The 140,438-nt window shown below is 50.8% G+C and overlaps 5 protein-coding genes and 1 long non-coding RNA gene across 9 annotated transcripts in view; 2 read left to right on the top strand and 4 right to left on the bottom strand.

Moving 5' to 3' along the window:
- Positions 1 to 16,275, bottom strand: part of USP22 (ubiquitin specific peptidase 22) — an 18,685-nt gene extending 2,410 nt beyond the window's left edge. Inside the window, exons 1-12 of the mRNA XM_043472273.1 lie at positions 15,950 to 16,275; positions 8,180 to 8,312; positions 6,293 to 6,406; positions 5,756 to 5,857; positions 5,212 to 5,381; positions 3,957 to 4,104; positions 3,542 to 3,647; positions 3,290 to 3,448; positions 2,512 to 2,638; positions 1,655 to 1,746; positions 913 to 975; positions 291 to 440 (exon numbers count right to left, since the gene is read on the bottom strand). Of these exons, the coding sequence (XP_043328208.1) occupies positions 291 to 440; positions 913 to 975; positions 1,655 to 1,746; positions 2,512 to 2,638; positions 3,290 to 3,448; positions 3,542 to 3,647; positions 3,957 to 4,104; positions 5,212 to 5,381; positions 5,756 to 5,857; positions 6,293 to 6,406; positions 8,180 to 8,312; positions 15,950 to 16,087 (1,502 nt within the window). The 5' untranslated portion in view covers positions 16,088 to 16,275. The remainder of the gene's footprint in view (positions 1 to 290; positions 441 to 912; positions 976 to 1,654; positions 1,747 to 2,511; positions 2,639 to 3,289; positions 3,449 to 3,541; positions 3,648 to 3,956; positions 4,105 to 5,211; positions 5,382 to 5,755; positions 5,858 to 6,292; positions 6,407 to 8,179; positions 8,313 to 15,949) is intronic.
- Positions 16,276 to 32,463: 16,188 nt separating this feature from the next.
- On the bottom strand, positions 32,464 to 37,306 carry LOC122443741. The gene is made up of 3 exons (XR_006270101.1): positions 37,217 to 37,306; positions 32,971 to 33,073; positions 32,464 to 32,523 (listed from the first exon to the last, which is right to left on the bottom strand). It is a non-coding gene; the product is annotated as an uncharacterized LOC122443741 (long non-coding RNA).
- Positions 37,307 to 37,320: 14 nt separating this feature from the next.
- On the top strand, positions 37,321 to 81,557 carry DHRS7B (dehydrogenase/reductase 7B). 3 transcript variants are annotated; one of them, XM_043472206.1, is made up of 7 exons: positions 37,321 to 37,434; positions 69,747 to 69,925; positions 74,095 to 74,204; positions 76,934 to 77,150; positions 77,495 to 77,587; positions 79,587 to 79,739; positions 81,094 to 81,557. In XM_043472206.1, exons 1-7 carry the CDS (start codon positions 37,415 to 37,417, stop codon positions 81,297 to 81,299), a joined length of 978 nt encoding a protein of 325 aa, XP_043328141.1. In that variant the 5' UTR covers positions 37,321 to 37,414; the 3' UTR covers positions 81,300 to 81,557. The 3 variants fall into 3 exon arrangements, with proteins under 3 accessions (XP_043328141.1, XP_043328158.1, XP_043328149.1); XM_043472223.1 differs by lacking the exon at positions 37,321 to 37,434 and adding an exon at positions 37,446 to 37,728; XM_043472214.1 differs by lacking the exon at positions 37,321 to 37,434 and adding an exon at positions 56,244 to 56,363.
- Positions 81,558 to 82,600: 1,043 nt separating this feature from the next.
- Positions 82,601 to 93,746, bottom strand: TMEM11 (transmembrane protein 11). 2 transcript variants are annotated; one of them, XM_043472243.1, is made up of 3 exons: positions 91,607 to 93,746; positions 83,517 to 83,629; positions 82,734 to 83,414 (listed from the first exon to the last, which is right to left on the bottom strand). In XM_043472243.1, the coding sequence occupies exons 1-3, from the start codon at positions 91,881 to 91,883 to the stop codon at positions 83,340 to 83,342; spliced, it is 465 nt and encodes a 154-aa protein (XP_043328178.1). In that variant the 5' UTR covers positions 91,884 to 93,746; the 3' UTR covers positions 82,734 to 83,339. The 2 variants fall into 2 exon arrangements, with proteins under 2 accessions (XP_043328170.1, XP_043328178.1); XM_043472235.1 differs by lacking the exon at positions 83,517 to 83,629 and having other exon boundaries at positions 82,601 to 83,414; positions 91,607 to 91,843.
- A 3,642-nt stretch (positions 93,747 to 97,388) lies between these two features.
- NATD1 (N-acetyltransferase domain containing 1) lies at positions 97,389 to 104,928 on the bottom strand. Its single transcript, XM_043472253.1, has 3 exons — positions 104,676 to 104,928; positions 100,819 to 100,937; positions 97,389 to 99,922 (listed from the first exon to the last, which is right to left on the bottom strand). The coding sequence occupies exons 1-3, from the start codon at positions 104,779 to 104,781 to the stop codon at positions 99,806 to 99,808; spliced, it is 342 nt and encodes a 113-aa protein (XP_043328188.1). The 5' UTR covers positions 104,782 to 104,928; the 3' UTR covers positions 97,389 to 99,805.
- Positions 104,929 to 124,660: 19,732 nt separating this feature from the next.
- Positions 124,661 to 140,438, top strand: part of MAP2K3 (mitogen-activated protein kinase kinase 3) — an 18,245-nt gene continuing 2,467 nt past the window's right edge. The window contains exons 1-10 of the mRNA XM_043472195.1: positions 124,661 to 124,874; positions 133,810 to 133,876; positions 134,152 to 134,200; positions 134,940 to 135,053; positions 135,150 to 135,269; positions 135,668 to 135,784; positions 136,672 to 136,723; positions 137,822 to 137,949; positions 138,376 to 138,453; positions 140,152 to 140,291. Coding sequence (XP_043328130.1) covers positions 124,826 to 124,874; positions 133,810 to 133,876; positions 134,152 to 134,200; positions 134,940 to 135,053; positions 135,150 to 135,269; positions 135,668 to 135,784; positions 136,672 to 136,723; positions 137,822 to 137,949; positions 138,376 to 138,453; positions 140,152 to 140,291 — 914 coding nt within the window. The 5' untranslated portion in view covers positions 124,661 to 124,825. The remainder of the gene's footprint in view (positions 124,875 to 133,809; positions 133,877 to 134,151; positions 134,201 to 134,939; positions 135,054 to 135,149; positions 135,270 to 135,667; positions 135,785 to 136,671; positions 136,724 to 137,821; positions 137,950 to 138,375; positions 138,454 to 140,151; positions 140,292 to 140,438) is intronic.

Genomic DNA, 140,438 nt, shown 5'->3' with positions numbered 1-140,438 from the left:
GGAGGAGAAGGCAAGCTCACCTCCCAGCCGGGGCACCTGTCCCCCAGAGCCGAGGCCCTCAGCCCACGCCTGCCCTCCCTTGGGTTGGGGGTCCCTCCCTGAAGGATGCCTGCCCCAGGTTCCACCCACCCAGCCCTCTCAAGGCCACTGCGGAATCTCAAGGCTGCCACGCTGCCTGGAACTCCAAGCCCAAATGCTGTCAGGGTCACAGCAGGTCATCTGGGGCAGGAGCCTCACAGATGGGCACAGGGGGAGCTGCGGTCAGGGGACCTTGGACCTGCGGGACGCACCCCTCGCTGTCCAGCACGTCCGCGATGCTGGCCTTGGTGATGATGGCGTCATCACATTTGAACCACTGGTCCTTGTGCTGTCGGATGAAGCTGGTGTAGTGGCCACTCTCCAGGGTCCCCTGGTGGTTGACCACCGCAAACAACGAGTACCTGACGGGATGGCAGGAGGGACACGGAGGTCACTCAACCCTGTCACCACCCGGGACCACCGTCCCCACAGGCATCAGCCCAAGGATGAACGCTGACGGGGAAGGGTAAGGGGACAGGCCACCCGGGAGACACTGGAGCTGCTGCAGCCTCCCCTCGGCCGCCAGCAGGAAGGATGGGAAAGGAAGATAGGGCCTAGTCAAGGTGCCAGGAAGGTCAGGCTCCTGCAAAAGGAGGCGAGCTTAGATGCAGGTGGGGGAGGCCCTGCCCTGACAGAAGAGTGGTTGCAGCACCATAGGGAGCCAGCCAGGGACCAGAAGGCACACAGCCTGGCCATCCCCTCCCCATGGCCAGCCACACAGACACACACACAGTCACACACACAGTCTCCGGGCAATGCAGGTGGGGCCTCCCTAAGGCCCAGGGCCCACTCTCGCTCAAGACGCTGGCCCGCCCGCCAGGTGGAGCCACTCACTTGTTGTCGTTGTTGAGACTGTCTGTCGGCTGCTGGTACTGCCCGTTCATCCTGCTCTCTTTGCTGCAAGGACAGCGGCAGACTCAGCCTCGATCAAAACGTTAACTGATCACCCTCACCAGGGACTTGCAAGCCACGCCTATGTGGCTTCCAAGCCTTCTCCCAAAAACTCTGCCTCAGGCAGAGATGGCCTCCGACTTACAATGAGGAAACCGAGGCCCAGGCTGGCCAAATGGACCCTCCACACCGAGCTGGAGTCAGCCAGGACCCACGGTTCCCCCAACCCATCCTGTCTCCCCACTCCACCCCTGGCCAGGGGGTCAGCCTCACTGGACCCACCTGGGCTCGGCCTACATGGGCTCAGGTCTCTGCTGCTTCGACACCCCCTGCAGTCGTCCACCAAAGCAGCCCTCATCTGACACACTAGTAAATGTCCAGGCGTTTTGTGAAGGTAAATTTTAAGTGGTCCAAGAAACAAAGACTCGAAAACAAATGACATCTGCAGCTGCAAAACCACCCTGCTGATTTGTATCCAACCCCAGTGCCTGCGGCTGAAATGCTGCTGACAGGCAGACAGCCCGTGTCTGAGCCAGTCCCACAACAGCTAGTCGGGGGCCAGCCTCCCTCACACGGGGAGGGATCAGAACAGTGAGGGGTCAGGGGCTTCCATGATATCAGGGCTCACCGGGGCCTCATCAGGGACCTGGCACCATACCTGCCCAGCCATGGACAAAGAACAAACCTGGAGGCCATGAAGGGGGTCATGTCCAGCTCCAGGGGGAAGGACACATAGGTGGTGATCTTACGCCGGAGTTTGGCTGAGTGTTCGAACCGCTGCAGAAACGGAGGGATGGGGGAGACAGGTTAGGGCTCCTCCCACCGTGTCTCCGGGGCTTCTAACGTGCCTTTCTGTGTTTTCTGAAGTGCCCCGCTTCTGCCCAGAGCCAGAGCTCAGAATCCACAGGACGACAAACCCCACGGGGCTTAGCCCACCAGCCCTGACACAATGGGCCTGACGGCAGGTATGGACATGACACAGAATCTGGCAGGAGAAACAGAGCACACGCCCCACGGCCTGCGCCCCCTGCCAGACCGGACGCTTCCCCACGAGACAGGACCCTGGACCACTAGCAAGCCAGGGCTCGGGTTTTGGGTTGTCTTACACCTTTAAAGGGTCACAAAACAGAAGAAGCAACAGAGACCATTAAAAAACGCCCAAGAAGAGCAAACACAGCAGCTCTGCCACGTATTCTTTCTTAGCTCATCACACAGGACTCACACTTGCTACTGGCCCTTCACAGAAGGCATGCTGACCCCGGGATTAGACCTTACTGCAAAGGATCTTTGCTTTTAAGAAAAAGAAAATCAGAAAACTTGGGCTGAGAATGGAAGAATTTGGAGGGGAGGAGGAGTAAACCCCTAACCACCCCCTACCCAGAGTAACCTGCCCTGTTTCAGTTATAAAGTAATTCCTTTTTGATTCATAGCAAACCTCCTGACACCAGACACGAACAGTCACTTACAGGAGCCTGTGTGCTCCAGAGGCGAGGTGGGCACCGCACACCCACCCTGGGCCCGGGACGTGCTCGGGGAACTCACTTTGAGGTGGAAGCAGGCCACAATGGGCAGCTTTTTCATGGTGAGCTGCTTGGTGGACTCCTGGTAGCTATGGCAACCGCTACATTTGATCTTGGCACTGCTTCCTAAGTGCTCTGGTCTGGTAAATCTGCAACATGTCAAAAATGTGCACTTTTAGTTATTAAAAAAAAAAAAAAAAGATGAGAATACTAAGAGAAGAAAGAGAGAAAAGTTTTTTTTATCATTTTCAGTGGGTTCATTCTGTTCCTAAACACATGCACAATTAAGGACGCTTATAACATTACAATGAAAAAAGGAAAAGGCTACTTCTTCCTCTTCTGTCATAAAGAATTCTCATCCTAAGTAATGATTTTCTAACTACCGTAAGACACAGCAAATTACTCCCTGAAAAGTGAAAACCAGCATTCACACAAAACTGTACATGAGTGGTTACTAACTGCAGCTTTATTTGTAAAGGCCAAGAAAAACCTGAAAGCAATGCAGATGTCCTTCAGCAAACGAGTGGTTAACCGGTGCACATTGCAGACTACTACTGAGCAATTAAAAGAAAGCAACTGGTGATACATGCAACCTGGATGAGTCTTCAGAGAATTAGGGTAAGTGGAAAAGTCAACCCTGAGAGATTATGTGATGTACAATTCCACTGATACAGTCTTAAAATGTGCCCCCTCAGCTCCTATGTGGGAACGTGAGGCCTGGGGAGGTCTGGCTTTCTCAGGACTCTCCCCAAGCAGCCACAAGGAGGGCCCCCCCTCCCCATGAGGCATGGCCACCTCACCTCCGCAGGCAGTCGGTGAGGGTCGTGGTTCCTGACACGTGGCTCTCCCCATTTACCACACTGCTCTCGCTTCCAGGGCTCAGAGGCCAGAAGGGGGTAGAAGAGCCAGGGAGGTCCAGGCTGATGTCCCAGAAGGGGTCGATGGTGGTGGAGACCCCGCTAGGAGCAAGCAGGGGGACATGTGAGCAAGGACAGATCTGTGGGCAGCAGAGCAACAAGGCCCCAGCATCCTTGGGCAAGGGGAGCACTTACTGGCACACCTGGCAGGTCACATCAGACTGCAGCCCCCCCGTGAAGATCTGGTCTATGATGCAGTTGCAGTGGTTGGGGTTGTTGGCCTTCTTCCCGTTATCATCACCTGGGGAGACCATGGCTCTGTGACCCTGGGCCCCAAGGCAGCTTGCCATCAAGCCGCTGAGCCTAGGGACAAGGCCAGCCCCCTAGGGCAGGCAGCAGCAGGAGGGCCTGGGTGGACCTGCCGTATGTTCTGTTTTCTCCCCTTGTTTCTCCCTAAGACTACGTGCCTGCCATCAGTCTGACACTAAATCTATCTCATGTCTATTAACTGGTCTAGGAGCAGCCCTGTTCTCACCCCTCCTGGGCCCTCACTTTCGCAGCCCACACCCCTGCAGAGCCCACCCTGGAAGGTCCACCCCCGCAGCCCCACCTTTGCAGTGCCGGTGCAGGACGTCCAGGGCCGCGATGAGGAACTCGTGTGCGTCCTGCTGCTCGTAGCCTGCCAGGTGCCGGGCGTGCGTCCACACCAGGTGCAGCAGCTTGTACGGGATGTGGGGGGACCGGTGCCCCGAGTAGAACTGTGTAGAGAGAAGGAGCGGCAGCCTCGTCAGGAGCAACACAGAGCTCCCACGTGCATACCTGACAACGAGTGGGCCAAGATGGTCATTTCCTCTCCTTTTCATGCAAACTGTGTTTTTACTTGGAATCTGCATGTAAATTTTCTCCATTCCCACCATCTGTCTTCTAGAAATATGTCCAAGTGACGAACTGTAGCAAACTTTCATCGAAACACAGAGGAGGGCATGGCAACCCACTCCAGAACTCTCGCCTGGAGTACTGGCACAGGAGCCTGCTGGGCTACAGTCCATGGGTCCGCAAAAAGTTGGACACAATGAAGCGACTAACACTTTTACTTTGGTCAAAGGGGAATAAAAAGGTTTTTTTTAAACACACACTCACACATATACACTAAAAAGTGCCTTCTGTTCTGTGTAAATTGTACCCCCATAAACCGGAGCCTAAAGAGCAACGTGACAAGATGAACTAAGCACCAACACTGCCTGAATAAGACCCCCACCAGACTGTTCTGGCCCAACGATACCACTCAGCTTGTTCACTCCTGTAACGCCAGCCACTGCTGGCAGGCTGCAGGAACATGGGGACTGGATGCGCCGGGCCAGGCCAGGGATCGGGAGACTTCTGAAAAGGGCCAGACGGTGAATAACTCCAGCACCACAGTCAGGCAGGCTCCAGGCAGCCGGGGTGCAACAGGGAAATAAGAGGATGCAATCAAAGGCCTGGGGCCAACACCTGAAGACACCCGGGTCCTTACAGCACCTGAGGAGCAGGACTCTGTCCTGCAGTCGGGCCCTGAACCTGGAGGGTCAGCTTGCGAGCCCATCAGGAACAGAGACCTCTGGTGACAGTTAGCAAGGCTGGTAACGAGACCCACTGCCCTGTGGACAAAGCTGTAGGTGACAGTTGGGTGCTGGGGGGGCAAGGGGGCCAACGTTTGCTGCTCACATCCCATCTACGGCAGCAGCGAGCCTCTGAGAATGACGCGGGAGTCTCTCGGCTGGAGACCCTCTCAGGGAGAACATGTGGTTCCATGACGGGGCGTGTATGAGATGCCCACCGCAGGTGAGGTGACAGAACCCCTCTCCCTCCCACTCCCCTCCCCGCACCTCCTGGAAGAGGGAGGACATCTCGCAGACCAGGCAGGAGCTGGGGCTCTGCATCTCACAGCGGTGCCGGTCGGACAGGAAGAAGTCGCGCAGCAGGGGCGTGTGTGTGAGCGCCTGCACGATGCAGTTCATGAAGCACGTGTTCCCCAGGTTGATGAGGCCGCGCAGACCTGGCGGCGGAGGGCTGGGTCAGCTGGCATCAGGACCCCGCCAGCCCATGGCCCCACTCGTGTGAGAAGAATGGAGCCTCTTTCCAAGGCTTGCACTCCTCTTATAGGAAAAGGCCCTAGGAGTGCTGACCCCCAGCATTCGGCCCCCAACTTCAGCATCAACCATTCTGCCAAAATTGCCTGAAGGCCTCCGGTAACAAGGGCACAGGTCAGAGAGAAGTTTCCCCGACAAGCTGGCAGCCATGCCGCATCCCCTGCAGTCTTGGCAGGGCCAGGGAGACTGCTCACACTCACACCCGCTTCCTGAAGAGCCCCACCCTGCCCTGAGGCCCCACTGAGGCCCCTGAGGCCCCACTGGGCATGCGCCCACCCACCGATGGTGCAGTTGGACGTGATCTTCCGCCGCTTGGGGTTGTGTTTCAGCAGCTCGAGCTCCCGTTTGGTCGGCTCCCACGTGGAAAACTTCTCCCCGACACCTAAGCGGTGGAGGGTGCTGTTAGCTACACTGTATGTATGAACCCTGTTCCAGACACTTAAAGGAGCTTCCTTCAGAGAAAGTGCCGTGAGTAAGCCACGTTCCCAGAGGAGAGGAGAACAAGACCAGTTCAGAGCTGTTCAGAGCGGTGTCAGCGGTCCTGAGACCAGCACCTCCTCGGCCTTAATCCCTGGGTAGAGGGAGCAAGGCTGGACCCCTTGCGGCAGTCGCAAGCCCGTGGGGACTCAGGCAAAAGCACAGGTCCAGGCACCACACCTGCCTCCCCGGGCTCCTCCAGAGCTTGCAGGAGGGAGCAGGCAGGGATGGGGGCTCTTCCCCCCTCCCCCCACCTCCCTCCCCTCGTGCCCTGACAGACGATGGGCAGGGGATGCAGGCTAAGTCATAACCGGGCTCACAGAGCTCCGGAAAACCAAACCTTGCATCTTCCAAGCTTTCCGCTGCTCCTCTTTGGCAATGATTTCTATGTCTTTGTCATAAATGTAGTCCTGACACAAAAAGCAGTAGATACCTCCATACATGAGCTCGATGGCTGAAAAAGAGAAAGGAGAGAAGAAATAAAACTTAATTAAAGATTGAAAGGTAAAAAAAAAAAAAAAAAAAAAAAGATTGAAAGGTAATGCTTCAAGACACAAACACCTAAGTTTTCTAGGTATCATTTCTCTAACCAGAAAATCCCACTGTTACCAAAGGCTGTGCCCCCGCTTCAGACAGTGTGTCCAAAGCAGGTGAGGCACATGAGTTCTCCCTGGAAGCTCCCTCAAGGGTTGAGCAATCTGAGGGAGAAAGAGGTGCCATGTCCGTACTTTACAACGGACCCAACCCCTCGGTACCAGGACCCTCTGCCTTTCCTTTGAAACAAGGGAAACTTGCATTCGTATCAGCCCACGGAGACTCCCAGGACCAGAGCTCTATGACCCAGGCGCCCAGCAGCCCTCACAGTGCCAGGATGCAGGCAGCACAGCCGCCAAGCCAACAATCCGGACCCGTGCCCAGGGCTTCCCAACACACACATGCACGCATGCACACACTCTCTTCCATAAACATGTAAACCTGAAGCACCTTAAGTGGACACACACACACACTGTTCCATAAACCACATTCTAACACAGCAACGGGCAGGATCTTGCTCCTGTTCTGTGCTTTTGTCTCTTAAAGCAAACTTTCTAAAACTGACTCATTCTGGCAAAAATAGAGACAGAGTTTATCAAGCAGGCTGATAATGTGAACAAATACCACATTTCTAAAGTGACTTTTGTAGGCGACACTGGGTTTCAGTAAGATTCTTCAGACAGTCTTTTAAGTGTAAACGTGTTCCCACTTTTGCAGGGCTCCTAACCACAGACACTCTCAGCCCACATGTGAGACCCTACCTGGTCTCATCTGAGAGTCAGATGGAATGAAGCACAAAGTTCTCTACCGCACACCACAGGGTCCCACCCCTCACTGTGACCATCAGCCCTTCTCTCTGGTTCCTCTGGGGGAGATCCCACTGCTGACTGCTGGCCCTACTGGGCGGCCGCCCACCCACAGCCTATGAAGCACCATCAGTGTCATTGGCTCTCCTTCCGAAAAGGCCAGTTAACGCCTCATCCTGGGCTGACCCCTTCCCCGCCCGGTTCAAGCTCTCAGCTAGAGATGACGCATGACCTCTGGAAATGACTGCGTTCGGACACCATCTCTACATAGGAAGACTGGGTCAAAGGAAGCTGTGTTGTAGGAAAGGGCTTGTGGCCTGGACCTTGTGAAAGCGATTTCCTTACAGGAATCCTCACCACCTCACCATCGTTTGACAGAAAACACAATACTCAAGGAGAGAAAAACTTAGTGACAGCAGTCAGAAAATAAAGCCTAGAGCAAAACTCAGCTTCACGTAACCCCACCTCGATGCCAGCACCTCCAGCCTCTCCATGAACAAACAACAAGGCAAACCCCTCACAGCGCTAAACTCACCCAGTACCCCATAATGACACCAATAACCTAAAGCTGCATGGAAGGCCTTTACAGATTTCTGCCTAAACTAACACCTAACCATGCTTTTCAGAGGGAGAGACAAGTCTCCGATGTTCGTTGCAGGAAACGCACTCTTCAGAGAGTCATCCTTCAGGGTCACAGAACTCCACGTGACCTCAGGCAGGCTGGACAGGAACACCTGTGGGCTGTTTCTCTCCCCTCCCCACAGGAGTTCCAAGGAAAGCACAAACCACTTCAGGTAAGAGCAGGCTCCTGGGAGAGTGGAAGGTCAAAGCGGGAAGTTGGGAAGATGACCCCAAAGCCCAGCAGGTGTGCATCAGGAGGGTCTTACCCAGGTTGTGCCTCTTGGATTTGGCATGCTCGTGAATGTGCTTCTTCGTGAAACAGCCGAAGAAGACACAGTGCAGGCAGGAGTGCAGCCGGTTCAGGTGGAGGCCACACACATGACAGACGCACGACTTCGCCTAAAAGTCAGAAGAGAGAATTGGGAACCTGGGCTTCTCAGAGACACCAGAGCAAGGAGATTCCGACAGGCACAGCTCGGGAGGAAGTGGAAGCCTGGGTTTCCTCTCAAGGTCTCCCCATCTAAAAGATCTTTTCCTTAATCTTGTCAATCGACCCAAAAGGCACGTAGGTCACTTAGTTCAGACTGGCTCCTCGAAAGAGGACTCAGCCCAGTCTCAACCACCAACTCAAAGCCACTCAGACCAAGCGTGTGAAGCTTCAGGAGCAGAAAAGGTCCTTCTGCATCCGAGGGCCCCCCACCCCCAGGGCACCCGTAACCAGCACACCATTTCAAGTTTGATATTCCAGGTTCCAAGACCACAGCAAATCTATAATCAATCAAGATGGATATGAATCAAAGCAATACACAGAAACAAGAAAAAGAATAGTCTGTGGGTGAGAACTAGACCACAGAAACCTGAAGTTTTATAACCTCAGCAATCATGAGCACTGTGGTAAACAATTCTCTTCCACCCAAACCTCCCAAGTATCTCCCCCCTCCCAGCAGGAAGCCTGCTCCAGGGTGCAATTCCACAGGAGTAAGAGGTTCATGGGAAAGACTTCTAAAATGTTGCAATACAAGAAACAGTAATTGTATCACCTATTTATTCTACCAATGATCAATCTAAGAAATTAATTAATTCTAATTGTTCTCAGTAACACAAGGGAAGTTTTAACTTACAGAGTGGTTACTTGATGTGTAACAATGAATGCTTCCCAGTAGCCTGGATGTTTTCCTTTTACAAAAATATTGTTAGGAACAGACTCCTGGAATCTGTTTACTGCCCCCTTTGGCTACAGATGTAAAAAAAAGATTAAGAGGTGTTTCTTGTTTTTATCAATCTGGATACATTAAATGCATGACCACAGTTTTATTTAAAAAACTCTTCTATGACCTTAATAAACAAAAAATCCAATTCTATTTATATAATTCAAGAAAAAACTCAAGACCAGCATGACTCTTAAAATATAAACATACCAGGTTAAGTACATAAGTTTAACACATTATTTCCCCTTAAAACACACAAAAGTTTTAAAAAACAGATAAAAATTTAAGCCCTGAATTTTAAATCCAAATCTGTGTCACCTGTTCTTTTGCAGCACCTCTCAAGAAGAAAAATCTGCTGAAAGAAAAAAGGCGTCAAGAATGTTAGGTACACAAAAAGGGAACCACAAGAATTAAGCACAGGCAGATGGGCTACAACTAGAAAGAAACTGGTGACATCCTGACAAGATCAGGGAAAGAAAGCCTGAGGTAACAAACACATACACACACAATGTGACTAAGTCTTTTTCACACAAATAAAGTCCATGCTCAGGGCTCATTTTAAGGCCCTGATTCAGATTTTACAACTAGGGCTCCACTGGCAAGCAGTCCCAAACACAAATCCATTTTCCGTAAACACCAAGGATTTGCCCCATACCCCAGAGTAAACAACTCTTGGGTTAATTGGTGCTCTGCAAATAAAAACACACACAAACCGCACCTCTTACAAGCCACTGACTCCAGCTGACCCTGATGGGCCTGAGAAGGAATAGGAGCTGCTTTTGGAATCCCCGAGGCAATTCTGTCCGGATTTGAGCATAAAAATGAGTAACAAAAGTAATGGATTGTACACCCAACAACAACAGAAAATACCCAAGTCCACTCTGAAATTATACCAACACAGGCACTGCACAGTCTTTTCATGGTGTTACATAAATGTAACAATGTTTCTAATACGACTGTTCTGAAGGGGACTGCGACTGCTGTGGGTGATCAACATTTCACAATGGTTCATTCATTAGTGCACAGGCTAGGCTACTTGGCTACTGTAAGACAATCAATTGCTACTTCTTTGTTACCAATACAGAATTGCTACATCAGTAAACAAGAACCTCTTCTGCTCCTTATCTTTTCATTTTTGATGTCTAGTTCCACCCCCTCATCAGCCTATAATTTAATCAGCCACACCTGTGTAATGATTTGATCACTGCCTGTTCATCGTGACTACATAATAAAGCCTCCATAAAACCCCCATAAAACCCCTAAATAATGGTGTTCAGAGTGCTTCTGGGGAGGTGAATGGATCGCTGTGCTGCGGGATGCACCCCAAACCCACTGGGACACAAGCTCCTCTGCTCTGGGTCCCCCAGATCTCACTCCAAGTATCTCTTCATCCGGCTGCTCATCTGTGGTCTTCATAATAACCTTTACAATAAACATGTAAAACTGAGTAAATGTTCCCCTGAGCTTTGCGAGCTACAGGAGGGAAGCAGAGTCTTATGACTGGAGATTGAAGTGGGGGTGTCCGCTGGAACCTGCAGGATCAGACACTAACTCCAGGTGGGCAGTCAGACTGGGTCAGGTTTGTGTGACACCCAGTTGGTGTTGGTGCAGACTGGACAATTACTTGGTGGTGCTGGAAAACATGCCCAAATAATTTAGTGGGATCACAAACTTGAGTCAGACTGACTTAATTTCAAGGTCCAAACTTGGCATTTAATCTGCAACCTTGAACAGGTCAGGAAACTTAACTGCCAAGGCCACCTAAAAAATGTAACCTGAGTTCAAAATCAAAATGTAATACTGTGAGAGATGTTTTATAAGATGAAAAACGCTATGAAAATACAAAGTGGTAGTATTATAAATGAGAAATCTGTGAGCCCCAGAGATGTGGGACCACACAAGGTCAAAGGCCACATACCTGGGCAGAAGCAAGACTCAGGCAAACACCCAGCCCCCCACCTCAGTACTGACCACCTCAATCAGTCCTTAATTCACATTTCGATCACGTTCCCCACTGTCAATTACAAGTGCCTCCAAGGAGCCATCCGATTCTCCTAGAACCTCATGTAACCTGCTGGTCCCACTTCATTCCCTAGAACCTTGATCAGGTGATGCAAGTGACTGACAGGCCCAGGTTAAGATGAGGCAGGTCAGCTCATTCCCTAGAAACCAAGTTCCCTTATTTCTACCTCACCTCTCAACATCTGCTGGACACCTGACCCCTTAAGTATGGGTGCTCAAGACAGCAGAAACTTCAGGAAAGACACAGCACCACTCCAGATCTTGCCCGAGGACCAAACTCAGATCCGATGGAGCCTTTGAGTTGGCTGCCAACTTACAGGAAATAGAATAAAACATGACAAAACATGAAACCTAAGCCTGCAGCCGGCAAATCCAGACTCAGGAATGATCCTGGCAAAGCCTGGAGCTCTTCAGCAGGTCCCTGTAGGAATGAGAGGGGCAAGGAGAACGAGACACAACATCCACACTGGGACAGCACCCAGGGAAGATGGGCTGGCGGGGGGGGGCGGGGGGGGGTGGGGGGGGCGCTTTGACCCTGCGCCTGCCGCACAGAGCGCGGACCTTCACAAACAGGGCTCCAGATTCCCCCCAAACATGGAACCACAGCTGTGAACCGTGAGAAACACATCAGACAAATCCAAATTGAGACACATCCTACAAAATACCAGATTAATACTCCAATACTCCTCAAAACCACTGCCGTCATTAAAAACAAACAAAAGGCAAACTTGAAAAACCATCACAATCCAGAGGAGCTGAGAGGGGGAAACAGGGGAGAGAAAAGACAAAAGGATGTCCCTGGTGGTCCAGTGATTAGGACGCTACTGCAGGGGGTGCAGGTTCAATCCTTAGTCAGGGAACTAAGATCCCACAAGCCGGGTGGCAGAGGCAACAGAGGAGCCTGAGGAGACACGGACCAAATATCTCCTGAGACAGGACGAGAGAAAAACTAATCAGACCTGAATAAAATATGATCTTTAGTTAATAATGAGATATCAAGCTTATGCATTACTTGTAACAAAACGTACCACAGAAATGTAAAAACTTCACCATCAGCGAGATGCTAGAGATTGATACAGGAGCTCTCTGTATCATCTTTTTAAAAAATATTCGCCTACAGTTTATCTTGGTTTTTCTAAATAATCACATCTGTAAACAATAGGATTTTTGTTTCAGCCCCAACTCCCCATTCATTATAACTTTTTGTTCTCATATATCATCTAGAACTTCCATTGTTTCTGCTGTTATTTAGTCACTAAGTCGTGTCCAACTCTGCAACCCCACGGACTGGGGCCCACCAGGCTCCTCTGTCCATGGGATTTCCCAGGCCAGAATACTGGAGTTACCATTTCCTTCTCCATCTGTATTATTTCTGATAACTTTTCTGTAAATCTAAAATCTGAATCTAAAACTAGTTATTAATCTGCATAGAACTAAATACACACACAAATAAGCAAAAGTGGAAACCAGAGAAATCAGAAATAAAGCTGTGGATTGTATCCACGTGGGCAAATGGTTTTAACAGCGAATTAGTCTTGCTGGATGTTACCATAAGGATAAACCCCCAAGGTTCTCTATTTTTCACAACAGCAGGTTAATCTACATTACCTCAAAAGGAACAATGTTTTCATTTTAGATCTTTTACTTGGAACCGCCTGTCTCCTGCTCCCTGTGAGTGCTGCAATGCTCAGGTGTAATAACCTGAAAGAACTAATTCATCAATAAATAAAGCAGAAGTTAATTCCTCAAAGCAAGAAGTTCTGAAAAAGAAAACCTTTTACTTAAAAGAATGGACATATCCAAAAAAAAAAAAGAATGGACATATCCAAAAAAATGAACTAAAAACCAAAACTGAAGGAACAGGAGACAGCTGTCTGCAGCATTCTCACCATCATCTAAGTGCCTGGTTGAAAAAGACTAGTCACTGCAGTCAGTAACACTGGACATTTAACAGCTAAGTCTACCATCTACCTACCAGATGCTGTATGCTGTCACTCCAGGTATTTTGTCTAAGCCCGTGACAGCAGAACTGTTATTCTCCAAAGACGAGTTCTACTAAAAAGTTCAAACATAAGAGATTCATTCAGATCTCAGACTCTAGAATTGAAGCAACACTGATTAAAAGAGGTGACCAGTAAGAACCCTAGAGTTAAACCTTTTTCTAAAATACATGGTAAAGTAACACTGACTCAAGATAAATAAGACCATTTTCCATCTGAAATGCCTCCCTTTCCACACCACAACCAAAGGCTTGAACCATGGTTCTAAAATATTGACTACCCAGAAACAAAAAGACACGGTCTCCAGCCCCTTTCCTCAAAAAACCCTTCAGAGATTTCCAACCCAAAGGATTAGAAATGCTGTCACCAAATGTTGTACTGAGAAGACTTCAAAAGTGGTTTGTCATCCTCCAGATTACTGTCCAAACTACACCAGAATCAGTAATGGCCCGAGTTCTGATGCTTCCTCACCTGTGGTGAAGTAGTTCAGTAAAAACACTTCTTATGACTACAGAAAGGGCTATTTTTGAGGACAAGTTGCTGGAAAACTTCAGAATCACAGAAACAGTTCAAAAAGAGAGAAATGATTGCTTAAAAAACATTACCTGTCCCCCCAAAATGTCTATATATCTATTTAAATATAATACAGATTGGGTTAACTCATAACAACCAGGGGAACTGAAAATTCCTGCTGTCCTCATTGTTGGTTTCCATCTTCCCATACAATCCCTCAAGTGGCAAGTACCACGCCAGAAAAGTACAGCAGTACTGAGTCCTCAAATCTCAAATCTGATCGTTCCCATCAAGAGCAGCAGCAGAGTTTGGATACAGAAGTCATAACCCACCTCTACTTAAAGGAGGGTTTGAACTCCTGTAGTTACACTATAGCTGAGACTTCACTGTAGCTTCTTTGAGCAACCTCAATGAAGTTTAACTTAGGTTGAAGTATTTTACAGGCAACTTTCCAGTGTTGAAACCAAACTACTAAGCCTGCACCTCTTCTGTGAAACCTCTGCAAATTACCAAATGTACATTATTGTTTCTCAAACCAAACTCCTCCTTGGCTGGGCCACCAGGATTCTAGAAGTGCACGGAGTCCCCAACATTCAGGGAATATGGATGGAGGACACAAGGATTCACTGGAGGGGTATGACCATAACGCCCGGCAACACCCGACTCGGGCAAGACCCGAGTTCTGAAAGAGGCTCCTACCTCACTTGTCTCTCTGCAGCTCAAGTTCTCATTAGCGAGTAATACAGACGTGTGTCAACAATTTTCAAACTAAGCAATTAACATTAGAAGATTAATCCAAGTCACATGTAACAACAACAACAAAAAGTGACTCTTTCCTCAGGAAATTCGGCAAAGTTAACGAGGGGTTAAACTTGACTCCTTGAAGCAATATTAAAAAATTACACATCTTAACCAACAACATGGAGCAGTAAGTAACAAGATTATCGCCTTTAGAACAGAATCAACCAAGTGATTTATTTTAAGGGCACACAACTCCATAAGCAAGAACCTCACTCCCATCCTAGTAGAAGCCTGTTTTAGCTCCGATTTCAGTTCATCCTAAGAGCCAGTTCTTCCCAACACCCACACTGATAAAAAGAAAGAAAACTGGTGCTTAACATTCCCTACGTGGTCAGCAGATGTTAGTTTTACCATAAAAAAATGCTATTCAAGGTGGACATTGCCTCACAGCGCCTGCCCTCGGGCTGCGAAATGCAAAATCGCCCTACACCAAACAACATACTTTCTTCAGGTAGGAGGGAATAAACGCCATTTTCTCATTTCCAAATAGCTAACAAGCCCAAAGACAGGACACTGAGTACAGCTCCCTCGGGGAGGCGCCCGCGTCAGACAGGAGGCCCCCCGGCCCCCCGTGCCGTCAGACAGGCCCTCTTTACACCGCTCCTGCGCAGCGACAGGTGACCTGTAAATCCCCTTATGCCAAGAGCGACGCGACTCCAAGCGCACGGTCGGCGGCGCTCGGCATCCGCGCTCGCGCACACCTGGTGGGAGGGGCCGCATCCCGGAACGTCCCTGCGGACCTGGGCCGGGAGCTCCCCGAGCTGAAATGGGGGGAGAGGGCGTCTTGTGGACCCTGAGACCCGAGGGAGCCCCGCGCTGAAGTGGAACGGCGGGGGTCCCTGCTGATCTGGGCCGGGGAGACGCCCCACGCTGAAATGAGGGGGGGGGCGGTGGGCGTCCTTGCGAACCCTGGCCTGTGCTTAAGTGGAGGGGCGGGGGTCCCCGCTGATCTGGGCCGGGGAGGCGCCCCGCGCTGAAATGTAGGGGTTGGGTGTCTTGTGGATCCTGCGTCTCGAGGGCGCCCGGCGCTGAAATGGGGGGTGGGGGGACGGGCGTCCCTGTGGACTCTGCGCCCAGCGCTGAAATGGGGGGAGGGCGTCCTTGTGGACTCTGCGCCCAGAGTTGAATTGAGCGGCGCGCGTCTCTGCACACCCCAGGCGCGTGGCGGCTGTACTCGCGTCCCGGGGACCCCGCCCGACCGCCAGGCCCAGCGACCCCCAAGCACCCGCCAGGACCGCGGAGAATTAGCACACCGTGGGCGGCACAGGCCGCACCCTCCGCGGCTGCGTCCCCGCCCCGCCCCCGCCGGAGGGTCCCCAGGACACGCCCCGCGCGGCGACGTCGGAGACCCTCCCCCTCCCACCCCGCAGCCCCGGGAAAGACCGCCCCCCACGCCCGCCCTCGCCCACCCCGCCCCCGCCGGCCGCAGGCGGTGGGGGAGGGGACGGCGGAGGCACGACCCCCTCCTCGGAGCCGCGCCGCCGGGGCGCACCTTGCGCTTGCGGGCCTCCGCCGAGCCGCTCCACACGAAGCACTGGTAGATGGCGCGCAGGTTCTGCTTCCAGTTGTCCACCTTGAAGCTGCCCAGGTGCGCGCAGCCCGGCGGCGTCACCACGAGCTCCGCGTCCATGGCCTCGCCGTCCGGCTCGGGCCGGGGCGCCGGCGGGGACGAGGACGACGCCAGCGCGGCGCGAGGCTGCAGGCGGCCCGGCTGACGGACAGGCCCGGGACAAAGCGGAGCAGCGCGACTGAGTGGCGGGCACCGCCCGCGAGGCGCTTGCAGGTCGCCGAGGCCCGGGCGGTGCTACGTCATCGCGGCCGGCGCGCTTGCGCTAGGCGCGCCCCTCCCCCAAGGGCTGGCCCGGCGGGGTGGGGCTGCGGAGGCCCCGCCCCGTCTCCCCGCCATTGGTCGGCGGAGGAGACTTCTGACGGGAATTGGTTACTTCCCGCCCTCCGAGGGGCGCGGGCGGAGGCGGGACGGGGCTGGTTTGCGTCGGCTGGGCCGCCGCAGGGACTGGCTGGCAGGGGCGGGCGGTTGCTGGGCCGGGCCCGGTAGCGTTCCGCTGAGTCGGCTGCGGTGAGTTCGGACTGGTGCTCCACATAGTCAGGCCTTCCGGGTGGGAAGCAGAGTATCACATACTTGCGGACTCTGTCCAGTTCGGCCCACTTGTCGCCATTCCGTCGGGCAGCACGTTCGCAGCCCGGGGAGCGCGAGTCCCGCGACCTCCGAGCGGTCCTGTCCACCTGCGGGCCGGCCCCGCTGGTACGGGATGTCCGTGAGGGCAGGTGCGGGTTTCTCGGGGTCGCTCAAATGCGCCCCGCATCCGGAGAGAAAAGACAGAAATAAAAGATGCTGTCTGGCAGCTGGAGCTCGCGGCCCGGCGGCGTGGGCCACCTGCCCGCCGCCTGCTCGGCTAGGCCTTCCTTCCAGCCTGTTGGACTTTACGATTCCCGCCCCGCCCCCACCAGCCCTTCATTTCCTTACCCAAAGAACTTATTCACTTTTTGAAAAAATTAACTATTTTCTTCAGTAGTACGAAAACTCCATGATGGTAATGATTTTTCTGTTTTATTAAAGTCTGTATCCAGCAGTGCCTTCTGGTTATATGCAGGTCTTCAAACATAAATGTTTAATTAGCTAATTAATTAACCCAAAGAAATTTTTATAGTAGAATCTAATGCAATCATTCTCAGACTAAAACACGAGTGAAGTAAGGCACATTACGGATGTGTTAAAGGAGTGTCAGTTTTAAAAAAGTGAACTCTGAAATCTTAATTACAAATTCTGTGTGATTCATCTCTATTAATGTTACATATGATGAGTATTCCAGTATTATTGTTCTTACAAATATGACTCGGTTTCAAGAATGTGCCCCTAATATCAAGCACATTTTTTATGAATTTGGTCATCCAAACATGGGAGAATTTCTATGCTCTCTACTTGAATTGTAAGCAATGATTTCAAATGCCCTGTAATCAGAACAGCCTTATACATAAATAAAAGTAAAGCACAATATATCCTTGCAAAGCAGTTCCCAACTGAGTCACGGTTGACACTGTTTAACACAGCTTTTTCTTTTCCTAATGCGAAAAAAGCTGAGAACATGCTGCTGCTGCTAAGTCGCTTCAGTCGTGTCCGACTCTGTGCGACCCCATAAACAGCAGCCCACCGGGCTCCCCGGTCCCTGGGATTCTCCAGGCAAGAACACTGGAGTGGGTTGCCATTTCCTTCTCCAATGCATGAAAGTGAAAAGTGAAAGTGAAGTCGCTCAGTCGTGTCCGACTCCCGGCGACCTCATGGACTGCAGCCTACCAGGCTCCTCCGTCCATGGGATTTTCCAGGCAAGAGTACTGGAGTGGGGTGCCATTGCCTTCTCCCGAGAACACGCTAACTGGCAAATGAATGATTCAGTAAACTGTGGACTAGACTTTGCAGGGAACGCTATGCCGCTGTAAAAATGGATGACGTAGGTCTCTAAGCGCTAGTATCAATGCTGTGCTGTGCTGTCTGTCAGACGCCTCTGGCTCTTTGCGACCCCAAGGACTGCAGCGTGCCAGGCCTCTCTGGCCATGGGATGTTCCCAGGCAAGAATACTGAAGGGGATTGCCATTTCCTTCTGCAAGGATCCTTACCACTTAGATGGAACCTGCATCTGCTGCATTGTCAGGCAGGTTCTTTACCATTGAGCCATCTGGGAAGCCGATAACAACAACACTAATATGGAAATTATATAAGATACATGAATAAAGCAAGTTATGGAAAAATACAAGTAGTATGGTAATGTTTATTGAAAAATAAGACTGTATGTAGGTGTATATTAAAGGGCTGGAAGAAACAAACCCGTCAATCATAGTTAATATCTGGTGAAGGAGAACACCTGTAATATTTGAGTTATTTTATAATAAGAATTAATTATATATTATTTAATACTTAAAAATCATTAATGGGACTTCCCTGATGGTCCAGTGGCTGACTCTGCTTCCAATGCAGAGGACTGAGGTCCATCTGTTGTTAGGGAACTAGATCCCACGTGTCTGCAACGGAAAGATCCTGCCAATTTTTTTTTAAAAATAATTTAAGGCATTTATTTTTAAAAAGCATACTAATAAATATGCATACTTTTATTTTTTATCATATTTGTGTATATTAATCAATTTTGGTTTTCTTGGTTGCTCTTTTCCTCAACTATTTTAGATAGAAAAAGTGGTGGTGATTAATATCTTGAAATGTTAAAATTTCTCCAAATTATGTTATGACTTTCTAACCATAATTGTGTTAATAAAGTAATTCCAAAAGTATTATTTGGTTTTCAGTTTGAAATTAGTACTGCCCACTATATTCAAACACTAAAACTGTGGTGTCAGGGGAAAAGTTTTTCTAGATGCTACGGTCAGCTTCTGTCCTGAGCAGTTTGAATGATCACAGTTTCTTAATCAGCAGAGTTCATACTCTTCATCTAAACTCTCAAACCCGTTGTTAAATAATAATCCTAGGAGAGTTGGACATTTTCTGTCATGCACGTGGGAAAAGGAAAGGGGCCAATGATCCTTGTCGTCAGATGTAACAGATAAATCCTATTAAGAATACACAGATTTAAAAAAAAAAATACACAGATTTCAATTACAAGACTTCCCCAGAGCCACAAACTATCAACTAATATAACCCTGTAGAAATAACATCCTTACTGCAGGTTTTTTTTTTTTTTTTTTGGCTTTTGCAGAATGTGGCAACAGGTTCTAAAGATTCTGTGTTCAAATAACACTTGCAAGAAAAATTTATTTTAATCACAAACAAGTTATAGTCACACCAGTCCCAATTTTGCATCAGAGGATGGGATTTTATGACCACTCTCAACTCACCATCCCATCAAACTAATTATTTTAAATTGTGATTATAACAAACTGTTTAAAAACTACATTATTTAAGATTGGTTATTTTAAATAGATTATTTTTTAAAATATTTTATTATTTATTTATTTGGCTGTGCCAGGTCTTGGTTGCAGCATGCAGGATCTTCTGTCTCCATTGTGGCTTGCAAGATCTTTAACTGCAGCATGAGAACACTTATAGGCAGCATGTGGGATCTAGTTCCCTGAGCAAGGCCACCTGCATCGGAAGCATGGAGTTCTAGCCATAGGATCACCAGGGAAGTCCCTAAATAGATTAATTTAAACACTTTATGGTGCAGAACATTCTCTTTAACACATCTTCAATTCTTTCTGAAGCTCCCTTTGTTAAGACTTCCAGTTTTTAAGGTCTGGCTCTGAAATAGCTTCCTACTCAACATCACATGCAAAGAACACATCTGTAAAGTGCCTTTTTGCTGGCAGAAATGGAGCAAAGACTGAATATGGATCTTACTTAATACTGACATGAAACTTGAGGAGTGTATTGAATTTTTCTTCTTTGAAATTAAGCTATCCTGTATTTAACTTTCTTTAGGAAAATATTCAAGATAGTAATAACCTCTTCTATTTCTTGATACAACCACTTTACCATCCACACTTTTGTGTAATTGTCACAACAGCCCTGTGAAATAGGCATTAATTTCCTGTGAGGGGCCCTATTTAGGCTCAGAGCTTTTGTGGCAGAAACGAGCACTGGCAGTCTGGCTTTGTCAGCCTTTGAGGATGAGGATGGCGGTGATACAAACAGTAATGGCAACAACTAATGTTTATTGCATACTTACTCTGTAGATGGGCTTCCCAGGTGGGTCTAGTGGTAAAGAACCCGCCTGCCAATGCAGGAGACACAGGTTCAATCCCTGGGTAGGGAAGATCCCCTGGAGTAGGGCATGGCAACCCACTCTGGTATTCTTGCCTGGAGAATCCCATGGACAGAGGAGCCTGGCAGGCTACAGTCCATAGGGTCACAAAGAGTTGGACACAACTGAAGCGACTTAGCACACACTCTGTACCAAGCAGTGTTCCATTAATATAAACACCCTCCTGACAGATCAATGAAGTGGTTACAGAGACTAGCTCTATCTTAATACTGATGCACCACTCTTAAACCTGCCTCACCAAAAGATGTTTATACTACAAAAAGTAAAAAGGTTTACATTTCTAAAAACCTTGGATTCTGAGACAGGCCAAGATGAAGAAGCCTCCCCAAATCCTTGAAGCACAAACACCAAAAACCTGGCATCTCAGACAAACCATGTCCTGATTTTTATGAATAAGATAGGAATATCTGGTTTTCATAAAAAAGACTACACTACCCCATCAGATTTGATTGTGTATAATAATCTGAACTCTACACGGTATCCCTTTTCATCTGCTAGCCAGTTTTTCTGGAAACCAGACTTTGTATGCATTACATGAAAGTAATGTATGCATTATTTTCACTCAGTGCTCAAAATTTGTACACAAGGAGACTTCCCTGGTGATCCAGTGGTTGACTCTATACTTCCTCTGCAGGGGGAAGCACAGGTTTGATTCCTGGTCAGGGAACTAAGATCTTGTATTTCCCATATTGGCCCAAAAAAACCCTCGTACACAGGGTTTTTTCCTTCAACCATTATCGTAGTCCTGAAACTGAACACAGAACAGCTGGTTAACTTGCCTGGGGTTGCCCAGCTGGAACAGGGAACTAGGCAATCTTTTCTCTAAGCCCACTCTGACCCTGTCTGCCATATTCCAGCCATTGCTTGACTGGTAAGCCCCTGCTTTTATTTTTTGGTTGCTCCATGAGGCTTGGAGGATCTTAGTTCCCCAACCAGGGATGGAACACATGCAGTGGAAGCGCAGAGTCCTAACCAATGGGAAGCCAGGGAAGTCCCTAGTTCCTACTTTTTTTTTTTCTAGCTCTGTCCTAGCCACTGGGAACACAGGATGAAAAATGCAGTCACTATCCATAGAAGTTTAGTTTTAAGTGGGGTTATGTGACAATTCGACAGTGGTTATCAGGCCTGGTGGAAACATGAGGAGGGGTGCACAGAGGCCGTACAGGTCCAGGTGATGGGCAGCTCACCCAGCCATAGAGGTCAGGGTGGGTCCCTGGGACCAGGTCTTGAAAAACAAATAGGATTATCTGGATAGGGAAAGAGAGCGTGGGAGGAGCACCCGTGAAAGCCATTCCAGTTATCTATTTCTGTACGACAAATTCTCATGGTCAGTGGGGCTGGCGAGCATGTTCTCTCTCAGGATCTCTTGTAGTTTCACAGAGGTGGCTGGCACTGGGTTCAACCTTGAAACATCGGATGGTAGACACCAGCTGGAGCCACAAATAGGGTTACCAGAACCTTTCATGCAGCCTGGATGTCCTCAGCTGGATTTCAAGAGTAAGCATCCTGAAGGAACCAGGAGAAAGCTATCCCACCTTCACCTGGAAGCAAATGGCCTCATTTTGCCAGTCAAAAGTTCTCCTAGGTTTGAGGGAAGAGTCTGCTTCTCTTTTTTTTTAATTGAAGGATAATTGCTTTACAGAATTTTGTTGTTTTCTGTCAAACATCAACATGAATCCGCCACAGGTGAAGAGTCTGCTTCTCGTGGTGGTTATATCAATGTCACTTCATCAGAGGATGTAGGATGGGTGATATCTTTGTGGCCATTTTGGAAAATACAATCTGCTCAGAAGGTCTGTAAGAGCTCCGAGTACTGGAGAGACTATGCTGTGTCTCTTCCCACCACTGAAATGTAACCCAAATACAAATAACTCTAGGCCACAATACAGGTGCAATGCGGTTCAGTAAAGTGTTGGCTTTCCCATAATAACTCCTCCGTCCTGAGGGTTGGGGGGATGGATATCAACCATCAAACACCTTAGGTATTTTTTCCCTCGCTTTCTTTTTTTGGGGGGGATCCCTGCTTTGTTGGTGTTCAAACTACATGTTAGGTGCTCCAGGGTGGGGGAACAGTATTCCAGGTGGAAGCAGTGGCACAGGAAAAGACAAGAAGTAAAAGAGCATGGGTAAGTTCACTTGAGTGAGTGGAGACCAGAAGATGAAGGGGGAGAGGTGATGGTGGGAGGCTGAGAAGGGGCAGATGATGAGGGCCTGGAGCACCAACGACAGCAGCATGCACTCTTCTGTTCTTGACATCCTGAGCACTTTTCATACAGTAACTCATTTAAATCAACGTTCCTGTGAGATAGGTTATATGAGTATTTCATCTTACAAATGAGGAAACTGGTTAAACAATTTCTTCAGGCCTATACCACTCGTAGGAGGCAGAAATACGATTTAAGCCTAGGAAGTCTGGCCCCAGAACCTGCGCCTTTTCATACAATATATTTATTTATTTGGCTGCACCACGTCTTACTTGTAGTGGGATCTTCAGTCTTCATTGTGGCATACAGGATCTTTTAGCTGCAGCATGTAGAATCTTTGACAGTGTGGATCACAATAAACTGTGGAAAATTCTGAAAGAGATGGGAATACCGGGCCACCTGACCTGCCTCTTGAGAAACCTGTGTGCAGGTCAGGAAGCAACAGTTAGAACTGGACATGGTTCCAAACAGGAAAAGGAGTACGTCAAGGCTGTATATTGTCACCCTGCTTATTTAACTTTTATGCAGAGTACATCATGAGAAACACTGGGCTGGATGAAGCACAAGCTGGAATCAAGATTGCTGGGAGAAATATCAATAACTTCAGATATGCAGATGACACCACCCTTATGGCAGAAAGTGATGAAGAACTAAAGAGTCCCTTTATGAAAGTGAAAGAGGAGAGTGAAAAAGTTGGCTTAAAGCTCAACATTCAGAAAACTAAGATCATGGCATCCAGTCCTATCACTTCGTGGCAAATAGATGGGGAAACAGTGGCTCACTTTATTTTTGGGGCTCCAAAATCACTGTAGATGGTAGCTGCAGCCATGAAATTAAAAGATGTTTACTCCTTGGAAGGAAAGTTAAAACCAACCTAGACAGCATACTAAAAAGCAGAGACATTGCTTTGCCAACAGAGGTCCATCTAGTCAAAGCTATGGTTTTTCCAGTAGTCATGTATGGATGTGAGAGTTGGACTACAAAGAAAGCTGAGCGCCAAAGAATTGATGCTTTTGAACGGTGGTGTTGGAGAAGACTCTTGAGAGTCCCTTGGAATGCAAGAAGATTCAACCAGTTCATCCTAAAGGAGATCAGTCCTGAGTGTTCATTGGAAGGACTGATGTTGAAGCTGAAACTCCAATACTTTGGTCACCTGATGCGAAGAGCTGACTCATTTGGAAAGACCCTGATGCCAGGAAAGATTGAAGGCAGGAGAAGGGGATGACAGAGGATAAGATGGTTGGATGGCATCACCAACTCAATGGACATGAGTTTGGGTAAATCTGGGAGTTGGTGATGGACAGGGAGGCCTGGCGTGCTGTGGTTCATGGGGTCGCAAAGAGTCAAACTTGACTGAGCGACTGAACTGAACTGAATTGAACTGAACTGTAGGATCTTTAGTTGTGGCATGTGGGATCTAGTTCCCTGACCAGGGATTGAGCCCCAGCCTCCTGCACTGGGAGCACAGAGTCTTAGCCACTGGATCACCAGGGAAGTCCCAGAACCTGCTCCTTTAACCACAATATTATATCACTAACCAATAGAGTTTGCACTTCAGACTGAAAAGTTTGCACTTCAGATTAATTTATTGAAAAATGAGACTTGATTATAACAAAAGCAGAGAATTTACATTGAAACCTCCTGGCCTAGTTTTGGAGGATATGGGAAGACTGACTCAAAGAAGAAATGTTCCATCTTTCCCTTTTTTTGAGTGTAATGTACATAGTTGTAATACACAAACAATGAAGTGTACTAAAGTACAGCTTGAAGGACTTTTCCATATGTGTTCACTTGTACAACCAGCCCCGCATCAAGCGGGAGAGGAATTCCCACTCACAAGGCTCTCTGAAGACCCTCCCCACTTCTCTGGCCCCTGTCGCCTCCATCACATGCTCCTGGACTTCATGAAGTGATGCTCTGTGTGTCTGTGAAAGACCCCTGTCACCAGGTCGGCTGTTCACCCATGACCTGTGTTGTGCCCTTCACTGAACCCTGAGTAGGTAAGGAGTGAGCTGGGTAGCTAGAAGATTTCTGACATGCTTTATTTGTGGGTGGCTGGTGCAGCAACCAGGGACTTCCGCACGACCTTATACAGCTCTGCAAACAAAAGCGGCAGCTGTCTGAATTTTTTCACTCTCCTCTTTCACTTTCATAAAGAGACTCTTTAGTTCTTCATCACTTTCTGCCATAATGGTGTGCAGGTGCCATATTCTGTACGCGTTCATTTGATACAATAGCATGCTAAGTCATTCTCTACAGGAAATGAGGTGGGAACCTGCCACCTACCGCCGAAATCTCGGTGTGGTAACACTTCTCTACATTCCACCCCTTCAGAGTCTCTTGCCTCACAATCTATGTGCAGTCCATCTTCCACGATACCCACTTTGGTGAGTTACACCAGCCCCTGGGTCTGCACCCCACAGCAATAGGAGAGGCTGCAGCAGCACACTGCCAGGAGGCTGGCTATTCCACCAATGCACACTAAAGTCCAACACCAGGTGCTAGATGATTCGGTCCACCACTCCTGCAGGGCGTCTCCAGTGAGATGCTGTACTTTCTCAATTTCCCGCATCATAGGTTGCAGGCCCATTTTCACGTTCTTACAGCTATCTGGCATACACACACAACACTCGGCACCTACCAGTGCACATACTCTGCCTTGAGCGGCTGATAGAAACTCTAGGGCCATTTAGTTCTGTAAAACCATTTTCCTCATTTGATACACTTCTTCATCTGACAGTGTCAGTGCTTGATGCATGTAATTCAAAGCACAGGCAATGTGCAATATAATTTCAATAACTATGGCCACTCCTTGGTGTACAAATAAGGCCAGTGGGTAATACCACCATGGTGTCTGTTTCACCCTAAATCGTACACAGACCGTGTCCCAGTTGGTGGTGTGGTGTGGAAAGGTTGTATATACCAAGGCAGGCAGGTATAGTCGACCTCATATACATCACCCTGTCTAGCTCCTAGGCAAGTATGGTCATCCATATGGCTCACATATCCACAAGGTCCCATGGGGAACAGGAACAACACTGTTACCCGAATGACACCCTTGGACGATGCTAATGTTAACACAGAGGGTTAGGGGGAGTCCAACCTGCTGGGCCAACCTGTCTGTCCTTTCCTTCCAAAGGGGACTATGGTCTGTAATTCAACACTTACAGCAGGTAGCCAGGCGAACCCGTCCCACATCACATGATCCCCCCGGGGTAGGATATATTCTGCCGCTTCTTCACATCCTGTACGAAAGAGCACCTTGTGTCATTCCATTCAGCTGTCATTGAGTCCAGTAGAAAGAAGGTTAACTTCCAAGTCCAATTTGCGAGTGTTATGGGTTGGATCTGGCAGGAAAATCCCATGGTGGCCCCAAGAAGCTGACACATTTTGTACTTCTGCATGTGTTGGGTCCAATCTATGACTGCATTGCCATGACACACCTATGAACAAGGGGCAGAGACATTAAGAGTACCAACACAGGTGCCTCTCAATTATTTAGTCAGACACAGGCAAGTTTCTTTTCCTGGGAGAGAACAGTTCCTGGCATCATGGACAAAAACACAAGTTATACACTTGCAGGAATTTTCCCAGTTTCCAAAGGTAAGGACACAGACTTAACCTCAACTGTCTGGTTGCCATATCCATCAGTTCCTGCACTAGGGCCTGGAAACTGTTCAGATGTATCATAGATGAGGCTACATTCAGCACCAGTATCAACCAAGGCCATCACTCTCTCTGTATGTTGGTCTAAGATCAGTGAATTGCAAGTTTCACATGGTGCCTCCAGTCCCCGCTTACTCCTTTTGGGCAAGAACCTTGGCCTAAGCCCTATTCAAATTGGAAACAGGCATCCAAAGAGGCGTCCTTGGGTGCCATGTAATCTTCTAACTGTACTGCCCATGTCTCTTGCATGGGCATGTGCCACACTTGGTGAACTGCTGTTCTGGTCTCAGTTGCCTCGATAATTCTAGGAGCACAGCATTTGGCTGCTTATCAATTTTATTTCTGTCAAGTCCCACTGCAAACAAATTGGCCCACATTTGCATCCGTGTGACTCAGACTGCAAGGAGATCCAACCAGTCCATCCTAAAGGAGATTGGTCCTGGGTGTTCATTGGAAGGACTGATGCTGAAGCTGAAACTTCAATACTTTGGCCACCTCATGCGAAGAGTTGACTCATTGGATAAAGCCCTGATGCTGGGAGGGATTGGGGGCAGGAGGAGAAGGGGACGACAGAGGATGAGATGGTTGGATGGCATCACCAACTCGATGGACATGGGTTTGAGTAAACTCTGGGAGTTGGTGATGGACAGGGAGGCCTGGCATGCTGCGATTCATGGGGTCGCAAAGAGTCGGACACGACTGAGTGACTGAACTGAACTGAACTGATGGGGCCCCCTTAGGGGTCTTCACATCACTGGTACCTTTTGCCTGGCACTCTCCCCTCCACCTTTCCTAGACTTGCTACAATTTAGGCCACCTCAAAGATGGAGCATCCCACAAAGGGCACAAGAACTGAAGTCAGGGATCCAAAAGAAATGGACAGGGCATTGTTCAAAATGGCATTTTGCATGCCGCTTGTAAATTGTTCCTCATCCAAGCTCTTTGTGTTCAGGTTAAACACACAGGTTCAGGTTAGACTGGTTCATGCCTAATTCCCTTAGGACCTGAGTCAACTTGCCAAATGTATGCCATTTATTTAAACAGTATCTGGGAATTCCCACATTAGTCCAAACCGGATGGTGGCGTTGATCCATTCCATCAGGGAGCGTGTTTGGTTGGGAGGCCCCTGCATATTCTGCCTCATGTTATGCAATCTCTGCTGCAATAAGGGGTGAGTGGTCATAGATACCAAACACTCTATTTCACCCCCTATGCAGATAATACTGTCCACCTCAGTGTCCCAGAGTTGTAGGAGCCATGACACTAGATGCCCCTCCTGCCTCTGTCGAATGCTTCACCCAAATAGAAAAACTCTGCTTGAGTAATGGCTGATATGTCATATTAGGGGCCCCCTGGGATGATCCCCTTGAGCCAAAGGTTGTTTATGTTTCATCTACTGCTGTACCTTGCTGTCTGAGGCACTGGGTTCATCAAGGCCACACATCTTTTGCTCCAGCAAAAGTTCGTATGCACTGTTCTAGCTCTTCTGCCTGTCTCTGCAACTCAAAACCTGTGCAGCATCACGTAGGGCATTGTCCCTATTCACCTTCAAGGCAGTCAAGAATATCCAGCCCAAGGTGCCAGTGGCAGTACCTGCCGCTATATCAGTTAGACAAGAACTCACGGCCTGCAACACTTTTTCAAGGGTAGTAGGCGACTCATCCTCTGCCTCCCAGCCTTCTAATGGGGCCCACACCAGGAGGACCATGGCCACCTGGTACCACATGCTGTGTGGTGGCCACTGGCTTCCTCCATCCATTGAAGCTTTTGGCTCCCCTACCTGCTGGGAATCCTGACAACTACACCAACTGTCATGCTGATCACTGAACCCCAGGTAGGTAAAGCGTGAGCTGGGAGGCTGGAAGAAGACTTCAGATATGCGTTATTTGTGGATGACTGGTGCAGCAGCCAGGGACTTCCGTGCAGTCTCATATAGCTCTGAGAACAAAAGTGGTGGCTCTCCAAAGGGTTATATAATGGTGTGCGTGAGTCGTAATCTGTACGAGCTCATTTGTTACTTAAGTGTGTTGAGTCATTGCCTACAAGAAATGAATTTTGCAATAAGGAGTTCATGATCTGAGCCACAGTCAGCTCCCAGTCTTGCTTTTGCTGACTATATAGACCTTCTCCATCTTTGGCTGCAAAGAATATAATCAATCTGATTTCGGTATTGACTATATGGTAATGTCCATGTGTAGAGTCGTCTCTTGTGTTGTTGGAAGAGGGTGTTTGCTATGACCTGTGCATTCTCTTGGCAAAACTCTGTTAGCCTTTGCCCTGCTTCATTTTGTACTCCAAGGCCAAACTTGCCTGTTATTCCAGATATCTCTTGACTTCCTACTTTTGCATTCCAGTCCCTTATGATGAAAAGGACATCTTTTTTTGGTGTTATTTCTAGAAGGTCTTGTAGGTCATCATAGAACCATTCAACATCAGCTTCTTCAGCATTAGTGGTTGGGGCATAGGCTTGGATTACTGTGATATTGAATGGTTTGCCTTGGAAATGAACAAAGATCATTCTGTCATTTTTGACAGATTTTGACAGATTGCACACAAGTACTGCATTTCAAACTTTTTGTTGACTATGAGGGATTTCTTCTAAGGGATTTTTGCCAACAGTAGTAGATATAATGGTCATCTGAATTTAATTGGCCCCTTCCAGTCCACTTTAGTTCACTAATTCCTAAAATGTTGATGTTCACTCCTGCCATCTCCTGTTTGACCACTTCCAATTTACCTTGATTCATGGACCTAACATTCCAGGTTCCTATGCAATATTGTTCTTTACAGCATCGGACTTTACTTTCACCACTAGACACATCCACAACTGGGCATTATTTCCACCTTGGTTCAGCCTCTTCATTCCTTCTGGAGCTATTTCTCCCCTCTTTTCCAGTAGCATACTGGGCACCTACCAACCTGGGGAGGTCATCTTTCAGTGTCAGATATTTTTGCCTTTTCACACACTTCACGGGGTTCTCAAGGCAAGGATACTAAAGTGGTTTGTCATTCCCTTCTCCAATGGACTACATTTTGTTAGAACTCTCCACCATGACCATCTGTTTTGGTTGGCCCTACAAGGCATGGCTCATAGTTTCATTGAGTTAGACAAGGTTATGATCCATGTGATCAGTTTGTTTAGTTTTCTGTGATTGTGGTTTTCATTTTGTCTGCCTTCTGATGGAAGAGGATAAGAGGCTTATGGAAACTTCCTGATGGGAGGGACTGGCTGTGGGGAAAACTGAGTCTTGCTCTGGTAGGCAGGGCCATGCTCAGTAAATCTTAAATCTTTTAATCCAAAACAAGACCAGGAGCTGACTGTGGCTCAGATCATGAGCTCCTTATTGCCAAATTCAGATTTAAATTGAAGAAAGTAGGGAAAACCACTAGGCCATTCAGGTATGACCTAAATCAAATCCCTAATGATTATACAATGAAAGTGACAAATAGATTCAAGGGGCTAGATCTGATAGACGGAGTGCCTGAAGAACTATGGATGGAGGTTCGCAACATTGTACAGGAGGCGGTGATCAAAACCATCCCCAAGAAAAAGAAATGCAAAAAGGCAAAATGGTTATCTGAGGAGGCCTTACAAATAGCTGAGAAAAGAAGAGAATGAAAGGCAAAGGAGAAAAGAAAAGATATACCCATCTGAATGCAGATTTCCAAATAGCAAGGAGAGATAAGATAGCCTTCCTCAGTGATCAATGCAAAGAAATAAAGGAAAACAATAGAAAGGGAAAGACTAGAGATCTCTTCAAGAAAATTAGAGATACCATGGGAATATTTCATGCAAAGATGGGTACAATAAAGGACAGAAACAGTACAGACCTAACAGAAGCAGAAGATATTAAGAACAGGTGGCAAGAATACACAGAACTATACAAAAAAGATCTTAAAGACCCAGATCACCATGATGATATGATCACCCACCTAGAGCCAGACATCCTGGAGTGTGAAGTCAAGTGGGCCTTAGGAAGCATCACTATGAACAAAGTTAGTGGAGGTGATGGAATTCCAGCTGAGCTTTTTTCAGATCCTAAAAGATGATGCTGTGAAAGTGCTGCACTCAATACGCCAGCAAATTTGGAAAACTCAGGAGTGGCCACAGGACTGGAAAGGGTCAGTTTTCATTCCAGTCCCAAAGAAAAGCAATGCCAAAGAATTTTCAAACTATCACACAGTTGCACTCTCACATGCCAGCAAAGCAATGCTCAAAATTCTCCAAGATAGGCTTCAACAGTATGTGAACTGAGAACTTTCAGATGTTCAAGCTGGATTTAGAAAAGGCAGAGGAACCAGAAATCAAATTGCCAATATCTGTCGGATCATAGAAAAAACAAGAGAATTTCAGAAAAAGTCTACTTCTGCTTTATTGACTATGCCAAAGCCTTGGCTGTGTGGATCACAACAAACTGGGAAATTCTTCAAGAGATGGGAATACCAGACTACCTTACCTGCCTGAGAAATCTGTATGAAAGTCAAGAAGTAACAGAATTGGACGTGGAACAATGGATTGGTTCCAAATTGGGAAAGGAGTAGGTCAAGGCTGCATATTGTCACCCTGCTTATTTAACTTATATGCAGAGTACATAATGTGAAAATGCTGGGCTGGATGAAGCACAAGCTGGAATCAAGACTGCTGGGAGAAATATCAATAACCTCAGATATACAGATGACACCATACTTATGACAGAAAGTGAAGAGGAACTAAGGAGCCTCTCGATGAAGATGAAAGAGGAGAGTGAAAAAACTGGCTTCAAACTCAACACTCAAGAAACTAAGATCATGGCATCCAGTCTCATTACTTCATGGCAAATAGATGGGGAAACAATGGAAACAGTGACAGACTTTATTTTGGGGGCTCTAAAATCACTGCAGATGGTGACTGCAGCCATGAAATTAAGAGATGCTCCTTGGAAGAAAAGCTATGACAAACCTAGACAGCCTATTAAAAAGCAGAGACATTACTTTGCCAAGGAATGTTCATATTGTCAAAGCTATGGTTTTTCTAGTAGTCATGTATGGATGTGAATTAGACCATAAAGAAGGCTGAGTGCTGAAGGATAGATGCTTTTGAACTGTGGTTTAGAGAAGACTCTTAAAAATTCCTTGGACTGCAAGGAGATCAAACTGTAACAGGAGGCAAAGAGGGCACAACTTTTGAAAGAATGACATACCCGAAGGACACAACATAAACCAATTAGAATCAAATGGGACTAACATGGCAGACAAGACTAGATCTTGATCTTCAATCAGCAAGTGAAATGACACACCCAGAGGTGCCCTGACTGTTCCAAAGCACTGTCAAAAGACCAAGGAGTGGGCAGTGGCCTAAATCCTGGCAATCTTCACTTCTTCCCCAAAATAGTTGGAATAATCCTTCCACTTATTAGCATATGAAGTAACCCAGCCCATAAAAATTAACCATGCCACATTTGGTGGCTGCACCAGCCCTCTGCGATGGCCCACACTCTGTCTGTTGAGTGTGCTTCTCTGTGAATCTGAATAAATCCACTTCTTACCTTTCACTTTGTCTCTCACTATATTCTTTCTGTGATGAGACATCAAGAACCTGAGCATTATTAGGCCCTGAAACCAGGTACTGTGGGTTTTGGCTGGGTTCAAGTCCTAGCCATGGGTTCAAGACCCAAGCAGGGTTTTGGCTGGGTTCCAGTCCCAGCACATGGGCTCAAGTCCCACTCTGAGATAAACGGTTTCAAAACCAGTCAATTCTAAATGAAGTCAGTCCTGAATATTCATTAGGAAGACTGGTGCTGAAACTGAAGCTCCAATACTTTGGCCACCTGATCTGAAGAGGCCAGTCATTAGAAAAGACCCTGATGCTGGGAAAGACTGAAGGTAGGAGGAGAAGGGCATGACAGAGGATGAGACGGTTGGTGTCATGATCTGGGTGCAGGTTGGAAAAGAATTTCCAGACATGGACAGAATGAGAGGGAAATGAAGTTTATTAGACTGGGAGAGGCTGTTAGAACAGTGGGCCAGCTCAAAGGAGAACAATGTTGAACAGGGTTCCTTAGCCCACCTTTATACCCAGGGTACAAGGAGTGGGATAGGGGTCTTGTGGGTCATTTGCTGATTGGATGAGGCATGTATACTGGGAGGGGGAAGAATAGGGCAAATACCTTCTCCCTATGGGGTAGGAGAAGAGACAGATTATACAGTTTCATTAATAGTTACAACATGGGGGAGTGTCTGGTTTTTCTGTTCCTACATTCCAAGACCCTACTTGGTTTTATCTGCTCTTTCCTCCTTGGGTCTTCGCAGTTGGATGGCATCAGAGACTCAATGGACATGAGTTTGAGCAAGCTCTGGGAGATGGTGAAAGACAGATAAGCCTGGCGTGCTGCAGTCCACTGGGTCGCAAAGAGTCGGACACAACTGTGTGACTTAACAACAACAGGAAATGAGGTGGAGCCTGACTGCCGCCATCTTGGTCCGGTAACAGTTCCCTGCAACCCGCCAACGGAGCCATCCGGCCTTTCCGCCGATTTCCTGACAGCCCATTTAAAGATTATACCTCAACTGCCTGTTTGTGAATGATTTGGGCCATTCCTGGGTTTGGACGATTACGAGTGGGCTGGGCAGGCACGTACCGGCACTTCTGTTGGTGGGTTACAGGGTAGGATACCCCTTTAGAACCAAATCCTGAGACTTTCCCATAGAAAACGGGCGCGAGACACCGACCCCCCAAAAGCCGGGCCCCTCCCTGGTTTCAGGGACTCATTGCCCCACCTCATGGGTCGGGACCTCCTGTTTGTCACAGCCCCCAGCCGACGTGCCAGCAGGACGCCGGAAGTGGTCGCAGGCTGCTGACGTCCTACTGGTCCGCCTACCTGCGAAGCATTCTGGAAGAGCTGTCTCCTGTGGGGCAGAGTGACCTAGAGGGACGGGTGGTCTCTCGGCGATGCCGGCTGAGAAGGGCGATGTTTCTTTCCCCTACAGTGAGGGAAGGGGGTTTTGTGGGGATGAAGGAGCAGGAAGAAAGAAGCATCATCATGGCACCCAGTGCTGGGAAGATCAGCCAACTGCCCTCCTTAGCGCTTTCGGAGCCCTGGCCTCGGAGCCTGATTGGCCCGGTCGTCAGGAGATTTCTTGATTGACAGCTGAGAGCCCTGACAGAAGGACGATTCCTGAGGGCCATTGGTGGATCCGGGCCTTTGCCCAGTCCTGCGGTGCTTCCCCAACCTCCCGCTCTAGTTTAGGTCTCTGGTGCTAGAACCCTTGCGAGCACCCGCCCGGAGGGCCTCCCTCTTTAGTTGGGGGGCAGGCTTTGCATCTGCCGGCTTTCAATGTCATTTGAAAACGAAAAGTGAGTAACTCGAGGGAATAAAAAATGCGACATCTGAGCAACAATAGCAGAGAACTGTATTCCATAGGGAACTATATTCAGTATCCTGGGACTAATCATAATGGAACAGAATGTTAAAAAAATGTGTATGTGTATCACTGAGTCACTTTGCAGTAGAGCAGTAATTAACACAACATTTTAAATAGTCCATATCCTGGTGGCTCAGACCATAAGGAATCTGCCTGCAATGTGGGAGATGGGGGTTTGATCCCTGGGTTGGGAAGATCTCCTGGAGGAGGAAATGGCAACCCACTCCAGTATTCTTGCCTGGACAAAACCATAGACAGAGGAGACTGGTGGGCTACAGTCCATGGGGTTGCAAAGAATCAGACACGACTTAGCAACTAACACTTTCACTTCATACAACTTAAAAAATTAAGAACAAAACAAAAAAGAAAAATAACAGTTACACCCCATTCCCCAACAATTACCAGGAGGACGGTATCCATTTCACACAGAACCAGAAACCCAGAGGGAGGAAAGGAAATCAGAATCTAAGAGAATTCCAGGCCGAAAGCATTTTCTGGTCCCTCAGTTATGAGGCTTGCCACCATCAGTCTGCATTCAGTAATACACCAGTTAACATTTGGACCCCAAATTGCCTCACAACCTCAGAATAACTAACCATCCTCCATATTCCCTTTGTAGATTAGTAGTCCTGAGGCAGGAGGCAGATGAACCCCCAGGGTAAAGCAATTGAAGATTCATTCCCTCTGGACTGAAACTCTAAGACAGGAATAGCAGGACAATTAAGAGAGGAGGCTGGGCCATGCCCAGACCACGTATCTCTCATTACCAAAATCCAGAGACCTCCCCAACCACAAGTGGGCAGAAAGCCTCCAGATTGCAGGCCAAAGGGGGAGCAATGTCAGGGAATACCCAGGTATGTTTGTGGTAGGATCCATTTTGGCTAAGAGAGATGTGTGCTCACATGGAAGGATCCTGAGACACACCAAATATAGACTGTGAACCAGGCAAATCAAAATTACTGGCCAAAGGAAAACTGGAAGAAATGTCCCATATAAGTGATTCAAACTGCCAAGAGGGTGCAACTCAGGGACTCTCCTTCTGAGTCTGCCCCTTGCCTATGCATGCATACTGTACTTTTTTTCCTCTTAGTAAACACTTTACTTGCTTCACTACTTTCTGTCTTTGTGGAAATTCTTTTCTGCAAAACCAAAGGGCCAGGGCACTTGTCCCTGATCACTGGTCAAGTGACTAGGATCTGGGGCTTTCACTGACGTGACACAGCCCAATCTCTGGTTGGGAACTCAAGCCTTACTCCAAGCCCTTGCAGGCTGAGGTCACTCAAGATCAGTCTTATGACTTCATATATCAGAATCTGAATTACAAGGGGGGAAATTAAGTATTCATAACCACAAGTTTATGATGATGCTTTCAAGTTTCATGTCTTAGGACTCCCCTGGTGGTTCAGTGGCTAAGACTCCATGCCCCCAATGCAGGGGGCCTGGGTTCCATCCCTGGTCAGGGAACTGGATCCCGCATGCCACAACTAAAGAATCCACATGTTGCAGTGAAGATCTTGTGTGCCACAAGACCCAGTGCAGCCAAATAAATATATTAAAAAATAAAGTTTTATGTCATAAACTTTCCTCAATAAAAGGTTATTAATAGGAGGGGGAGAAAGGATAAATAGGCAGAGCATAGAGAAATTTTAAGGCAGTAGAAATATATGATATTATAATCATGAATATACATCATTATATGTTTGTCCAAACACTCAGAATATAGAACAAGAGTGAACCCTCAAGTAAAGTGAGCACTTGGGGTGATTATGATGTGTCAGTGTTGCTTCACCCTTGGTAGAAAGTGTACCATCTGATGAGTGATGTTGATAATGCGGGAGGAAATGCATGTGTGGGCTCCCAGGTGGCTTAGTGGTAAAGAATCCACCTGCCAATGCAGGAGACGGAGGAGATGTGGGTTTGATCCCTAGGTTGGGAAGATCCCCTGGAAGAGGAAATGGCAACCCACACTCCATTATTCTTGCCCCGGAAATCCCATGGTCAGAAAAGCCTGGTGGGCTACAGTCCATGGGGTCACAAAGAGTTGACCATGACTGAGCCACTGAGCATGCAATGCATGTGTAGAGGCAGGAAGTGTATGGGAAATCTAGACTCCCAAACTGCAATTTTTCAAAAGTCATTAAAAAGAAAAGGTTTTTAACACTTAATTTGTGCCAAAAATGGTAAGGTAGAGAGAAAGACAGTTCCTGCCCTCAAGAACCTGCCAGTTGGACTTCCCTGCTGGTCCAGTGGTTAAGAATCCACCCGCCAATGTGGGAAGGGAAATGGGTTTGATCCCTGATCCAGGAAAATTCCACATGCCATGGAGCAACTAAGCCTGTGAGTCACAACTATTGAGCTCAAGGTCTAGAGCCTGTGAGCTGCAACTACAGAGCCCATGTGCCTCGACTACTGAAGACCATGCGCCTAGGGCCCGTGCTCCTGATATTCTGCAGTTAGCTGTTACTGTCCACAGTTGTGTCTTTCACATTTAGATCTACAATCTGTGGCGCCCTGTACCAGGTGCGAGGTCTTGTACCAAGGCCACAGATGCAGAACTCCACACCAAGGTCATCTCCGGAACTGAGTAAGTCCCACTGTAACCATTGCCAAGAACCCCCTAGTCTTTACTGGCAACCTCCCTGACCCCATATTAGGTAAAAATACCCACCCAGGTACTCACCTTATAGTGCCTTAACCAATCACCTAATGCAGGAATCCTTCCTAATGCACCTAATCCTTCCAGAGGAATTTTTCTCTTGAGACTATAAAAATTGGCTACAAACCCATGAAAGGGGCTTCCCAAGCTCAGTGGTAAAAAATCCGCCTGCCAATGCAGGAGACGCAGGAGATGCAGGTTCAATCCCTGGGTTGGGAAGATACCTTGGAGGAGGAAAGGGCACCCCACTTCAGTATTCTTGCCTGGAAAATTCCATGGACAGAGAAGCCTGGTGGGCTACAGTCCTTGGGGTCCCCTAGAGTTGGACATGACTAAGCACTACTAACCCATGAAAAGGGTCTTCTCTCCCAGATCTGTCAGGATGCTGGCCCACTGTTCTAACAGGTCTCCTGGTCTAATAAACTCTATTCTCCTGTCATTCTGCCTCATGTCTGGAAATTATTTTCCAACCCTTGCACAGACCATGACACAACCCATTTTGGATTTATTTTCTTGCATGAAGTAGGGGTTCATCCCCCAACCCTGACAACCGCATTCAACAGATCAAGCTCTTTTTCTTGCTAAGAACTTTCCTATTGCATTACTGTGACTCTTTTGTGAGAAAACACGTGACTACATAGCCTAGGGTCTGTTTCTGGCCTCTCTCTTCTTTCCCACTGATCTTTTTATTTATCTTTCAGTCAATATCACACGGCTTTAATCACTAAGGCTTTATACTACCTAGCATACATTCTCAAGACTTCCCAGGTGGCGCTAGTGGTAAAGAATACACCTGCCAATGCGAGAGATGCAAGAGAGACGACGACTCCATCCCTGGTCGGGAAGATCCCCTGGAGAAGGAACTGGCAACCCGCTCCAGTATTCTTGCCTGGAGAATCCCAAGGACAGAGGAGCCTGGCCGCGCTACAGTCCATAGGGTCGCGAAGAGTCGGACACGAGTAAGCCGACTGAGCACACACATTCCCCAACTCTGTGTTCCCTGCCCTCCCTTCTCCCCACGCCAGCAGAGTGCACGAAACTCACACCTTGACTTTCTTAATTTCCCTCCGGAATGTGGAAGTAGGGCACGTACATCACAGGACAATGTTCAGACCGCCCCATCCCGCAGCTCCTCCCTGTGGCTTGAGGGGCGCACGTGCAGTCTCACGGCCGTGATTGGACGGAGCCATACTACTGGGCGAGGGAAAAATACGTCACTGGCGGGCTGTTGGCGCTGACGCGTCATGGTCTCCGCAGCAACCAGGTAGGGCTGCAAGCGGGGGAACTTCGGTGGCTACTGGGGTCCAGCTGTGAACTGAGGCTCGCGGCGGATCCCGGTTAGAGCGCGTCCCGCCCTCTTGAGGGGAACGAAGCGGTGTGGAGGCTGAGAGAACCCGGAGGGGCGCCCGCGCCGGAGTTCGGGCTCGGCTGGTTTTTGGTGCAGAGCCGCGCCTTCGCTACTCTGAGTCTCGGTTTGAAAGTGAAAGTCGCACAGTCCGACTCTTTGCGACCCCATGGACTATACAGTCCACGGAATTCTCCAGGCCTGAATACTAGGGTGGGTAGCCTTTCCCTTCTCCAAGGGATCTTCCCAACCCAGGGATCAAACCCAGGCCTCCCGCATTGCAGGTGGCTTCTTTACCACTGAGCCGCAAAGGAGCCTCGATTGGCGCGGCCACAAGTGGGTGTAGGCTGGCGGCTGATCCAGTTTCCCAGGTTTCCCCGATTCCGCCCCAGGAATGGCCGAGGCTTGAGGCACCTGGCCCGTGCAGAGTTAGGGCAGCAGGTACCCTTGTGCAGAGGCAGAGCGGGGTGGTGCCTGCTGCGCGCCCGCGGGACGGCCACGGCGTCTCTGGCTTTTCCGGCCCTTTCTCTGCCGTCCCCAAGTTGTGCGGCTTGGACTTGTGTTCTGATGTGCAGAATGTCCACCCATGAGTTTGTCGAGAAGCGTGATGAGATTGCACGTGGACGGTACACGATCCAGGAAGTGCTTTTGATATCTCCAACCCTTGTGTGTGGAAAACAAAGAAAAGTCAGTTTTTCGATCTAAGGGAGGACGGAAACAAAGTTAAATGGGGTGTACTGAGGAAAGTGGAATGCCACAGGAAGGGTGAAGCTGGTGACCCTGGGCTCTAGAACTGGAGGACACCAGAGCAAAGGGACATTTTGTCGTTAAGGCCTGGAGTTTCCTACTAGGAAGGAATGGCAGTTGTCCTAAAAGCGAAAGCCGATTGTTCCAACTATATGTGACACAGAACAGGCTCAACAAATGGTACCGGTAGAACCCTATTTTCAGTTTGCTTTGCTATAGTAGTTTGAGTTGACAAGTTACTTTTGAAATAACTTTTGACCTTCATATACACATGTGTTTAGTGAGCATAATATTTGGTTCTCTTAATGGAATTACCAGGAAGTGCTTTTCACATCTTCCAACCTGTGTGTGGGGAAAACAGAGAAAGTCAGTTGTTAGAAAAGTGGCAGATAGAAAAAAGGATGCTCAGCGTGGTGATACAGGGATTGCTAAGTCGTGTCCGACTCTTCGTGACCCCATGAAGTGCAGCCGGCCAGGTTCCTCTGTCCATGGAATTTCCCAGGCAAGAATACTGGAGTGGGTTTCCATTTCCTTCTCCAGGGGTTCTTATGGACACAGGGATAGAACACATTTTGCCTCCTGCATGGCAGGTGGATTCTTTTCCATTGACCAGTAGGGAAGCTGTGATTCAGGGATAGAATTAGCAAAAATGATCTAATTCTTAAGAAGGATAGGCAGGGAACTAACTTTTTGAGAGCCTACCAGAATGGCTGTGTGCATATCTCTTACTCCTAAAGCAGGAGAGTGTAGTGAGTGGCATGACTGTACTTCCAGACCGTTTTGGGTGCTGAGAGCACCCAGAGCCAATAAATGAGGGAAGCAGGCTTTTAAAGTTAGGCTTCTGGACTTCCCTGGTGGTCCAGTGGTTAAGAATCCACCTGCCAATGTAGGAGACTTGGGTTTAATCCCTGGTCCAGGAAGATTCCACGTGCTGCAGAGCATCTAAGTCTGTGAGCCACAATTAAGCCCCTTCACCACAGCTGCTGAGCCCGAGTTTCTAGAGCCCATGTGCCCTAACTGGAGAGGCCACCGAAATGAGAAACCCACATAACACAACTAGAGAGTAGCCCCTGCTTGCGGCAACTAGAGGAAGTCTGCACACAGCAACAAAGACCCAGCACAGTCAAAAATAAATAAATAAAAATAATTAAAAAATAAGACTAGGCTTCTATATAAAACATACTCATTCCAGTATAGGCATTGCTTTTGAAGAGGTCTTTGCTCAAGAATTTATATTTAAAGGTAATCTGAATTGTTGCCGTGATATATCTTACCAACCAGATGGAGGTCCCCAACTTTTTCCTAAGGTAATGAGGCTTCCATTTTCTCCTGTGGCTTATGTTGGGTGGGAGTGAGATGGAAGGAAGGGGTAGGGTTGTGATTAGGCTTTGGTAAGGGGTGACCAGTGACACTGAGTGCTTCTTCTCGCTGGGATTCTCTTGGTGGCATTTTGCTATGCCCTGAAGCAACATGGTGAGATTTCCAGATTAACTGAAGTATATGTCATCCTAATAGGGCTTGCTTTAAAGGAAGGCATCCTAAAAATGGGTATACATGGAAATAGAGGACCATTTAGTTGAATCATTTTTCTTTGCAACATATGGAGATTCTTTGGGATTGTATATTTTATTCCAGTTCAGTTCAGTCACTCAGTTGTGTCCAACTCTTTGTGACCCCATGGACTGCAGCATGCCAGACTTCCGTGTTCATCACTAACTCCTGGAGCTTACTCAAACTCATGTCCATCGAGTCGGTGATGCCATCCAACCATCTCATCCTCTGTTGTCCCCTTCTCCTGCCATCAATCTCTCCCAGCATCAGGGTCTTTTCCAATAAGTCAGTTCTTCGCATCAGGTGGCCAGAGTTTCAGCTTCAGCATCAGTCCTTCCAATGAATATTCAGGACTGATATCCTTTAGGGTGGACTGGTTGGATCTCCTTGCAGTCCAAGGGACTCTCAAGAGTCTTCAACACCACAGTTCAAAAGCATCAATTCTTTGGCACTCAACTTTCTTTACGATTCAACTCTCACATCCATACATGACTACTGGAAAAACCGTAGCTTTGACTAGATGAACCTTTGTTGGCAGAATAACGTCTCTGCTCTTTAATATGCTGTCAGGTTGGTCATAGCTTTTCTTCAGGGAGCAAGCATCTTTAATTTCATGGCTGCAGTCACCATCTGCAGTGATTTTGGAGCCCAAGAAAATAAAGTCTGTCACTGTTTCCATTGTTTCCCCATCTATTTGCCATGAAGTGATGGGACCAGATGCCATGATCTTAGATTTCTGAATGTTGAGTTTTAAGTGAACATTTTCACTGCCCTCTTTCACTTTCATCAAGAGGCTCTTTAGTCCTTCTTCGCTTTCTGCCATAAGGGTGGTGTCATCTGCGTATCTGAGGTTATTGATATTTCTCCCAGCAATCTTGATTCCAGCTTGTGCTTCATCCAGCCCAGCATTTTGCGTAATGTACTCTGCATATAAGTTAAATAAGCACAGTGACAGTATATAGCCTTGACATACTCCTTTCCCAATTCAGAATCAGTCCATTGTTCCATGTCCAGTTCTAACTGTTACTTCTTGACCTGCATACAGATTTCTCAGAAGGCAGGTCAGGTGGTCTGGTATTCCCATCTCTTTCAGAACTTTCCACAGTTTCCTGTGATCCACAAAGTCAAAGGCTTTGGTGTAGTCAATAAAGCAGAAGTAGATGTTTTACTGGAACTTTCTTGCTTTGTTTGATGATCCAATGGATGCTGGCAATTTGATTTCTGGTTCCTCTCCCTTTTCTAAATCCAGCTTGAACATCTAGAAGTTCATGGTTCATGTACTGTTGAAGACTGGCTTGGAAAATTTTGAAAATTACTTTGCTGGCGTGTGAGTACAGTTGTGCGGTAGTTTGAATATCCTTTGGCATTGCCTTTCTTTAGGATTGGAATGAAAACACCTTTTCCAGTCCTGTGGCCACTGCTGAGTTTTCCAAATTTGCTGGCATGTTGAGTGCAGCACTTTAACAGCATCATCTTTATTCCAGTACATTAATTAATAGGGTGGGTGGGGTTTTTTTTAATTGTAAAAAACACAGACTCTGGGGAAAAAAAAAACATTTAAACCATCAGCAAGGATCTTTGTTGTGGTTTTTTCCTAGGTTGTAGATTGATTAGGGATCTGGTAGAGACACTAAAACAATATTGTTATGTACTAATGTGTAGCATATACCATGCCATGTGGTCAAAAAGAAAGTACATTTTTAGTTCCGTTTTTACAGATGAAGAAATTGAGACTTGGGGAAGTTAAATGGTGTGTCCAAAGAAGGAAGATCTAAGCGAGGACGGAAACAAAGTTAAATGGGGAGTACTGGGAGATGTAGAATGCCACAGGAAGGGGGAAGCAGGTGACCCTGGGTTGCTGGAGGACACTAGAGCGAAGGGCCATTTTGTCATTAAGGTATGGAGTTTCCTGCTAGAAAGGAAGAGCAGTTGTACTAAAGGCGAAAACCTGTTGTTCTAACTACATGTCCTGGACTGAAGTCAGCACTGCTGGACCAAGGTCCTTTAGGTTTTGAAGCCCAGGTTTGGAATTTCCTTCCCTGAAATAATGGATTCCTCATGTGCTCTGCTTTGAGAGAACCTGACGCTATGCACAGAGTCCAGGAAGTAAATATGTGATCACCTTACATCCTCCAAGACGCTTGGTTCTATACTGTTGCTATTTAGTTGCTAAGTTGTATTGGACTGTTTTCAAGCCCATGGACTATAGTTCCTCAGATCTATTTCATGATTCTTTTAGATGATACATTCCTGTAGTATCACCTAAAAATATTTTTTTATTCTGTAACTTCTCTGGTGGTCCAGTGGCTGGCTCTGCACTTCCAATGCAGGGGCCCCAGGTTTGACCCCTAGTCAGGGAACTAGATCGCACATGCTGCAACCAAAGTTCTCACACTGCAACTAAGGATTCTGCATGCAGCAATGGAAGATCAAAGATCCTGTGAGCTGCAACTAATACCTGGTGCAGCCAAATAAATAAAAATAAAGAAATATTCAAAAAGTATTTTTTATTCAGACTTGCAGCTATATGTTTGCATTAGGGAGCTATATTTGTGCCTGAGTCTAGAGCATGGAATGTGTCTTTCCTACCACATACATTCCTCTTTTTCTCCATTTTCTAAGAAAATAATAATAGTTAATAGTCACTGAGAGTCTTAGCACTATGCTAAGCAGTTATTGGATTATTCAATCCCTACAGTAATCCTGTAAAATAGGAACATTTATCTTCATTTATAATGGAAGAAGTGAACTCAGGAATGGGAAGAAATTTATCCCTGAGATAGTAAGGGCAGGGTCAGTTTCATGTCACTCCAAAAGCTAGTGCTTATCTATATATTTCATTCTTCCCTTCACTCACAGATATTTAAGGAACACCTGGTTTGTACCAGCAGGTGCTGTATATTGGGGATACACTGATGGCCAAAGCAGACACAGCACCTGTCCTCAAGTAGCAACTTGGGTTGAAGCAGCAACTCATCAGCAATGAGTCTAGCACGGGATACAGACCGGAAATAGAAAATGACCAACTAAATATTGACAATGGTGGTGGTACCCACCGTGGGGACAGTAGAGGGGGCTGTGAGGATATATAATGGAGCCACTGGCAGCAGGTGAGATGAGGAAGGAGAGGGTCAGCTTTCCTGAGCAGGTAGTATTCAGCTGAGACCTTAAGGACAGACTTGCAGTTCAGTTGAGCAAAGAGTGAAGAGAAGGAGGACCCACGTGAGACCCCAAGGGTCGGAGGGGCCATGTCTGGTCCTTATGGGCCAGTGGTAGAGAGTGCTTCCAAGGCAGACGCGGACGCAGGTTGAAACTCACTTGAGCAATGCTACGCCCCAGGGTGTATTTTCTTCCCTGGTAGCTCAGCTGGTAAAGAATCTGCCTGCAATGCAGGAGACCTGGGTTCGATTTCTGGGTCAGGAACATCTGTTGGAGAAGGGAAAGGCTACTCACTCCAGTGTTCTGGCCTGGAGAATTCCATGGACTGTATAGTCCATGGGGTCGCAAAGAGTTGGACATGACTGAGCGACTTTCACTTTCACTTTCATATAAACAACTCCACAGACCATGTCATATTCCAGCTCCTGGTCTCCTCCTTCAGACATAGTTAGGCCTCTGGTTGCCTTGGCTGGGGACGAGTCTCCAGAGGGGCAGAGACCTCAGTGTCAGTAACTTTTGTGGCAAAACTGAATAAACAGGTATGCCAGTGTTGTATTTCATCCTGTTTGTCTCTGGTTTGCAAAATTATTTAACATTTTTTAGTCTCACGATGGTCCGGGGCCTATGTTAGCTACCTAGGGTACAAACATATATTTATTTGCCTTCTATTTAAGATGCTACAGTTATTCTATCAATATTATTCTTCAGATGTGTTTATTTACCATCTGCTGTGTGCTGGCATTGTGCTAGGGACATAGCATAAGCAAACAGACATTGTCTCTGTCCTCCTGGAGTTCCCATTTGGGGCTGGAGGACAGAGAGGGAGGGGGAGTGAGTCAGGGAGATGGGGCTGGACAGGTAGGTAGGGGTCAGACCTTGCAGGCCTCACAGGTCATGACAGTTGTCCAGGGCTTCTGCTCAGAATGGTGGGAGGCCATTGAAGAATCTCAGTCAGGAGAATATAACCAGCAGGTGTATTTATGAAAGATCACTCTAGCTCCTCCTTTGGTGGAGGTAGAAGTCATGGGTGTGAGAGCTATTTAAAAGGTAGGATCAGTGGTAATAGGTTCACTCTGGGCTGAGAAAGAAGAGGGAAGTTAAGGGCTGATTTGTTTTCTGACCCATGTGCCTGAGATCAGAACCCAGAGGAAGGACATAAATTCAGTTTTGAGTAAGATGTCTTTGCAGTAATCTAGGTGGAGTGTCACAGCGTGTGGAATTTTAGCTCCCCAACCAGGGATGGACCCTGTATCCCCTGCAATGGAAACGTGAAGTCCTAACCCCTGGGCTGCCAATGAAGTTAAGTCCCCACCTTTTCCTTATTGAGAGAGCTGTCAAGGTGGGACCAATGAAGTGGTCTAGTGAGAATACAGTTTCTCTACATTTATGTTGAGGAAAGATAAAAATAAAATTTCCAGCCAACTTGGAAAATACTCTCCACAAATGTGGAGAAGGAAGAATTTTATTGTTGAACAGGCACTAACCAAAAGTGGGATACAATATAGGTAGTCTGCTAATGAGACTACAAAACAGAGAAAACAAACCCTTAACATTTATAGACCATTGCATACATAGTCTCAAGATTAATGACAGTTTGTCTCCTTGTTAAAAGATGAGACAGCACCATTTGCTGTTTGTGCTTTCATCCTAAATTCACCTGGTGATTGGGGTGGCCATCTGTGCTATTTCTCTGAAGGAAAAGTAAAACATCCTTAATTTCTTATTTATTTATTTGGCTGCACTGGGTCTTCATTGCTGTGCATGGACTTTCTCTAGTTGTGGCGAGCTAGAGCTGCTCTCCAGTTGCGGTGCACTGGCTTCAGTAGTTGCGGCTCGTGGGCTCTAGTGCACAGGATTAGCAGTTGTGGCGCATGGGCCCAGTTGCTGCGTGGCATGTGGAATCTTCCCAGACCAGGGATCAAACCTGTGTCCACTACATGGGCAGGTGGCTTCTCAGCCACTGGACCATCAGGGAAGTTCATTTCTGGGAGAGGCTGAAACTAATTAGGAGAAGTTTGGTGACATGGGCCTCAGTATCAGTGACTCCATTTTGAGCATATTTTCTTGTTTTAACACCAGTTCTTCTTTAACACCAGTCTCAAAGCATGAGACCTTTGGTAGGTAATGTTATGATTTTATGCGGAAATAAACCCTGCATTTGTCTCTGGAAGCTTGTAAATATGGGGATGGAAAATGATATTGAATGGCATGTAAATTCTGCTCGGAAGCTAAGGAAATTCAGTGGCCTCTCTTTGAGATTCTACCTGAGCTGTCCCTCCCGTCTTCTGAAGTTCAGGGTAACCTGAGACTTGGCTCCTAAACTGCTTACTGGAGGTTCAGATCTGTTGATGGCAGCTGAAGTGATTGAGTATTGCTTACCAGTAGTTTGAATTCATTTGCTGTAATCAGCTCTTTTTTTTGGCTGTGCCATATCCCAGTTCTCTCATCAGGGATTGAACCTGCACCCCTGCAGTGGAAGTGCAGAGTCCCAACCACTGGACCGCCAGGAAAGTCCTCAATAAGTAATTTTTAAAATTATGGTACTTAATTTTTTTCAGACAGTGTTTCTCAAATGGTTACTCTTCAAAAAGTTTGTTTAGAATTTTTTTTTTTTAGATACAACTTTGCAGGAAAATATCTGTTATATTAATTGGTGTGTTGCATGTTGTAGAATATTGTATTGTGTAGAAGGGTCTCAATTAATGAAAAAAGAGAAGCTTGATTCATTGTTCATTGGTGAATGAAAAGAGATAAGGAAATTTTAACTACAGTTGACCCTTGAACAACATGGGTTTGAATTGCAAAATCCATAGGTTTAGTATAGGCAAGTTATTAAACAAACAGTAAAAAAAAAAAAAAAAAGACAAAAAACACCAGCAACTATACCAGTCTCCAAAAGGGAAAATCAGAATGTACAGTTGCTGCAATGTAGTATCAGAATGACAGTGATGTAGTAGTATCAGTTGTATCAATGTAGTATCAGTTGTTCAAAAAAAAGTTATAAGACATGAAAAAACAAGAAAGTGTGACTTGAGCTCAGGGTGTAAAAGCATTCTATGGAAGCTGACCCTGAGTTGGCCCAGATGTTGGACTTAGAGGACAGAGACTCCAAAACAGCTCTTACAAATATGTTCAGATAACTAAAGGAAACCATGTTTAAAGAGTTAAAGGGAAGTATGATGACACTGATCCTACAGACACATAATCTGAATTATATATAATATATATATAATATAGAAGAGAACCAGGTACCAACTCTGGAGCTGAAAGGCACAATAACTGAAATGAAGAATGCTTTAGAGGGACTCAGTAGCAGATTTGAGATGGCAGTCAGACTTGAGAAAGATCGGTAGAAATCATCCAATCTAAAGAGCAGAACAAAGGTGGAAGGCAAATTAAGAGAGCTGCAGATGTCCACAGGACATCAAAGGTACCAAGCTTTGGGAGTCCCAGAAGAAGAGGAGAGAGAGAATGGGGTAGGAAAAAAGTATTGAAGAAATAATGTCCTAATATCTCCAAATCTGATGAAAAATGTTGTCATTAGTTTCCTATTGTTGCTGCAATAAGTTACCACAAACACAGCGGCTTAAAACCCCACAAAGCTATTATATTATGGTCTTGGTGGTCAGAAGTCCTAAAATCAAGGTGTCAGCAGGCCATGTTCCTTCTGTAGGCTCTGGAAGACTGTCCACTTGCCTCCCCCCTTCTCCAGGCCACCAGCGTCCCTTGGCCCAGGGCCTCCTCACATCACTTCAGCCTCTTGTTGCTCAGCAGTTGTCATATCTACTTTATGACTCAGCCCTCTTCCCTTCCTTGTGTGAGGATTCCTGTAATTATACTGGGCCAGATATATTCAGGATAATCTCCCCATCTCAAGGTACTTAATTTCACTACATCTGAAAGTCCCTTTTACTGTGTCAGTCAGGTCACATACTCATTGGTTCTAGAGGTCTGCATGTGGAATCACCCCATCTTTGGGGTGTATTATTCAGATTACTATACACACTAATATACACATCCAAGAAGCCCATGTTGAATATAAAGATGCATATAGATGGAGAGTGAAGGGATAGACAGAGCCATGCCAGCACTAATGAAACAGGACTAGCTATGTTAATTTTAGAGCAGACTTCTGAGTAAGGACAGTGATCAGGAATGAAGAAGGAGATGGCATAATGATAAAGGGGTCAGTACTCTAAGATGACGTGACATTCATGAATGTGTGTGCACCTAACATCAAAGTGTCAAACTACATGAGGCAAAAACCAATAGGACTCCAAAGAGAAATAGATGAATTAGCGTCACCGGAGACCTCAGTACCACTTATTGGAAATGGACAGATCCAGTGGGCAGAAAAGCAGTAAGGACGTCTTCCAACTCAATAGTACCATCAGTCACCTGGGTATCACTGACATCTCTAGTCTGCTTCATCCCACAACAGTACATCACATATTCTTCTGAAGCTGGGCCATGTTCTGGGCCATAAAAACACACCTTAACAGATTTAAAAGAATAGAAAACAGACTCTCTGCTCTGAGATCACAATGGGACTAAAGTAGAAATCAGTAACAGAAAACTGGAAAATCCCCAAATACTTGCAGATTAAATAATGCATGTCTAAATAACACATGTCAACAAAGAAATCTTTAGAGAAACTTAAAAATATTTTGAACTCAGGGAGTTCCCTGGCAGTCCAGTGGTTAGGCCTTCGTGCTTTTACTGCCGTGTCCCGGTTTCAGTCCCTGGTTGGGGAACTGAGATCCCACAAGCTGCACAGAGTGGTAAAATTTGGGAGGGGGGAACTAAATAGAAATGAAAACACAGCTTATACACAATGTGGAGGAAGTAGTGAAAGCAGTACTTAGACAGAACATGTATTAAACAAGAAGATCTGAATCAGCACTTTAAACTTCCACTTTAGGAAACTAGCAAAAGAAGAGCAACTTAAATCCAAAGTAAGCAGACGAAAAATAATAGAAACTAGAATGGGCCTGGGACAGTCAGGGGACTTGCTCTGCAGTAACCTGGCCTCAGGTACCATCGAAGGTCCGAATCAAGGCCCACCCACCTTGCTGCCCATGAAGCTGCCATTGCCACTTGACATTGGCCAGTTTGTTCCTCTTGGTGTTCTATTTGGTGGTATTTTTTTAGCTAGTTTTACTTTGCGAGGTTGATACTTAGAGTGTAGCTAATTATTCACTTTTCTAACCTTATTTTAGCAAAGCTGAGCATGAAGGAGAAATTATGGAAATGCTCGAAGAGAAACACACAGCAAATTCCCATATACCCACTGCCCAGTGCCAATCCCGGTGTCAGAGGCATCGGCATTTTGTTACACTGAGAGCAAAGAAACTTAAATCTTGCATTTCCTGGTTCATAAATTTGATTTTAAAATGTGTTTGCTTTCACCTTATTCTGTGGCTAAGCTTATTAATGCTAACATGACCAGAAAAATTTTGTTATTTAACAGTATATATTGACTTTCTGGTTTAAATGCAGTTTAAAAAGATAGCCTTTTTGTTGTTACATACTCTAACAGTAAATGTGGTGAAAGCATAAAAGACATTTTTGATTTTAAGGTTGTGTGTTTTTTTTTTTTTCTTTTAATATAAGCTCTGGAATTTGCCAAGTAATTTTTTCCAAGCCTGAAAAGGCTCTGGGTGAGAAATATGGGGGGAAATCTGTGTGGGGAAAAGTAAACCTGGCAACAGTGTTTGTTGAGATAAACAGCTTGACTGACGGCTGCTGTGGCCCTGACCTTTGGCAACAGGGCTGTCCTTGGGGAGTGATTGGTGGGATGCTGGAAATAGTGACAGTGCCCCGGCAAGGCTATTTTTAAGTGAAAGCTTAGCCGCTGGCTCTGGAAAACCCTCTCTGGTTACTCTGCTTCTTTAGTCCTTCCAGGATGGAGGGTCCTTTCCATATTTTTCTGGCATTAAAGTGAGGATGCTCTAAGTGGAAGCATTATAAAAACTGCCTCCAAGTAAAGGGCCTTTCATAGTTACATTTCACAATTATGTTTTCAGTTCTAAAAATAACTTGGAGTTGGAAATCGGAGTGAACCATCATCCTAAGTAAATTGTCTAAGAGAGAACAGTGGGCCAAGGCAAATCTATCCAAGTCCATGAGGAAATTAATTTGTTAGAATTTTTAAATCATCTGATTCCAGCCACGAACCAACTTGAAATTAGACAGCATTTAATGTTTTATCCTTTATGAGTGACATACTTAAATATTTTTTATTGTAATAAAATATACATAATTTAAATTTACATTGTTAACCATTTTTCAAGGTCTAGTTCAGAGGTGCTAAATAAGTTTATAATGTACCACTATCCCCACCATCTGTCTCCAGAATTCTTTTCATCTTGTAAAATGGAAACTTTGTACCCATTAAAACACAGCTCCCCATTTCCTTCCCTGCCCCCAGCACCTGGCAACCCCCAATTTTCTGCCGCTAAGGATTTGACTACTCTAAGTAGCTCATGTAAGTGAACTCATAGTATTTGCTTTTGTGTCTGGCTTATTTCACTTAGCATAAACGTCTATAAGATTCATCCATGTTATAGCATGTGTCAGAATTCAGCTTTTCAAGCTGAATTGTGTGTATATATCCTATTGTATTCATGTATCACATTTTGCTTGGGTAGTCTCTGTTTTATCTGTTGTGAATAATACTGCTGTGAACATGGGGGCACAGGTATTTTTTCAAGACCCTGCTTTCAGTTCTTTTGCATGTGTATCCAGCAGTAGAATTGCTGGATCATATAATTCTATTTTTAATTTTTTTGAGGAACCTCCGTAGTATTTTTTCCAGTGGCCATACCATTTTACATTCTCACCCACGGTGCATAAGGTTCTAATTTCTCCATATCCTCCCACTTTGCATTTTCTGGTTTTTTGATAGTGGTCATTCTAATGGGTGTGAGGTCGTGTCTCACTGTATTCATAGTTATTATTTGCATTTTACTAATGACTAGTGATATTGAGCATCTTTTCATATACTTACTGGCTGTTTTTATATCTTCTTTAGAGAAATGTCTATTCAAGTCCTTTGCCCATTTTTGAATCAGGTTGTTTTATTTCGAAGTTTAGGAGTTCTCCATATTAGATATTTGCTCTCCTATCAGATATATGATTTGAAAATATTTTCTGCCACCCCGTGGGTTACCTTTTTACTCTGTGAATAGTGTCTTTTAATGCACAACACATAAATTTTCATGAACCAGTGTATCTAGTTTTTCTTTTGTTACCTCTGCCTTTGGAGTCTTATCCAGGAAATCATTACCAAGTGCAATGTAAAATCAGCTTTTGCCTGTTTTCTTCTAAGAAATATGCTTTAGGTCTTACATTGAGGTCTCTGATCCATCTTGAGTTTATTTTTGTAAAAGGGTCCAATTTTGAACTTTTGCATGCGGATATACAGGGTTTTTTTGTTTTTTTTTTTTTAATTTTTTGTTTTTGGCTGTGCCACACAGCATGAAGAGGGCATGAGATTGAGCTCGTGCTGCCTGCAGTAGAAGCATGGAGTCTTAACCACTGGGCCACCAGGGAAGTCCTTGGATATCCGGTTTTCTCAGCATCATTTGCTTAAGACTGTCCTTTCCCCATTGATTTGTCTTGACATTCCTATCAAAAATTATTTGACCATGTATGCAAAAGTTTATTTCTGGCCTGTCTATTCCATTGGTCTATGTCTGTCTTTGTGCCAACACACTGCTTTGATCACTCTAGCTCTGTAGTTAGTTTTGATATTAGAAAGTGGTTCTTCCAGCTGTTTTGCTCTTTTCCAAGATTCTTTTGACTGTTCGGTTCCTTTGAGTCTCCATGTGAATTCTAGGATGAGTTCTCTTTCTGCAAAAGACATAGTAAGGATTTTGATAGGGACTGAATTGAATCTGCAGATTGTTTTGATTAGGATTGACATTTTAATAGTAATAAGTGTCCCACTTCATGCACATGGGATATGTTTCCATTTATTTATGTCTTGTTTAATTTCTTTCAGCAATATATTGTAGTTTTCATTGTATAAGTCTTCACCTCCCTGATGTATTCTTAAGCATTTCATTCTTTTAGTGTTATAGTAAGTGAAATTATTTTTGTAAATTTTTTCAGACTATTCATTTTTCATGTATACAGCTTTTTGTGTGTGTCTGTGTTGACTTTGTGTTCTGCTGGTGAATTGATTTATTCTAACACATTTTATTTTACTTAAAATTTTTATGTATTTATCTGGCTGCACAGGTCTTAGTTATGGCATGTGGGATCTTTAGTTGTGGCAATGTTGTAGCCACGCGTTCTGGGAAACAAACTCACTCAGAAAGACAATGCAGATAGTGGAAGGCAGTTTATTACACCGGCGAGTCCGAGGCAGAGTCTCCTCTTAGCCAAGGACCCTGACCAATTTTTGTGAAAACCTTATATACCTTAAGTGTACATGCTCAAACCTACCTTCCCAAATTCTCTGAAACTAGTCTGAACAAAGGAAAAGAAAGATACAATCAAAGTTAACCCGTGATTTGTATGTCTTAAACCTGTGATTCATATGCCTTAAGCCAAGCAGGACTCCATCTTGGGCCGGACTGTGGACTTTGAACTATATGCCCAGTATCTATGGAAATGACATACCAACTGGAAAACCAGACCCCCGGGATGGAAGAGCCCCAGGGCTCGTACCTAGATTCTCCATAGCCTAAAAGAATACCCTAATTATCTGTGTAACCGAACAGAATCATACATTCTATTATGCTAGTTGGGATATGACCACAGGCCTTTCAAGATGGAGCCTGTTCTGTCTGTTTCTTCCTTCAGCAAGTGAGACTTTTTAGTTGCAATATGTAGGAAGATGACACAGTAGAAGGATGTGCGCTGCTCTTCTCCTGCGAAAACTCAAAATTACAACTTGCTGCTGAACACCCATCGACAGGAGAATGTTGGATTCCACCCAAAAAAGATATTTCTCATCCAAGGGCAAAGGAGAAGCCCCAATAAGATGGTAGGAGGAGTGAAATCACGTTTAGAATCAAACCCCATACTCCCCAGAGACACTCAGAGGTCTCAAACAAAAAACCTTGGGTGCAAAAAAAAAAAAAAAAAAAACCTTGGGTGCACCAGGACCCGGAGACCCCACAGAGACTAAGCCAGACCTGCATCTGAGTCTCTCTTGTGGAGGCATGGGTCAGCAGTGGGCTGTTGCGGGGACAGGGGCTCTGGCTGCAGCAGACCTGGGAGGCACCGCATGTGACATAAATCCTTTAGGAGGAGGTGGCCATTAGCCACCCCATAGAGCCACTGAGCAGATGACCCACAAACTGGAGAACAATTATATGAAAGAAGTTCTTGCACTGCTGCGAGAGTTCCAGGACCCACAACAGATTCACCAACCTATGGATCAAGCAAAGGGACTGAGTACCTCCAAGGAATTTGACTTTGGAGGCCAATGGGATTTGATTACAGAACTTCCACAGGACTGGGGAAACAGACTCTTGGAGGGCACAAACAAAACCTTGTGCACACCAGGACCCAGGAGAAAGGAGCAGTGACCCACAAGAGACCCACAAGAGAAAGAACAGCATGTATATTATCTATGGTGAAACAGATCACCAGCCCAGGTGGGATGCATGAGACAAGTGCTTGGGCCTGGTGCACTGGGAAGACCCAGAGGAATCGGGTGGAGAGGGAGGTGGGAGGGGGGATCGGGATGGGGAATACGTGTAACTCTATGGCTGATTCATATCAATGTATGACAAAAGCCACTGAAATGTGAAGTAATTAGCCTCCAACTAATTAAAAAAAAAAAAAATTAAAAAAAAAAAAAGAGAGAGACTGAACCAGACTTGCCTGTGAGCATCCAGGAGTCTCTGGCAGAGGCGTGGGTCAACAGTGGCCTGCCATGGGGTCAGGGGCACTGAAGACAACAGTGCTGGCATAAGTCCTTTTGACCTCAGGCCAAACAACAGGAAAGGAACACAACTCCGCCCATCAACAGAAAATTGGATTAAAGGTTTATTGACCATGGTCCCGCCTATCACAATAAGACCCAGATTCCCCCACAGCCAGTCCCTCCCATCAGGAAGCTTCCTCAAGCCTCTTATCCTTATCCATCAGAGGGCAGACAGAATGAAAACCACAATCACAGAAAACTAACCAGACTCATCACATGGATCACAGCCTTGTCTAACTCAAAGAGACTATGAGCCATGCCCTGTAGGGTCCACCCAAGACAGACGGGTCATGATAGAGAGTTCTGACAAAATATGGTCCTCTGGAGAGGGGAATGACAAACCACTTTAGCATTCTTGCCTTCAGAACCCCATGAACAGTATGAAAAGACAAAAAGATGACACTGAAAAATGACCTCCCCAGGTCGGTAGGTGCCCAATATGTTACTGGAAAAGAGTGAAAAATAGCCCAAGAAGAAATGAAGAGGCCATGCCAAGGTAGAAACAATGCCCAGTTGTGGATGTATCTGGTGGTGAAAGTAAAGTCTGATGCTGTAAAGAACAATGTTGCATAGGAACCTGGAATGTTAGGTCCATGAATCAAGGTAAATTGGAGGTGATCAAACGGAGGTGATAAGAGTAAACATCAACATTTTAGGAATCAGTGAACTAAAATGGACCAGAATGGGTGAATTTAATTCAGATGACCATTATATCTACTACTGTGGACAAGAATCCCTTGGAAGAAATGGAGTAGCCCTCATAGTCAATAAGAGAGTCCGAAATGCAGTATGTTGGTGTGGTCTCAAAAATGACAGAATGATCTTTGTTCATTTCCAAGACAAACCATTCAGTATCACAGCAATCCAAGTCTATGCCCCAACCACTAATGCTGAAGAAGCTGAAGTTGAATGGTTCTATGATGACCTACAAGACCTTCTAGAACTCACACCAAAAAAAGATGCCTTTTTCATCATAGGGGACTGGAATACAAAAGCAGGAAGTCAAGAGATACCTGGAGTAACAGGCAAGTTTGGTCATGGAGTACAAAATGAAGCAGGGCAGAGAATAACAGAGTTTTGCCAAGAGGGCTTATTGGTCATAGCAAACAACCTCTTCCAACAACACAAGAGATGACCCTACACATGGATAATACTTGGGCCACCTGATGTGAAGAACTGACTCATTGGAAAAGACCCTGATGCTGGGAAAGATTGAAGGCAGGAGGAGAAGGGGACGACAGAGGATGAGATGGTTGGATGGCATCACTGACTTGATGGACATGAGTTTGAGTAAGCTCCGGGAGTTGGTGAGGGACAGGGAAGCCTGGTGTGCTGCGGTCCATATGGTCACAGAGTCAGACACGACTGAGCGAGTGTACTGATGTAGGATCTAGCTCTCTGAACAGGAGTCGAATCCGGGCCCCCTGCATCAGAACATGGAGTCTTAGCCACTGGACCACCAGGGAAGTCCTCTATTCTAACACATTTTATAACACATGTTTTTTTGTGTGGATTGTAGTCTTTAGGGTTTTCCACAAACAAGATCATCTCATCTGCAAACAAATAATTTTACTTCATTCTTTCTAATTTAAATGCCTTTTATTTCTTTCTCCTGCCTAATTGTTCTGGCTAGAATTTTCAGTACTATGTTGAATAGAGGTGGTGAAAGTCAGCATCCTTGCTTTGTTCCTGATCTTAGAAGAGAAGCTTTCATTCTTTTATCATTGAGTCTGATGCTTGATGGAGGTTTTTTAGTATATGACTCTTAATTGTGTTGAGTAGTTTCCTTCTATTCCTATTTATTGAGTGCTTGCATCATGAAAGGGTGTTAAGTTTTATCAGATGCTTTTTCTGCATCAATTGAGAGGATCATGTGTTTTTATTTCCTTAAGTTGATGCAGTGTATTACATTGCTTACCTTCATACGTTGAACCAATCTTACATCCCAGGAATAAACCCCACGTGGTTGGGATGTATAATCCTTTTACTATGCTGCTAAATTCGGTTTGTTAGGGTTTTTTTGTTGAGGAAACTTTTGTGTCACTGTTCAAAAGGGATATTGGTCTGTAGTTTTCTTACAGTGTTTTTTCTTGCTCATCTCACGGAATGAGTTAGAAAGTGTTCTCTCCTAAAACGCGGGAGTTGCAGCTGGCAGCTGCCCTGGGGTAGGCTGTGTGCCGTGTGGCCAGCACGCCTGTTTGAGTGGTTTTGACTTTGAATCAAAGCTTCAGGTGAGGCTTGTCCTCTAGACAGGCCACCTTATCACAAGTCCAGTCATTTAATTTTTGTTTCTTTTTTTATCGTCGGTCTGTCTGTCTGGGCTGTGAGCTCCATGAGGTCAGAACCTGTGTCTCACCGGTCCATTGCCCTACAGCCCTGGCCCGCCCAGCCCCTGGTGCAAATGGCAGCCCATGTGCCATAGATGAATGGGTAGGCCAGAGCCATCCCGGAGCTGAGCCGAGAGGCTCTGCACGTGACATGTGGATGGAAAGTAGAGAGCTTGGCCTTTTTGCTGAACGCCCTTCAAGGTGGCTGCCTTGAAGGCGTGCAGTTCCTATCTGAAATCCTCTCTGAAAGTGCTTTTTTTCAGTCACTTTATGAGTCAGCAGGATGTTAGTGTTTACAGAGTGTTTCCCATGTGGTTTCTCATTGGAATAGTCAGCCCCATTTTGTAAGTTAGCACAACTTAGTTGCAGAGAGTAAATCTGCTCGTGTGTCAAGGACACAACAGGTGAACTTGAACTCCCCTCCCCAGTGCCAGCTTGGTACTTTTTCTGCTTTATCCCTGCGGTGAGCACCTTGTGTGGTTTCTGTTGGGGTGATGGTGCAGGTCTGGTGTGTGTTCTAGGAAGAGGGCAAGGTCACGTGGGTATCTTCTAGTAATACTAAATTCATTTTATAAAAGCACATTAGAAACCAAAATTGTTTTTAGTGACACGGTGTCTAGGCAGCTATCGTCGTGTTGTTTTTAAAAACTGAAGGAAGACTTTGGCCGTGATAAACAGTTAGCCTCCAGCATCCTGTCCTTGTGTCGGCAGTGCACCCTGCAGGGTCCGGAGCTGTGTTTGGCACCCTTCTTCCCACCTTCCCTGACGGGCTGTGGGCAGTCCGCGCTCAGCATCTTACTGGAGAGCAGTGCCCACTTCAGCGTGGTTGCTTTTCCAGGACGGGACACCCCGGAGCTGGTCTGAAATACTCCCAGGCCTTCCTCTTGGTTCTGTCTTCACTAATGCTGGCCTGCACTCCTTTAAACTGGGGGCCCTAAGGCTGGCATCTCAAAATACACCCCACAGGCCACTCGTCCGTGGCTCATTCCAGCATTCCAGGGAGGGCCTGCTGACCTGAAGGTATCCTCTGGCCTCCGGTCTGAGTCACTCGGCCTCAGGTCAAAAGACCAGAGAAGATTCGGTGTCAGGACCTGCCACTGGTGAAGCGCCTGCCGCCTGAGGTAGGTGCTATCTTGTCTTTCCTGTCAAAGATGGCCTTAGCTGCTGCTTCTCGTACGCTTAGGACCACAAAAGAGTGGCTTCACTCTGTTCTTACTTTCTGAAATTAGATATGTATTTTCAGATATGGGTCACAAGCATGACCTGTAGCTTAGGTCACCTTTAGCAGAACAGCTGTGTGGAATTAAATGTGGGCTGTGGGAACGGGAGCCTGACTCCTGTTGCTGCCAGGCCCCTCCTTGCCGTGTGGCCTCAGTGTCCTGCCGCCCGGTTGGAACCCCTCTCTACCCTTTCGCCCCATTTTCCTGTTCTTAACATGACAAATTATTTCATGACTGACCCTTACAGACCTGAACTCATCATTATCTTTGACTTTGGAGGGTTCTCAGATCCCTGCCTTTGATTTTCAGATGTGACTGTTAATGGTTTAATTTCTGCGTGTGGTTTTTGAGTGGATTCTGACAACCTGTTTTTATTGAAGTTTCAGTTTATTTTATTTTTGCAATTGAGAAAAGAAAGGGATCTTAGGAGCAGATTCCATCTGTGAAATGCAGTGTAGGATTTTGACTAAAAAGGATGGAAAATGGAACAGATGGCATAGGAGGTGACAAGTCTCCTTCAAGTTGATTCCTCAGAGTTCCAGATTGAGGTTCTGAAAGCGTGTCTAAAGGGTCTCACTAGAGAGCAGGAGAGCAGTGCACACCCACAGCCTTCCTGCCGCCTGTGAAGGGGCTTTTCCACCTTCATATGCTTGACTTGGGCCTGAAAACACCAGCCGATCCTGGGCTCCTGACTTGTCCTGGAGAGAGTGAGTGTGGCTCTCCTTTGCTTCCAGTCCAGGGGACACCTGGCTGGTGTGTGCCCCGCCTCCTCTCTCTCCGCGTGCTTCCCATCCTGTCTGACTGCACCTTGTGCTATAAGCTCATCTCCAAATGCTGGGACTCGTGGGCAAGATTTTTTTCCCCATGCCCCCCCCTCTTTTTTTTAACCCCCAGTCTTGTATTCCATTTATATCTACAACTAGCAGTTAAGCATTTTGATTTAAAATGCAAAACATATAAGCATGTTATGTGCCATGTTAACCCCCGCCTCCCGCCCCGCCGCCAATACATACCCTTTGGTTTATATAGAGGATTTCTTTCCTGATCAGGAAATATGGCCAGCCGAGCCTCAGTTCTTTTCTGACCTTTTGCTCAGAGAAGGCCCAGACACCGTACCAAGGCCGCGAGGCTGAGTTACTTCTCTGTCTCGCTCTCTTGGCCGTCGACACCAGTGGGAGTGAGACAGAAAGGAGTTGGCACAGCTGCCTCTGAGAGTCTGGGAGACCCAGGGGCCCATTGATGTGGCTGTGTGCACTGCAGAGCAGAATGAAAGTTGGGAGATCTTTAAGAATTTGAGAAACTCCCAGAAAGAGGTGAGATTGTCAATGTTTGCAGCTTCACCTATTCAGGGAAGTGATGCTGAAATTGAACCTGACTCTAAAATAAGTGGCTTGCTCTGGGGTGTCCCTTTTCCCACCATCGTCCTGAGCTACTGGGCAGAGTTGGTGCTGGTTTCTAGTTTACTTTACATTCTGATTTCGAGAACTTGCCAGACTGAAGGCAGGTGCGCTCTCCTTACAGAAAGTGGGCTGAGAATGGACCCCCTTAACCTGGTGCTGTATTTGCCTCGGGCAGAGTGGTCCCCGGGGCCAGAAGACCCAGGCTGGCGTGCAATGTTGTGTCAGGTGCTCAAGGAGCACCAGATGTGTCCAAGACGGTGTGTGGTTTCTCTTCTCTTTATGTCAGAGATGCTGACGTGGGCTTTGAACAGGTGCATGGAGCTGCGTTTGTGTCAGTGGTGTGCTTTGCTGGGTGAGTTTATCTTCACCCTGCTCCTCCCTGGCTGTGAGAAAGGGGTAGACGGGACATTGCAGTCCTTGTCTGCTTTCTCCTTGCTGTGTCAGCCTCCGTGACTGCTCCGGCAGCCACATTTTCTCTTTTTGTTTCTAAACTTTGATTTGGTGTTGTGTTAACTTGTGCTGTACAACAGAGTGACTCAGTTATATATATACTTCTTCCTATTCTTTTCCATCATGGTTTATCACAGGATATTGAACATAGTTTCTTGTGCCATACAAGTAGGACCTTGTTGCTAATTCATTCTATATATAGTAGTTTGCATCTGCTATCCCCAAACTCCCAACCCTCCCCTCCTCAACCCTTTCTCCCCCTCGGCAACCACAAGTCTGTTCTTTATGTATCAGTCATTTCTGTGTTATAGATGTGTTTGTTTGTGTCGTGTTTTAGATTCTACATAAGTGATATCATATGGTATTTGTCTTTCTCTTTCTGACTTGCTTCACTTAGTATGATAATCTCTAAGTCCATCCATGTTGTTGCAAATAGCATTATTTCATTCTTTATGTGGCTGAATAATATTCCATTGTGTGTGTGTTTGTGTGTTGTATGTATGTTGGGGTCCTTTAATGGACCGGAACCTGGTGGTCCGGAGTTGACAATGAGAAAGTGAAAGAAGGAAAGAGGCTAATATTCCCTGGGTTACACAGCAGGCCTCCACACTCCAGGGAATCAGCCAGAAAGAGAGATAGAGAGAGAGAGACAGAGAGAGAGAGAGAAGGACATGGGGACCCAAGTCTCTGGTGGAACAAGCGTGCTTTATTGAATTCTGTGTGAGTATATATACCGTAATACAAAGTAGCTTCTTCAGATAAAGATGAAGAGACCAGACTTTACAAGTTACCAAGGAAGCAAGGAGGAATAGAGGCCATAAGGCCAAAAGACAATCCATATCAAAAGAGGGTTGTAAATAATCCCTTTCACCAAATGGAAAAGCTAATGAAGGACATCCTATGCAAGCATCCCATCTCTCTGATCTCAGTCCTGGGAGCAGCTTGCCAGCTCCTCTTGCCCCTAACAGGGACTGATAAGGAACAGAGGGCTCAAGAGAGATAGGAAACAGCACACAGGAATCCTACTGTTAAACATTCCCTGATAATTCCCCCTATTTTATTATATTTGTAAAAAAGGTCCTGACCATTTGAGTTTGTTTAGTTTTAACAATTTTTGCAGAAAGGCAATGGTAAACAACAAATATAATTGTCAAGACAATCGCCAGAGTTACAGTTCCAGACCCAATGCTATGGATGATGCTTTGAAACCATCCTCGTGGGTCTAGCCCAGATAATTGATCAACTAGTTGTTCAGCTAAAATTTCCAGATTAGTGCATGAGGGCAGACTTTTAGAGAAGGTATCAAAGATTTCTTTTTGCAATAATTGTACATTCGGAGAGGCATTATAATGTATATTTTGTAAATGAAATTTGATTTGCTCCCAGTTATAGGCAGTATGATTGAATTGAACAGGAGTAACAGACTGGTTCCAAATAGGAAAAGGAGTACGTCAAGGCTGTATATTGTCACCCTGCTTATTTAACTTTTATGCAGAGTACATCATGAGAAATGCTGAGCTGGAAGAAGCACAAGCTGGAATCAAGATTGCTGGGACAAATATCAATAACCTCAGATATGCAGATGACACCTCAGATGTAGCAGAAAGTGAAGAGGAACTAAAAAGCCTCTTGATGAAAGTGAAAGAGGAGAGTGAAAAATTTTGCTTAAAGCTCAACATTCAGAAAACTAAGATCATGGCATCTGGTCCCATCACCTCATGGGAAATAGACGGGGAGACAGTGGAAACAGTGTCAGACTTTATTTTTTGGGGATCCAAAATCACTGCAGATGGTGACTGCAGCCATGAAGTTAAAAGACGCTTACTCCTTGGAAGGCAAGTTATGACCAACCTAGATAGCATATTAAAAAGCAGAGACATTACTTTGCCAACAAAGGTCCGTCTAGTCAAGGCTATGGTTTTTCCAGTGGTCATGTATGGATGTGAGAGTTGGACTGTGAAGAAAGCTGAGTGCTGAAGAATTGATGCTTTTGAATTGTGGTGTTGGAGAAGACTCTTGGGAGTCCCTTGGAATGCAAGGAGATCCAACCAGTCCATCCTAAAGGAGATCAGTCCTGGGTGTTCATTGGAAGGACTGATGCTGAAGCTGAAACTCCAAAACTTTGGCCACCTGATGCAAAGAGCTGACTCATTGGAAAAGACCCTGATGCTGGGAAAGATTGAAGGCAGGAGGAGAAGGGGATGACAGAGGATGAGATGGTTGGATGGAATCACTGACTCAATGGACATGGGTTTGGGTAGACTCCGGGAGTTGGTAATGGACAGGGAGGCCTGGCGTGCTGCAGTTCACAGGGTCGCAAAGAGTAGGACATGACTGAGCGACTGAACTGAACTGACTGAACACAAAATTGAGTAGAATTCCAATCACATTTTAGTATCACTTGTTTTTGTACATCTATTAATTGATCTCCAGCCCATTTGATGGCTGTTTTTAGTTCCTGTATTTCATCTTGAATATCCTCATCTATCTGAGCCTGAGTGACCCACATAGTATAAGCATCTTTAGTACAATTTTTTGTAAAATTATGTGTTTGAATTGAGGTTTGTAAAGCAACGCCAGAGACGGCAGCAGTAGTGCAAATAGCTATTAATCCCCAAATGCCAAGAATCAGCCATCCAATGAATCATTTAGATTGTTGAGTAATTTAGTAAGTAACTGGGAAGCAAGCCCAGCCATGGGACCTTCTTCCCAGGGCCATTGGAGATTTACTGGTAACCACAAATTACATCAAGATTGAAGAATCAAAAGGGATTTATTTCTTAAGGAAATAGAAGAGTTAAGACAGGTATACAATTTGCAATTTATACAAGTTACAGAACATAAAGTTTTATTAAATTGTAAGTTTCCTATAGCTAAAACAAAAGGAAGGAGAATACGAGCTTGTCTGAAATACGATTGATTATAGCGAAAGAAATAATTACTATGACTATGACTGATCCCTGTGAAATGTCCGGTCCAAGTTCCAAGTTCTTCAGTGCTCGCAGCAAGTTGCCATATGTCCCATTGTTGAGGCCCAGTTTGTTTATTGAGGACGATCCGAGGACGAGGGGGTGCCATTCCACCGTCAAGTCAGCCAAGCAGTCCTTTGTCATGGTAATGTTCCATTGTAGTGTTAGTAACTTTCCAAGCGACTTGAGTAGAATAATCACATAGTGCTGTTAATGTCATCTGAGCAGTTCGACAACCACATACCATGGGGTCCCTAATAGACAATGGTGTGACTAGCCACAAATATTAGTTTTTCTGATTTGGCTTGATATTTGTCCCAACGAACAGGAGTATATTTAAAGTTCTTATAAGTAAACCCTTCACATAATATTCTTTGTTCTTTTCCTAGAGTCTCAGTAGTGTTGACATGGTTTTCAGAAAAAGAAAGAGTGGTAAATAATCCAAGCAATGTCCAAAAGTCTTCTTTTGGAGGCAGGACGAAAGCCCAAGCCCAAGTTTGTCGGCTGACAAACTTTTTATGCATAATTTTATGCATAATTCCCCTGGGCCCAGGCACAATGGAAGGACTTCACAGCCTAAAGAAATGTTAATTAGTTTTCCCTCCTCCCCAGGGTGTGAGGGCCCCTTCATGTTCCAGGGAGGGGGCATATGGGTGGAGTCATTGGTTGATACAGTGGGTCCTTTCTCTGTCCATTCTAAGACCTGCAGTAAGGGGGGTTGGGTAAGTAAGCCCAATAAGTGTGATTAGTTATTACAGCTTGAGCGGGGGAAAGCACAAGCATTGCCCCCAAAAGATTTTCAGGACTCCGAGGCATTCCCTGTTGAGAAACCAGATTTTCAGCTTGATTAGTAAGGGTTTTTATTTGTCCCCAAGAGGGGAGATCATAAGGTTTGATGCTGCTGAGGGCAGTGCTTCCTGGAGATCTTCAGAGCTGACATGGCCCATATTGGAATTTCTTCCTCCTGGAGTTTTTGTTGTTTTGTCTCCATTTTGAATGCTGGGGGCCCCCTTGGGTCGAATCTTCCAAAGAGGAAGCCATGTGAGTTTGTTGGATCCATCTGGGGAAATACAAGCATACCCTTTTCCCTCTAAGATTAATTTTCCAGATTTCCATTGTTTATTGAACCCGTCTTGATACCAAATGGGCAGAGGAAGAGAAGTGTCCTTCAATTCCTTGAAATGTTTTTCTGCTCTTGTTAAGATATCTTCTTGTGGTACGTTTAAAAAATTTAAAGCTGTATTAACAATAGTTATAGGTTTGGAGAATATCTTATGTTGGAATCTAGTAAAGTCTGCTTTAGATAAGACAGTAGTGTTCCTGTGTATTCCCCCTTTTAAAATTTTTTAATTTGCAATTTTAGTGTGTGATGTGCTCTTTCGACTATGCCTTGTGCCTGTGGATTATAAGGAGAACCTGTGATGTGTTTAATAGAAAATGATTGTAAAAATTGTTTAAAGTATCTAGAAATATAGGCAGGGCCATTGTCTGTTTCAGTAGAGCTAGGTGTTCCCATTACAGCAAAACAAGCTAATAAGTGAGTTATAATGTGTTGTGTAGCCTCACCGCAAAGAGGTGTGGCCCAGATAAAAGAAGAATTTGTGTCGATACAGACATATAGGAAAGAAGATGGAGAAAGTTCAGGGCAATGAGTTACATCCATTTGCCATAGTTCATTAGGTTGCAAACCGTGAGGATTAATACCTTATGCAACGGGTTGAAGATGCAGGGGTCTGCAAGTAGAGCAATTATTAATAATTTCTTTAGCCTGGCGGTATGGGATTTTCCATAGCTGGTATAGGGAGCCAGCATTGTTGTGTAACAGAACATGCTGTTCCTCTGGAGTAGCAAAGGAAACCAGTTTATCAGCCTGCTTATTATCATGAGTCATGGGGCCAGGGAGGCAAGAATGTGCTCGAATATGTGTAATATAAATGGGAGAATTGCAATTTCTAATAACAGCTTGTAGTTCAAAAAAGAGTTGTTGAATAATAGTTTGATTGGAGTTTATGGTGGAGGAGCATTTGGAGCAGCCAGGGCAGGGCTTGTAGGAAAATTCTGAAATATTTTATGTTGTTCTAATTAGGCCTTTTGTAAAGTTTCATCATCTAATTCATATTCATGTAATAAGTGTCCTGTCTGTTGTCGAATATTGGGAGGGCTAGAATTGCCTTGAAATGGCAGAATTACAGCTTTAATGAGAGTCAACAGGGGCCAGAAATCAATTGGAATATTTTTTCCCCATCTGGTGGCTCGTTCAACATTCTCTTTGACCCGGTGCCAAATTTCTAAATCAAAACTGCCTTCATCAGGGAACCAGGGATTATGTTCAACCATTGTTTGAAGGCAAACCTCTATTTGCTGGCATGAAACCAAAAGTCCCTGAACTTTAAATAAATGATGAATGATGAAGTAAAGTAGAAAAGTGATGGGGCCTTCCAGCTGTTTGACCCATGTCCTTGTACTTACCAACCTCAATAGGCCCTGAGTCACTCCGTCCAAAGTACCGTGCATACCAGGTCCCTGTTCAGGCGCCATTTGTTGGGGTCCGAACCTGGTGGTCCAGAGTCGACAATGAGAAAGTGAAAGAAGGAAAGAGGCTAATACTCCCTGGGTTACACAGCAGGCCTCCACGCTCCAGGGAATCAGCCAGAAAGAGAGATAGAGATAGAGAGAGAAAGGACACAGGGACCCAAGTCTCTGGTGGAACAAGGGTGCTTTATTGAATTCTGTGTGAGTATATATACCTTAATACAAAGTAGCTTCTTCAGATAAAGATGAAGAGACCAGACTTTACAAGTTACCAAGGAAGCAAGGAGGAATAGAGGCCATAAGGCCAAAAGACAATCCATATCAAAAGAGGGTTGTAAATAATCCCTTTCACCAAATGGAAAAGCTAATGAAGGACATCCTATGCAAGCATCCCATCTCTCTGATCTCAGTCCTGGGAGCAGCTTGCCAGCTCCTCTTGCCCCTGACAGGGACTGATAAGGAACAGAGGGCTCAAGAGAGATAGGAAACAGCACACAGGAATCCTACTGTTAAACATTCCCTGACATATGTATACACACTACATCTTCTGTATCCATTCATCTGTTGATGGACATTTAGGTTATTTCCATGTCTTGGCTATTGTAAATAGTGCTGCTCTGAACGTAATGATGATCTTTCTGAATTATAGTTTTGTGTGGGTGTATGCCCAGGAGTGGGATTGCTGGATCACATGGCAGCTCTAGTTTTAGTTTTTTGAGGAACCTCCATACTGTTTTCCATACAGGCTGCACTAACTTACATTCCCACCAACAGTATAAGAGGGCTCCCTATTCGCCAGACCCTCTCCAATGTTTACTTTTAATCGTGGCCCTTCTGACTGGAGAGAGTTGGCCCCTCACTGTGGTTTTCATTGGCATTTCTCTAATGATTAATGGTGATGAGCGTCTTTCCATGGGCCTGTTACCCATGGACGTCTTCTTTGGAGAAATGTCTATTTAGGTCTTCTGCCCATTTTTCGATTGGGTTGTTTGTTTAGTTGTGTGAGCTGTTTATATATTTTGGAAATTAAGCCTTGTTGGTCACATCATTTGCAAATATTTTCTCCCAGTCTTTTTTTTTTTTTAAGTCTTTTCATTTTGTTTGTGGTTTCCTTTGCTTTGCAAAAGCTTGTAAGTTTGATTAGGTCCCATTTGTTTATTTTTGCTTTTATTTTTATCTCTTTGGGAGACTAACCTAAGAAAACATTGGTACCATTTATGTCAGAGAATGTTTTGCCTGTGTTTTCTTCAAGGTGTTTTATGGTGTCCTGTCTTATATTTGAGCCTCCCTGATAGTTCACTTGGTAAAGAATCCACCTGCAATGCAGGAGACCCCAGTTCTATTCCTGGGTCAGGAAGATCCATTGGAGAAGGGATAGGCTACCCACTTCAGTATTCTTGGGCTACCCTTGTGGCTCAGCTGGTAAAGAATCAACCTGCAATGTGGGAAACGTGGGTTCAGTCCCTGGGTTGAGAAGATCCCCTGGAGAAAGGAAAGGCTACCCATTCCAGTATTCTGGCCTGGAGAATTCCATGGACAGTCCATGGGTTCACAAAGAGCCAGACACATCTTATATTTAAGTCTGTAAGTCATTTTGAGTTTATTTTTGTGTATGGTATGAGGGGTGTGTTCTAACTTCATTGATTTACATGTGGCTGTTCAGCTTTTCCAGCACCACTCGCTGAACATACTTTTTTCCGCTGTATTGTATGTTATTGCCTCCTGTGTTGAAGATTAATTGTCCATAGGTCTTTTTTTTTTTTTAACTTTTACTTGCATTTATTTTTTGTGGCATTTATTCCCAAGCCATATGTTTTTGTTTCTTCAGTTTCTTCTCGGATATCTTTTTCTTCTGTGCAACCTCCTCTTCTGGTTTAGGAGCAACCTGTTCTTTTTCAGTAAGGATCATCTTAATGTGGCAGGGAGAGCTCATGTAGGGGTTGATCTGACTGTGAGCTCTGTAAGTCCTATGCCACCTCTTGGGGGCTTTGTTCACCTGGATGTGCCCAATGAGCAGAGAATCTACACCTAAGCTCTTAAGTTCAGCATTACTCTCTGCATTTTTCAGCATGTGCAGTAGAAATTCAGCAGTCTTTTTGGGCCACCGACCCTGTGTCCAGCCCCACTGTTTGGCCTGTGCACACCTTCCCAATTCCACCGATATAACAACGGAATGGCACACATTGCTTCTTTGAAGTGACATCCTTCAGATACTTGGTGCCTTTTTGGATATTCATACCCTTTATGGCCTGGGCAGTTTTACAAATGTTCTTACAGTGAACACGAAGATTTGAACCTCTTGATTTGCATGATTTAGTGGGGTTTGCTGGGTCGAGTGAATAGTGCACCATTTTTAGGGGTCCTCTCAGGCTGCTTACTGGGAAAATGTCTGTAGGTCTTTGAATTTATTTCTGGGCTCTCTGTTCTTTTCCTGTGATCCATGTGTCTGTTTCTGTGCCAATACCATGCTGTTTCGATGACTGTAGCTTTGTAGTATTTTCTGAAGGCTGGAAGGTTTATGCCTCCTGCTGTGTTCTTTTTCTTCAGGACTGCTTTGGCAATTCTGGGTCTTTAATGGTTCCATATAAAATTTGGGATTATTTGTTTTAGTTCTGTGAAAAATGTCATAGGTAAACTGATAGGGGTCACATTAAGTCTGTATGTTACTTTGGGTAGCATGGCCATTTTAACAGTATTCTTCCAATTGGAGAACATAGGATATCTTCCCATTTCTTTGAATTACCTTCTGTTTCCTTTATTAATGTTTTATAGTTCTCAGCATATAAGTCTTCTACCTCCTTGGTCAGGTTTATTCCTGAGTATTTTATTTTATTTGTTTCATGCTATTTTTAAAGGGATTGCTTGTTCATTTCTGGTATTTCATTGTTAGTGTAAAGTGATGCAACCAATTTCTGTATGTTATGTTTTAGTATTATATATTTATTTCTAAATTTTTGGCTGTGCTGGGTCTTCATTGTTGTACAGGCTTTTGTCTAGTTGCAGTGAGCTGGGACTGCTGTCTAGTTGTGGTATGTGAGCTTCTCATTGCAGTGGCTTCTCTCTTGTGGAGCAGAGGCTCTAGGGAGCTTGGGTTTCAGTAGCTAGGGCACATGGGCTCAGTAGTTGCAGCACCTGGGCTCTAGAACACAGGCTCAGTAGTTGTGGCACATGGACTTAGTTGCTCCATGGCATGTGGAATCTTCCTGGACCAGGGATCGAACCTGTGTCCCCTGTATTGGCAGGCAGATTCCTATCCACTGTACCACTAGGGAAGTCTGGGATATGGGATTCTGTCTCTTTCTTCCTATTTGTTACTTTAATTAAACCAGGAAGTTTATGAGGCATAACAATTAAAATTATAACAATATTTGATGAGTTTCCTTTATTTCATAAACCAGAGACCCCTTCAGACAACCTTGGAGATCTGATTGCTGTGAAACTGATTCCTGGGCTTTCAGTTAGTGATGGGTCATGATGCTGCTGGTGGTGCAAGCTGTGTTTACTGAGCTCTTACCCTGGGCCAGGGACCCACATACTTCTGTGTGTTAATTCATCCTTCACAACAGACCTGTTTTACAGACCTCGCTTTACAAACTCGGGTGCCAAGACCCCAGCAGAGTGGCCCCCACCCAGGCTGGGAAGAGGCTGAAGCAGGTTGTGCGCCCAGCCAGCAGGGTGAGGGCTCGTCTTTGAGCCCCTGTGCTGCCACCGCCATGTCTGTGTTCTCCAGACAGTCTCGGAAACCTCTGAATTTGGGAGGCAACACAGCTGTGTGTTGGTGCTTGCTGCTTCACTTTTAGCCTTCAGTGAAGCCTGACATGGGCAGGCTCCACAGGGCTGTGGTCTCCAGAAAGCTGAGCCTGTTGTCCTTCCATAGCAGTGTCCCTACCTTCTGGGCTTCCTGGGCAGTGGCTGGGCCTGGGTCATTTGAGCCAAGCAGCGTGCTTCTTCTTGGGACCTACTTGGTATGAGGATCTGGGGTGGCCATGGGGATAAAGCTCTTCCCGCATAGCCATCCTGCTGGGTTGAAGTGTACCCAGAGTCTTCAGGGCTGGGCCCTGTGAAGGCCCCAGGCAGCACCCACAGATCCACGGGTGCCAGAGGCGCTCCTACCTGCACTGAACCTCCCTGAGAACTTCCTAGGTGCCAAACAAAGGACCTTTAGGTCCTTGCCTTGCTTCTGGGCCTGAACGTTCAGTTGAGGCTAGGCATTGGTGCCAGTAGTACCCAGGTAAAGAGCTAGGTGCTTTGGAAGCCACTTGGATTGCCAGGACATTCATGTGTGGGCTTGGCACAGTGGCAGGTGAGAGGGGAATATGTCCACTTAGCAGACAGTAGCCAGGGTGTTTCAGAAGTAGATTAAGTGGAGGTTGATACGAAAGAGTCGTTTTTGCAGATGTTTGTCCACGGATGTTAATTTTTTGTGCTGATTAAGATTTTAGCTGTATGGGAAAGGCAGGTGAAAAGTTAATCTGAACACTGAACTAGCTTTGTTGAAAGTTCCGACTGGAACAGAGCCCTGTAGCTTAGATCAGGATGGCCCTCGCAAACCTGGACGTCAGGGTCAGGGCAGCACAGGCACACATAGGTGGGCCTATGAGGGTTCCATGTGTTCCTGCCTTCGAGGCACCACAGAGTGGGTGCTGTCATGGGAGGAGGGGAAACACATCCTTATACATGTGGGGCTGAGCGCTGAAGAATTGATGCTTTTGAACTGTGGTGTTAGAGAAGACTCTTGAGAGTCCCTTGGACTGCACAGAGATCAAACCAGTCAATCCTAAAGGAAATCAGTCCTGAATATTCATTGCAAGGACTGATGCTGAAGCTGAAACTCCAAAACTTTGGTCACCTGATATGAAGAACTGACTCATTGGAAAAGACCCTGATGCTGGGAAAGATTGAAGGCAGGAGGAGAAGGGGACGACAGAGGACGAGATGGTTGGATGGCATCACTGACTCGATGGACATGAGTTTGAGCAAGCTCCGGGAGTTGATGATGGACAGGGAAGCCTGGCATGTTGCAGTCCTTGGAGTTGCAAAGAGTCAGACACGACTGAGCGACTGAACTGAACTGAGGGCTTGGGATTGGGCAAGGGCTTTGTGAAGTCATTCGGTCCGACGAATGATTGAAGTCCCTTCTGATTTGCAACCCTTCTTCCCCGAGCCCCTAATCTCATGCTTCTGGAGGGCCTGGGGCCACCTTCTCTGGGCGGCATGCATGGTACTGCTCCCCTCAGCTCCTCCTCAACGTGCCTTTAGCCCCATGTCTCCACTCTGGGCATGGGGGTGTGGGGAGTGGGGGGTAAGTTGTGGAAGGAGTGGACATTTCCTAAGTGTAGACCGTGCACAGCTGTTTGCCCACTGCCATGGCCTCCCGATTTTTTGGGGGACATGGCTCACCAGTGACACTGGGCAGGCCTCCGCTCCAGGCCTGAGTCTGCGCCTGCATCGCAGAGGGTGCTCACCATGCTGTGAGTCCCTTGGGGCACCCTGAGGCCCATGGCCACTGAGGACACCGTCCAGGGGATGTCTCTTCTGAGAGGAGTGTAAGGATCGTATGACTTCCTTTTTCCTTTTTTACAGAAAAACTTTTTCTCATTTCACAAATACGGGGAATTGGAAATAATATTGGGTGGTATCAATTTCCCCAAAACAGGTTTCTGAGGGAGACTCCGGTGAGTGCTGATGCGCTCCAGGAGCGGGTCCTCAGCCACCCAGCTCAGCCTGCGATGCCTGCTTGTGTCCCTACAGAGAGGAAGATGGTTCTACCATGCTGAACGGTCCACACGGGGTGCAGGGCCTGGGGAGATCCTGCCGGGCTCAGAACTGAGGCCCAGACATGGGACCTGGGGTCTGTGTCAGACTCAGGGGCGGAGCATGGCCAAGTCCCTGGCGTCCAGCTTGTCACTAATTTATGTACTTTGTTCTTCCAGGAAGAGTCTGCTGAGGGCACGGGTCATGGACTTCATCACCTCCACGGCCATTCTGCCCCTGCTCCTGGGCTGCGTGGGCCTCTTCAGCCTCTTCAAGCTGCTTCAGTGGCTGCGCATGAGGGCCTACGTCCGGAACGCCGTGGTGGTCATCACTGGCGCCACGTCGGGCCTGGGCCGAGGTGGGTCGTGGGGCAGTGCTGTGGGGGAGGGGCTGGGGGCGTGGGTGCAGACACATGATGTTGGCCGGCAACTGGGCAGCGAGGGCCAGGAGGAAAAGGCCGTGGGAGCACCAGGGCTGGAGGTGGCAGCCAGGGAGAAGGCCACGTGTGTGTCCGGGGCGGCCTCAGTGCTGGTCAGTGTGGAGACGGGCATCTGTATGTGGTGGCACCCAGCTTCCTAGTTGTTGTTCAGTCGCTCCATCGTGTCCGACTCTTTGCGACCCTAAAGAGGTCCCCAGAGATGGACTGCAGCACGCCAGGCTTCCCTGTCCTTCACCGTCTCCCGGAGTTTGCTCAAACTCATGTCCGTTGAATTGAAGAATGTTTTTGCTTCTTTGAGGGTCTTTACTAGGTTCATCCGCATCTCTGGTTTAAGGCTCTGGGGTCACCTTCTCCTCACTGCTCTTCACGGGACCTCCAGCTGTATCCGGGCAGATCAGGACAGCATCAATGAGGCATCAGCTGTTCCTCAGCCAGTCTCCAGCTGGGCTCGGTTCTAGTCTGGTTCTAGACCCACATGGAGCTTCTGGGTCCCAGGCTGCCCTCAGCAGAGCGTACCAGTGCAGGTGTGTCAGAATCTGCACGTGTGCCACGCCACCCTACATACTCCCCACACTGGTGCTCAGTTCCGTGGAATGAAGCCAAGAGGCACCCTGCAGTGGGGTACACCTAGCACCTTTGTGTCTCCCACCACATGCTGGGACAGATAACGAGAGGCAGGGTCCTCCCCTCGGGGAGCCCAGGTCCTGCAGAGAGGAGGGACTTCTGCCCGTGTGTACCCCATGTGTTCCCCACAGCTGGCAGGCGCAGCACCCAGGTGTGTACTGGCTCAGGCTCATCTCCCGAGTCCTCCACACACTCAGGGAAGGCGTGACTCCTGGGATCTGTAGGCAGAAACCCAAAGCCAAACGCAAGCCTGGGTCTCCTCTTCCTGGGGAGGCAGCGAGGTGGGCAGGAAGGGCCCAGAGTAGCAGGGCCGTGCGGGGGCTACGGGAACATGGAGGAGCAGATGAGGACTGGACTGCAGGTGGCCAGGGGGCCTGCAGGCTTCGGGGAGCAGGGGTCTGTGCGTGCGCCAGCATGGTGTTCAGGTGAGGTCTTGGGGGTGACCTGAGGTCTGTCATCAGATCTCCCGGCCTCAAGCCACAGCCGAGCCTCTGACCTTACTCAGCTCTAAATATAGATTCTTAGCAGCCACTGCTTTGCAGCAGACAGAAGCGGTTTTTTTAGCGTCCTTGAAGAGCGTCTGAGGGTTGGCTTTGCGGGAGAGGCAGCTGCGGGGCCAGCTTGCACGTGTGTAGGGGAGAGGCTGTCCTCTCTTCATCCCGTTTCCTCGTGCAGCACTGGGGCCTGTGTGTCTTTGTGTGTCTGTGCTCTTCCTGCTGTTTCCTGGGTCCCATCAGAGGTCCAGGAGGCCGTGTGTCTCTTCCCCTCTGGCCTTAGTACAGACACCCCTTGGCCACTGCCCATGGGTTGTGGTGAGGAGACCTCGCCCACCCTCGTGGCTCTGCCCACGTCGGCCACCCTGGAGGCCTGGCAGACATGCCGGGTGCTCAGACGGCCCTCCGTGTTCCTCCTGCTGTGTCTCCCGGCTTGTCTTGTGGATCAGCAGGACACCGGGTGAAGGGACACATCTTGGCTCCACAGCTGTGAGCAGCTGGTGGGTTATAAGCCAACAGGGCTAGAGGCCTGGGGACTGGTTGGCAGCCGAGATAATGTGCTCCTTCTCCCTCCACCCTTCTCTGTATCAGCTTTGTCAGGAAATGAAAATGGCATCTCCCCAGTCTGTTGTTTGCATCCCTATCACTCCTGTACAAGCTCTAATTTCCTCCCTTTGTTTCGCTGTGAAGTGGATGACAGTCTCCAGAGCCATGTGGACCCCCGTGTCCCCCACCTTAGGTCTTGGTGGCAGCTCACAGAATGTCCACCATGGCGGTCAGGTCAGGATGAAATGGGATAAGGAAGCCAGCAGGGCTTTGGGAAGGGTAGGAAACTGGCCTCGGGAACGCTGAGGGTCTCTGTGAGAGCACCCCCCACCCCTGCCCCACTGCACCCAAGGAGACTCAGCTGGGCTGTGACTCAAGCAGCCCACCCGGGGCCAGAGCAGGGGCTTGACTCAGTCTGGGTTTGAGCCCTTGGTCAGGATGGGCTTCAGGGGAGTGAGTGAGACTGCAGGAGGAGCTGGGTCTGGAAAGAGGGCATTGTCACCCGGAACCTCCTCCCTCCTTTCCTGAGGGACGCTGGCATTACGCCCTCACTTTGGCCAGGGAAGGATGTCGCCTGGACCCCAGAGCCTCCTCCAACCCTGGATCCGTGCCCCTGCTATGAGCCCAAGCACCAAGACTCCACTTGACCGCTAGGCCTGAGACTTAGTCTGATACCTAGGGTGGCTGCATGGTCAGCTGGGGCCATGGGGGCTGCACAGACCTGCTCGTGGGCACCTGAGCGAGGCCAGGCCTCCAGTGAGGACAGGCTGTGGCCCTTTAAACCCCACATTTCCATTTTTGCCAACATCGTTTTTTAATTTAGTTTTTGGCCTTGCAGCATGGCATGGGGGATCTTAATTCCCCAACCAGGGATTGAACGATCGACCCTGCAGTGGAAGTGGGGAGTCCTAATAAACTGGACCACCAGGGATGTCCCTTGAGCAGTCTAAAAAGGCGGCTTAGAAACACACTTAGCCCTGGCTGGCACTTTCTGTCTGCCTGAGGCTGCCGTGATGCACTCAGTCCTCGCAAGAGGGAAGTGGGGATGAGGAGGCCTCTCAGGGAGACTGAGTCCATCACAGGAAGTCTCACTCATGTCGGTCCTCTTGACCTCGGGGCTTTGAGCTTCGTGGCAGTCACCGCTCGGCCGTGTTTGGGGCATCACTCCTTGCTCCCACCACCCTTCCCATTGTGGTCTTGGGGTTCCCAGGTGACCCTGGCCAGCCTAGTCCTGGTGATTCTGCCCCGACCATGCCCAATCTGGCCCTTCCCTCGAATTCTGACACCAGAGCTTGGAGGAAACAGGTCAGAGGCCCCCTTGTGTGGCTGGGGAGTGATGTCTGTGGGAACCCAGAGTTGTCTGCAGCCCCACCCACTCTGTGGAGAGGCTGGGGGATGAAGTGGGGAAGGGACTTGCCAGCATTCAGAGAGCTGGGCTCTTGCTGCCTGGGACCCTGGGCAGCCCACTCCTGTCCCCCCATCTGGACCGTTCAGCTCCTTCTCTGAATTCCTGAGCTGCCTGGAACCTTCCTGACAAGCCCGCTTTTTGCTTTGCCACTAAAGAATGCTGATGAAGACAGGTGCCCAGGTAGTTTTGGACTCTGCCCTGCCTTGGTCTTAGTTGTCACCTGGATGCTCTAGTGACTCAGAGGTGCCTGGTCTCATCCCCCCGCCCCCCATCATTTTAAAATGATGTCGCTCTTATTGTCCCCCTGCTGTTCTTTAACCTTCTTGCAAGGCTGTCAGCCTCCCCACTTTCTGTCCTCACTGTGTGGAGAGGAAATGGCAACCCACTGTGGTATTCTTGCCTGGAGAATCCCATGGACAGAGGAGCCTGGCAGTTCATCGGGTTGCAAAGAGTTGGACACAACTGAGCAACGTAGTGTGCAGAGAGCATGTGTGTCTACGAGCCCTTGGGCCTGGGCAATCTCGGGAGGAACAGCCCTACAGGCTTAGGTCTGGGGGGTCTCCCCACCCCCTCACTAGAGTCCTGTGTGTCCACAGAAGCGCCCCTGGCAGACCTGTGCCTGTTGTATTGAGGTGACAGTGAACCACAGGCCTCGGGGACGGGGGCGATTCTGGTGCTGCTGTTGGGCACGTCCCTTGCCTCACGGAGCTTGTTCACCGTGACAGCGGGGATCCTGCTCACAGCGGGGGTCAGAGCTGAAGACTGTGTTGGGAAATCCTGAGCCTGGTACCCGATAGTCTGTCTCTAGCCTCCCTCCTGCCCGTGGATGTGTCACAGCCCTGAACGTGGCTCTGCGAGGGCCCTGACTCCCAGCCCCACACCCCTCCACAGCGGGGCTAGTACCGATGCTTGGGGAAGAAACGGCCCGCAGTTTGAGGCTGGGGAGCTGGGAACTGAGCTGACAGGGCCGAGGGCCTGGGTCTCCCCAGACGACAGGCTGCTTTCTTGTTCCCTAGAATGTGCCAGAGTTTTTCATGCTGCCGGCGCTAGGCTGGTGCTCTGTGGCCGGAACGCCGAGGCCCTGGAGGAGCTCAGCCAAGAACTTGCTGCTTCCCGGGCTCCGGAGGTGAGTGAGCCTGGGGGACTTGCCTGGGGAAGAGGTGCAGCCCATCCTCTGCAGGTCTTCATAGCAGACTGGGCTCAGACCCACCACTCTGTACCACTGCGTGCTTAGAGAGGTCTCTCTATGAGTTCTCCCCATCCCCCCCAGTACCTATTCATCTCTTTTTGGTGGTGGGAGGTTGGCAATGACTTTTAACATTTTATTTGTGGGGGAATACACATATTTATCATTTTAACCTCTTACAGGCTTACAGTTCAGTGATAGTAAGTGCAATTTAGCATGTTTGTAATGATCACCTGTCTGTCCCCAACAAAAATTGTGTTCCCACTTAAACAATCCACTTTTTCCTCTGCTTTCCAGTCCCTGGAAATGTCTGTTCTACTTTCTGTGAATTTGCTTGTTCTAGATACCTCATATAAATGAAAATATTTGTTTTTCTATGACTAGCTATTTCTCTAAGCGTACTGTCTTCAGGGTTCATCCACGTTACAGCATGTGTCTGAACTTCTTTCCTCTTTTGATGGACTGGTATTCCGTTGTGTATACAGATGCTCCACACTTGGTCTGTCCATTTTCTTGATGTACTGCAAGGCATCTCCACCTGTGGGCTACTGTGAATGATGCTGATGTGGACACAGGTGGACATGTATCTGCTCCAGTCCCTGCTTTCAGCTGTTTTGGACATCCCTGGGAGTGGAATGGCAGGGTTTGTGGTAGATTTAGTTTAACCTTTTGAGGAACTGCAAACTGTTTTCCACTTGCAGCTGCACCAAGTTACAGTCCCACCAGCACTGCACAGGGGTTCTGACTTCACATCCGTGCCAGCACTTTGGCTGTTTTCTGCTTCTTAATTATACTGTCCTAGGAGATATAAGTAGAATCTCATTGTGCTTTTGACTTGCATTTCCCTAATTACAGGTGGTGCTGAGCATCTTTTCATGTGCTTATTTATATATCTTAATTGGAGAAATGTCAATTGAAGTCCTTTTCCTGATTTGTAATCAAGTTGTTTGTTGTTGAGGAGTTCTATGTATACTCTAGATATTGAGTGTATGTGCTCAGTCATGTCTGACTCTTTGTGATGCCATGGACTGTAGCCCGCCAGGCTCCTCTATCCATGGAATTTTCCAGGCAAGAATACTGGAGTGGGTTGCTATTTCCTTCATGGGATCTTCCTGACTTAGGGATCAAAACTGAGTCTCCTGTCTCCTGCACTGGCAGGCGGGTTCTTAACCCTTGGACCACCAGAGAAGCTCTGGAGGCCATGTTTGTACATGGTGATAGGTAAGATTCCAGCTTCATTCTTTCGCATGTGGATATCTAGTTTGCCCAGAGTTCCTTTCCCTCTTGAATGGCCTTGGCAACTTTGTCAAAAATCTTAAATTTAAGGGTTTATTTCTGGGCACTTTATTCTGTTCCACTGATCTATATGCCTGTCCTTATGTCAGTACCATACTGTTTTAATCTGCATAGTTCAGTAGTAAGTTTCAAAGACTGAAAGTGTGAATCTTCCAACTTTTCTTGTCTCCAAAATTGTTCTGCTATTCCTGAATAGCTATTGCACTTCTATATGGATTTTAGGACTTTTTTTTTCCTGACAAAAATGGCATTGAGATTTTGATAGGAATTGTGTTGAGTCTAGATCACTTTGGGTAGTACTGTCACTTTAACAATGTTAAGTCTTCCGATCCATGAACATGGGATGTCTTTCCATGTGTTTAAATTTTCATTTTTATCATGTGTCTTACTGCCTTCCATGTACAAATCTTTCAACCTCTTTAGTTAGATTTATTCCTAAGGATTTAATTCTCTTAGCTGCTATTATAAATGGTCTTGCTTGCCTAATTTCTTGTTCAGATTATTCATTGTTGGTATGTAGAAACACAGCTGGGTGTTTTGTATTGATCTTGTATCCTGCAGCCATGACAATATGTAGGTCAGCCATCAGAACACCATCCACCATTGGAATACAGCCCCAGTGTTTGGGAGACAGGGTCTGCCTTGGCTCCTGGAAGCTGCACGAGAAATGTGGGTTGCCTTTCTCACTGCTTCTCACCACAGGGGAGTGGTCACCACGGAGCTAATGACTGAAATCAGGCAACATTTTCTATACTTTGCTGGATGAGCAGGCCCCCTGGAAGCTGCAAGCATTCAAAGAGTTTGACCTCAGAGCTGAGTCGCTGCCATTGAGCTGTCCAAGGAGAGAGCAACTCCTGAGGTCCTCTCCGACTCCACACCCCTCCCTCATCTGCTTAGGTTCAGGGCATCCTCTGAGTGCTTCCTCCTCCCATGTCCACTAGTCGTTTTCTTCTCGTGACATTCTTTATGGCTATAGTGTGTCTGTCTTCCCCATGAGACCGTATACTTTAGGACAGAAACATGTCTGCCTTGCTTTTGCTGTGTCTCCAGCATTGGGCACATAGGAATGTATAAAATTGTTTTGTGAACAAAGAATAAACTGACTTGGCCTGAGAGGCAAAGCAGCTCTGTAACGTGGGACAGTGTACAGCGTCCTGCTGGCCCAGGGCGGAGGGGGCCCTGTTCACCTCGTCTGTGACCCCTGCCCACAGCGCTGCCCAGGTCAGGTGTGAGCATGACGGGTAGGCTCCCCGAGGCCACATTCTTCAGGGAAGTGCTGCAGCCTGTCCTTCACACTAGGCCACCCCCACGATGAGGAGCCAGGCCAAACCGTCACTCTGAAGGTACGTTTGGCTTCTGTTGCACTTGACCAGGTGCAGACACACAAGCCTTATACGGTGACCTTCGACCTCGCAGACCCTGGAGCCATAGCAGGGGCTGCCTCCGAGATCCTGCAGTGCTTTGGCCACGTGGACGTGCTCATCAATAATGCCGGGATCAGCTACCGAGGTGCCATTGTGGACACCAGCCCAGACGTGGATAAGAGAGTGATGGAGACAAACTACTTTGGTCCAGTAGCTCTGACAAAGGGTAAGTTCTTGGGTCAGAAGGGAGAAGTGCCTGGGCAGATTGGCATTGTTTTCATTTCCTGTGGTTCCTTCTTCCTGGACCTGCTGTCTTATCCACTCCACCCTGGGGTCAGTGCTGTCCTTGCAACTCGGGGTTGGCTTTTCTGGGCCTGGGCCTGCGTTGTGTTGCCTCCATATCCTTCCACCGTGTTTGGCGACCTACCAGGTGCAGGCAGGGCACGGCAGAGGCATTCTGACGTCCTACCCCGGTTCTCACAGCAGTGCACAGGGGGCTGAGCACTCTCAGACATGGCCCTCCCCGGGCTCTCCATGTGAGCGATGGTGACCTCTGCCCTCTCCCCACAGCGCTCCTGCCTGCCATGATCAGAAGGCGCCAGGGCCACGTGGTTGCGATCAGCAGCATCCAGGGCAAGATCAGCCTGCCCTTCCGATCCGCGTGTGAGTGCTTCCTCCTCCCATCAGGTGTTCTTGCCCAGACTCCTCCTGCCCGCACCTCTGTTGTTGTTTACTCCTGTTGTGAAGGCAGCAGGCTCCCTGTCCAGAATTCAGACATGAGGGACACTCAGCATAGAGCATGTGGGGACCTGAGAGGCGTGTGCCCCTGAGCAGAAGCTGGGCTCAGTCCCAGCTCTGCTCCTCACACCACGTGTGACTATGTGCCAGGCCCCCTCCCAGTGCCACCACCACCATCAGCCCACAGGTGCTGCCCCTCTGTTTGATTACTGCACACGCCTCCAGAGTTCGGCGTGTGATGAGATGTGCAGTGCTGGGGCCCTCATATGTAGTTCTGTGCTTCCATTTTCCCGCTTGACAGTATCTTCCCACTCAGCTCCCTACTTGCTGAATGGATGGGCGTCACACAACTCAGGGGTTGTCTCGGTGCCTGAGGGGACTGCCTTCCTCAGTGGCCAGCAGCAGGGATGTGCTGCGTGCTGTGTCCTTCAGTGTTTTTATCTCTGGGCACTCACTCGCTGTGAGAGGGTTTCAATAAGATTAGTTCCAGAAAGTGTAAATGCTGCCAGCTTAACCTCAGTTTAGACTCACCTCCCAGTGTGCACAGCTGTGCCAGGATGGTGGGACTGCACCATCACGGCGCACCAGCAGGCAGATTCTACTTTTGTTTAAAAACGTTAGTGGTAATGTCACAAACTGTCCTGGTAACTGCGTTCTTTGGTCCACTGTCCGCAAGGAAACACTGTTGTAAACAAGCCCCTCACCCCCAGATGCCTGAGGCAGTGGAGGGGAGAGGGCGTGTGGAGGGGAGGGGCAGAGCCTGGAGAGGAGGGCCACATGCCACACTCAACTGGACGGGGAGCCCATCAGAACTGGATGCAGCCCAGCACTCCTTCTGGTGCAAGTGTGTGTCCAGGGCCAGCTGTGGGGCTCGTGAGCCCACACCAGCTCCCTCACCCCCGCGGCCACACTCAGGACGACCTGAGACACCCGGGGATGCCGTGTCCACACTTGTCCTGGGCTGGTGGGTGGTTTTAGTCACTGGCAGAGGATGGCTTCCTTAGGAAATGTGTGGGCGTCACAGCTGACAGCAGGGGCCACACCAGGGATTCAGGCTGGGGGTGCACGGTGCTCTTTGCACTGAGTTGTTTCTAGACGTCACTGGATTTGGTCTTTCTGAGTTTTAGCCTCCTCTTGGCTGTGACTGCATAGGTCACACTTGGTCTGGAAGCTTCATAACCCCCAGGCTGGACAAGGTGGTGCCTCCTGGGCACACTCCTTCGACAACCCACAGGCAGCAGGCTCCCCAGTCGTGAGGTGGGAGGGGCTTCATCCCCTCGGGGCTGTTGTGATGCCAGGTGGGAGGATCCAGGAGGTGAGCACGCAGAGCTCTGGGGACTCTTCCACATATGAGGCTGCCCCGTGTGGAGCTGACAGATAGATGTGAGGGGGCCTGGCATGGGTTTGCACACATGCTGCCATGCAGGCAGGGAGCATCCCTGGACATTCTCAGCAGCGAAACGTGAAACAATGCTGAGCCCGTTCTGTGGCTGTGACCCCAAGTCACACGGCAGCCACCCAGCCAGCCTTCCACAGCATGAGTAACATGGACCATAGGAGCAATGTGGCCATGTCCTCATCTGTGCAGGGACCTGGCTGACATGAGGCACCAGCAGCCTGGCCCCTCTGAGGAACTGCGCTGGGAGGTGTGAGGAGGACTTTCGCTTTCTTACTTCTGAACTATCTGAATGTTTTACACAGTAGACTTTTTTAACTTTTAGTTTAGATTAAATTCACACTTAGAACTTGCAGGAGCAAGAATGCCCACGAACTTTTGACCACATGTGCTGTGTCGTGTTCTGTGAGAGTACGTGTATGTAAGATGCACAGGGTAGTCCCAGCACCGGAGTGGGAAACCTGATGCCCTCCTGTTCAGGATCCTGACCAGCATCATCCTACCCTCCCTGGTCACCGACCTTTGCAGACGCGGCCTCCAAACACGCAACCCAGGCCTTCTTTGACTGTCTGCGGGCTGAGGTGGAGCAGCATGACATCGAGGTGACGGTCATCAGCCCTGGCTACATCCACACCAATCTCTCCCTTAACGCAGTCACAGCCGACGGATCCAAGTATGGAGGTGAGGCCCCAGGGTGCATTCCTCTGTGAAAGCTCCCTGATGATTTTGCAGTTTTCATTGACAGTATCAGTTTAAACCACTTGATGTTGTGAAGTTGGTCATGTATACTGATGACCGACCTCAGCACCAACCATCTCTACCCTGAACCCTGCAGGCTGGAAAGTTGTGGGAACAAGCCCACAACAGGGCTGAGGGGAGCCCCTGCTGAGATGCTGACAAGACTCCAGCTAGCCCTGTTGTTAGTGCTAAAGTGACCAGGCCAGGTCTCTTCCCATGAGGTTCCCGTGCAGTGTTGGGGGGACAAGATTTCAGGGGTAGGCAGAGGCCAAAGACAGCACAGAGCTGACCTGAAGTCACCATTAGTGGCCCAATCGGCAAGGTCTCAGTGTGCAGGTGGGGCCAACCAGGACCAGCTGGCGGACCCACATGAGCTGCCTTCCTGCCCTTGCTTGGGGCCTGCCTCCTGGAACGTGCTCCTGGGAGTATGCTGGGTGTTCACCAGGGGCCTCCTGGCCAAGCCTGAACCAAGACCACCCATGCCCACGGCAGCAGCCCCCTCACTCAGCAAGGCAGCAGGAGCCATACAGAAGCACGGGGCTGGATAAGTTCGTATGCATTTATTCCTAGAAGAATGGCCACACCCCATGACATGCAGCATCTAGTTCCCTGACCAGGGATTGCACCCTTGCCTCCAGTATTGGAAGTATAGTCTTAACCACTGCACCACCAGGGAAGTCTCAAGGATCTTTTAAAAAAATTCCCTCTGCGGCATTCAAAAATGAGCAGCCACCAGAAACCTGCTGTTCTGTGTTGATGGTGGAGAGGAAGCCGGGCAGCGCGGCTGTGGCTGTGGGTGGCCTCCCCTCTGCCCGCTGCTCCTGCTTTGTGGGCACCATTCGCCAGTGACAAGGGAAAAGTAACATCCTGTGCCCCTGCATTGACCTCTGGCTGACAAAACAAACCAAGGCTTCCTTCCTCCCCGTCACCCACACACCCGAGACACAGGGGCCCTGCCACCTGCCTCACTCCTCACTCCAGCCAGCGTACTCTGCAGCCCTTCCACCCACCTGACCCCTGCATGGCCCACTGCTCTGGCACAGCACCCTTAGTCACTGGATGCCCCAACTGGCTGAAATGCCCCAGGTCAGGGAGTGAGGGAGCATCTGCTGGGCACCCCCAGGCTGTGGACCACAGTTCTGAGCTGTCCACCACCCTCCTCGGGCTGCAGGGACGGTCGCTGCACCTGCTGCCCAAGCCCCTGGGAGAGCTCCCTGGGGGACCCAGTGTCAAGTTGGCTCAGGTCCTACTTGGGGCTGCTGCCCCCAAGCTCAGTGAGTTTCCTGTTTCATTTCAGTGATGGATGAGACCACGGCCCAGGGCCGAAGTCCTGTGCAGGTGGCCCAAGACGTCCTGGCTGCTCTGGGGAAGAAGAAGAAGGATGTGGTGCTGGCTGACCTGATGCCTTCCCTGGCTGTTTACCTTCGAACTCTGGCTCCTGGGCTCTTCTTTAGACTCATGGCCTCCCGGGCCAGGAAGGAGCGGAAGTCCAAGCACAGCTAGTGCCCGTCCTGGTGGGCAGGTGGGGCAGTCGCTGCTCCATGGGGACTGTGTTGGACTTCTGCATCCCGGGTGGGGAAGGAGGGAGACACACTCCCCCTGCAGGCCCCTGGCCAGGCCTGCTGGCAAGGGACGGGAACTAGGAGGACATCTGGGAATCAGGAGGGGTGAGGACAGCTTCCTCCAGGTGGAGGGTCTAAACCCTGGGACATGAAATAAAGGAAGGAGCCTGGGAGCTGTGGTCCCTGAGGGCAGGCAGAACCACGCCTCTTTCGTACCTCAGCCTCTGCATCTTAGGGTCAGAAGACACCCTTATGTCACCTGAACCTGGTTCTCAGGGAGGAGGCAGCGGCCTTCGCACTGTTTACGGGGCCCCCAGTGTCTTGGTCAGCGCAGCAAATGGTCAGCATGTGACTGGCCTCCCTGTTCAGTGCGTTGGGGCTGCCCTCCTGCACCAGGCTTGTTTCAGTGACAGCTTCTGCTCAGCTGCCCTGAGCTGGCCGCTGTTTGTCTGCCTCTGGCCACCTCCCCCGAATGTGGTCTACAGGCAGAGCCAGGCTCCCTTTCCAGATCTGGCCCCCACCCTGTTCCCACCCCACAGGCTCAGGGGGGTGGTGGGCACTGCACAGTGGACACGAGGCCTAAGTCACTGCCAGGTTACCTGTGGACCATATGCCACCCAGCTGCAGACTAGCATTCCCAGGCCTCTGGAATTAAGTCAGAGTTTCTCTAACTGTTCTAAAATCTTTGGCTCTCCCCCCGTAAACAAATGGCCCCGCTGCCCCACGCACCCTGATGCCTCCCCTGCACCCCTTCTCACTCTGGTATCTGACCTTCCCAAAAGACCCTCTGAAACTCCAGGTATCACTCACACATGTGCCCTCAGGGGGGCCCGAGCAGAGTCTTGGGCTGGCAGGGCCCCCTCTTTGGTGGAAGACGAGGGGAGTCTTCCCTCAGCCTGGGGCAGCAGGTTGAACTCAGGGTCCACAGCAGGACAGCCTCGATGCTTAAAAAAAAACACAGGCATTAGTTTGTGTTCTCCTACTTCAGAACCTGGACAAGAGACCCCAGGCCCCAGCTCTCTTGGGCAAACTCAGCAGAGACCCAGAGACTGGCAGGCCTGGCCTTGCCCCGCCCCACCCCTGAGCAGTGCTCCTTGAACCAAGGCCCAGATGAGACATGAGGCTCCTCTGGGAGGGGCTGGGCCTGCCTGGTGAGAGGCTTATTCTTGCTGCAAGTGGTGCCCACTCCTGCTGCCTGCACGCTCCCACCAGGGCCGTCACGAGAGAGCAGACACCTGGAGCTGAAATTCTTATCATTTTAATGGTCACTAGCCTCTGGCTGGCTCTGGATGGTACAGTTAAACGACACACTTAACGACCCCCAAGCGCGTCCACACCCCCTCCGGAGCCTCGCTTCCATCACTCCTGCTGCCCAGTGGGACTTCCACAGCTGCAGGCCCCATGGCGGCGGAAATCCACATCCTAGTGTGACGAGCTGAGAAAACCCTTGGTGCACTTGTCACCTGTTATCTCTCTACAATAACAGCCGCGACGCCAGATGCCTCCCCGGCCGGCCGCTCATGGCGCAGCGCGGCTCGGTCATACGGCGCAGAGCTCGTAGATCTTCTTGGCACAGTACACCAGGGCCGCCAGCGCTATCGTGTTGTGCAGTCTCTTTCTGTGCAAGTCGTCCTTCCGGACCAGCACCACCGGGGTGGACGAGGTGAGTGTGTGCAGGGGCAGGCGCGACAGTCTGTAGGCGTCGTACTCCACCTGGTACTTGCAGCAGGGGTCAAACTGCCAGGAGATGCCGTAGAGGGTGCAGCAGGCCAGGCTCAGCACGCCTGCGGGCAGGGAGATGTAGTGGGAGTAATCCAGGGGCAGCGCCAGCGGGGTGAAGAGGCAGGCGGTGCCCGCCAGCACGGTGGTCTTGTGCAGGCAGTTGCCCACAGTGATCCAGCGGGCCGTCTCGTCCCCGATGCGGGTGGGCTCGATCACGATGTACTTGTACTGGGCTTCCAGGGCCTGCTCCAGCTCGTACTCAAACTGATCTTGGGCGTTCTCCCCGTTGTAGATCTCGTGCACAATGTAACAGTCTGTGGCTGACAGGCTCACCCTTAGGAAGGAGAGATGAGGAGAAAAAGGAGACAGTTAGGCACTGGTGGCTGCTCTGGGGCCCGGAGATACAGAGACAAGCCTCCCACTACCCCGTGCATACCCAAAGGCCACTGGGAGCAGGGCTCAGAGCTTCCCAGTCAGCAACCATGCACATCAGGACCAGGGAAGGCGTGTGAAGTGAGGTCACTCCAGAATCTCCATGGTCAGTGTTTCCTTTGAAGCGGGAAACAGTTATGTGTTCAGGGCAGCAGTGGCCGGACTGTCGGGCAGAGCTCTGGGAGGATGAAGGGGTGATGGGGAGCTGGCTGCTGGTGCCCTTCTGGTCATGCTCCCAGGGGGTTTGGTGGGAAAAGCTACCCAAGCAAACAACTGAGCAAACTCAGGAGGCAGAGCTTCCTTCCAGATGGATGAACAGTGGGCCTGATGTTCTCCTGAGGCTACAGGGGAGAGGGTGAGGAGGCGCCACCGGGGTCCGGGACTTAGGCAGAGGGGCTCTTTATCCTGGAATAGTTAACTGTAACTAAGTTGGGCTCGGGGAAGCCCCCTAATTAAGTCACAGGCCCCAATTAAACTGTGTGGGTGGGAAGAAGCCATCCCCTGGGGATGGGACACCCGCAGGCCCTGGCTACAGTGTCCAGTTAGCAGGGCAGCCTTTCTAGGCAGTTAATGAGCTGAACCACTGAAATCAATAAACCTGGAAGAGACGGTCTTCCTCTGGGGCATTGCTGGAGTCTCCCCATTTGGTTTTTTAACTCAGGAAGGAGATAGGCTCCAGGTGGGACTCAGCTCCTTAGCAGACAAGCAAACCTTTGAGGCATGACCTCAGTCTCAGAGGAGCCATCCTGGCCTGGGATCTCCTTTGTGCTCTCAAGTTCATAATCAAGACAGGCAGCCAGGCAGCGGGAGAGGAGCTCGGGGAGGGCAGGGTGGGGTTTGTGCACTGTGCTGACCCACAGAGGGGGTTCTGGGGGTGAGGCCTTGCTGTCGGAATCCAAGTGGAGCTTTCTGGCCACTGAGTCCCTCTGGAGCATTGAGAGCAAGACACAGGGACAAGGTCGGGATTACAGAGCATTCTCGCCCAAACCCTGATCTACCTGAGTGCAGCGCCCTGCTTGCCTGGCAGACTGTGGCCACCCCAAGTGCAGTGACAAGACAGGCCCAGCAGGAAAGCATCAGTTGACCAGACTGCTCCATTCTGGGGGCATGTCAGTAGGCAGGCCCCACCCTCACCTGATGGCTCACCCAGCCCTTCCCAGCTCCCTGGCCTTCACCTCTCTGGCTGAGCTAGCACCCACCCTGGAGGAAGGCTTCCCTGGCTCCTCCCACAGACATGGTGGGCAAGGCCATCCCCACTGACTGGTGCATGTGGCACAGGTGTCTCCAGGCTCCTGGCTCAGCCCAGACAGGACAGGGACAGTCAGGACGGCCCAGCTGAGGCGGTGTGGACCAGGTGATCACCCGCTGTGGCCGCCTGGAGTCCCTACTGTGGACTCCTGTCCATCACCACGAACCAACCCTCCCAGGGGCCCTCTCACACAGCAAGCTGGGAGCCAGCCCGGCGGGCATGCCACCGTGGGCTCACCACTACTTCTGCTTCAGAAGCCAAACCACTGTACCCTCAGGAGAGGACAGACTGCAACACCCAGAGAAACAGGTCCAGTGCAGGCATGGGGACAAGTGCAAGATCCACACAGACCCACAAGAGCCACTCACTCAGAGGACCCACTCTGTGGTCAGCGCCCACACCCTCAGCTGGGGTGCCCTCACACCCTGCCTAGACCCCCAGATCCAGGCCCCCAGCTGGCAGAGACTATTGCTTCAGAAGCCAGGGGCCATGGCCACCAACCCTGGCTACCCCAGCGCCCACTGTAGGTAGCCTGCTGTGTTTCTGGGTCAAAAGTAACCCAACTAAGGAAAGAACCCAATTAGAGGGTTACCTTGAACCATCTCAGCATCACCAGTCAACTTGAACCCTGTACAAAAAGCAAATTAAAACCAATAACAATAGCTAACTGGGATCTTTTGAGCCTTACTAAGGAACTATATTTTTGCATTTTGTTGAAGGTGAGAAATGAACAGTAAGAGAACATAGTAAAAGGAGCCCATATTAAAAAACAAAACTGAGAGCAGGCTGATAATGGAAAAGTCTTCAAAGTAAAGTGAAAAAGTATAGAACAGTGTCTGTAGCCTGCCATCTTCAGTGCATTTCTGTATAAGAGTTATGTTTGCTTCTACATGCACAGAATGCTTCTGAGCAGATATAAGACCTGAGAGTTATGACTGTCCCTAGGGAGGGAACAGAGTGGCTCCAGAAAGAAAAGGAGCCAATTTTACTAACTGATTCGGAGCTCTTTGAATCCAGTAGGTTTTGTGGAACTAACGGGACTCGCCAGTGCACAGCATGGCCTGCCAGGCTCCTGCCGCTGCGGGGTCAGGGACTGGTCAACTTGCTTCTATCCAGTCAGTCTCCCCTCTCCTCATCTGAATCAGCCCCGGCAGCACCCAGGAAAGTCATCAGAGGCACCCTGGGGCCCCCACAAAGAACCCATAGGACAGACTCCACACCATCACAAAGCCAGTCTCAAAGGAACCTGGGATTACAGGAACCTCAGGCATGGAACCCCCAAAGTCTGGAGACTCCTCCCAAAGTCAGGGTTGCACAAGAATGTTCAAAGCAGTACTGTCTGGTGAGAGCAGAAGACCCTTTACAAGAGCAGAGAAAGACAGACAGACAGACAGACAGACAGACACACACACACACACACATTGTCGTGGAGATGATGGAGGGTTCAGGAGTAAGGTGGTTGCTGTCTGCAGGGAGGGACGCGTGGCCAGGGAAATGCTAACACAGTTTATTGATCTTTTCTAAATTATGGTAAAATACATTAATAGGAAATTTACTCTCTTAATCAGTTTAAGTATATAGTTCAGTAAGGTTAAGTACACTCACACTGTTGGGCAACCAATCTCCAGAACATTTTTGTCCTGCAAAACTAAAACTCTGCCCCCATTAAACCACAACTCCCAGGCTGCCCTTCTGCGGCCTCTCCATGAATCTGACTGCTCCAGGGCCTCGTATAGGTGGAACCACATGATACTTTTTTTGGCAGCTGGCTTATTCCACTTGGCATAATATCTCACGGCTCATCCACACTGCAGCATGTGTCAGGATTTCCTTCCCTTTTTCCTTGTATGTAGAGACCACATTCTGTTACTAATCTATGGTTGACGGGTAGTTTCACCTTCTAGCTGCCGTGAACATAGGTGTAAAAATATGTCTGAGTCCCTGCTTTTAATTATTTTGGATATATATTTAGATATGGAATTGCTGGATCATATGGTAGCTCTATTTTTAATTTTCTGAGAAACTTTCCACACTGCCACAGTGGCTGCACCAATTTACACTCCCACCAACAGTGCACAAGAGTTCCCTTTTCTCTGCATCCCTGCCAACACTTTTGTTTTCTGTTTTTTTTCAATAGTAGCCGTACAGTGGGTGTGAAGTGGCATCTCATGGTAGTTCTGACTTGTGCTTCCTACATGACAGCTTTTATTGAAATAGGTTCACCCACTTACACTGCACAAGTCAGTGGCTTGACAATGTCACTGAGTTAACACACAATCAGTTTTAGAGTGTCTTCCTCATCTCAAAGAGTAACCCCGCTGCTCCCCATCCCCCACGACCCCTGTTCCTGGCAATCACCAGCTGACTTCCCGACTCCATACCTGCCTCTTCTGGGCATTTGGCACGAAGGCATCACAGGGCACATGTGCTGGGGCTGCTTTCTTCCTTCAGCCTCATGCCTCCAGGGCCCCACATGTGATAGCAAGTTTGTAACTTTTCACATGTTAGAGAGATACTTTTGATGGATCTAACATATAATTTTTATAATTCCAAGACAAGATACCTGCTGAAAAGCATTAAAAATGCTATGTATGAGACAGGTCAATCATGGCCTTTCTTTGGATGGTGGCCCAACAGGTAACTTTAAGGAACCCCTCCGGCTCCAGCAACTTCCTGGGCCCCACGAAGAGGCCTGCACTCCCAGGGCCAAGGTGGTCTCAGTCTTGTGGTCCGTGTCCCTGTTCCACTAAAGTGGGCACTGGCCCTGCAACCCACCATCTTTTTTGGTCATGCTGAAACCAGGTGAACCGAACCAGGGCAGGGACCTGCTTCAGGGACCTTTTTTGGAGCGGCCCTGGGCTCCTGTACTCAGCTCAAACACAGAAGGAGGTGACGCAAAGCTCCTTGAGGTCTGTGACAGTCTTCATCACAGTCACCCTCTGCCCCCACCCTGGGCCTGAAAGTGTCAGGTTCCCAACAGACTTAGAGGAAGTACTTTGGAAGGGAGTGACAAGAGGGCTTCCTGGGTGGTCCAGTGATTAAGAATCTACCTTGTAATGCAAGGTCCTGGTCTGGGAGGATCCCACATGCTGTGGGGCATCAACTACTGAGCCTGCGCTGGAACCTGTGTTCCACAGCAAGAGATGCCACCACAATGAGAAGACCACGAGAAGCAACTAGAGAAAGCCAGCGTGCAGCAATGAAGACCCGGCACAGCAAAAAAAAAAAAAAAAAAAAAAGGAGTGACAAGAGGAGAAAATTACAGTAATTAGAGCACCTGTGGCTGAAAACCTGTTAAATTGTTGTAAAAATTAAAATAATATATTGTTAAAAACTACTAACGAAGTTGCTTCCCACCCAGGAAGTATGGCATCACGTGACCACACCAGGTGGTGGCCTTTACCAACCCTCCCCCCCGACCCCGAGGTCTAGGAAAACCCACATTTGGCAAATGCCAAATCACTTCCTCGGAAGCCAAGGAAATCAGTAAAATCCTATGCTGTGGACTCAAAGCCCAGTTAGGGACTTCCCAGGTGGTCGGTCCACTGGTTAAGAATCCACCTCCCAATACAGGGTACACAGGTTCAAATCCTGGTTCGGGAAGATCCCACATATTGGGATTGTTGATGGGAATGTAAATTGGAGCAGCCACTGTGGCAAATGTGTAGAAGTTGCTCAAAAAATAAAGCTACCATATGATCCAGCAATCCCGCTTCTAGGTATAGATCCAAAATAATTAAAAGCAGGACTCAAACTCAAACATATTTTTGCACCCATGTTCACAGCAGAATCAATCACAACAGTTACAAGGGGCAAGGAAGCCAATGAGCTGCAGCGACTGAGCCCATGTGCCTCAACTAGAGAGAGGTAGGCCCACATAACTCAAGGAAAGAGTCTGCGTTCCACAACCAAGACCTGATGCAGTCAAAAATAAATACTTAAAAAAAAAAAGGGGGGGGCGGGGACGGACTTCTCTAGTAGTCCAGTGGTTAAGACTTCGCCTTCCAATGCAGGCGATCTGGATTTGATCCCTGGTCGGGGAACTAAGATCCCACATGCCTCCTGGCCAAGAAAACAAAACAAAACATAAAACAGAAGCAATTTTGTAATAAATTCAATACAGACTTTAAAACAGTACAGACCAACAGCTTCTACTGGAAGCCTGGGGATTCTCTTAAAAAAAAAAAAAATTAACACAACATTGTAAATCAACTATACTTCAATAAAACAAACTTTAAAAACATGCAAGCGGCTCTCATTCTTTATTTCCATCCCTCTCTTATCCTGGTCTAGACCAGAGCTGACCTTTCTGTTCTCTATCTGCACCATCCAGTATATGAGCCACAAGCCATGGCTGGCTACTGAGCACTTGCAATGTGAGTACTTTGGTTGAGGAGCTGAAGTTTTCACTTTAATTTAGATTTAATTGTTGTAAATGACAAGTGGGCACTGAATTAACACAGCTCTAGACTCAAGAATCAGGTAAAGCGAGAACCCACACACTGTGCCTTCTAAACTGGACAGCCACTAACACACAGATGACAGCAGTAACTCCTGCCAACTGTCGGGCACCAAGCAGGGCCTTCAAGCCCAAAGCAGGCTTTGGAGTTTGCAGCCACAGGCAAATCTGGAAAGCCTGCCCAAAGCATTGCTCTGCTCCAGCCAATGCCCCAAACCAGACCATGTTTCCTAGAGTGTCAGCATAAACCAGATTCCAACCAAGGGTGTGTGACAATTTGGGAAAGTGGTCTTACAGTGTGGAGCTGAAATCTGAGTCAGCACAAATGTGACATGGAACAAAGTCATTTAAGAGCACCCATAAACAGCCTACTGTAGTCACGGAGCCTCTAGTCTGCCTGGGCTTCAGTCTACGCTGGGGGCACTTAATCCGCCTGCCCCACCCCAAAGTCCTCCCACCCACTGAGCAGGAATGGAGGTGTGCCTGGGCGGGTTCGGTTTCCACCCTCTGCTCAGTGTGGGCTCAGGGAAACCAGGCCCCGGCAAACGCTCCCCCAGCAGAGCAAACGGGTCCCGCAGCCACACCACGTTATCTAGGAGAAGGGCAGATGGTTCCACCCAAACCACAAAACTAGACGCCCCATTCCTGGCTGACACACAACATGTGCATGTACAAGCAGAGCCTGCTGTTCAGGTGGAAGGGTGTAGTGGGAACACTTAAGCAGACCAGGAATGTAACTGCAATGAGTCAAGCTGTTAGGTAGGAATGATGAGCACCTGCCCTGACCAAAGAGAGCCAATGAGAGCTTTCCAAGGGGACTTTAATGTGAAGTCTTTCCATTTACAAGCACTGATAACTCACTCAAAATTCTCTTTAAAACTGAGGGTCACAGTCAAGGACTAGATTCAGCCTTTGGGATCTTGGTTTGCAAACTCAATTTTGAATTAACACTTGTCTTAAACCAAGGAGAAAAACAAACCCACATCTAATTTCTTAGATCAGTAAAGGCTTCTGTTTTGCCGGCGTGGCCCTGTATGAGGTCTGGGTCTCCTCATTTGGCCCTTTGTTGTTTCTATCCAGTATGGAGATCAACTCCTTAACTTTTTATGGAAGGATCTACTAAATGCCAGGTGGAAGTAGGAAAAACAAAAGTACCTGCTGGCCATTTACTGCTGCTTCAAGGAAGAGGAAGTGCAGAAGAGACAAGGTTGGATAACTCTGAGCTCAAGAATAAGATGCAAGCTAGAGGGTTCTATCAACACAACTAACCTCAGTTGGTAAAGAATCTGCGTGCAATGCAAGAGACCCGGGTTCTATCCCTGGATCGGGAAGACCCCCTGGAGAAGGAAATGGCAACCTACTCCAGTATTCTTGCCTGGAAAATCCCATGGACAAAGGGGCCTGGCAGGCTACAGTTCATGGGGTCTCAAGAGTGGGACGCGACTTAGCGACCTAAACCACAACCAAACAGAAGGCGACCGCAAAGAGTAGGTGGTGCAAACGATCAATGAAAAAGAACACAGAGTAATTGGGAGAAAAGGCGCCGGGGGGGGGGCGGGGGAGATAACTTTTCTGTTTAACAATCCTCATTGGGGGAAAAAAAAACAACACGGAGATCCTGCTGATTTCTGCCGCACCAGCCCGCTCGTAACTGAAGGGTCAGGACAGTACAAAGCGGGTGACTCCACCAGTACATCTCCTTTCCCAAACTTCTGGTGTCTGAACAGCTTCTACTAAGCTGAAACTGTTTTCCAGAAGCAAAAACTGTAAATTCAACACGAAACACGAGAACGACTCCAATCTCATCTAGAAATGAGTCCTTCCCATCCAGATCCACCTTGCAAGAACCAAGCCCCCAGTTCCCTACTCACGCACATTCGTTAGGGAAGGTCACTGCAAAGGACTTCCACAACAGGGGCGCTCACGGAGACGCCTCCAAAGTCCCGAGGACCACCCCCGGGGGAAAGCGGTCAGCTCCCCGCCCGGAGCGACAACGCGGAAAGCCGAGGCCCCTCGGTAACCGTGCGGGCCGTCCCGTCCGCCCCGCACCGGCTCCCTGAGAAAGCTTCCCCTTCCTTCTCCGTCCCGGGAACCACTCCTCGCTGCGGCTTGGAGAAGACCACGCGCGCGGCCAGGCGGGCGGGGGCTCCGGCGCCGCTCTGCTCGTGGCATGCAGGCGGGTCCCGCCGCGGCCCAGCAGTGCCCCGCCAGCCATCACCCCTCCCCGAGCCGCCCGCTGAGACCGCGTCGGCCGGAACTGAGACCCCGCGCGCCCGGGGGCGGACCGGGGCGAACCCCGGGGCGGAGGCGGGGACGGCGCTGCAGTCCAAAGAGCCCCGCCGGTTTCCCGCCCTAAACCGCTCGCGGGGAGCAGCCTGCGCCTCACCTCTCTCGAGCGCCGCCACCGCCGCTGCCCGGGCCGAGACGCCTCCTTCCCCACGCGGCCATCTTGGAGACTCTCCGCTCGCGAACGCCTCGCGCCGGGCGGCCTCGCGACACCGCGCGGGCGGGAGGGAGATGTAGTCCGGCTGCCTTCCCGGACGGCGCGCAAGGCGGGGGTCCGGCCCCGCGAGACTACAAAATCCACAACGCACCGCGCTCCGGAAGCCCGCCCCGCGGCCGCCTGGGAACGCGGGCTCAGACAGGCGGCGCTGAGGGTCCATTTCCGGACTAGACTTCACCCGGCAGCCTGTGCTTCCAGAGCTTCGACCGCTGAGGTCACCAAAGGGCCACTGCCACTCATCCTCCAAATACTCAGGAGGCAAAAGAGACGAGGTGCCCGCCGCCGCGGAGTCCCTGCTGCCAGACTGTTGGCCCAGTGGGTCTGGAAGCGAAGAAGTGGGAGAATGTAAAGTGCGATGGCTGCAGAGAGAGATGGCCGCGCACACGTCCCACCCTCGTCCGGCCACGGTAGCGAGGACACCAGCCCCACTCTTGGGCGTCTTCGAAGGCGGTTGCTGGCTCCTCACCACGCTGGCGGGAGCCCTGCCTGGACGCTGCCGAGTCGGGAGGGCGCACGGAGCCCAGTGACTCCTGCCCGTTGTCTCTTCCGAGCGGGGGGCTGATCTGGGGGCCCCTCGCAGCTCTGGAACGTGTAGTCCCTCTTCCGACCGACAGCCTTGCTAGACATCTTAATTAGACCTATGAGCATTTAAGCAATTCTCCTGTCGAAATTTGCTCCGAGTTCAGAGACAGGAGAACCACGGCGCCTGCTCTCAGCCTTCAGGGCTGGCAGAACCTGCTGACCCAGGGCCGGAGGGCTCTTTGGTGTAGGTGCGGCTCCTGTCCTTGAGGATTCCCCAGGATTTCCTTCCGGTTCACAATCTACAATAGTCTTAAATGTCAAATCCTCTTACAAGCCGTCAGTACCTACAAGATGCAACTCAGGCTCCTTAGCGCAACCCAGAAGCCCCTCCGAAATATAGAGATTGCTCCCTGCTCCAGCTTCGACTACCTCCCTTTCCTGCTTAAAGCTGGCCAGGTTAGCAGATTCAGAGAGTGCGAGTTGAACCACAGAAGGTCCATACTGTGCCTAAAATGCCTTTCTCTCCCCACCAACCGCCCCTCAGCAGTACCTGCTCTTCCGTTGGGTCACAGTTCCACCTCCAGATGCCAGCACTACTAAAGACAGATGAACGGTGACCACATTGCCTTGTGGTTAGTCTGTTTTCTCTAGTTTGCTGATTCAGAGCATTTCCTGGGGTTCTAGAACAGCTGGGTTTGAAGTGTGGCTCTCCATCTGGGACTGCGTATTTAACCGCTGTTTCTTTGCCTCCTGGTTTGTAACCTGGGAGTGATACTAGCTAGCACCTCCTAAGAGGACCAATGTGAGTATTACATAAGGTGACACCTGAGGAACTCAGCACACAGGTAACAATCAACTGACTTAACTCAGGACAGGCCCTGTTCTAAAAATTGGAGTCACTTTTATCTTCACAACAGTCCCATAAAAGTGATACTGTTATTATCAACATTCTCATTTTGCAAATGAGAAGAACCTACCCGATTGACTCTCTGACCTCATGTGCCAGGATTTGAGCCCAGGCTGTCTGGTTGCTGAGATTTTGCTCCTTCTGGTACCTCTCAGGAAGAGTCAGGCTGCGATCTCATGCACAGAGGAAAGTGCTCAGAAGCTGTGGACCTGGGATCCTCTCCCTGCACTTGCACTTAACTTCCAATAGGCCATTTGCCTCAGCCTGCTAATTTGAGCAGAGACCCCTCAGAACGTCACCTCTTTATCACTACTAATGCACTGATACCCAGAAGCATCACAGGCAGATTGACTCCCTCAGCATATAGTAACAGCTCCCCCTGAGGGCACAATCTGAATGGCTGGAGTTGGAATTCCTGTAGGCCCCCAGGGACCACTGACTGCTGGCAAAGAGTTAGCCTGCAGGGCAGATGGGTTCTAGCTGGTCTGGCGCTCAGAAATCATGTGCCACTTCCCTTACCACCCTCTTCTTAATTTTTTTTTTTCATTATTCATTTTTTAAAGGATGTATTTCTTTCTATATATATAACTGGAAAAGGTAAGTTTTCATTCCAGTCCCAAAGAAAAGCAATGCCAAAGAATGTTCAAACTACCACACAAGTGCACTTATCTCACATGCTAGCAAAGTAATGCTCAAAATTCTCCAAGCTAGGCTTCAACAGTACGTGAACAGAGAAATTCCAGATGTTCAAGCTGGACTTCAAAAAGGCAGAGAAACCAGAGATCAAATTGCCAATATCCCTTTGATCACAGAAAAAGCAAGAGCATTCCAGAGAAATATCTGCTTCATGGACTATGCTAAAGCCTTTGACTGTGTGGATCACAACAAACTGGAAAATTCTTCAAGTGATGGGAATACCAGACCACCTTACCTGCCCCCTGAGAAATCTGTATACAGGTCAAGAAGCAATAGATAGAACCATACATGGAACAACAGACTGATTACAAATTGGGAAAGGAGTACATCAAGGCTATACATTGTCACCCTGCTTATTTAACTTCTATGCAGAGTACATCAATGGAAATGCTGGGCTGGATGATGCACAAGCTGGAATCAGGATTGCCGGGAGAAATATCAATAATCTCAGATATGCAGATAATACCACCCTTATGGAAGAAAGCGAGGAGGAACTAAAGAGCCAGTTGATGAAGGTTAAAGAAGACTGAAAAAACTGGCTTAAAACTCATCATTTGAAAAATGAAGATCATGGCATCTGGTCCCATCACTTCATGGCAAATAGATGGGGAAACGAAACAGTGAGAGGCTTTATTTCTTGGGCTCCAAAATCACTGCAGATGGTGAGTGAAATTAAAAGATGTTTGCTCTTTGGTGACAAACCTAGACAACGTTTTAAAAAGCAGAGACAAAAAAAAAACAAAAAACAAAAAAACAACCAAACAACAACAAAAAAGCAGAGACATTACTTTGCTAACAAAGGTCCGTCTATTCAAAGCTATGGTTTTTCCAGTAGTCATGTATGGATGTGAGTTGGACCACAAAGAAGGCTGAGCGCCAAAGAAGTGATGCTTTTGAACTGTGGTGTTGGAGAAGACTCTTGAGTGTCCCTTGGACTACAAAGAGATTGAACCAGTCTATCATAAAGGAAATCAGTCCTGAATATTCATTGGAAGGACTGATGCTGAAGCTCCAATACTTTGACCACCTGATGCGGCTCATTGGAAAAGACCCTGATGCTGGGAAAGATTGAAGTCAGGAGGAGAAGAGGATGACAGAGGATGAGATGGTTGGATGGCATCACCAACTCGATGGACATAACCTTGAGCAAGCTCCGGGAGATGGTCAAGGACAGGGAAGCCTGGCATGCTGCAGTTCATAGGGTCACAGAGTCTCAGACATGACTGAGCGACTGAATAACAACAATAATATATACATACACATATATAATTTTGTTTATTTTTGGATGTGCTGGGTCTTCATTGCTGTGAGGACTTTTTCTAGTTGTGGTGAGTGGCAGCTACTCTCTAGTTGCAGTGCAGGCTTCTCATTGCGATGGCCTCTCGTTGCAGAGCATAGGCTATAGGGCACATGGGCTTCAGTAGTTGTGGTTCTTGGGCTCTAGTGTCACATGGACTTTGCTGCTCCGCGGCATGTGGGATCTTCCTGGATCAAGGATCGAACCTGTGTCTCCTGCGTTGGTGGCAGATTCTTTACCAGTGAGCCATTCATTCTTATAAGTAATTGTCTTGTGCACACTCAGTGCCAGGTATTCCTAGGCACCAGAGTCACAGCATTTAGTAAGACAATTACTTCCTGGTTTGGGACTTGCCTGGTGGTCCAGTGGTTAATACTCCGCAATTCTAATGCAGGGTTTTGATCCCTGGTCAGGGAACTAAGATTCCTCATGCCCTGCAGTTGGTCTGTTTCCAGTCCAATGGGATTAACAACGAAGTAACTATTTCCAGAGTGATAATAAATTAAGCAGAATGATTTAATAGATGACTTGGAGGTTACAGGTGGCTAGGGGTCTTTTTCAAGAGATGGCATCTGCATGGGGCCTGCAGGAGGAGTGTGCAGGAAGAGCTGGGGACAGAGTATTGTGACCCAGTACTGAGACCAGGGTGACAGGAGAGATACTGGGTTTGCCTTTGGTTAGTCATTTCCTCTCTGAATATCATCTTTCTCAACTGAAAATGGAGTAGTCAGTGTCTAATTAGGGAAAAAAATCCACCCTAGGTATCTCAAACAGAATGGATTTAATACAGGGCATTGTTTGTGGAAGTGTTGGACAGGCCAACTGAACCACTATCTTGAACACCTGAAACTTATTTAATTGTATAGTAACTATACATATATATATGTGTGTGTCTGTGTGTGTATAATTCAGTTAACAAAACAAAATTGCTTTCTTTTACCCAGAGACCGAGAACTGTGTGTGCTGGTCTCTCCTGCCATGTAACTCTGGGTGTTGAACCACCCAGGTTCACCTTGCCAACCAGGCTGTCTTGAGGGCACCCTGCCTCATGCTATGAGCAAAGAGCCCTCCCCAAGTCCAGATCCCAGCGGGGTTGTGCTGTCTTCTTCCCATCCAGGCCTCAGAACGCAGGCTCCTTGTTTGTATGCCTGGAACCTGTCCCCAGCCTCCTCCACAGCAGGTCCCATCCCACCTGCGCCACAGATAAGACACAGTCAGCTCTGGGGATGGCAGTTCTGTAGGCTAGAGGGGCCTCGGGCCCCTGAGCTACTGCTTGGAGGAAAGCCTGCTGACACGTACATGGGCAGGAAAGTAAGCAGACTCCTGAGAGGTGGCTGCAGGGGCACCAGAGGGGGAGGGCCAGTCAAGCAGGGCCTGTAGCACCCAACACCCACCCCAGAGCCACCTGGCTGCTGGCTCCTGCCCTTCCTTCTCCCACTGGAACTTCACTGAGCTTGTCCTGTCCCTGCCCTACCGTTTCATTCAGGTTTGGGGTGGAGAGTAACATGGGTTTTACTTCTAGACCCCAGGCTGCTGTAGGGCAGTTGCTGGGTGTATCCCTGGGTATTGGCCCACAAGGGCCCCACCACAGGACACAGACATGGGGGGGGGGAGCAGGAACTGGGTATGGGTCCTATTCTCCTCACCTTTCTGTAGCCTCCTGACTCCCCCACCCCCAGCTGCTATGGAAGCCAAGCTGGTCATGACCACAGAGGCCCCCTTGGGGACCTAGAGGAACATGCTCCACCCTGGGGTCCTCAGGCTCCAGACTCCATGCAGGAGGCTCTCCATCCCATGTATCCTAAGTGCTGCTGGCCCTGGCCTGCCTGAGTGCTCTGCCTCCCGCCCTGGGCAGAAGCCCTGAGAGGGTTCCTGGAGGAAGAGGGGCAGATGGAGCAGATGACACGACGGGACATTCTCCTCCTGGTCTCCCTGTCCAGCTGCTCCCAGCAAGGGGAGCCTGGTGCTGGAGGCATGACTGTGACCTCAGAGGGGCCCATACCTGGGAGGAGGTGCAGGCCCAGCCAGCAGACCCCCAGATCCTGATGCCACCTGCACCCCTCAGGGCCTCACTTCCCTGCCGGTGAGGATGCAGGAATCCAAAGCACCTTCCAGGCCTGCCCTCTGGCTCTTCCCTCACTCCTGAGGGCTTCCCACCCTGGGGAGCCTGGCTGCCCTGGGGGTGGAGCGGAGGCGAGGGAGGGGAGCACCCCTGCCCTTCCAGAAGCAGTCCTAGAGCCACACTGGGTCACACCTTTTATTGAAATGTCATGCACTCCGTCTGGAGACCAGCCCTGGCCCAGACGCCACCTATAGCAGGTCCTGAGTGGGAAAGGCACATGGGTGGCCGCCTGTCTCAACTGGGTGAGAGACCTACCGAATGGCCCTGGCAGGAGAGCACGCGACCATGGGGCCATCTGCTGGGGGCGTGGTGGGTCTCTGAGCTTTCCCGTTCCCTGCTGGCGGCACACAAACTGGCCCACGTGACCTGCCTCCTGAGTGAGGGTTCCCCAAGTTTCCTGGGATGGGTGGGGTGGGAGGGCAAGGCTGAGACGTCAGTCGGGCTAGCACCGGCAATGTCAGGATTGGGAGTGCTGGTGGAGGGGACTGGGGTTCTGGTGGAGGGACTGCGGCACACCCACCCAATTGGGGGAGTTGGCCGTTGCTGCTGTCAAGGGCCGTAGTGAGAGCAGCGGCATTTTGTAAGGCAGCCCGAGGCAAGGGGGCCCAGGTCGCACCTGCAGAAACTGGGGACGAACTGTCCCTGGCCCAGTGCCGCAGGGGCCCTGGGGACCCTGTACATCCCTGGTTCAAGTACTAAGTGCTGTGTGTGCCAGCCGGGCCAGAGTCACCCGCTGGGAGGACACAGGTGCAGGCTGGGGCATGGCGGGCCCCCTCGTGCCACCCAGCCCTCCGGTCCCTCCACATGCAACTTGCCCTGGGATCCCCTGTGCCACTGTTGCAGGACACCCTCCCACGGACAGCGCCTCCTGGAACCAGGTCACCTCACCCGGAAGGCTGCAAAGGCATCAGCACCAGCTCTCTGAGCTACTGGAGAGTTTTCATGACAAAGTCTGTGCTTGAACATGGGGAGTGTGGATGGGAGGGGGTGATGCTGGAGAGGGAAATGGCCCAGAGCCTGGGCTGCCCGACAGTCCACCCTCATGCCTACTACCTACGCTGCTCTTACACTGCACAAGGAGGGCACATGCGTGGCCTCAGAGGACCTTCCCCCAAAGCTCTTTGCAAACACAGTCAGGGGCACAGAGGGAAGGGGAGGGTGCCCTGCAACCTCTAAAGAATTCCTGGAGGCCAGAGGGGGGCTGGGTGCTGGGAGGGGTGTGGGGGCCGAGGACAGTGACTCAGGGCTACCAGGCCTTTGGACACATGTAGATGGAGATATCCCCACTGCTGGGTGAGATGTCATACATAAGTGGGAGCACCCTGGAGAGGACTGCCAAGGTCAGACGGAGGGGTCACCGGGGCAAGCAGTCCACCCTAGCCAGTGGCCATGTCATCCCAGGGGTTCACTGTTAACTCACATCTCAGCCCCAGAGGGACACGACTCCTGAGCTGCCCTCTGGCCCCACAGGGAGCAGGAGTGAATTCGGCCCTTGTGGGAAGCAGGACACAGGAAGCTGTACTCTGGGCCTCAACCAGTTCCCAAAAGGAAGTCCCCAGAAAGGCAGGCCCCACAAAACAAAGGTGCTGGGCTGCTCCCCAAGCTGTTCCCAGGAAGGCAGCCTGGGAGGGGCCTCAGACTCCTGATGGGCCACAGGCTTGCAGGAAGGGAAGGATGCTCTGACGTGTGGCATTTGCACAGGAAATCCCTCCGAACAGCTTCTTCCTCTGGGTGGTGAGAATGATCTGGGAAGAACAGCTTTCTCCCTCCCACCCCAGCTCCAAAGGGTCCTCTTTGAGAAAGCTTACCCACAATGAGGGGCAGGGACCCTAAGACACTCAGATGGAAAGGGGAGGGCGGGCACAGGGTGGGGTGGAGAGAGAGGACCACTATCCTGCATGGCAGGTTGCCAAGGAGACACCAGCCGCGTGCGCGCGCGCATGTGTGTATGTAAAGGAGAGACACCAGCCGTGTGTGTGTGTCTCTGTGTGTGTGTGTGTGTGTGTGTGTGTGTGCGGGCGCCCGCAAGCAGCTGAGCCTGGACTGGCACCCAGCCCATTCCTGGTCCTGTTCATCAGGGAGGGCTCCCGTGGTTGTAGCCATCTCCTGCACCAGGCACAGAGTCAGAGCAGGGGCAGCATGGGGGCCACCTCACCTGGCCCAATGGCCCTGGAAGTTGGCACACACAGTTCCTTATTGCTCCTCATCTGGGGAGCGGGCCCCCTGCTGCCCCTCACAGAGCACAGAGCAGCAGATGGGACCCGGCATGGCCAGAGGGACGCCCCTGTCCACACATTCTGGTCCCGACTGCAGGCCCTCACACCGTCTGCAGAGCGGGAACAGCCGGGCCCCGCTTCGCCATGGCAGCTGGACCATGGCCCATCCTTGGCCAGCCGCCTCCCAGGGCCACAGACGAGTGTCCTTACAAAAATAACTCTGAGTTCGTCCCCCGTGGGGACCAGGATTCCTGAGAGCACACGGAGGCCAGGGCGAAGCCTGGGGGTCCGATAGGCGGGCTCGAGCCCTGTGGAGCCAGGGCTATGGCTGCAGGCGCTCCAGGTACTGCGGTAGAGGGTTCTCCTTGACGAACTTCTGGATGTACCAGCACGTGACATGGGCTCTCAGGTCCTCCTCCACCACAAAGTCCAGAGCGGCCTGGCAGCCAGGCAGAGAGAAGAGTGGTCAGAGCCCCAGTCCCTCACACTCCAGGCTTTCCTTTGGGTCTGCGATGGAGGCAGAGGCGCTGGGAAACTGGGACAGACTGATAAACTGCCTGAGGGACATGGCAGGGAAGTGAGGGGGCCAGGGTCAGATCTGCCTGGGAGAACCCTCTTCTCCACTCATTCTTCACCGGATGCCTCCTCCAGGAAGCCACCCCTGTGGGATGGATCAGGGGACCTGGAGCTCCCTCTGCTCCTGGCAGGGGTCGCTCACTGTTCACAGGGATCCCAAGGCCAGCAGTAGGAGTGGTCAGCCTGCAGTTGTTGACCCAGTGGGTCTGGAACCGCCTGATCACTCAGCACCCCACACCTGACCCCCGAGTTCAGCCTGAGACCCTCTGGTGACAGGATTCCAATCTCTTCTCCCATTCTGCAGATGAACTGGGGGCTGCAGGTAAGCGCCCTCATGCCCAGCAGATTCCCACCCTGCTCCTGTCACCCTGGGCTCCTCACTGGTAACAGGATGGCCCCACAGACCAGCACAGAGCTGCTCCTGAAAAGGGCAGAGGGGCAGTGGAGACAGGAGGGCAGCAGAGGGCAGGGCCCGAGCAGCTTTTAGGGGACTCAGGGCCACTCTCACCCTTGGCGCCAGGTTCGGCCCCCTGGAGAGTTCACTGGGCACCTACCATCCATGCACACTGGGTCCCAGCAGGGAGCTCCCCACGTAAGGCAGGTGTCTGGGTCCCTGGGGGCCCAGCCTGGGAGGTGGGGGCGTAGAGGTGAAAGGGGGTGGCGTTGCAGCCCATGGGTGGGTGCAGCCCATGGGTGGGTGACCCAGTGGCCACCACTGGGCCTGGTCTCCTCTGAGTTGGGTCAGCCTCCATGCCCTACCTTGGCCAGGTGCTTGGCGATGCCGCGCCCGCGGTAGGCGTCAGGGACCTCCGTGTGCTGTAGGTCCACGATCCGCTTGCCCACATACTCATAGAGCAGGACTGCCCGGTCGTGACATCCTGTGGGGAGGGGGTGGGCGGGTGAGGCCCTGAACCAGCAGGGAGGCCTGGGGGGAGGGTCAGGGGTTCAGTCCTAGGCTGCAGGGCTGGGTCTGGAATCACCTCTCCGAGCCTCAGTTCCTTATCCAGAAAGTATGGATGTAACAGAGCACTCCTCAGGAGAGTGTCTGGAGGGTTAGGGTGCTTAGAACAGTGCCCAGAACACACCGAGCCCCATGTGGGCCTTTTCTGCTATCATCAAGCTTAGCATTCCAGAGCTCCCGGTGCCCCCCAAGGCCCAGCTCTCTGCACACCCACTGGAGCACCTGCCCAATGCTACGGGAGCCCCAGGCCCAACACTGGATGTAGAGCGGGGCTCAGCAAGTTGCCAACTAGACCAGAGCCTGAACAGACCAGAGAGCTGGACCACCCGCTAGACCTTGGGGAAGGTCAGAAGCAGCAGAACCAGCATCCACAGGAAAGTGACCGGGCCCAGGAGGCACAGGAAACTGACCTTCACACCCTCTCAGGCCTGGTGCACCAGTCTGCCCCAGTCCCCTGCTGGAGAAACACTTAGCGGGAGTTCCAGCCTCTCAGCCAGCCTGTCTGTCCACCCAACCATGTTCTTACCCACCTCTCTGTCCCCTTGACAAAAGTTCACTAAGCCCATCCGTGGTACTTCTCGGGAGCTGGGGACATGGCCACGAACAAGCCAGGCCAAGGTGCTTGGGGTCCTTCTCGCACGTCTCTCAGACCCCAGTCTGAGCCTTTGGCAGGCCCGTGGGCAGAACTTTCAATATGTGCCTGGAATCTGACCACTGTTCACACGTCCACCGGCCCCTGTACCCCCTGTGGAAGCAGAGTCAGATCCCATCCATCCTCAGCTAAGTGGCCTCCTTGCAGCCCCTCAGGTCCACCCGCCTCAGCCAGCTGCTCCCTCTTCCTGTCATCTCCCCCAGAGTCCCCCAGGGCTGGGTCCTCACTATTTGAGGTTAGCCCACATGTCACCCCAGCATTTCAGGCCCTGGATCTGGGGGTCAGGCAAAAGCCTGAGCACCCATGTCCTCTCACATCCCATGTCAGCAAGATCCGTCCACGCTTCATTCAGCAAGCACCGAGGAACTGGGCTTTCTCCCCATCTGCTCACACTGCCTGCCCCCAGGCAGCCTGAGGGAGCCCATGACAGCTGATCCACTCTCTGCTCAGGGCCCTCCCAGGCACCCACCTCACCCAGAGTCAAGGCCAAGTTCTCATAATGCCTTCCACAGCCCCACACCACCTGCCCCCATGCCTCTTGATGTCCTCTGTGACCTGGTTCTGTTTCTCCCCGCTCTGCTACTCCCAATACACACCAGGCACCCCAGGGCCTTTGCACTTGCTGCCCCTTCCACAAGGAGCACTCTTGCCGCCGTAGCTCCCTTGCTTGCTTCCTTCTTGGGTGGCCCTCCCGGACACCTGACTCTCAACAACAGCCCTTGGAACTTCCCTGGTGGTCCAGTGGTTAAGACTCTATGCTCCCACTGCGGGGGGCAGGGTTTGATCCTTGGTTGGGGAACTGAGATCCCACATGCCATGCAGTGTGGCCGCAAAAACATAAACCACTGGCATTTTCCCATCACCCCAACCTTATTTCTCACAGATCTTGTTCTTCAGGATGGTCTATGCTTTATTGTCCACTGACCCTCAGGTGGTTGAGCCCCCAGCACTTACAACAATGTGTGACACATAGTAAGCGCTCAAGAAGCACTGGTGGCATGAATCCTAGTTCTTCTACCTCCAAGGTGTAAGACTGCAGGCATGTTGGTCACTCTCCCTGCCTCAGTCTCCTCCTCTGTAAAATGGGCAGAGCAGCCCCTCCATCACCACCACCAGCAATGCTGAGGATAGAGTAAGTGACTCCAGTGCGAGGGGCATGCCTGGAACCCAAGGACTGAATGCACACAGCTGCTCTTTCCTTCCCAGACCTGGAACTTGCTGGGGACTCACCAGCCTAGCTCTGCCAGGGGATGGTAGGCACACATCTGCGCTAGGAGCCACAGGGCTGCTCCGCCTCTCAGCCACAGTGTCCACCTCTCTCAATGGGCACAGTGAGCTGGCTTCCAGGGCCTGGCTGCAAGTCACCATGGCAGGACATTCCCCTCCCCAGCTGAGGCAGAGTGGGGGCCTGGGAACAGAGGAGCCCTCAGCCCACCCTTATACACACCCAGACCATTTTGGGGATCCTGGTCCACTTTAGAGTTAGCCATCTGAGCAGGAGGTGACAGACGGGGCAAGTTTACAAAGGCAGCTGGGCTCATCCAGTCCTGACCCCAGCCAACTCAAGAGGGTGTCCCTAATGGCTGTACTCATTAGGGAAAGAAAGAAGGAACGCCCCAAAGGTCCCCTTTTTCTTCTTTCTCTGAGTGTTGAGGGTCTCCTGAGCACCCACAAGGAAATCAGAGGCCTCTCAGGAGCCTTGAAATGTCAGGGGGCCTCTTGGAAGGAGAGTAGCAGGGGTGCCCTGAGAGGTCACAGCCAGGTGCGCCAGGGTGGGCACCACAGCGGAGGAAGAGGAAGGAAAAGGTGTTTGAGTTCTGGCCTGCGGGGGCCTCAGCTTACTCCTCTGAACACAGGGTGGTGATGGCCACGTCACGAGAGTGTTGTAACAGACGTGTGTTGGGGCCGGGTTCAAAGCCAAGCACAGCCAAACGGGATCCGAGAAGGTGAAGTCCCAGCTCCGACAGACCCTCCAAGCGCTGGTGGGAGCAGTCAGCCCAGACAAGACCCTATCCGAGCTCTGCCCCTGCCCCCACTGCCTGACCTCAGGAAGCCTCGCCCTTCCCTCCTCAGACAAGGGCATAGTGGCCCATACGGGTCCATTCAGCTTGGGCACTACCACAGAAGGCCCAGCTGGGAGGGAGGAAAAAGTTATTAACAGAAAGGGGTGGGATGCAAGGAATTCAACCCTCCATTTCACAATCAGGCGGAGGGGGCGTGGACTAGTAAGCTGTGGAGGACTTGACTACGCTTCTGGTTTAAATAGTAATGCTCAATGACTTCCCTGGTGGTCCAGTGCGATCCCAATGCAAGGCGCCCGTTGGTCAAGGAACTAGATCCCACAGGCCACAACTAAAAAATCAAAAATGCCGCGACTAGAGTTCGCATGCTGCAACTAAGATCCTGCCAGCAAAAAAAATAACACAAACAGTAATGCCCAGTCCATGTCCTCCAGCACTGACTACCTGCCGCAGGCGCTGTTCTGAACCTCACTCTTACTGGGGCATCCAGTTCTTCCTACCAGCCAGGAGTTAATCCCACAGTAGAGGCGAGAAACGGGCGCACAGAGATGAGGCAAGTTGGCCAAGCCCCAAAGCCGCCGGGGTCTGAAGGAGACACCGTCCCTCCCCGTCCCCGCCCCACGCCGCCCCGCCCCTGACGGGCCGAAGCCCCTCAGTCCGTCAGCCCCCCTAGAAGGGTCTTCCAGCCCCCTCTGCGCAGAAAAGCGAAGGTTCGCAGGGGCAGCCAGAAGCCACTCAACACCGGGGAAGGGGAAATGGCGGGACACCCGCTCCCCGGGACCTCGGCAGGATCCCGGAAAACAGCCGGGCCAAGCAGGTGCGGGTTCCCCCGGGCCGAGGCGGGACCGGAGCCGCCCGGCGCCTGCTTCCGCCGCCCCGGGGCTCGCGCCGCCCCGGGCGCCAGCCCCCACCTGGCCCGCGAGTGCGCCCCCGGCCCCGCGGCGCGCAGACAAAAGGCGGGGGCGGGCGGGCCCGGCGTTACCGTTGAGCCGGACGGTGAACTGGCGGCGCCGACGGTCGTGCTCCACGCGGATGGGGCAGCCCTGCTCTGGCGCGCCCGGCGACGCTGCTGCCGGCGACTGCGCCATGGACGCTCGGACCCGGGCCAGGGGCGCGCGGCGGGCTCGGTGGGCGGCGCGCGGAGCCGCACTGGGGGCGACCGCAGGCGGCGGCGCGGAAATTGACACTCGGCGGCGGCCGCAGCAACAAAAAGGGGGGAGCAGGAAATCAGCTGTGCGGTCACGTGCGGCGCGCGACCAGTGGGCGCGCAGCCGCTCTGTTTTGATACATTCCGTTCGCTTCTTAAAGGCGCAGCGCCGCGCACTGCTCCGTGCCGGGCCCCTTGGGCCTCTGGCCCCGACCTGCGGGAGACTCTGGGGGACCCCCACGGACCCCGTCTCAAACACACGTTTCGACCTGTAGGGCAGTTCTAACCGTCCCCTCGCAGCCAGCACTTAGCGCTTGCTATGTGCCTGCGCGCAGCAAAGCCCCGGAAGCTGCAGGAAGCGCTCATGAAGCCGGGAAGTAGGTGCGCTTGACCCAGGCGCCTGGGGGAGACCTGCGAGGGTCAAACACCGCTGGAACGATTGTCCCGAGAAGCCTGGCTTGGGATCTGGTGAAATGCCACCTCTAACCCCAGAGATAAATGCGGGAAGCGCCTTGGAGATCTGGACCCACTCACTGAGGGGGAAATTGAGTCCCAAGAGGGCCAGGGACTTGCTTGAGGACACACAGGACTCTTGGGTGGGTGAGTGGGGAACACACTACATTCTTTGAATGCGCCCGGGACAACACCTACCCTCAACCCCAGCCCCAACTGCTCATATCCAAGGCGGCCCACCGAGTCATGTGACTGCAGGTTTTATTAGTTTGCTGGTGAAGGCGTGAGCATGACGTCATTCCCATGTGACCACCGCCCAATTTAAGATGTCCATCATTTGTGTTTCCCCCTCCAGCCATTGCCCCACCCCGTGACTAATTTGCTTTTCCTAAAACTTCATGTAAACAATATTATATAGAATGCCCTTTCAGGATTCACTGTTTTTTTTTTTTAATAAAACATTTTGTGTGAGGTTAATCCACGTTGTTGAGTGTGTCTTTTTCATGACCGAGTAGTATTCCACCAGATACATATTCCACAGTGTACTTATCTGCCTACTGTTGATGGGCGTTTGGGTTGTTTTTGGATTTTGACTGTTAGGATTACACGTGCTGTGACCATTCTTGAACATGGCACTTTTCAAAGGTGGCTGCGTCTTAGGACCTTGAGTTTTATGAGGATTAGCCAGACCTTTTCCAAAGTGGCTACCTCATTTTACACTCCTGCCAACAATTCTGAGCGTTCCTTTGGTGTCACCAGTATCTAGTTCTAGCCATTCTGGTGCACATGAAGTGGTGGTTCACAGGCATCAGTATGCCTTTCCCTGATGACCTGTGATGCTGAACCTTCTAAGTCCACTTCTTGGCCCTTTCGGTGTCTATTTTTGTGGAGTTCTTTTTGTTATCTAGTTATGAGTCCTTTGTCAGATATATTTATTGAGAATATCCTATCCTGGCAGACATATTTTTGTTTTAAAGAAAAACATGTGTATTGTATCACAGAGTTTGGAAACAAAACAGGGTTGAAGAGTGAGTCATCATTTATAAGGAAATAGAAAAGGATCCTGAGATCAAAGAGGGCCTTGACTTGAGCTGAATCAGGGCTGACTGCAATCCTGAAGGAGATGTAACCTTGTGTATGTCTCAGGAGACTTCTTTGTCTCCAAAGAACTTGAGTGGTGTGGGGAAGCCAGACAGGCTTCTGGAAATCCCATCACCTGGCTGTGCCATTTCCCACTCTGGGCCCTTGCATGTGCACTTCCCTTGGAAAGTCCTCATTGAAGCTCCCCTGCCAGCCCGGGTCCAGGGGAGATTCCAGGCAGGGCCAAGTGCACACCAGGTCCACCATGAGAGCCCAAGATCCTCCCTGTTTTTGATTCCTTTCTCCTCTGATTTTAAATGTCTGTTATCTTGTTGGAGTCTTTAAATATTGCAGAAATCCTTTGTGGAACAAGGCAGTGGATCAATAAAAGAATGAAGCAAGAAATTGGTGTTTACAGAGTTGACAGGGCTTGTCTATCTTTCGACCCCAAAGCATACTGGTCATGGAGGAGCGTTTGGGAGGGGCTGCTGAATGAACCTGTGACCCCCTCACCCCAAAGTTAGAAAGCAGAATTGGGTCCCAGAAGTCTTGGGTGGATGGGCCCTGGGTCCTGAAAGCCCCAGCGGCCAAGGCTGAGCAGGGCCACTCTGAGACTGGGTCCCAATTATGTGAGCAGCCACTGTGTGCCCGTCACTGTCCTCGGGGCACCCAGTGAACAAACAGACCGAACTCCTTGCTCTTCAGGAGGGACATTCTAGGGGAGGGAGACACCAAGCCAAGAAGGAAACAGAGACTAAAGCCGGGGATCCTCAATGTGCGGAGGGGTGAGTAGGTACCTTGGGAGGCTTCAGACGATATTGAGGACCTCAATCAATTGTGGCTCATTCAGTGAAAGACTTGAAGGAGGTGAGACAGCCCAGTCCCGGTGGAGAGAACAGCCAGTGCAAAGACCCTGTGGTGGGTTTAAACCCCTGAGGCCACATGGGGTCTTCAGCTTTCACTCTGAGTCAGAAGGGGCTACTGGAAGATTTTGAGCAGATCAAGAATCTTAGGTTTTTATTTGTTTTTTAATATTGGAAAATTTCAAACCTGTGTGTAAATAGAATTATAAAATGAAGCCCAGCACACCCATCATGGCTGAGGTGTTTGTTTCTGTGTTTTTTCTTTGTTTTATTAAAAAAAAATTTTAAGGTAGTGTTTTGTTATGGTTGTTGTTGTTTAGTCAAGTTGTGTCTGACTCTTTGGGACCCCATGGACTGTAGCCCTCCAGGCTCCTCTTCCATGGGGTTTCCCAGGCAAGAATACTGAAGTGGGTTGCCATTCGCTTCTCCAGGGGCTCTTTCCATGTTTCCTGCTTTGGCAGGTGAATTCTTTACCACTGAGCCACTAGGGAAGCCCAAGGTAGTGTTTACATACAGTAAAAATGATCCCTTTCAGCACGTAGTGTTTTTTCTTCTAATCGTTTTATTTATTTATTTTTGGCTGCGCTTGGTTTTCATTGCTTTGCGTGGGCTTTCTCTAGTTGCAGCGAGCAGGGGCTAATCTTCATTGAGCTAGGCAGGCTTCTCAATGCAGTGACTTCTCTTGTTGCTGAGCCCAGGCTTCAGGCACTTAGGCTTCAGTAGTTGTAGCACACGGGCTTCGTAGCTGTGGCTTGAGTGCCCTAGAGTGCGCAGTAGTTGTGGCGCATGGGCTTAGTTGCTCCAAGACATTAGCATATAGTTTTGACAAAAGTGTACTCCCTGCAGCTGCCATCACAACCCATTTATAAAGCAGTTTTATGACCCCCTCAAGCCCCCAGCCCGCCCCTTCCAACTCTCCCCAACCCGACCTGTTTTCTATCCCCAGCTAGAACTGCATGGTGATCTTTCCAAAGGGGGCTGCAGGAGGTCTGTTCCACTGTTTCGAGGCTCCTGCCCACCACGTGGGTGTGGACTGTGCAGGGGAAGCAGGAGGCTGAGGACCAGCCTGAGCTCCCAGTTCTCACAGAAACCCAGTGAGAATGGTTCCACAGATGAGTTGCAGCAGCTGGGCGTGGGTCCCACCATTGGTTCGTGGCAGAGTCCACTTCAAATCCAACTATTTATTCTCTGCTCCATCCCAAATGTGAGCGGTTCTCCATAGGCCCCTGATGAGCTCTGTGGACACTGGCAGGTGCTCTGACCCCATTGTAGGGCCAGGGGCCACCAGCACCAGGGAGGCAGCCAAGCTTGACCTCAGAATCCTAGAGGCCAACCCCAGCGGCTTCAGGTGCCTGGGGACCCCGCTGCATGCAGTGCAGGTGGCGGGAGGGTTCGGCACCCACACCGCCTTGCATCCTGGGCTCCAGTGACAAGAGGGGACTGAGGCTGCATGGCGAGTCAGAGAAGAAACATATTTAGAATTTGCACTGATGGATCCAGAGCCTTGCTCTTAAGGGGTCAGAATAATGTCATCAAGTGTCTGATGTCCTGCGGCAGCTCTGCTGTGGACCTCAGGGGCCCTCCACCCCCTCCCTCTGGCAGCCCCAGGCCTGTGTGGAAGGTGCAGACACTGGGGGGAGATGCCCGTGCTGACCCTCAGGCCCACATCCTCCCCAGGGAGTCCCACCATGCTTCTCTGGCCTGTGCCCCCACCCTGGGATGGCTCCTCTCCCATTCTTCCTGCCTGAGTGGACGCACGAAGGGGCTGATTTACAGTCTTCAGAATGAGGAGGAAAACACCCAGGAGACCAAGCCCCTCACAACTCACAGGGTCCTGCCAGGTGGCCCTGATTCTACACCCAAAACTTGGCAAACAAGGCACTGAAGCTGTTGGCGAGAGCTCTTTACACACAGGAAGTGTTCTCTTCCAACACAGATGGGCTCATGCTCACTGCTTTGTACTTGTTCTACCAATTTGACAAACTACTATGAGCAAGTTCCTTAGGAAACCACAAAATCATTCTTTTTTAATGCTTTGAGGATTTTTTTTCCCCTTGTCTTTAATTTTATTTATTTATATATTTTGGCTGCGCAGGGTCTTTTTTGCTTTGATGGGGCTACTCTCTAGTTGCTATGCCTGGGTTTCTCATTGCAGTGCCTTCTCTTGTGGAGCACAGCGGGCTCTGGAGCGGGTGGCCTTCAGTAGTTGCAGCTCCCTATCTCTAGAGCACAGACTTGATAGTTGTGGCGCCCATGCTTAGTTGCCCAGAGACATGTGGGATCCTCTTGGACAGGGGATCAAACCCGTGTTCCCTGCATTGTGGATTCTTAACCAACATGGACCACCAGGGAAGTCCCACAGAATCATTCTTTAAGGATATTCTTATGGTTAAGTTTTGATTACGTAATATTTTCACATGTTTGCGAAAGTAAAACAAGCCCCAGGGCCCACTCCACCTCCTTCTCCCACTTTCCCAGTCCTTTTCCATCTCCCAGAGGGAAACATTCTCACTTTGTGAATTTTCCTGGTTTTCCATACATGTGAAAGTGAAAGTGAAGTGAAAAGTCGTGTCCGACTCTTTGCGACCCCATGGACTATGGCCCACCAGGCTCCTCCATCCATGGAATTTTCTAGGCAAGAGTCATGGAGTGGGTTGCCATTTCCTTCTCCAACATAAACCTGACTAAATACAAATGTATATTCTTTCTTCCCCTTGCTATTTAACCTCAAAGTGAAGCCTGTCACTGAGCCACGGGGACCCAGTGACAGTCAGTGCCCGGTGCATGGTAGGTGGACACCATGACGTCATTAGCAGATGACGAGGCCCTGGCAGTGGCCCCACCCCCACCCCCACCCTGCAACCCCCGGCTCCTGAGTCATTTCTAAATACAGCCTCTGTTGCCGCTGAGACTTCCTTAAGGAGACAATGACCCTCTGACGCCCCTTGGCAGTGGGTGCCAAGGCTCTTGCTGCACTGAGTGCTCCCGGTCAGGGTCTGAGTTCCTCTCCCTCCTGCCTGAGAAGTCGGGGTCCCTCAGGCGAGGGCACTAGGCTGCCTGAGGTTCTCCTGGGCGGGAGGTGGCAGAGCCAAGACTCAAGCCGGGTGAGGCTGAGTCCAAGGCTGAACTTGCAGGTGAAAGATGAGCCGAGACCACTTGAGGCCCTGAGATCCTCTGGGGAAGATGGGGGTGGACAGTGCCGTGGGCACAAGGAGGCGGGCCGGGTTCAGGGAGGTGGGCCAGGTGCCAGGTAGGAGGGGGCAGTGTGGACTGAGGCGGAGTGGGGTGTCCTGTCCTACCCCCTCCATCTGACAGGTCATGTAGGAAACCTGTCCTGGATCTTCTGATTTTCCAATAGGAGCTGGAAACAAAAATAAAGTGAGGTCTCCTGTTGCTTAAATGATGGCAACTGATTAAATACACAATTACATGTAGCTGCTGCTACTCTTACCGGGGGAGAGAGACATAGGATCTGGCAGATAAAGTCCGTCAGCATGTTCATTTCAGGATTCCAGACATTTTTCTGGAGATGTAAATTTTTCAAAACTAAAAAATCGTGGGGGGACTTCCCTGGTGGTCCGGCAGTTAAGACTATGTGCTTCCAAAGCAGGGGTGTGGGTTTGACCTTCATCAGGGAGCGCAGACCCCAAATGCTGTGCGGCAAAAAAAAAAACAAAAAACCACCATGGGGCAGAAGAGATAAAATCAAATAGAATATGGGAATATTGGTCAGATCCTGGTTTGAAAAAAATCAGCTGTAAAAGGCACATGGGGCTAATAGGGTACTTGAATTCTGCCTGAGTGTTAGCTGTCTGTGGAATGATGGCTTTTGTCCTAGATGCGATAATTGTCCTGTGCTTTCGAGGAGAAGGTCTCTGTTCTCTGGGGACACATACTGATGGGTAGGAGAAGAAGGTTATGCCAGTGACCCTCAGGAAACAGTGGGATCCTTTGGAGTCGCCTTTTAGGTCCAGGGCCTTGGACTCAACCAGCTTGGGGTGCATCCTCTTGTTCCTGTTCCTTGGTTTCTGAGCAGCTGCCCATTGACAGACTGACCACCTTTGTCTGTCCATTTGCAAGTTCACGGGCATTTGGAACCTTTCCAGGATTTAGTTATAATAAATAAAGCTGCTGTTAGTACTTGCATACAGGTTTCTTATGTGTGGCAATGTAGGTTTTCACATTTCTTCGGAGTAGAACGGCTGGGTTGTAGGCAAGTATAGGTTTGATTTTATAGGAGACTGCCAACCTGTTTGTAGCAGATGTAAGCTTTTAAATATAGGATGAATAAGCAACTAAGTCCTACTGTAGAGCTCAGGGAACTATATTCAATATTCTATGATGTGGGACTGCTCTGAGGGTCCATTGGTTAAGAATTTGCCTTGCTATGCAGGGGACTTGGGTTTGATCCCTGGTCAGGGAACCAAGATCCCACATGCCACAGAGCAACCAAGCTCGTGAGCGGCGACTAGAGAATCTGTGTGCCGCAAAGAAAGATCTTAGCTGCAACTGAGACTCAAGGCAGCCGAGTAAATAAATAAATAAATATTTTTTAAAATTATTTTAAAAATCTGTGCTACACCATAGTCCATGGGGTCTCACAGAATTGGATACAACTGAGCATGTATGCACAATATGAGAATAATATGAGAAAAATAATATATATACATGTACAACTGAATCACTTTGCTATGTAGCAGTAATTAACACAATACTGTAAATCAACTGCACTTCAGTTCTTAAAAATCTGTGTATAAGAAAAACCTTAGCCATCCTAACAGGTGCACAGTGGACACTCTCCATCGTCTCAGTTTGCAAGCCCTGGTGACTGGTGATGAGAGCGTCATTTCATGGGCTTGTTTGCTGTCTGGATAGCTTCCTCATGAGGTGTCTGCTCAGGTCTTTTACACACTTTTTATTGGGTTGTTTGTTTTCATATGATTGAGTCGTAAGAATTCTTTGTATATTCTGGGTACAAGCCCTTTATCAGAGATGTGTTTTGAAAATATTTTCTCTCAGGGCTGTTTTGAGGATTAAATGACATCATAAACACGAAGTCAGTGGGTGGTGGTTTAGTTGCTGAGGTGTGTCCCACTCCTTGGCGACCCCATTGTAGCCCACCAGACTTCTCTGTCAGTGGGATTTCCTAGGAAAGAATACGGGAGTGGGTTGCCATTTCCTCCTCCAAGGGATCTTCCTGACCCAGGATCAACCCGCATCTCCTTCTGGGCAGGGAGATTCTTTACCACGGAGCCACCTGGGAAGCCCAAGTCAGTGGGTACTCTTTTTTTTTTTCACCCAACCCCACCACCCCCGCTCTGGTACTCTTATCATTATGAGTCTTCTTACTACTGCTGCGTATCACTGTTTTGTCCCTCGATAGAACAAGACCTCATGTGTCTGCACCCAGAGCTCCCCATGGCATCTGCACTGAGGTTGCCCACCCCCACCCCCAGGTCCCCATTGCTGGAACTCCCTTGGGCGGGGGCAGCCTCCGCTGGAGCCCAGGACATCTGTGTTGTTTGTTGTTTACATGTTCACTTATCAAAACCACCCACCTGGCCCCAGCTGCCCGGCTGGGCCCAGAGGAAGCCCCAGAGGTGGCCTCGCCCTCCTGCTGTGCCCGCAGGACACAGCCACGTCCCTGCCACCCCCAGTCCATGCTCCTAGTGCTGGGTGGGCCTGCACAGATATGTCCCCTCGTTCGTGCTTCATTGTGGCACCCAGAATCCAAGCCCTGTCTGCCAGACAGCTGAGGCTAGAGGCGGCGATGTGGCCACCCAGAGCCCACCACCCACCACCCAGAAGACCCTGGCTCTTGTGCCCAGACTGTATAGTCTGCAGCACTGGCACTCAGCAGATGCCCCTCAGGCTGAGGACGAGTGGAGGCAGACAGGGGCTCCTGAGCAAGGGCTCTGCATGGACGATCTCCCTCCAGGGAGTAGCTGTTATGGTCCCATTTTACAGATGAGGAAATTGAGGCTGAGGGAGCCCAGGTGACTCACTGAAGAAATCAGTGTCCCCTTAACCTGAACGCTTGCCTGCTGGGCCAGGCTGAACCTGTGGCCTCTGTGCCCTCCGTGGGGCCTGCCCCAACTGGATGGTGGTGGCATGCACCTCACTGATGATACCCACTGGAAGTTGGTCATGGCACCCCCACTTCGCCCATGACTCCCCTGCTTCCCTTCTGCCTTCAAGCTCATTGTGACATCCCTGTCTTTGCACCTTTACCTTTGCGGGGTGCTTCCCTGCTCCCCCCCCCGCCAACCCCCCCCCCCCCCACCATTCAGCAGAGCCTCCAGTGGATGTGGCTATGCACAGCCTTTGCTGGCCCCGAGGTGTGGAGGGTGATGTGGTCAGATCTGGCTACATGGAGGAGCGTGTTCCCTTTTCTGGCCCCCTTCCTTGAAACACTCATGTGGGTGGGACACGGTGTTTACACGGCAAACAGTGCAGAAGCCTGGACGGCACCCAAATGCCTTCAGCAGGGACCCCCGAGCGCCTTGTGGGACAGTCACCCAGTGAACACTGCTGGCAGCTGTGATGAGGGTGGCCGCTCTCCCCAGGCTGAGCTGGAAGGACACCCGTGGCCTCTGAGTCACAAAGGGACAGTGTGCGGAGAACAGAGGCTGCCCGGCCCCATGAAGGTGCACATTGGCCACACCCCGTGGGCTCCCGGAGGGTGAGGAAGAGTGGGGGACACTTTTCACTCCACGTCTTATCACTGCTTGAATTTTAAACTGAAATTTCTCCCTCCTCCGGAGGCTGCCTCTGATTCCATCCCCTGAAATGCCTATTTTGAATAACCTGGGGGTTGGGGGAGGGTGCCCTTTTCTAAATTTGCTCCCCATAAGTTCTAGGGCGGCACCTCCCACCAGTCCTTCTCTTGTGGCCTTTGGGCACCCCCGAGGGAGGGGCCTGGGGTCCAGCTCAAAACCCTAGACAGCCACTGAGTTGATGCCTGGCCTGCCCCTGCCCAGCCTCAGGAGGGGGCTGGTTTCACAGGCTAGCCTCACTGAGCTCTGACTGTGTGCCAGGCACCTCTGATCCTCACCCTGACTTTTAAAATGAAGACCATTAAAACCCCCACTTTACAGAGGAGGAGACTGAAGCTCAGAGCCGTTCTGAAGTCCTTTAATTAGCTGGAGGCAGAGAAGCAGGAGTCCTGTCTGTGAGGCTCCTGGCAGCTGCTAGAGTGTGCGGCTCCTCCCCGTGGGGCAGCGGAAGGCCCCTCAGCTTGGAGGTGCCTTTCTCCTGTCCTAGGTGACTTGGGCCCCAAAGATGCACCGGCCTGGGACTAAGGGCTCCCACTTTGTGGGATGAGGGCAGCACAGCCCTTTTGGGAGGCCAGGGGAGGGAGCAGTAATTCCACCTGGAGCAGCAGGGAGGGCTTCCTGGGGGAGGTGGTGCTGGCACTCAGCCTGGGAGGATGAGGTCGCCATCAGATCTTCAGTCCAGCATGTTCCCTACCAAGCTCACTATCTTCTCTTCCCACACCTACTGCCCTGCCCCGTTTTATCTCTTGATTGGCACCCTCCTCCAGGGCCTGGAGGCGGCCTCCTGTCTCATCCTCTCCCTTTTTCCCACTAGCCACTCAGGCCTCTGAATCTTTCTCAGACCCCGTCCCCACCTTCCTGACCCTCCTGGACTAGCTCCTGCCTCCTCCCTGGAGGAGGAAGTCCCTTCTGGGGTCCCGCGCTGTGAGTCACCCTGACACCCTGGAAAGTGTGGTAGGTAGCTCTGTGAATGGCCGCTGCCCTTGGCAAGCTGCAGAAGGGGTTTTGAAAGGAGGTTTTGAAAAATGGCTGCAATTCTCATTCGACTCACCGTGGGGCAGCCTCAGTGTCTCGGCCCCTTAAAACCAGGCCGGTTGCTTTGGCCAGTAGAGTCAGGCAGACGCAACACCAGCAGAAAGGGCCACACAGCTTCCAACCTCTGTCCACTCCCTGTGCAGAAGCCCTGAATACGGGCAGAGGCTGTGTGGAGGGGCTCCAGCCCACTGCATCCCCGCAGGGCCCAGCCCTGGAGTCTTCCTGGCCCAGGTGCCAGACTTGGAAATAAATGGAAACGAAGACTCTCTGAAGGAATCCAGCAGAGGCCCCAGACATGGTGGGACAGAAGACAGTGTCAGAAAATAGTTATTCCACAACAGTGGTTTAGGGTTGTAAGGCAGCAGGAAACAAGCAGAGAGGGATTTTGTGACTCTCCCCATCTCTGAGGTCATTCCTTTCTCAACCTGTTTCTGCTAGGACCTGTGTGGGGACTGCCAAAGTGGCCCTGGCTTGGAACTCAGCCTGTTGGGGTCAGTGCGAGGAAAGCAGAAGAGACTCCATCTTGAAGCCTGTCATCCATCTTAAAGACAGGTTGTGAACCAGGCCTGAACCCTGCCCAAGAGTGAGGAAACTGATGCTAATAAAAACCAGGTCTCCTTGGAGACTTCCCTCCCTACAGATGGCAAACGGAGATAGTTGAGATCAGGCTGCCCCTGTTAGATTAACTATGCCCCCCCCACTTGATGTATAATCATTGTTCCCCCCCTTTAACCTTAACTGTTTGTTCTCCTAGCACCTACTTGTTGTAAAACTCAATCATATACAACACAGAGGTTGCCAACATGTAACCAGTCACGTGGTGGGGGAGGGGGGTATAAAACTGGGCCTCTCAGAAACATCAGGGTCTTTGTTGGGAACTGATTCCCCTTGGACCTGCTGGCGAAATAAACTGTACTCCACTGTCTTGAGTGTCCTCCGAGGTATGTTTTGCGACTCCGGATTCCACAACAAGCCCAGAGTCAAATCCTGGAGCCACTGTTTACCCTTTCCCTGTAAAACTATGGGACTGGATTAGAATCAGGGGACACTGGCCACGACCATCTTCCCCCTACCCCCCACCCAAACCACTACATATACTCAACCCCTGACATCACTGGAGTAGAGTCTTGAGTCACTAACTGTGGTCAAGTCTTTTGAGGATCAGTTTGGGTAATCCAGGAAGGCTGCATGTAAGAGGCAGGATTTGGTTGCAAAGAATAGCCAGAGTTAAAAATAATCATGCCATTTTGCTTGTTTACATTAAAATATCAAAGTAATATATGAATTGACTTTATTAGCATGTTAAAATACTATATATTTGATTTAGATGAAAAGTAACATGGCGGAGGGTAATTGCTGTGGCTTAGATGGTAAAGAATCTGCCTGCAATGCAGAAAACCTGGATTCAATCCCTGGGTTGGGAAGATCCCCTGGAGGAGGGCATGGCAACCCACTCCAGTATTCTTGCCTGGAGAATTCCATGGACAGAGGAGCCTGGTGGGCTACAGACCATGGGATGGCAATGAGTCGGACACAACTGACCGACTAACACTTTCACACTTTCAAAAGTACATAATTCTTGCAGCAATGTTTGATAAGAAAAGCATAAAGAAAATAATCACGTTCCTTGTGAAATTAGGCCCAGAAATCACTAGGGCTGGCCTGGAGTACTTCCTACCTTCCCACCTTGCAACTCGGACCAGGCTGCAACTTTGGGCAAATGCTCCCCATGGTTCAAACAAGGCACAAACCAGCTGGCAGAAACAGGCGTTCTCACCAGCCGGAGGAGGCCAGGCATGGGTCATGTGGTCCCTGAGGAGGAGCTGGTGTGCTGCCTTCTGCCCCTGATGCTGCAGAGCTGCCAACAGCAAGGTCATCATGCAGCTGGTGCCCTGGTCGTTCACAGAGCAGCCCAAGGGTGCCAGCTCCAGCACCCCTTCCACCACCTCTGGGCTCGCCCCAAGCATAGTAGCCCCCAGACCCAGGTCGGTGGAAGTCTTTGCTTAGGAGGGCTTGTCCGAGGAGCTGGGCATCTCGAGGGCATTAGAAATAGTCTGAGTGCAGGGCCTGGGCAGCCGGAGGGGAGTGCGCTGGTGAAAAAAAGTCGACATTTATAGCATTTTCCGCTGCAAAGCACTTGTCACAGTGCCCCGTGGGGCACCATGCTGGACAGATCTGGGGCTTGACTGGGAGTCTGATGGCCGCTTGGCCTGGATTCCTCCCCCTGCCGCCCCCGCAGACTGCTCGCTGGCCTTGTGCCCACCTGACCCGCGCCCCACTCAGGCTCCACTGGAAACCAGGCTGTGGGCAGAAGGGCGGCGCCAGGCGTGGCCGCAGGGCAGCACCACAGAGGCTGTGGGAGGGTGTCTGGTCCGCAGGGCTCTGGGGAGACTTGCATCTTTGTTCCTGAGGTGAGGCTGGCAGGCTGGACAGTCCAGATATTCTAAAAATATTCCATTTTTGGCTTTCCACGACCTAGGCCTGCTGACCTCCGAGCCTCAGGCTCTCCTCCCCGATCCTCCTCTCCTGCTCGAGCTCTGCTCCAGACACGCTGGCCTTTAAGTGCTGCTTTGAGTTGACTTCCAATTCTCCTAGAAGCCATACAGGCACATAGAAGTCAGACGGCATTGCAAGAACCATCTGGAGAACGGAAACATCTATGGACAAACAGGAACTGTTTGAGCACCTACTGTATGCTTGGCTCTAAGTGCTGGGGGTGCAGCAGAGACCTCAACACATTCTCCCTCAGCTGACATTCTCATGGGACTGCTTCCAACCCTCGTAGCCCCCTTACTTCTCAGTCACACGCTTGTTTTAAGTGTGAGACAGTGTCTGACGCTTCCTACTGCAGACAAAGACTTAGTCCCTTACACATGGATCCCTGCACTTCCCCTCCCCCAGTGCCCACTCTCTTTTCGGATACATCAGCATTTGGTGCTTTGGTTTGCATATTGTGATTATGTAAATATTGTTCACAGCTGAGCTGTGCAGTAGTTTATGACTACACTTTCTATTTTGTGTTGTTTTTCCAGGAATTAATCCTTGACTTGTTTTCTTCTTACATCCCTCTGGGCACTCAAGGGGTCCTTTCAACCTGGGACTCATAGCCTTCAGTTCTAGGAAGTTGGAAGGCATAACTACTCCTTTTACAAACTCTTAGCTTATTTCGTTTTCATCCTTACCTGTATTCCCACCCTCATCGGGACCTGGTGTCTCCCAGGCCGCCATGTCCAAGGCACGTCTGTATTGGTATGTTGGTATCGTATTGGTGTCTGGCCTCAGATTGGCTTCCTCCCCTGCAGACATTAATTTCACCTTCCTCCCCTCTACTAAGTTGGTTACCATATTTCTATTCATTTGACAACTTCAAAAATTTTGTAGATTCTGTCCCTGTCATTGACTTTCCTGTTCTCTTTGCTCTTGTGAGTTTGTGTTTATTGTTAAGTCGCTAAGTCCTGTCTGACTTTTTGCAACTCCATGGACTGTAGCATGCCAGGCTCCTCTGCCCTCCACTATATCCCGGAGTTTGCTTAAATTCAAACTCCGGGAGTTTGAGTCGGTGATGCTATCCAACCATCTCATCCTCTGCCGTCCCCTTCTCCTGCGTTCAATCTTTCCCAGCATCAGGGTCTTTCCTAATGAGTCAGCTCTTCGCATCAGGTGGTCCAAGTATCGGAGCTTCAGCTTCAGCATTGGTCCTTCCAATGAATATTCAGGACTGATTTCCTTTATGATAGACTGGTTTGATCTCTTTGCAGTCCAAGGGACTCTCAAGAGTCTTCTCCAACACCACAGTTCAAAAGCATCACTTCTTTGGTGCTCAGCCTTCTTTATAATGGTCCAACTCTCACATCTGCACATGACTACTAGAAAAAACCATAGCTTTGACTATACAGACCTTTGTCAGCAAAGTGATGTCTCTGCTTTTTAATATACTGTCTAGGTTTGTCATAGCTTTCCTTCTAAGGAGCAAGCATCTTTTAATTTCATGGCTACAGTCACCATCCACAGTGATTTTGGAGCCAAAGAAAATAACATGTCATTACTTCCACTTTTTTCCTTTCTATCTGTCATGAAGTAATGGGATTGGATGCCGTGATCCTTGTTTGCTTTTTTTTTTTTCCAAATGTTGAGTTTCAAGCTAGCTTTTGCACTCTTCCTTCACCCTTATCAAGAAGCTTTTTAGTTTGTACCTTTAAGTTTTCTTAGTTTACTGTTATTTTAGTGGGGATTTGGGAGGGAAGAGAGAAAAATATCCTGGCTCAGTTCATGGTTAGCTGGGTAGGAGTCCCCCTCATCTTTTCTCTGAGCATCTGCTGTGTGCCATTGACTAATTTAAGTTGGTTCCTACATCCAGTTTCACATAGCATTTTTTGGTCACCCAAGTTTGAGCTCAGAAGACACCTCTTCCAGGAAGGCCTCCGTGGCCACCCATCTAATGAAGCCACCCTGTCATGTTGCCCTGCTTACTTTGTTTTTAGTTCTTATCACTATTTGAAATTATTTTATAGATTTACTTCCACTGATGTATTTGGTTTCTTTTTCGATCTCCTCCAGAAGACTTGCTCCATGAAGGCAGGGGCCCTGTCTGTCTTGCTCCTTCAGCACCTAACATGGTATCAGGCACAAATAGGTGCTCAGGAAATATGTGTTGGACAGATGGATGGAGTTGAGTCTAATATCTCCAAGAAGCAACTTCAGCATAACTTAAGGAAGAAGCTGGTAATGGTCAGAGTCTGCTGGGATTGGAAGATACTGCCAGTGAGAAGGTGAGACCATCATGGGGGTGGGGGGCGGTGGTGTGAGTCCAGGCCTGGGGATGGCTGACAGGGGACACAAATACTCGAGAGAAGGATATGAGAACTTCCAAGGCCTGACTGAGACAGGTGATTGGCTTAAGGTCACTCAGCTACTTCCTGGTGGAGCCAGGACTCCCCTCAGATAGGAAAATAGCCCTTTGCAGGCAGATACTGGGATATGTTTGGTAGTGGCATCAGCCCAGTCTGGACACAGCTCTTTCTCTCTTCCCCCCGGTCCTGTTATCTTGGGCATGTGGCTTGACTCTGCGTTTGCTGTACTTCTCCCCCAAATCATGGGATGAAAACAGGTCTCAGGTTATGGGTTCTATGTTGAGCCTGCTAGTAAAATGCCTGGTACATAGCAGGTTGTTCCTGGTCAAGGCTAAATGCTTGATTTCATCCTTCCTGGTGGTGGGACCTGGGCCAGATGCTTGAAGCCTTGAGCCTCAGTTTCCTCCTCTGTGAGATGAAGGTCTGTCCACACTGGCCTTGCCAGGTCACATGAAGTCTTGGACTTGGAGCGCAATGCCTCTCAGTGAAACTTTGTCCCTGCCTCCTGGGCATACAGTGCTACACATGAGGACTTGGGGACAGACAGGCTCCAGGCCAGGGCTCCTGGGATGCTCAGAGGCCCCTGGCACCTGGAAGGTTCCTGGGGGGATGCCTTGGGTATCTGAGAAGCCCTGCAGGGTCCTGGGCAGGACAGACCACAGGGCTCAGTCAGAAGCAAAGTGCTTGGCATCTTCCCAGAAAGCTGTGGCAGGAGCTTGGTGCGATGTGATTTGCCCAGAAGCGTGTCGCAAACTGCTTTAGTGGAGGCTTGGGCAGGGAAAACTCTATCTCCCTCTGGCCGTTCCAACAGCAGCCATGCCACTACCAGCAGCCTCCTGCCCCTCTCTGAGCCTCCATTTCTCGTCTCTTACACAGAGATGATGATGGCAGTGTGCACCTTGCTGCAGAAAGTGGGCCTTCTTCCTTTCCACATGACTTTCCAGTGCACCTGTGGTGTGATGGAGACACTGCAGTGACCAGAGCTTGATTATAGTGAGTCCACAAAATGGTGCGCTTCGAGGGATTAGCACATAGTAAGACTTGCTGTTTTTCTCATAGAGCCACCTAACTGGTGTGAATTCACCACTGATATTCAAGAGTGATGCCAGCTTAGATAGAGCAGGTGAGCTCCTGCACCCCCTGTCCATGACCTTTCCTCTTGTGTAGACTGCAGCATCCAGGCCTGACCATGAGTAAGAGGCCCCCATCTCTTTCCAGGCTCAAGGATAACTACTTCCAGCTCTAAAGCACCACCTCCAGCCAGAAAGAACTCAGCCCCCACCTTGGAGCAGCTTGATTCTGCTGGAGACACAGGTGGGGTTGCAGCCACTGGCAGAGCTGGGGTCCTTCGGGGGGAGGGCCAGGGAGAGCCTCCCCTCCCTGTTTCAGAACTGGGCCTTGAGGGGTAGGAATGAGTCAGGTGGAAAAGGCAGGGAAGGGCATTCCCCGCTGAGGGAACAGCCTTTGCAAAGGAAGGTTCAGGGAGGAGAGCTGGGGCTGGGCGTGGCTGGGCCTGGGAGACCCCTGGGGAGGCTCTCTGCTGAGGGTCTGGGCTTGGCCAGCTCTGTTTTGAAAGGCTCTCTGGCTGCTGCGGAGGAACTGGGGGAGGAAGCACGGGGAAGGGAAGCAGAGGAGGTCCTGGCAGTGTCCAGGGCTCCATAGAGTGACCAGCTGACGTCCAGCCGCCATGCCAGGACTGGCCACCAGAGGGCATTGTGGGCGCAAGCTGAGGGTGCCCTGCGGCATCAGGGCCGTGTGCGTGCGTGAGTGTGTAATTGCGAGTGTGCCCAGATGTGCGTGTGGATGGTGTCTGTGAACGTGCCTGAGCCTGAGTGGCCGCTCCGCGGACAGGTAGCACAGCATCCCGCTGTGCTCACGACCGTCTGCATGTGTATCTGGGGCGTGGGCACTTGCGAGTGGGAGGGGGCCGAGGGCGTGAGGGAACACGTGCAGGGCGCCTGCCTCTAGGCCTTTGCACACGCTGTTCCCTTCCCTGGGGTGCTCTTCCCTCCCCTCCCTCCCCTCCGGAGGCTGCAGTGAGGCTCTTCTTCCTCCATCTCTAAAATCACAGCCCCGCCCCCAGACGCCAGCCTGTCCCTTCCCTCCTTTACCGGGAACACATCCCCTGGCGACTATAATTTAATTTGGGCATTTCGCTTGTGAGGTTCGCTCAAGAGTCATCTCCCAGAGGGCCGCCATCCTGGGCTCAGCCATTCTCTCTCCAGCCCCACCCCCGACGCTGAACCCACCTCTGGGCCCACATCCTGATCTGGCTACGCCCCTTTCCTTGAGTCCACATGGAAGGGTGTTGGGGACTTATTTTCTGCTACAGGCACCCTGTCCAAAGACCCTTCTGGCTTTTGAGTGGTCGGGGAAACCCAGCTTCACTGTGCTGCTTAGAGGCAGAGGGAGGCCAACAGACATGGCTGCAACCAAGGAGCTTTGCCCGGCTCTCACAGGCGGTCCCCTGCTCAGCTCCAACCCCCTGTTTCTGGCATCTCTGCCTGATGAGCTCCTCCTGGTCTTTAAAGGCCCAGTCTCAAAGTCACCTCCTCTGAGGAGCCTTCCTGACCTCACCCAGGTGGAGTCTGGCACCTTGTTCACATGTCTATTTATAGCAGCCCACATGGAGTTTTGTGATTCTCCGGCTGTCTGTCAGGCTCCCTGACTAAGCGTCACCTCCTGCAATGGCAGGCCTTGTCTGAGTCATAGAAGCCATGGGAGCAGGCTGGGCTGGGACAGGAGTTGCTTCTAGTGTCTGCGGCATGCTTTCCATGCTTCCTTTGTTCATTCCTCACATACTTTTTAGGCACCTACTATATGGAACAGGGTTGTGCAACATAGCATAACATGTCCACAACCCTGGGCTGTGCAGCGGGAGTGCTGCAGAGAGCGAGTTGGCAAGATTCCTGCCCAGGATGGTCTGACGGTCCAGAGTGAGAGTCATATTAAAAGCAGAGGAAATAGGAAAGGCGTTGGTGGCATGAGTGCTGTGCAGAGGAATACAACTGATTTGGGTGCATGGCCAGAAGGCCTCTTAAGGTAGTTCATTTAAGAGGATACCTGCAGGGGACTTCCCCGGTGGCTCAGTGGTTAAGACTTCACCTTCCACTGCAGGGGGTCAAGTGTTCGACCCCTGGTTGGGGAGCTAAGATCCCATATGCCTCCCAGCCAAAAAACCAACAGGTAAAACATAAGCAATATTGTAACAAATTCAATAAAGACTTTAAAAATGGTCCACATAAAAAAATATGAAAAAAAAAAAAAAAAGAGAAGGCCTATGGGATGAAAGGGACCAGCTCCAGGAATCCTGGAGGAAGGCTGGGGGAAAAAGATGTATCAGGCTGAGGGAACAGCAGAGGCGCAGGCCTCACAGTAGGACGGGTATTCGTGTGTACAAGGGGGCAGCACCGAGAACCCGCTAACAGTGCGGAGGGGTTATGGGGGGACCGTGGGAGGAGCACAAGTCCCAGCGGTTGGCAGGGGCCTGAACCCAGAAAACCCACCAGACCAGGCTTCGAGTCCTGGTGGAGAGGTGTCTGTGCTGTTGCCCATTTTGCAGGTGGGTAAGCATCAGGTCCCAAGGTCACAGGACCCATTTGGGAACAAGTGCTCTGGGCCACTCCAGACACCCAGGAGTGGTGAGCCGGGGTCAGTTTCCCATAGGAAGTTCACAAACACTTGCTGGGCATCTAGTGAGTGCCAGGCCCTAAGCCAGGCACTTGTGAGCTCACATTCATGAACCCATTTCAGAGAGGTTGCCCTGTCCCTGTGGCACAGGTATGTCAGCAGGCATGGAGATGCTCAGTACCCACCTCTGAGTGGCACGGTTGGCATTTGAACTTGTAACCTGCTGAGTCCATAGCTCCTGTCTTTCTGCCCACGCTCCGGGTGCAGGAGGAAATAATGATAATAAGGAGGCCTCACCTTATCTCATCGGGCCTCCTCATCACTGTGAGGGTGGGCCCTGTGGCCACCTCATCTTACAAACGGGAAGGCTTCAAGCCTTTCTAGGAGGTGGTGGAATCTGCTTCCCTCACGTGAGGCGCCTGGCAGGTGACACACTCACGGCCACGTGAAGCGAGGGACTGACCCCGTGACCTCTGCTAGACTGTTCATTCTAGTGACCTGGTCCCAGTGCCAGACTGGTGAGTGGCTCTTGAAATCCCCCAGGCTCCATGTGGGAGCAGAAGAGAGGGCTGGTCCCTCCGGAATGAATAGTCAACAAACACCTTCTGAGTGTCTGCGGAAGCCCGGGTCCCTTCCTTTCAGCAGTGCCCGGAGGCGGGGACGCGGAAACAGGCTCCGGGGTGACATGACTTGCCCAGGTCAGCCTGGCCAGGAAGTAGTCGAAGCGGGATGTGATCTCGACCCCACCAGGGGGCGGGCGCACTTTGACGCCCGCAGCACCCACCTTTCCGTTCCCCGGGCCGCAGCTGGGCGGGCCTGGGGTACCCAGGGTTTCTGGGCACTCCAGTCTGCGCGCGCTGGGCGGACCCGGGAGTGGGCTGGGCTGGCTTCCTGACCGGCAGCGGGAAGGACCCGCCCGGGCCCCGAGGGGCGGGGCCTGACGGGTTTCCCGGTGAGGGGCGGGCTTGACAGGCTGTGGGAGGAGCCGCGCCCCGGGCCAATGGAAGGTGAGGCTTGAGTTTGACGGGCAGGCCCCATCCGGCGTTTGATAGGCAGGGGCCGGGCCCGGAGACTGGAGGGCCAATGGGCTCGCGGGGCGGGGCCTACGTCGGCGCCGTCCGGCCGGGGCCCGGCCGCACTGCCCAGTCTGGCCCAGCTGCCTGCCGCGGACACGTTCCTGTTGCCGCCCTGCCCGCCGCCCGGGCCGCCCGCCCGCCCGTAGCCATGAGCGCGCTCCACCCGGGCCGAGCCCGCCGCCCCCTGGACTAGTTCTGCCGCCGCCCCGACCCGCCCGCACCATGGAGTCTCCTGCCCCGAGCCCGCCCGCCGGCGTGCCCACGTCCAAAGGTAGGAACGCCCGGGCTGCGGACCCGACCTCTGCGCGGTCTCCCGGCCGGGCCCGCACCCGGGCAGCTTCCCTGCCCGGAACCCCCTCCCTGATCGGTCTCGGGCCCAGCCCGAACTCTGGCGAAGGTTTCGTTCTGATCACCCCACACCAGGTCAGAAACCTTGCTTGGACCTCCCCATTTGGGCCTTAACTGCAGCAAGGGCAGGAACGAACGCTCCCAGTCTGAGTCCCTCAGTTGGGACCCAGGTGGGATTCACTCCCATCTTGCACCCAGCCCCTTTCCACTCCTGCGTCCCAGGGCTGTATCCTGGCTGGGGTTTAACTTCCCTTCTGGGGATCTCTCTGTAAATGCCCCCTCCCAAGTGGGTGTCCTGGCTACGGTCCAGTTCAGATCCCCCCTACCTCTCCCCCAAGTCTCTCCATCCTAGTAGGCCCCACATAGCCCCATTCCTGGCCGTCCTTCAGCCCTGTCTCTGTGAGGGGGACTCTCTTGGCCTCCCACCACACCTTACTGCATGGCCTCTCTCTCCACTGGCTCCGCTCATCTGGACTTGCAGGCTTCTGTCTGCACTGGGGGAGCTCACCTCCTCTTGTGCTGGTGTCTGCAGGGTTGATTGCTACCAGGTCTGTCCCCGCTGTCTGTCTGGCAGGGCCAACTGCCAGGCGGTTGCTGCCTGTGCAATGGTCTTGCTTTTGTCTTCTCCAAGCAACCGGCCTTCTTGGAAATTTTTGTGAGGTGGCGGCTGCGGCAGCAGGATTTGTCATGCAGAGGGGGAGGACGAGACTTGGAGGGTGAAAGGGGGATTTTTTTTTGGCAGGAAAAGGAAAGGATGTTTTTGGCATGTCAGAGTCTCAGAGGGCTGGACTGTGTGAGAGATTTCCAAACCGGACGCATCCGTAATGAATGGGCTGCCCCCGCCTCCCTAACCTGCTGCTGCACGCCAGTAGCAGGAGTGTCCTTATCACACCTACCTTCCGTGGACTTCAGGCGTAGGATGTGAGATAGTGAATACTAAAGAGTTCTAGGCGATTGTGGGTGATGACGATGAGAAGCGCTTAGCAGACAGTCTGACTATGTTACTGTTACCATTTTTCTTGCTGGAAAGACCCCAGCCATGTGGGATCCAGGCCTTGCCTCTCCTGGGTTGCAGCAGCAGAGTGAGGAGGAGAAAGGTAACAGCTGCCCCTTAGGGGCCCTAATCAGGGGTTACCCCTGTCTCTCTCTAGGTGGGGCCGGGGTGGCAGCTGGATGGCTTGTGGGGTCCCAGGGAGGGTGTGGGTCCTCCTTCCCTGCTGCTGCTCCTGGTGGCTGCAGTGGCTGTGGACCCGAGTCCAGCCAGCCAGGTGGAGGGTAATTAAGTCTTAACCTAAGTGGGAGGCTGGGTCCCTGACTGCTGCCTAGCTACTGTGAGTACCCAGCAGGGACTTGCACCGCCCCGACCTCGTGGAGCTGGGGAACCGGGAAATCGGACATTTCTCTTCCCCAGCTCCAGGTGTAGGCCTAGCCTGGCCAGGCTGTGAGACCTCAGGCAGGTCCATCAACCTCTCTGGGCCACAGGGTTTTCATAGGCAGAAAGAAAAGATTGAAAGCAGTGTTTGTTTTTGAAGTCCCTTTCTGCTGTTCTAGGCAGAGGATGCCTCATTAAAATAAAAATTAAAGTTGCAGGGTTGGGAAGGGAGAGGAGTCAGGCGTATGAAGAAATAAAGCACTTTGGGGAAACACTCATATGTTGTGTGACTTGAGCCCTGTTATTGTCTTCTCTGAGCCTCTCAGCAAAGAGAGGGCCAGGATGAGTTTCCAGTTTGTGGGTCTGGATAACAGATGATGTTGAGTAGGTTGGATGGAGGGTCAGGGCTCTACTCAAGGCCCAGGGACACCCTTAACCTCTTTGGGGTTTGTGGCAACACGTGGCAGGGAAGCCACAATGCCCCCCCACCCGTACCAGAAAATCCCAAACTTTTCCCATGTGCCATGCATTCACCCATTTATGGTTCACAGCCTCATTCACAGACAAGGAAGCTAAGGCTCAGAGGTGTCCAGCGCCTTGCCTGAGGTCACACAGCTGTGACAGGTGGAGGTGGGGTTCTAGTACTCAGTGCCCAGTGCTCCCCTGTGTCCCATTTCTGTGCTGGGTGCTTGGGCTGAGCTAGTGGCACACTTCCCCTTCCCCCATCACACCTCTGTCCGGAAGCATCTCCTTGAGCCCATGCCTGACCTGGAGGATGGCCTGAGCCAGAGATGGTGCCTTATGTGTGCACAACCCTTTACAGCTGGCACACTTTATGCTCACTGCAGTGAGGCCCATTTGACAGGTGGCAAAACTGAGGTCAGACAGGAGGAGTGGCTCGACCTAGCCCTTCCACAGTGATGTCCTCCTTCACACCTTCTTGAGGAATTTGGACCAAGCAGGGTGTGGTTGGCACCTGACCTTAGGGAGCTTTACCTCTGAGCTTCCTGCCCTGCAGGGATGCCCTGCCCTGCCTTCCCTGCCACTGGCCTGAGGAGTTTCCAAGAGTGCATGAGGCCCCAGGCCCCATAGCCCTGATATTTTCCCAGCCCCCTTGCCCACAGGCCATCTCTGCCTGGGGTCAGAGGCTGAGAGCAGCCAGGGTCAGAGGGCAGGGGCACGTTTGGATAGCACAGTCTGGGATGCTGCCTCCAGCCACATTTGTCCTTGGGGTGCCCCCAGCTGCACTGTGAGTGCTGCCCCCATGGGCACTTCCTGGTTGATCCTCCTGTGCCTCCTGCTGCCCCCTGGGCACACTGAGGCTGCAGGCGCACGGTGTCCTGGCCCTTCCTGCCATGTGGCTGCCCTCCCCTACCCGTCCTGTGCCTGGATCTTGGAAAGATTGGAAGGTGGCATCTTGGGGACTTCCCCCACCCCTGGCATGACGCACAGGAAACTGTCTATCAGCCAGCCTGTGGCTCAGGGCCTGAAGGGAGCAAAGTTCTCAGTCGCTTGTGTGGGGAGAGGGCCGGGGCAGCAGGAGGCTTCCGGCGGGTGAGTCAGCGGGCACTGGGTACTGACTCACTCTTGGGGCATGCCAGCCTGCCGGCTGCAGCTTAAAGGGCCAACGCCTGGCTGCTGGTGGGTGGGAGGGGGGCTGAGTCCCCACCTCATGGGCCAGCCTCTGGTCCTGGGTTGGGCGTGGAGGCGGCCCCCTCCCTGGACCTGGTACAGGGTGGATCCAGACCCCTGCTCCTGGCCCCTCGCCCATCCCCCCAGGAACTTCCTCTTGCTCGTGGAGCTGGAGTAGGTGGTGGTGACTGCTTACCGCCCTCGGCCCAGGGGCTCCTCCTGCTCAGATGTGCAGCTGGGGGCTCCAGGCTGCAGAGGAGCAGAGGTGGTGCGGGATGCCCTGAACTCCCACAGAGGTGAAGACTCTGTGGTCAGATCCCAGCCCAGCCCCTCTGCTGTAATGTTGGATGTCCACTGCCCGCTGTAATGCTTTCAGTCCCCTGGCATCGCCCAGCTCTCGGATGCAAGGCCTCAGTTTCTTCACCTGCAGAATGGTTGTGGGAACCCTGCATGCTGGCAGCTGCGAGGATGTGTGTAGACAGCCTCATCCCCCTCGCTGAGTACCAGGACAGCAGAGACTGCCCTCTGCCTATGAGGAACCTCAGTGAGACAGGAAGTGGGGCAGAGCCTGGGCTCAGGGGTGGGTGGGCCTGTGTTCGAATTCTGACTCGCTCCACTGCTTCCCAGCTTCCTCAAGTGCCCTCTCTGACCCTTAGTCTCCTCCTTTGTAAAGTGAGAGTAACCAACCCCCCATCTCAGAGTGGTGGCAAAGGTGGGAGATAGTGTTTGTCAAACGTCATCTGTTATTTTTTCATTGTTATGGTGGTGGCAGTTGTTCGTTGGTGGATGAGCAAACAGGACAGGGACCTTGATGGTGGACTTTAAGCCCTATGACACGACTCTGGCTGCAGCTGGCACCTGCCAGGCTCTGGTCCCTACGCTGGAGCCGGGAGCTTCATGGCCTCTTGGGCCTTCTGGGGAGGGCTCGTGGGGAGCAGAGAGGATGGGATGGTTGCCTCCCCCACAGTGTGGGGTATGGGGCACCAGGAGTCAGGAGAGTGGGAGACTCCTAGGCCAGGCGCTCAGTGGGCAGAGCCCCTTCAGGGCCAGGCAGGGCACTTGCTGTGGGTATGCAGGGTTGGGTGAGGACTGTCCTGACTGGGGAGCACCCTGGCTGGAGAGAAGGAGGCGGTGGGAAGGTGATTCTGAGGGTCCAGCTTCAAGGTCTGCCACTAAGCTGATGGGGAGCAGCCGGGAGGCAGGGCCTTGGTGACCGTGGGGAACATTGTCAGTGTCTTGGGAGGGGTCACTGTTGGGCTGCAGAGGAAGAACACAGAGAGCCCCATGCCGGCGGGATGGGGGAGATGGGGTGGGCCTGCCCGGAGCTCAGCTCTGCACGCTGGAGCTCATCACCTTTAGGGACTGTACCTGCCTCCGCTCGATGGTGCCTCTCAGAGGTGCCCACAGCATTGCCCACGTGAGTCAGGCTTCTTGCCCAGATGCTTCTGTGGTTGCTTCCCCTGCAGTGGCTTTGGGGACCCCTGCCCCCTCAGAAAGGGTCACCAGACACACCCTGATGGGGACAGGTACCTGTCACCCTCCCCCTGTGCTGAGGACCCCTCTCTGGGGTGTCACTGCAGGCTGAACTGGCAACCCAGGGGTTGTCCTGGCTTCTCTGGGAGGCTATGTCCAGTCACCCTTCTCCCCCTGGTGCCCCTCCAGGCAACCCTGAACTGTCCTGCTGCTATGTCGGGGCTGGGCCTACAGCCTCTGCTGACGCCTCGCAGCAGGTGGGCATCCATTCCTTTCACGTGTTTTAATTGCACGTATATCACAGACACCAGAAGGATACATAGAATGTACCTCTGCATTTTAAGGAATAAAGAAAAGGGAATTCTGTACTCCTGACACCCAGCTAAAAAATATCTCACATTTCTGTGCCCCTGAAGCCCTTCAGTGTTACCTCTTCCTGACAACTGTCCTGACTTTTGTGCTCATCATTTCTGTACTGTTGTTTTAAATCGAGCCCTAAGGTACATGTGGTGTATTTAAGTTCACTGACTTGCAGGAGTCCTGGGCCAGCATCAACACCGTGGTCTGTGGGGCCAGCGCTGGTGTGTGGTGGGGGTGGGGAGAGGCTGGAACTGGCCAGCAGTGAGGAACTGCACCACGGGGGTGATACTGGGGCCTCCGCTGAGGAGTCAGCATGTTAACATTGTGGAAGCACTGAACGTGTCTCAGCGTCTACAGCTGTTATTGCTTCAAGTGAATCTCAAGTTCCCAGTGGTGCAGTGTTCCACCTGGGCAGCTGTACCACCAGCCCTGACTTCCATTGACTGCATCATTGTGTAGCTTCCAGGGTTTGTCTTAAGCTTTTCACAGCGAGTGGTGTAAGGGGACAAGTGAAGGGCCTCAGGTGTCAGCAGGAGTTTGGGTGCCATTAGGGAGTGGAAAGGGACACACTTTGAGCCCGGTGTCTGGGGGCCAGCAGCAGAAGCTCAGTCCTAGCCAAAGGCCCTGAGCCAGACGGCCCTGGGCCCACAGCTGAGCATGTGCCCTGCCGGCACAGCCCGTAGCCCCAGAGCCGGGTCTCCACTCACTCCACACCCGCCTTGGCTCTTGTGCAACCCTGTCGCCAAAAGCAGGGCTCTCTCTGCTACAAGTTCAGATCCCACCTTTGTGCCTTACAGGCTGGGTGGTCCTGGGTAAGTCCTTCCACTCTCTCTGAGCCTCAGTGTCCTCATTCATACAGTGGGGACGAAAGAAGCACCTGCCTGTCGAGTTGTCAGGCAGAGCACTTAGAGCAATGCCCAGCCTGCATGGAGCTCTGTCCCCACCTCTGTACCTGCAGCCCAGGCCCGCTCAGGACCTGGTTGGGCACCCGGAGCCTGCCCCTAGCACGGGGGTGTGCCAACTGCCCAGCCATGACCTCAGTGTGGAGTGATTTCATCCCGTTTTACAGACAAGGCAACATGGCTGGTTGTCAGGGGTGGGGGCCTCACTCCAACGCCCTCTTGCCCATGACAGCAGCAGCCTGCCACTCACACGCAGGCCCTTCCTGTCTCCTCTAGGTGCCATGATGCTCCTGGAGGAGGAGCTCTTCGCTTCACCTCACTCAGGGAAACCAGGGCTCTCCACTCCAAGGAGCCTCCATGGCCAGGCCTGCACCTGCCATGGCGCCCCCAGTGCTGAGCCCACAGGGAGCACCAGGCTGGGCCGGGCCGCTCAGCCCGGCAGCCCTGCCCCCCTCCCTCCTCCCCCCACACAGTGGCGAGGTGGCCACTTGGCCACACGCTGGCTCCCTAAGCCCTGGGACCCTGCCTCCCTTGGGCCCCCACCTCCTGAGGCCTCTCATCTGCAGAGTCCATGGGAGGGCACCAAGCCATCCAACTCACAGCCTCCGTCCCCTCAGCGCTGAGTAGGCAGGCCCTGTGGCCAGGTCTGAAGACATTTGGCAACTTGGGGTGCTGCTGGCATCGGCTGGGTAGAGGTGCCGCCCCAGAAGCCAGGATGCTCTAGCCCAGGACGCCCAGCCTGGGGAGAGAGGCCCACAGATGAAGGGGCCCTGGGGGCCTTCTGAGGAGAGGCTCCAGGTGTCTGCCCACTCATCCCAGGCAGATGCTGGACCCCTTCCCAGAGGTGGGTGGTTCACCCTGCTCTAAGTACAGCTGGGCCTGGGCCTTGTCTCCCCAGGGGCACTGATGCTCCTGTCATCACTAGACAGCAGTGCCGGCCCCCCCACTGCTGGGCCCAAGCTCGTGGGCCCATCTGGATTCACAGATGAGACGCTGAGGCTGTACGGCAGGGTGTGCTGGAGGCTCGATCCAAACCCGGTCCACAGGCGGCTTCAGGAGGGTGTGCTGGAGGCTCGATCCAAACCCGGTCCAGAGGTGCCTTCAGGAGGGTGTGCAGTCTGTGGCAAGGGGTGCAGGCCTTGGGCGGGGGGCTGGAGGACGCACTGGGCTGCAGGAGAGGCGTGTGGTCACTGTTTCTGCTCTGGGTGGTCTAGTTCCAGGGCTGCCCAGTGCTTGCGATGCCCATTCTTCTTCAGCACCAACTGCAGGCCGGGCACCAGGCCACATACCCAGCTGGCCGAAAGGTGGGGACACTACTGCTTGGAGAGGTGACCCCTCTTCGGTCCCCAGGAGGTGTGGGGTGAGGAGGCATTGCCTTGGGGCTCAGGCCCATCCAGCACCCTGGGGAGGGGAGCGGGCTTCCTGGGGCCCTTGGTGTTGGCAAACTTCAAACAGCAAAGGCACAAACTATGCAGGTGTGGAGAGAGTGGGCCTGGCCAGAGCTGGCCCTGCCTGTGCCTCAGGTGTCCTGTCCAGGGGCCTGGGCCTGCTCCCGGGAAGGCTGGACCCTCTGGTCCCCTCTCACCTCATGCCCTCTTAGCTGGAGCTGGGGACAGGGCCCCTCCCGGATGGGGAATCTGAGGCCCAGAGAAGTGAAGGCTGCCTGGGGCCGTGGGCAGGGGTGAGATGAGGCCTTGGGTCCAGCTTCAGGCCTGAGTCCGCCCTGCCTTGACCCTGTAGGCCTGCTGGGCTTACCTCCCCCGCTAGCCCCCCACCCCTCCCACCTCCCGCCAGACAGGAGTGAGCTGGGGTGAATTGCTAATGGCATCAGGTGTGACTGTGGGTCCACCTGAAAGTGTCCTCACGTGTCTCTACCCGGGCCTGCACACAGGGTGTCTGTACACGGGGCTCCTGCACACACGGGGCCTGCACACGGGGGCCTGCACACACGGGGCTCCTGCACACACGGGGCCTGCACACGGGGCTCCTGCACACACGGGGCCTGCACACGGGGCTCCAGCACACCCGGGGCTCCTGCACACACGGGGCCTGCACGTAGGGGGCCTGTTCACAGGTGCCTGCACACACGGGGCCTGCACACGGGGCTCCTGCACACACAGGGCCTGCACACGGGGGACCTGCACACACGGGGCCTGCACACAGGGGGCCTGCACACACGGGGCCTGCACACAGGGGGCCTGCACACACAGGGCCTGCACACGGGGGACCTGCACACACGGGGCCTGCACACAGGGGGCCTGCACACGGGGGGCCTGCACACACGGGGCCTGCACACATGGGGCCTGCACACACGGGGGGCCTGCACACACGGGGCCTGCACACGGGGGACCTGCACACACGGGGCCTGCACACACGGGGCCTGCACACATGGGGCCTGCACACACGGGGCCTGCACAAGGGGCTCCTGCACATAAGGGGCCTGGTTACGGGACGCCTGCATACAGGGGGCCTGCACATAGGGGGCCTGTTCACAGGGTCCTGGCCCACGGGCTTGGCTGTGGGTGATGCCTGTCAGACAAAGCCCCACTTGCTGGGTGGCTTCAATACTGGACTTCCTGTCTGGTGGCTGGAGCCCATCCAGGTGTCACAGGTCTGGTCCTGCTGTGGCCGCAGATGATTGTCTTCCTCCCTGATGCATGTCTTGTCTCTGTGTCCAAGCTTCTCGTTTTTAAGGAGCCTGTTGTGTTGGGTCAGGGCTCCACTTTGTGACCTCACTGTGACTTGGTCATTTCTGTAAATCTCAAGTAGGATCATGCTCAGAGGTACTGGGTTTTGGGACTTTAGCTTTCACTCTTTAGGCCTGGAAGCGCAGGGGCCTCATGGGGGCCGGGGAGCAGGTGCATCTTCCTTGGGGGTGCTGTCTTTTCTCAGACGACCGTTGAGTGACTGTTTGAGGATGATTGGCAGGGCTTAGACCCTCTAGCCTGGGCTGGACATGTCCTCCAGGTGCCTGGAGGCCTTGGGGTCCCATCCCAGCACTGACCACACTGGCCTTTGGCATCTGTGTCTGTGCTGGGTCCTTGGGGCCTGTCCCTCTCTGTCCCTGGGGAGGTTGGTTGACCAGTGATTGACTGCATGCTCCCTTCTCTCCCTCTTAGGAAAGTCTAGGAGGAAAAAGGATTTACGAATCTCCTGCACGTCCAAGCCACCGGCGCCCAGCCCCACGTGAGTTGGCCTCAGTTCCTCTGGCGCTGCTTGGAAGGCCTCCTGCAGGGGCCAGTGTGGGGGCCAGGCTGCCTGTGTGGGCAGCATCTCCTCTAAGCAGCTGCGGGTGCTGTGTGCCTTGCACATCCTCTTGGAGCCCTCCTTGCCCATCTGAGGGCGTGTCCATGTGACAGGCCATGTGCTGCCCCGCAGATGCTTGGTGACTGTGCGGGAGGCGGGGACCCCCTTGAGAGGGCAGAGCTCTCTGGGGCTCACGCCTTCACTCTCCCCTGCAGGCTCCCCCGGAACCTGGACTCCCGGGCTTTCATCACCATTGGAGACAGGGTAGGTGTCAACAGACCCTGGAAGGTGTCTGTGGGTGGAGACAGAGCTGCGCTGTGGAGGGGGGCTGGCTCCCTGATGCTGACCAGGTGGCCCATCTGGTGGCTACCTCCTGTGCCCTGGGGAGCTAGAGTCATGGTGCTGAGTGTGCAGATCCCTGGCTCTGCCCAAAGGGCCTGCATTTCACTGGCACCTCCCGACCCCAGTGGTTCCCTTGGGAAGCAGGCTGGAAGGCCGTGTGCTGCCCACAGGACATGCTGAGGGGTCTTGTTCATCCACCTGCTTGCTTCCTCTGGCAGCAGGTCAAGAGGGAGGGTGGGCGACCAGGGCCCCACTGCTCCCTGGGAGGCAAGGCCTTTCTTTTGTCCTGTCTGTGTCCCCAGAGCCTGAAACAGGGACTTACACCGTAGGTGATGAATGAGTGAGTCTGGCCACCTGAGAGGGTGGGGCGAGAGGAAAAGGGCATCTCTCTAGGGCCCAGCACCACTGGGAGAGTTTCCCAGGCTGATGTGCTGACACCCTGTAGCAGCCTTTGTATGTAGGTGCTGCACCTGTTTTAGAGAATGTGAGGGGACGCTCAGAGAGGTTACGTGACTTACCCCAGGACACACAGCAGAAGTGGCTTGTGCAAGACTTGAGCACAGGTCTGACTGGCTGGTGATTCTCTTTTTCTGCTGCCCCAGCATCTCCACTGGTGCCTGACTTGGCTCCCCCGAACCCTCTCTCCTTTCTGTCCCCTAAGAACTTTGAGGTGGAGGCGGATGACCTGGTGACCATTTCAGAGCTGGGCCGAGGTGCCTATGGGGTGGTCGAGAAGGTGCGGCATGCCCAGAGTGGCACCATCATGGCTGTGAAGGTGAGCAATGTCCCTGACCCAGGGCTGTCAGAACGGGGGGCACCTGGGGCTGCACCCCTGCCGCCCAGGCTCTGACCGCAGCACCTCCCCCTGCAGCGCATCCGGGCCACCGTGAACTCTCAGGAGCAGAAGCGCCTGCTCATGGACCTGGATGTCAACATGCGCACGGTGGACTGCTTCTACACCGTCACCTTCTATGGGGCCCTCTTTAGAGAGGTGAGGAGACACAGCCAGCTTCCCCACTGGCCGAGTCAGCTGGCAGGAAGCCCAGGAGCTTGGGGTTACCCCAGGGAATGCTGCACCCAGCCTTCTCAGGAGGCTGTCCTGGATGGGGGTGGTGAAGGGACCCATCGGCTAAGGTCAGAGCTGGGATGAGCCATGGAAGGAGGAGTCTGGTTGGGGAGAGCCGAGGTGACAGCGGGGGGAGGCTGCCATGTGGACCCAGCAGTGCCGGCGAGCCTTGTGGGGGAGGGGCTGGGAGGTCAGGGAACCCCTGAGGGCTGAGGGGTGGAGGTGTGTCAGGGGCTGGCCGGCTCCAGGGAGATGGGCAGGGGAGGATGCCAGGCTAGGTAGCCCTGGGTGGATGTGGCTGAGCTGTGGCTGTCCACCTGCAGGGAGATGTGTGGATCTGCATGGAGCTCATGGACACGTCCCTGGACAAGTTCTATCGGAAGGTGCTAGACAAGGGCATGACGATCCCAGAAGACATTCTCGGGGAGATCGCTGTGTCTGTAAGTGGGGTTGGGGGGGGGTCCCAATGGTAGTGTCTTGGGCAGAGCTGGGCCCCCCATGTGGCCTCCAGCTGTGGCCCTGCAGCTGGGCAGCTGCCCTTGGAAGCCCCAGGTGCCCCCACCCTGGACCGGAGCCTTCCTGCTCAGGAGATCCCAGGGTCCTGGAGCCGCACAGATTTAGCAGAGCCAGGATCTCTGGGCCTTCCTGTGCATCTCCTGAGTTTCGAGGCCACAGAAAAGGACTTAGTGTTCACAGCTTCCTTATCCTGAAGATGCTCGGAGGCAGCTCACAGAGGCACGCGGTCAGGGGAGAAAACCATGGGTCTGTCTCTTGAGCTTGCATGTCCTAGGGCAGGTGGCTCCCTGGGTGTGAGCACCCAGCAGCCAAAGCAGAAGGAGAGTGGGGTCTGTGTACCTGTGGTCCTTATCCCTGACCGTAGCTGCGAACACGTAAAAATACCCCCCAGGGTGTTGAGTCAGAATCTTCGGGGTGATTCCTGTGGGGAGTGGCTCTGGGCATGTAGCCCAGTGACTGCTGTGTGTGTGTGGGGGGGTGGATGCAAGGAGGCTGCAGAAGGGCCAGATTCTACCCAGGAGTCTGGTGGAGGCAGGGACAGCACTCTGGGGCTTCATAAGTCAGACTCCGCAGGGTCTTGGTCACAGCAGCTGAGACCCTGGCCCTTTCAGAGCAGTGTAGGAACCGGGTATGTCAGCATCAGGGTGGCCAGGACACCACAGCAAAGGCTGGGATGTCGGCGGGAGCCTCAGGTGGTGAGGGGCTGGGTGTGATCTGGGAGAGGGCGACAGACAGCCCTGGGTGGGGAGTCTTATGACTCTGTCACTGTTGATGTGACCTGTCTCTCCCTACTTCCTATCCCAAACACCAGATCGTGAGGGCCCTGGAACACCTGCACAGCAAGCTGTCCGTGATCCACAGAGGTCAGTGCCCGGGTGGGCTGGTGGGGAGGGGCCTGGCCTCACACACATGTTCCCGCAGTCCTGCTGGGCCTGCAATGCCAAAGCTCTGGGAGGCGATAGGCTGTGATGTGCCTGTTGGGTCCAGGCCACTGTCCACTCCTCTCAGCCATTCCAGTCAGCCCCCAGGCCCAGTCCTAGTTTTGTTCCCTGGTGCTCAGAGCACGGACAGGATGGACCTCCATCCTGGGAAAGCTGGCCCATCTTGTCTTGACGTGTTGTTTATGTGTTGAGGAGCATGCAGGTGGGGTGTGTACCGCTGCATGAATCTGATCATCGTTTACACTGGGTCACCCCTACCCTCCCCTCCCCTTCTTGCCTTGTCACGCCCCAGCCCCCGACTCCACTGATTTTCCCACAGGGGTTGGTTTTGCTTGTTCTCAGCCTCCCAATTGGGCCGATGATTCTGAGACTCAGTGAGGTTGTGTGTGTCCTGCCCGTCCCCTCCCTCTGTGTTCTGAGGGGTCTGCTTTTCCACACGGAGTTCATTAGGCTAAGCCCCTTTGACCACTCAATGGTCCCCAGGCCATTGCTCTCGGCTGGTTGTCCTGGAACCTTTGGTCGTCTCTCTGTGCATCTGCAGAAGTCCTCATAAAAGGCAGGAGGGATGGGCATGTATCCTGTGCATGTGCTTGCTGGATGGTCCCGCTGTGCCCTCTAGCTCACTCCCTGTCCACTCCGTGCCCGCTCCGTGTCCACCATGAGTCCTGGGGCTCAGCGTCTTCCTACAGACCTGCCTCCTGTGTCTGAGCTGCTGCCTTGTGCTTCCTGGCCAAGACCACCTACCCCTCAGGGTGGATATTGGGTGGTTTACAGTGCTCACACTGTTAGTGATGGGTTCCCTGCATCTGGGTGGACCCCAGAGCCAGAGGTTGCACTGGTAAGTGGAGGCTGAGTCCCAACTGTGAAGCTGCAAAGACATGGTCCTGGGTGAAGCCCTGGAGCCAGCTTCTCTCCCCACCTGTAGCTGGAGGCCGGGGCTCCTGACTGTGGCTACCAGCTCTGACCTGGGCAGTCGGGGCCAACAACCAGGAGCTGAAAGGCATGTCCTACCTCTGGCAGATGTGAAGCCGTCCAACGTCCTTATCAACAAGGAGGGCCACGTGAAGATGTGTGACTTTGGGATCAGTGGTTACTTGGTGGATTCCGTGGCCAAGACAATGGACGCTGGCTGTAAACCCTACATGGCCGTAAGTGGTTCCCAGGCCACGCCCAGAGGAAGCAGCCAGGCTCGGGCACTCGGCCGTGTCCTCCTGCTCCATCACGAATGAGGCCTCCCCAGACGCCGAATTTTCTGCTAGAGGGAGTCTTCTGCTCAACCCTGTCCACCCCTTTCTGACTGACCCCACGGTGTCCATTTGGATGATAAGTTTCACCTCGGGGGTGGCTGGTGGGGCCTATGGGAGTTGCCGGTGCCCCAAGGTGGGAGCCCCACGTGTGGCAGCTGGGTGGCAAGATTTAGGCTTCCACCTGAAGACCCTGGCCCTCACTGGCCTCAGCTTCCACATTTGCTCTGGGGGAGGTAGGATAGGTGGGCCCTGGCCCCTAAGTTTTGTGGGGGACAACCAGACCCAGCTGAGGGGGCCTGGGTGACCCTGCTCTGACTTCTCTTCCAGCCCGAGAGAATCAACCCAGAACTGAACCAGAAAGGCTACAATGTCAAGTCAGATGTCTGGAGCCTCGGCATCACCATGGTACCGCCTGGGGCGCCCTTGCTGGTCGGGTGGAGCATGGGTGGGGGCTATGCCAGGTCTGTGAGCTTCTGGGGGCCTGCCAGATAGTCTAGCCCGGACAGAAGGGTTGGTTGGCTTCACGATGTGAGAAGAGACAGTGCCATCAAAGATTATGGTGTCCTTAGTGGAGCGTCTGCAGGTGCCTCACGTCCTGCCTGGGTTAGGGCCGCGTTATTCTGCTCCCGTCTGTGATGACTTGTCTGTCGGACTTCCTCAGGGCTCGTGGTGCTCACTGAGAATGCACAGCCAGCCCCAGAGCAGCTGGCTCCTTGTGCACGAGGGCTTCACGACAGTGGCGAGGCTCAGCCCTGCCCTGCTCGTTCTTGCTGCTTCTCCACCTTTACTCCCACAGATAATGTCATACCATATGTCTCTGTGCCCAGAGGCTGCGTATGTTTTCGTTTTTCATTTTTTGAGCTCTTTTAGAAAAAAATTACCAGAAGAGGAATGACTCGATCCAAGGTTTGGACACTTCTCTGTTTTCGTCCTTACAAACTCTGGTGGCCGCTGCAGCCCGGGCAGGGGCCTCACTCCTGTGTGCTGGAGTCAGTGGAAACTCTAGGAAAGAAAGGAGGCTGTCTTTGTCCTATGAAAATTCAGGGTCATAGCCATACCCGCCACACTGCGCCACCTCCAACGGTGGCCATGTTTGTGTCTTGGCTGGAAGGGAGCTTGGAGCCTGATGAGAAGGTGCTTTCTGAGCACAACTAGTGACCTATTTGGGTGCGTCTGCTTGAGTTGAGGTCTCTCCTGTTTATTACGATGATCGCTTGTCAGGGAGGTGGACCTGAGTTTTCATGTCAGTGGTCAAAATTAGAAGCAGAGTTTGTTGTGAACCAGCCGGTCTTTCCTACAAGTGACTCCTGCAGGCGAGGCATGGGGCACAGGGAGATCTGTGTCCAGTAGAAGCGATGAGGCTATGGCAGCCTGTGTCCAGGGAGTCGGGAGAAACAGTGACAAGATCAGAGTGGGAAGGCTTCCTGGAGGGGAAGCACTGGAGACAGGCTTCCCAGGTGTTGTTGGCTGGGTGGTGGGGGCTTTGTGGAGGAGGAAGAGCTGCAGACTTCGTTTCCTAGTGGAGCCTGCTGGATTGCTGCACACTCCAGAAGATGAACCTCTCAATCTCATTCCTCCTGCAAGCTCATGAGAATCATTTCATTTCACGCTTGCCTTTTCAGTAATAACAACAGCCCACATAAATGGCAGCAGACGCTAAAGGAGTTGCTGAGACATTAGGGAGGAGGGAGTGGCCTGTGGGGAACTTCGAAGCTGATCACTCTTCTAAGGCACTTTGTTGACAGCGGCCTTAGGGGGAGCACCCCAGGCTGCCAGCCCTCTGATTTTTCCAGGTTAGCTGGAACTTGGGTTTTAATGCAAAACCTTCTGAATTCAGATTGTTTGAAAACCTGATAGCCAAGCCAGTCAAAACTCAGGGTTGAATTTGTCCCATGAGCTGTCGTCTTCGCTGGCTAGGAGAGAAGAACTAACTCCTCTGTCCCCTTGGCTCTCATCTTTGGACTGATGTCACCTGTCGGCCCCTTGACCAGCCTCACAGTGCAGCTCAGATGCTGGACCAGGACTAGGCAGGATCTTTGAAGGTTTTGCTTCCGTGTGCAGAGTGTGGGTGCCTCTGACCTGGTGCTGCTATCTCCACTGCAGATTGAGATGGCCATTCTGCGATTTCCGTACGAGTCCTGGGGCACCCCCTTCCAGCAGCTGAAGCAGGTGGTAGAGGAGCCGTCCCCCCAGCTCCCAGCTGACCGTTTCTCCCCTGAGTTTGTGGACTTCACCGCACAGTGGTGAGTCTCAGCCCTGCTCAGACCTGAGGGCCTCCCTGGGCCCAGTCAGTACCCCTCCCTGCCCTGGCTAGATCCCATCCTCCCTGGGTCTGGTCTCCTTTTTTTTTTTAGCAGATAAACCGCCAAAACAGCATCAAAATACTAGGC

The sequence above is a fragment of the Cervus canadensis genome, chromosome 1 (genome assembly GCF_019320065.1).
Source record: "Cervus canadensis isolate Bull #8, Minnesota chromosome 1, ASM1932006v1, whole genome shotgun sequence".
In the NCBI taxonomy this organism is placed as follows: domain Eukaryota; kingdom Metazoa; phylum Chordata; class Mammalia; order Artiodactyla; family Cervidae; genus Cervus; species Cervus canadensis.
This window is presented reverse-complemented; position numbering and strand designations above follow the sequence as displayed.

Coding starts and splice junctions, on each gene's coding strand:
- DHRS7B (XM_043472206.1), top strand. CDS start 37,415: ATGGTCTCCGCAGCAACCAG. Junction 74,205..76,933: donor CTGCTTCCCGGGCTCCGGAG/GTGAGTGAGCCT, acceptor GCACTTGACCAG/GTGCAGACACACAAGCCTTA. Junction 79,740..81,093: donor CGACGGATCCAAGTATGGAG/GTGAGGCCCCAG, acceptor GTTTCATTTCAG/TGATGGATGAGACCACGGCC.
- TMEM11 (XM_043472235.1), bottom strand. CDS start 91,668: ATGGCCGCGTGGGGAAGGAGGCGTCTCGGCCCGGGCAGCGGCGGTGGC. Junction 83,415..91,606: donor GGTGGCGGCGCTCGAGAGAG/GTGAGGCGCAGG, acceptor CTCCTTCCTAAG/GGTGAGCCTGTCAGCCACAG.
- NATD1 (XM_043472253.1), bottom strand. CDS start 104,781: ATGGCGCAGTCGCCGGCAGCAGCGTCGCCGGGCGCGCCAGAGCAGGGC. Junction 100,938..104,675: donor GTTCACCGTCCGGCTCAACG/GTAACGCCGGGC, acceptor CCCTCCCCACAG/GATGTCACGACCGGGCAGTC. Junction 99,923..100,818: donor TCGCCAAGCACCTGGCCAAG/GTAGGGCATGGA, acceptor CCTGGCTGCCAG/GCCGCTCTGGACTTTGTGGT.